Source organism: Mytilus galloprovincialis, chromosome 9, assembly GCF_965363235.1.
Source record: "Mytilus galloprovincialis chromosome 9, xbMytGall1.hap1.1, whole genome shotgun sequence".
NCBI lineage: Eukaryota > Metazoa > Mollusca > Bivalvia > Mytilida > Mytilidae > Mytilus > Mytilus galloprovincialis.
In genome coordinates this window covers 86,491,848-86,595,843 of record NC_134846.1, presented here as the reverse complement: position 1 = coordinate 86,595,843, position 103,996 = coordinate 86,491,848, and the positions used below count along the sequence as shown (strand labels likewise).

Sequence of the window (103,996 nt, the reverse complement as noted above, 5' to 3'; positions counted from 1 at the left end):
CTTTTAAAGGGGAATAAAAGTGGTGGGTTGAACCTGGTTTTGTGGCATGCCAAACCTCGCACTTTAATGGCAAAGTTAAATATAACATTGAAATGACAACATAATATTACAGGACTACAATACAAATAAATAGGAGAACATATTAGACAAAGAAAAACATGATTAATAGATAACAAAAAGCATCAGGTTTAAAATTCAATACGCCAAAAACGCGCCTTGTCCACACAGGACTTACAAGTGACGCCCAGATATAAAAGATCGAAAGTGAAAAAAGTACAAAGTTGTACAGCACTGGAGATAAAAAGTTGAAAAGGTTTCGCCAAATACGGCATTGTTTTTATGCCCGGGATAAGAACATTCTTATTATATAGAACAATATAACATTTATTAAAGACAGTAATCTGTATATTAAATGAAAAGCACTATTATGTGTTCCATACTTTTAGTTTCATGATTACGAAGCCATTTTTGCAAATTTAGTTTTGATGTGGTGTGATTGCCAATAAGACAACTCTTCCCAAGAAACAAAGTGACACAGAATTTGATAGTTATAGCTCCCTGTGCGGCCTTCAATAATGAGTCATAAAAGGCCTCGAAATGACAAATGAAAAACAATGCAAATGAGAGAATTAACGGGGTGTTGTAGTCGTGTTTTTGCTATAGTATTAAAATGTAGTTTTTGTTTTAGATAATGAATTTTCATGGTTTTTCTAGAAGTATAACACACCGAAGGGTGTCAGGATTGGTCAAAGGAAAGTCCGACCGTCGGGCGGTCTGTCTTTTGGCAATCATGACACCCCGAGGCGAGTTAGACGACAAGAAAAACCTTAAAATATGCATTATCTAACTTATATGACGTCAATAAATATAATTTTTTTTCAAAGATTTGCATTATTTACACCCCATTTCCCGTCCACACGAAAGTAGTATATTCTTTTCTGTTGTGTTCGAGTTTAAATATGCCCTCCTGCTAATTTATAACGTGTCATAAAACTCACTTTAAACTTTATATAAAAACGTTTGAAAACATTGTCCAGTTTAAATAGAAACATAACTGTAACTTCATGAAGCAAGAACATTGTTACGGTTGAAAGTGTTTTGAAAATGTTTGCACTATTAAATTCATCACACATAAGGTCCCTTTATTTTATCGATAAACTAAAGCAACTTCTCATTATTTGTTTCGGAAGTTAAAATGTACATTTGCCTTTAACCTGCGAAACATATCACATTACATTATAAAGTAAACCCTGAATTGGCAACTACACACATAGGCTATCAACCGAATTTGATGTCAGAGTAGAGTGCATTTCTTTCTAACCAAAATTTTGTAACCGTTGTGTTGCGTTTATTGTTGTTTTCTAAACGCAACAAAAGTAGAGAAACAAATACATCGTTTAATCAGTGTTTACTGACCCTGTTTTAACTTTCAATAATGCATGCACATGTTGTTGGTAAACAGACTTTTTACCAACGTAGAAACAAATACATCGTTCAATCAAGGTGAAGTTAGAAACAAATGAAGCGTTTGTTCTACCAAACGATCAACGACAAACTGAAGACGCATTTTTAGCGAGTGCATAGTTTGTCAAAGTTTATGTAAACTTTGCAAACGTATGATAGAAACAAATGATCAAAACATGCGCGCGCTTAGTCGTTTGCATCGTTTGGGTTAGAAAGACATGCACCCTAAAGTTTGCATTTTAACCAGGAAAATAATGACTTTAAACATGACATTATGAAATGCCTTGAGGCGAATTTAAACTTTGTATCGTCCGGGTTGATTCTTCAAAATAATGACCTATCGTTCTGAAAGAAGATAAGTCATTACAGGTATTCAATGGATGTTAACTGGGGTTATTTACTCACAAAATAAATAAAGTTCAAAAGTTGTAAAGTTTGTGTGTAAGAGACACAGTTTACACGTCAATAACCTCTAACAAAAATGTGTTTAAATCTCTTCAAAGCTGTGCTATTCATTGTATATCTCTTAAGGTCATGTAGCTCATCACGAGTTAATGTATGTATGTATCATTCACCTACAAAGGTGTAGATCATGTAGCTCATCACGAGTTAATGTATGTATGTATCATTCACTTACAAAGGTTTAGGTCATGTAGCTCATCACGAGTTAATATATGTATGTATCATTCACTTACAAAGTATTAGATCATGTAGCTCACCACGAGTTAATGTATGTATCATTCACTTACAAAGGTTTAGGTCATGTAGCTTACACGAGTTAATATATGTATGTATCATTCACTTACAAAGGTTTAGGTCATGTAGCTCATCACGAGTTAATGTATGTATCATTCACTTACAAAGGTTAAGATCATGGAGCTCATCACGAGTTAATGTATGTATGTATCATTCCCTTACAAAGTTTTAGGTAATGTAGCTCATCACGAGTTAATGTATGTATGTATCATTCACTTACAAAGGTTTAGATCATGTAGCTCATCACGAGTTAATATATGTATGTATCATTCACTTACAAAGGTTAAGATCATGTAGCTCATCACGAGTTAATATATGTATGTATCATTCACTTACAAAGGTTTAGATCATGTAGCTCATCACGATTTAATGTATGTATGTATCATTCACTTACAAAGGTTTAGGTTATGTAGCTCATCACGAGTTAATGTATGTATCATTCACTAACAAAGGTTTGAGCATTCTTCATAAATGTCAATCAAGACTTTTTTCTGTTTGACAATCCGTATTTTCATAGCTAAACCAGCCATCGGTCCAGAAATTAATGTTCTGTTTACAAACACTCTTCTTCTAAAGTTTTTGACGCAATTTTACAAAAAAATGAGACGAAAGACATATGATTTTCATTGGATTTGCTGAATAATGTATGTACACAGTTTCAGAAAAGGTATTAATTCATGCGATTGAAATTCTAATTTTAGCCAAATTTTGGGGAAATATATGACATCTTTCCCCCCTTTTTGCAATATTTTATAACAAATAAATGCAGATTGTTGCCATGGATACACCAAAAAGAAATTATATTTTACCATTTTATATACTAGATATAAAATCTATAAGAGATTCTGATTACATACATATGCCCATATATGACACAAACAGTAAGCTTGACATTGCAAGAAAGCAATGAAAAGGGGTGGTAAAATTCATAAGGGCAAATTTTAGTATTTTTTCCTAACTGTTTATTGCTACCTTAGAAGAAAAAAAAACACAAACAAATGCAAACATAGAAAATTATCAGTTGATATTATTGGTGTAAATATATGTTGATCTCTAACTGTGTTTCTTATATTCATGTTGTTGTATTGCTGTCTCACGTCTTTCTTTTTTTTAAACGTAATGAGGTAAAACTGTAAATTACCCATAACTTTTTATGTTGCAATGTAAATCGTGCCGGCCGTCGAATGTCCTCTTTACCTAGATAGCTATGAGTAGGCGAAATTGTTCTCGGTTGCCTCGTTATTAATTTTGATAGAACTAGTTTCACTTTTTCAAATCAACGCTATAGATTAGACAATTTCAAAAAAAACATTGAAGAGTCCTTTGTTAGAATGACTAAGGTGACTAATTTACCGTGACAATCTGTTCCATATATAAAACCCTATATAGTAAATGTTTTTGTACTTTTGGATAATCTGTTTTTTCTTGAAGCCATTACGACATGGCAGCTGTAATTTGATGGTGTAATTGCTTCAGTTATCATATTATATTTTTAAGGTAAGTACGGCTGTTCTAGTTCTTAAGCTAAAGTGCATACAATTAGTTTTACCATCAGACAGTGCATATAGTCAATCTATTAATACCTGTTATGTATATATTCAATTTTAATTTCAGACTATTTTATTCATGTTGCAGAGCTTATAAAAATATTTGATTTATCTGTTTTTCGACAGTTTGTTTTTTTAATTTAAAAAAATCTTTATTATTTTTATTTAGCAATGAATGAATACGACCATCTTTCAATTTGTACTTGAAGTCTTTAAATTAAAACATTTAGAAACGAATTTAACAAGTAGAATAGCCTACCCATGTTCATCAAGTAAACCATCAACATATTGCCCCACATGGGACACTAAAACGTGTGTTTGTTAAATGTTTTAGCTAGCAATGACGTTATCAACTATTATTTCACAAGAAAACATTCTGCCTATAAGTAGGTACGAAAGGGACAGTTGACTTGCGTTCGTTTGATAAGTTTGAGGTTTTTAATTTCCTTAAAGTCGGTATTTTTGTTATTTTACTTTTTCCTTCATACATTAATCCTTATATAATTTGCATATTAGAGAATATCTTGATGTAATTTGTCGGTAGTTGATCTTAAATGTTTTTTTTTTTGATATACGACGTTGACCGAACTTCTTTTCGTAACCAATGTAAACCAGATGGCGGCGATGATAACACTGATGTTAACAAAATTTATTGTCACTGCACATTAATCGTTAAATAAAATTATACACAAACACATTTGTTTGAATGCTAATAAGTGTGTTTGCAGTTTATTTTTATCAGATAGCAAATTTCATGGAGTACATATTTTTGCGTTAACCAACACATATATTCATGCACCAGGCCTATTCAATGACATAGATATACAATTTACGTGGGATAGAGGTAACGAGTGTAAAAAAAATATATTCCCTATCTTCAATTTTAAAGAATTATAAGGATTAAACGCCTTTTTAAAGGCATTTATTGGTGTATTAACTGAACCAAGTCACTCACAAACATATCATAAAAGTCCTTCGGATAGTTAATGCTGAAATGTGAAATAACTGTTAATCAGATGACGACCTACGAAACACCAAAGGGTACAATTATAAACATAACTACATGCCATCGTACAGCATAAAAAGATATGCTAAAGATTCAACAAGCACATTCAAACTTATAAATCGAAAATAAACTGCCAACACCATAGCTAAAAGGAAACAAAGACCAACAAAAAATCAGCTAAAAATATCGAATAACTCTTCCAAACACAGTGAATTGATATTAAACCACACCCAAAAAAGAAAAATTAGTAAACATCTGCCTGACTCCATGGTCGACATAAAGACAAATATTTACGCAGACATTACCGATGTAAGAGTAGTCTCAGTTACAGTAGTGTAATAGAAAGACCATAACATCAAAATAACAAAAAATATCTTCCTATTATTAAATTTTAATCTAAACAAGTAAAAAGGAATTTAGTGTAAAGACGTTACACACATTCATTTGATCTCTGTAAGAGTTGTCTCATTACCAATCATACCATATATTCTTATCTTTATCGTGAGACATTTGACCTTGTAACATGTCTAATTACAAGTAAAACAGTTTGTAGAACAATAAGTGTACATTATATAAAAAGACATTTTAGTCATGTTTTATAATAAAGGATAGTGCTGATAAAGACTAAAACCGTAGAACAAGGTTAAATAAGTACTTTTTTTTTATTTACTTTGATATAATGATTAAACAGGACAATACCAATGTAACAACAACTTGTTTTTACTGTTTACTTGCTTGTTACGACAGTTTGTTGATGTATGATATATGGCTGAGGGCTTAGAAAAGTTGAAAAGCAAGAAATATGCATCTACCAAACAGTAAAATGTTTGTATATATAGTTGTTATTGCATATTATGACGGTATTCGCGCACATATCATAATTGTTTTTTTTTTTTATAAAAATGTAGATTTTGAAAGTATTTGATTTTTTTTATTAGATGGAATATAATCCCTTTGTTAAAGATCTGATCCTGTCAACAACTTATTATGCCATGAAAATTTTTTCTCTGTACACATTTATAGGCCTTTTTTGCAATAACAATTTTCATTTTCCTTCCAAAAACATCTTTATTAAATCAATATTGATTGTTTGGTTTGCATTTAATATGCTGTAAGTTAGTTTATATATTAATTATATATCAAAATATTTTCAATTTTGTTAAAGATATTTGATTTAAATGGCAGACGATTCATTAAAAAAGAAAGGAAGTTAGTACATCCGTCACATAGAACACTGAATAAAATGGAGCACAATTCAAATAGAGGCAGCTTTATGTTGGGTCAGAGGGAAACTCGGATGTGTACTATCCAGTTGGTTGTAGTTGAAAATGAAGTACTGCAATATAAAAAATACAGGGCTTGTGTGTGTAAAAGACGTATTTGTGAAATAATTTATATAGGGAACACTAAACACAAAAAAGAATAGAAAGCAAAACTATTTAAAATGTCTGAGAGTAAAAAAAAAAAACATCGACAAAAGGTCATTATCAGTCAAGTACATATTAACATATAAAACCCAAGCACTTGCTCCTGTACGTATGGTACGCCTCAGGATTGGTAGGCAGTGGCAGAAATATCATCATGGTAGAACCGCATCTAAAAATATTTGAAAAAAAACTATTAAGCAAATTCAAAAAGGGGAAGTTTCTAAAAATCGGACAAAATCAAACGCTATCAACAAGTGACACACAGCTGTCCTTTTCATGACCTGGTAAATTTCTTTTTTCTTCTGTCGGAATTATAAAACATGTTTTTGGTTAACTATAAACCCTTAGATTTAAAATTTGTAAACAAACCAGTTTGTTTGACTTGTCAGTGTAAAGGTTGAATTCAGAATCATCAAATTATTTTATGTTGTCAACACAAAACTGGTATATATCATTCCCAAACCTTTCGATAAAAGAAGATGCAAACTGTTGCTGTGGTTTAAAAAGCGATATATTTATGTGTTTGATAAAGTAAGACAACAAAGGACGTTATCGTTGATGAGTGTGTTCAATAAAACGTTTACCTTCCCTGCAGGATCAGTACTATTTAGCCGTCATCAATAGAAAATCCTTTTCTGTTAATTCGAAAATACGTTATGCTACATAGTCACGGAATGGACATATCTTAAAATCTTATCACATATTTTATAATAGAACAGACACATTAAAAAGCTCTATTAAATTAATGTGTTCTTATTTAACCTTTTCATTGCATATAACTTTCATGGAAGTCTATAAATAATTTTGTTAACATAATGGTATCTATCAGATTATATTCTCCAACAATCCGTTACTGTCCAACTTAATCATGTTGTTAAACGAGATAGAACAGTCTTATTGCTCATCACGCGATCTTGGAACAATAGATTTGTCCTGAGAAAAATAATTTGATAACGTGCTTCTATTATGAAGCAATTTCTATCTAGATTGTATCGTGTTGTTTTATGTTATTTCTTAATTTTTAAATATTCTGTATAAAGTTATATTTGGCATATCTCATTATTTTGTAAATTGTAAGAATTAGATCCGACAATTTCCATAATATGTTTTTTTTGTTTTCAAGCTAGAAAATTGATTGATAAATTGGTGTCTGCTCAATGTCCAGCTGCTAGAAAATAAGAAGGATAGTTAGGACGAGAATATTTTGATGAGAAATGAAAATACTCTGCTTTGAACTAGACTTATAAAACTCGGATTTGTTACGTACTGTAACAACGCATGAGCAGATATATTTTCTTGTACTACGACGACAAAGTCGATCAATTATGCTATATTCGCTTGTTTGGTAGAAACCACTAATTTGACCCAAACTGCAGGAGAAGCCAACCCTACACTCAATTAGTCGACACATAGCATGTAAATCAATTGAAGCTGCTACTTTTAAGTAAACAGCAGGTTTTCAACATGGTCAACAAGTGCTCATTTTAACATATTCTCGTATGAACCATATATATTATCTTACCTCCTGTACATTTCAAAGAATATGGTTGTCCAAAAACAACCGCATAGGGACCGTGTTTATTATTCTATTGTAGGTTAGTAGGCGGGGCTTATTTTAATAAACGGTTAGTAGTTGTGGTATGTCCCTTTATACAAACAACACGGTGTTGAGGCACGAATGTTCTAGAGACCTTTTTATGACTTATAATTGATAACTTATCGATTTATGACTTTCGAACACCGGTATACTACTGTTGCCTTTATCTTATACGATATATATGGGATCATTAAATTCCATTTAGGGAAACGAGCTTCGCTTTCACCCCATATGGAATTTACTGACCCCATATATATCGTCCTAGGTCACTATCCCACTATGTAAATAATTATATTTCAGTGAAGTTTTCAACCAAAAAAACATGTAAAATTAAAACGCATAGGATATTTTATGAATAACTTATATCCTAATATTTGAATCACATTGTTGAGGATAACGTTCTGTAAAATATAAAGCAATTGTCATCTGTCTATTGTGGAAAATATTAGTTGACCTGTTGACATCGTTTGGTATTAGTGTAGGCATTCGTGTATCTGTGATGTCTTATGAAGGAATGATAATAACACAGGTTTAATGGAATAAATGTTTCTCCTTAAAATGAATGCATAATCTTACTTTTGTTAAAATAATGGATTCTGTTTTGTGAAATTACCTCTCATACACTATTTTATTTCAATGCGATCCCGTTTTAAAGAATATTCGTTAATAAAGTGATGATATGCACCTCACCCAGTTAGTACCATTCTCGTAGGATGTTTCAGTTTGTGTCCACAAAATATATCGGAAGGTAACCATATGACATTTATTGGCTTATTATTGTAAAATACTATTGCCAATATATTTAATAGTGGAATGATGAACTGTTTAATTATTCAAATTTATGGAATTTTTCGTATAAACAACAAATTTATTTATTTTGTAAAATATATTTCTGTACTGCATTACTGTATACCTTACAACAAAAATATTTTTAGTTACCTGTGTACGTCAGTTTGTTCGGCAGCATTTTGTCGTCAAGTGTATTTTTCCAGTTTTTGTTAATATGTCTTTAGATTGAGTTGAGCCATTTCATCTGATATTTTATAGTGTGTCTTTTTAAGTTGCGATGTTACACTATTGTTTCAGGTAGGGATAAAGCTTTGTACCTATTAAAATGTCTAAACCCGCTGCATTAGTTTGCACCTGGCCTTAGTCAGTAAACCGATGTTTATTGGTTGTCGTTGTTTGGTATTGTTCATAAGTGTTTCTACATTCTCGTTTTTATATAGATAAGACCGTTGTTTTTCCTGTTTAAATGTTTTTATACTAGTCATATTTTAGGCCGTTTTTAGCTTTCTCTTTTTTGTGAACCAATGATCGGTGTTGAAGAAGGTACTTTGACCAATAATGGTTTGCTTTTACAAATTGAGACATGGATGGACAGTTGTCTCAATTGCACTCATACCACGTCTTATTGTATGTCTTTAACTCACACGGAACTATTTATTCATTCATATTTGAAATTTGAAGTTTTTTCAAAATAATATTTATCATTGACCTCAGGAATTTGTTAATGATTTATTGGAAAAAATGCATGAAAATTTAATACACTATAAACATAATTTTAAATTTAGACAATATTGGTCTTAAACATACACGAACTTCCTCTTTTTTCAGTATATGAGAGAGAACAAGGCATTCATCAGTTAATTCTTCCTCATGATCGGCAATCGATCAAAGATTTATTAGATTATAGAGAATTTTCCTATTTTATTTGCTTTAGAGCGGAAAATAGTATGTAGCATTATGGTAATTATTGTTATTCTACCACGGACTACAGAGTTTGATATTACCATCATTACTGTCATCATACTACATAGTGTTTCAATATAGGTTTTTAATAAACTTTTATAATGTTCAGTAAATACTTAAAACTCGTTTGCGCAACAAACCAGATCAAATTTTAAATATTGAACTTATTGATACGAAAGTTTTGATGGCGTTCAACCTTGATATTGTTTACAGGGAAATATACAAGATTGACTTCTTTTTCTACAAAAAAAAAACAATTAATTAATACAGTATTTGTTAGGTATTGTTGTTCTTGTACCTGTGTCTGTTATAACAATTTCTAGATGTTACATTTGAAGTTATTTTTCCTGAAGCGAGTTGAATGTTCTTTTTTGTCTATTAACAATCTTATATTATTCCAGTGGTGATAAAATTTTAGCTCTTCAGTGCATTGCAATCTGCGAATTGGTAGTTTACTTTAAATAGAGCAGTCAAATCGTATTTTCAAGTATCGATTTGCAGGAAAGAAAAATCTGTATTTGTTATTAAGATGTACTCTTTGTGGTGGTCTTTAAAAGCTATTTATGTATAGGTTACACGGGTTATCAATGTTCAACTCTCATAAATTAGCCACATGTAGAGCAGGATCTGTTTACCCTTACGAAGCATCTGATATCATCCCCCTTTTTAGTGGAGATCTTGATGCTTAGTCTTTAGTTGTCTATGTTGTGTCTTTTCTACAATTCTTTGTCTGTTTGTCTTTTTATTTTTAAGGTTTGGTGTTGTCAGTTTATTTTCAATCTATGAGTTTGACTGTCCCTATGTTATCTTTCGCCCCTCTTGAATAAAAAGATAGAAATCAAGGTAAACTAAAACAGAATTTAACCCAAGTTGGAACATTACCGTGTACGTCGACAGTGCAGTCTTCTGCAATACTGACACATTATATGCATCACTTAATTCTTGAAAGTGAAAATTGTTTTTGTCTTTCTCCCTCATATCTCTGTTTGAGCAGTTTTGATTAAGCAGTAATTATAACCTGATTAAGTACTCTATCGATACGGAAAGTTGATCCAGTGTACTCGTAATTTGTTTTCCACGATTAATTTTTGACAATTAAACTCCATATTTATGCCTTGCCGAAACTTCACAAAAGTCACTTAATTTTTTTTTTAACTTAAGTGAAATAAGGAAACATAATACTATTCTCTTTCCGATTTTTACAATTCAGTTATTTATATGCCATTAGTGTTGTTGGAATTTACCAGGATCACTTAAGATAATAAATTTGAACAAATTTATAGTAAATACCTCTAAATTAGAATATTGCATAGTGCTTTTGACCAATGGAATTGTAGAATTTATTGTTTTAGATTAAGTACGCGCATATGTAATAAAATGCTGATCCTAAACCCACAATGTGATACCTTATAAGCGCGCCGATGTAGTTCGCTCTCGAGGGTATCATCGGCTTCGTAGTCAGTGCGCCATTTCTAACATACAAAAGTGTCCGTTGATAATTTTCTAAATTATTTTCAAACTAAGGTTTAGACTTACTGCGGCAAAGTTGATGTGAGATAAATTTGGATATTTGTTATGTCTCTTTTTGGTCATTGAGCTCCTAAAATGATTAGGTCTTCACATGTTTGGGTTTTATATATTTGGGTTTGAGCCTTTCTGATAAGCAAACATAATAGAGTTTTTTTTTTAAAGCAACTTAGATTGAACTTTTCATTTTTATTTAGCAACATTTCAGGAGCGCCTGCATACAAAGCATATATTTACCGATATTACCATGCTTGTAGTTTCACTAATGATTTCCTTGATAGAGGTTTGATGCCCACAAGGAAGCTACTAAACCAAGAGTTCTAATTGGTGAAGCTGAAATCAGCCCTTCGTAATGTCACTAACTCAATCACGATTTGGTTGACTGTTATGGAATATTCGTTTCACAGATGATTAATCGCGTAACTACAACCCCGTCCCTTTTTATCGAATGGGTCCAACTGAATTAGACTTATAACTTGGGTTGTACTAACATGAGCATCACCATGGGTGTCACATGTGAAGTATTATCTGCTTACACTTCCGGAGCACCTTAGATCACCCTAAGTTTTTAGTGGTTTTCGTGTTGCATAGACTTTGGGTTTCTTGTATTTTTTGTACTATTGTTTGTATGTTGTTCCTTTTTTTTTAGCCTTGGCCTTGTCAGATTTTTTTCAAACTTTTAAGTTGCTTTCACTTTCTATGTAATTTAGTTGTCTATTATTATTTGTTTATTTCTTTAAAAAATAGCTTAATTGATAAAAGCCTTATGGAATGAAAAAATATGCGTTCAATATATTTAACAGTCGAATATTCTCCGGTGAATATCGTAGTAATTTTCTTTTCAGATTCCATGTAGGCAGCTTAGGCAAAATATATTCAGAAGGTAATAAACACAATTTAAAACGTAATTCAACCTCACTAGAGTCATAAATAGATCTTAAAGATAGTTAAACGAGATAATGGGACAATCTACCAGCTTTTGGATTTCACAGTTGAAAGCTTGCATTTCACATTATTGGAATCAAGTAGCATACCATAAATTACCTCAGATGAAAGGATGATGTTTGGCCCGATTTTAATACTTAAATTTATGTATTGAACGACATAGTTTTTAATGTTTTGTGACAGACATATTTTGAATGATAAGACCAATTAAATTGCACGTCATTTACAGCTGATAGATCTCATGTGAACGTCAGATGTTTATGAAATGATGATGCCAGCATATAAACAATTATTGAATCGGATTGTCAGGTTATGATTGATTAATATTAGAGATTAGTTATATAAATACACAAAAAAAAAAAAAACGTTTACACTAATAAAATCATCTGTTGTCTCGATCTTGCTTTTTGTAAGATTGTTTTCCTTTTCATGCCGTGGAGTAAATAGTTTTCTAATATTTTTTGTCTCAATGGAAACAATGTTTCATGTGTTTATATCAAAAATAGTTGTTTATATAGTAAGAACGTTAAGTTATATTAAATGAAAATTATACACAGTAGACATAGAGAAGCAGTTCAACGACTTTATTGAATTGAATTAAGAGATTAATATTGGCCATGATGTAATATGCTCCACTTTTTTTGGTTTTTGATTGTCCTTTTTTTGCCAAAAATGTCAAGAATAATTATTATAAAAGATTGATTACAAGACTTATAATCTTAAAGTATGTGGATAACAACTGTCAATACCATGTGGGTTTATTTGTTCGTTTCCAGATTTTATTTTAATTGAAATTGGTCGAATTTTTTAAATAAATTTAAAATAAAAGGATTGACATGAAAATGTTTTAACAGAACAAAATTGATATTAACCATACAGTTACTAATAATAGCTTTGTACTTGTTTGGCTTTGAACTATTTTGAACTAAGCGTCACTGATGACTCTTACGAAGACGAAACGCTCGTCTGGCATATTGAATTATATTCCTAGTACCTTCTTTTTCTTCTGAAGTTCACCCTATTTGCAGTATCACCGCATTAGAAATATCCTAGTTTTAGATAATTTTAATGAAATGTATTTATTTATAAAATATTAAAAATTTGTTAGGTTTACATATGTAACTTTGTTTAGGTAAAACAAAAATAATACAAATAAAAGGGAAAACTTGTATACTTGTGAAACTTTCATAACTAAGACTTTAGAATCGTAGTACCTCATACTTAAACTAACTCTTCTCAGAATTATTCGACATAGTGGACAATCTGAACATGACTCAGTGTAGACGTCACGCAAAATGTTATAGAAAATATAAAATATGTTTGTCTTGCTTTCTTGTCAATAGTCTATGCTGTTAAAATGATATGAAGGGACATCAAAAAGTCTCAACATACGATTCATAAAATTTGTGTTGAAGATATAACGAATAAATAAATATCTACAAAAACATATTCCTTTTGTCGTATTATCTTAAATAAGCTAGTAATTTGCATCATTGATATTCATGAAAAAAGTATGGTAACACGGAAACAGTTGCGCTAGTCACCAAATCGATCATAAAACGTCATCAGTGCTGGATTGTTACTTTGATTAACTAAAAATGACTTTATCGAAAAAAATACTGTATTTGACATATCATTAACAAACTATCAAATGTCCACACTTTAACAACTGATGTTTGTTTACCTTTTATGTGATCGTAAAATAAAAAAAGAACTCATATAAACAAAGAAGAAATTAAGGAATAAAAACAATCTTATTTTCTTCAATAAATAAATTAATATGAATGAAATCAAACGTTTTTTTGTGTGTTAGTTTACAAGAACAATCTATTAACAAATGCAGATAAATCATTTGAATACTCAATTATAATTTATATTGTTTTAAACTTATACTGTGAGTTCAGCATCGACAAGAAAGGGTCCCATTTTTCAATTTCTATTCAAAGCGATCGATTGGTTTTATTTCAAAATCGTATCTTCGTATTGTTTACAAAGAGATACAGATTTTGGAATCCAAACTATTTTTTGTTCTTTTTGTTTGGAGAATGCAAAGTATGGTCTATTACACATATTGTCATCGCAGTATTTTGGTCGACGTCTCTTAAAAATTAGTAACATACCCTCTACCCTATCATTTGAATTTTACTTATCTTAATTGACATGTTACACTTGGAATTTCACTGCATGTCACTTTTGATGCGGACTTCGGTGCATGAGAAATTACGATTGAAGTAAGCACCACGCAGAAGTAGAATTACAAAAAATACAGAACTCGGAAAAAAATCCGAAACGGAAAGTCCTAATTGAATGACAAGGGAAATCATGTCTGAACGCAAAATTGGTTTTAGCGGGTTTTATGTTTTTTACTCTTTAGTTTTCGAAGTATTGTTTTATTTTACAAAAATACCTGTATATACCTGTACACACATTAAGTTACACCAGAGTCGAGATGTTGTAATATTTGTACTATAACCAAACAAATTTGGAAAATATAAACCTTGTGAAAAGTCCAAGTGTGTTTTGATAAACAATATCTTTTAAAAAAAAAAAATAACGCAATTTTTTGTCAATTTGGTAACACATATCAGCTATGCCTTCTGCAGAGTAGAACACCAAAAGAAATATGCGATATTTCATGTGTAGGAACCGTTTACTTGTTCTCCTATGACGATTACCTTTTGTTCCTGTACATTTTCTGTTTTTTTCTACTTTGAAGACAATGACAATTGCATTTTGTTTTCGACTCATGTGTTTAAATATCCCTTTGGTATCTTTCGTCACTCTTTTTTTCTGATACATATTAATAACCAATCATATGATTAACAAGTCAAATTCAGTACAGTTAATCTAAAAGCCAAACACATGTCGAAAGCAGATTATAGCAACAGATAAACGATAAAGATAATTGAGAATGCATGATAATCCGAAAGTTTCTAACAACTTTGGAAACTGTATCGGTATATGCTCTTCAAGGAATACTTCAAAATAAATCAAAATGATATTATTTCCACTTAAAAGAAGCCAGATACATGACGAGAACAGGTTATAATTTCACGGTAACGATAGAAAACATTATGGATCAATAAAGATCAAAATAAAAACTTGGAAACTAACATTGTGTTTATTTACTTTAAAGTAGAACGAATTAGACATGAAAATATTTATTTGTTAAAAAAAGTGCCAACCTTTTATATCTGAATGAGATGGAAAAATCATTAATTTTCGTTATAAGGTGACACAGAATCATATAATGCATTCACAATGCTTGAAACATCAGTAAAACAACTGAGACAAAAATACTGAAAAATCAAAACGGACAGTTTAATTAAATGGTAAAATGAAATGATAAAACACACCAAACGAAGTGACGCTTTGCCTAATTTATACCCAAGGCTTAAGTTGTTAAAACATTTCTTTGATTATCAAAACTCGAATTCAGATACGGGAGAAAACTATTTACATTTAATGTTTCCAGATAATGGTAAAAAAAAAAAATAGTATACTGATTTCAACTTTGTTAACATTTGATAATTATCAACCTTCACTGGCATATTCTAAGATGAAAACTGTGAAATAAAATCTTTAAGTGTTTAAAATAGTGTATAGTTATTTAGTGCTATTGGCGTATCAAACAATAAACATACTGATCTTTTATGTGTTTCCATGCAAACTCTAACAAAGAAAAATAAACTAAACACATAACATTGTTTTTTCAATCCCATAAAATATGGATGCAATTATTTTCTTAATAAGAAATATTTCGGTTAAGAAAACCATGTTCAACTTATCAAAACAAAACATTTGAGAACAAATAACTCTCCCCATGAACAAACAAAGGTCGATGACTTAATCATCCTAAGGATATATACAATGGTCTACGTAAGTTGTTTTGGAAGGAAATTACCGGAGATTGAAAGCATGTATCATACATATTAAGGGAACACCACGACACAGTTATAATGAGTAGAATTAAAAAAAAGATTTATGGTAACAAAACATTGTAGAATTAAAAACCAATTGTTCAGAGAACCATTGATGGTCTTTCCACCAGTAAAGATATTTTTTTTATATGAAAATATTCAAATTTGGTTTTAAATGTCAATTTTAGCCGTCAAATGACAGCTTAATGAACGCTGATTCCAAAAATATATGGTTTCTATACAAATAGATGTAAATAAGGGCGATCATTCTTTACTTCCGGTTTAAAAGATGTTACTTCCGGTTTAAAAGATGTTCCTTCCGGTATTTTTCGATAGTTTACTTGACACTGATTCCATAAATATATGGTTCTATATACTTTTACATTAATTTAGTACAAAATATAGCTACTTCCGGTTTACAAATTGTCACTTCCGGTTGGCTTTTTCTAGATCACATTGCTTGCAACCTAATGCAAAAAAAACCATGGCTTTATCATGTATACATATGAGGTAAAAGCAAAGGTCAAAATCTAGAACGTTAAATTTACATATGACCTTGAGCTCAATTTCAAGGTCATCAGCCAAGGACCTCAAATCAAAAGACTGTAGGCCTCTACCTTAAACTGTTAATGAGTTATATTACCATATTACTAATATTAGATATAAAAGGGGGGAAAACTCGCCTCAAACGTCTACATACTCTTTCAACTAATATTTACGTGTTACGACATGTCGCAACTAACAATTCTGTGAAAACATTTTGTCGATATCTTATAAGATTTCTGAAAATAAGAGATAACAAGCCAAAATCAAAATTTTGAACATGACCTTGACCTTTGACCTTGACCTCATTTTCATTATTTTGGACCAAAGACCTCAAAACAAAAGACCCTAGGCCTCTAACACTTATGGTTTTCCAGTTAAAAATGCATATCACTTATATCAAATATAAAAGGGGAAATAACTCTCATATGGAGTCTCCGGATAGCTGCGGTGAAAATAAATCAAATCATCCTGAGGATATAACGAGCAATTTGGTAAAAGAAATTTGTCGGTTTCTTATACGGTTGCAAATATTAAGCGATCACAAGAAAAACAGTGTTCGGGGAGATAACTCTTACACTGAAAAGATTTTGGTTACGCGGTGTCAGTTTCAAAAGCGTATTAATTGTTCGATATCATATACCATATATCTAAGCGACATCTTGCGAAACAAAAAAATTGCGAAGGAACAAAAAGTTGGCGGAAGAAAAAAAATAATAATTAAAAACCAATTGTTCAGAGAACCATTGATGGTCTTTCCACCAGTTAAGACCTTTTTTATATAAAAATATTACAATTTGGTTTAAAATGTCAATTTTAGCGCCAAATGACAGCTTATTGAACGCTTATTCAAAAAAATATATGGTTTCTATAAAAAAAATATATCGAAAAGGGAGATAATCTTTTACTTCCGGTTTAAAAAGTTTACTTCCGGTATTGTTTGATAGTTTACTTGACACTGATTCCAAAAATATATGGTTCTATATACTTTTACATTGATTTAGTACAAAAAAAGCTACTTTCGGTTTACAAAAGGTCACTTCCGGTTGTGTTTTTTAAGGTCACATTGCTTACAACTTAATGCAAAAAGTCCCATGGCTTTATCATGTGTACATTCATGTGTACATATGAGGTAAAAGCAAAGGTCAAAATCTAGAACGTTTAATTAGCATATGACCTTGAGCTCAATTTCAAGGTTAACCAAGGACCTCAAATCAAAAGACTCTAGTCCTCTACTTTATATTGTTAATGAGTTATATTACCATACGTATGATATTAGATATAAAAAGGGGGAAAACTTGCGTCAAATGTCTACGTACCCTTTCGACTAAAATTTATGTGTTACGACATGTCGTAACCAACAATTGTGTGAAATTATTTTGTCGATATCTTGTATGACTTCTGAAAATAAGAGATAACAAGCCAAAATCAAAATTTTAATCATGACCTTGACCTTTGACCTTGACCTCATTTTGATTTTTTTGGACCAAGGACCTCAAATCAAAAGACCCTAGGCCTCTACCACTTATGGTTTTCCAGTTAAAAATGCATATCACTTATATCAAATATAAAAGGGGAAATAACTCTCATATGGAGTCTCCGGATAGCTTCGGTCAAAATGAATCAAATCATCCTGAGGATATAACGAGCAATTTGGTAAAATAAATTTGTCGGTTTCTTATACGGTTGCGAAGATTAAGCGATAACAAGAAAAACAGTGTTCGGGGAGATAACTCTTACATTAAAAAGATTTTGGTTACGCGGTGTCAGTTACAAAAGCGTAATAACTGTTCGATATCATGTGCCATATCTCTAAGCGACATCTTGCGAAACAAAAAAACTGCGAAGGAAAAAAAAGTTGGCGGAAGAAAAAAAATAATAATAATAATAATAATAATCAGAAGAAATCCAATAGGTCTTTCCACGGAAAAGTGGAAAGACCTAATAATCAGAAGAAAACCAATAGGTCTTTCCACGGAAAAGTGGAAAGACCTAATAATAAGAATAAGTTTACGTTACAATCATATTTTATATTATCGCAGACAAAATATGAATTCTTCATAGTGTTAAGTACATAGAGCAAGTGGTACTACAATGTATGAAACGTTATGTACACAATGCAATAAATGTTCTTTGATGCATTAAGGAAACATTTTACACCAAAGATGATGGTATTCAAATTGTTCTCACAAACTGTTGATGTTCACCTCCTTGAAATGAGTTCAAAGAGAGAATATGCACATATTATAAGTTTTATAGCTCCAGCTAGAGAACGGAATGTGTGGCTACATTTATCTACTTTCCATTCCTAATAACATTACTAGACTGCGTTATAGACTGATTTGGGAATTTTGTAATACATAATAGAAATTTAACCTCTTAATATTGTATTATATAACAAATAAAGACACCCAAAGGTAATAAACAGTATCTGCCTTACATGATAATCTAATTGGTTATTTCTCAAAGCGTAGGTGGTCGTAATACGTTATTTGTCAAGTTCTGTGTAATAACAATAACGTCTCTACCATACTTTCCGTTTTGAATTTTCCTCGGATTTCGGTAGTTTTGTTATATTACTTTATTATGTAAGAGTTATCACATGTGTAGTTTGAAAATGTTTTGTTGATGAGTATAGTAGTAATTATACATTTTATTCTGTGTATGCTTGTATACCTGATAGCATTTGAACGTCTCATTTTCGTAAAGACTATCAAATAAATACTAAGAATTTTCGACCCCAGTAATACATTATCTTAGCTTCTAAAACCCTTTTAGAATTTTGGTCTTACATATAAATACTCTTCATCGTTGTGCTTTATTCGGCCTTATAACCATGTAATTCGAGTGTAACTGCTAAATATTTAGTAGACAATACGGGCGTCTGACGTACAATTTTGGAGCCTGATATGTACGATGAGTTTGTTAAAGTGAAACAAAAGGAATAACAGAAACACAAACAATTCAAGTAATTCAAGCACTTTGTAAATTTCAGTTATTATATAAATAAAGGCAACAGTAGTATACCGCTGTTCAAAACTCATAAATCTATGGACAAAAAACAAAATCGGGGTAACAAACTAAAACTGAGGGAACCGCATTAAATATTAGAGGAGAACAACGACACAACATTAAAATGTTACACACACAGCAACGGACTAAGCATTAGACAGCATCCGATGAGAATAACCTATATAACATCAAAACCAAATACATGAATTTGGGATAGAAAAGTACCGTGACACGTCTTATTGTAATGTGAATTCACACTCAAAAATAGGAGAAAACAAACGACACAACGGAAACACAACGTAAAAATGTTACACACACAGAAACGAACTATGATATAACAATGACCATTTTCCTGACTTGGTACAGGACATTTTTAAAGAAAAAAATGGTGGGTTGAACCTGGTTTTGTGGCATGCCAAACCTCGCACTTTGATGGCATTGTTAAATATAACATTAAAATGACAACATAATAATACAGGACTACAATACAAATAAATAGCAGAACGTATTAGGCATAGAAACACATGAATAATAGATAACAAAAGGCATCAGATTTAAAATTCATTACGTCAAAAACGCGCCTTGTCCAAACAAGACTAACCAGTGACGCCCAGGTATAAAAGTTCGAAAGTCAAAAAAAGGGGGACAAAGTTGTACAGCTCTGAGGATCAAAAGTTGAAAAAAGTTGTGCCAAATACGGCTAGGGTTTTTTGCTTGTGATAAGAACATCCTTATTATATAGAACAATTTATGCTGTTGCAAACAGTAAATTTTATCAAATGAATATAAAAGATTTACATGATCAAACTGACGTTAACTAATTACAGAAAACAAAACCATAATACATAATGCATTGAAGACCAACACAGAAAATAGACACATCCGACTCAGTGACAAACCAGGCCTGAACGCACAAAGTCATAATCATGACGTCACATACGAAGTGTTGAAAAGGTACAATATTACGTCATGCAGACATTTGAATTTCTGAAACAGCACACATATGACGTCATATTTGAAAAATTATTTCTAAAAAATAAGATAGAAATAGGATTGAATTAAGATTATAATAGAACTAAATACTGATATTACATTTAAACACAATGCACATTGCAATATTAATCAATAGCAATTAACTATGTTATATATATGTCCGGTTTGTTTTGAATCTAACTTCAAACATAAAAATCGTACAGATTACGTTGAACAAAATCAAAACTAATAAATGAAGGCGGTGATTAATTTTCTTTACCATAACACATGAATTTAATAGAAAAGACGTCAACCAATTTGACAAAATCCGATGAAAATTACAAATATAACATCAAACTAAATACATGAATTTGGGATAGATAAGTACCGTAACACGTCTTATAGTAATGCGAATTCACACTCATCAAAACAGTCACAATCGGGAATAAGTCACGTTCGGTAAATAAAAGATTAGACGACGTAATGACAAACCACAATCTACCATGTGGTAAAAATGTTCTTAGCTAGTTTGGTCAAAGACACATCATATGGATCAACTAATTCGTGATGGTGTCCATAAAATTTACGGAGTGTCAATTTTAATCTGTCCTCCTCATAACTTTGTTGAAGCAGTTTCTGTGTAAGGAGCACACTTCTGTATATGAAATTTGTATAGTGTGAACATGCACGAGAATAACGTATCAATTGTGATATGTAAACACCATACGAAGGGGCAGAGGGTATGTTACTACTGAGAAATGGGAAATTGATAATTGGGAAGTTGAAATCGTCCCGTTTATCATAGATTTTCGTGTGGAGTCGTCCATCTGCGTCAATATTGAGGAAAAGATCAAGGTATGAAGCTGTCCTTCTAGTGTCAGTAGTATCCTTAATTTCAAGTTCGCTGGGATATATGAGATGTAAGTTTTGGCTGAAATATGGGTCATTCAATGATAGAACATCATCAATATATCGAAAAGTAAAATTAAAGAATTTCGCAAGGTGTTTTTCTTTTTGTCTTTTAGAAGGTTCTGAATGAATTCTGCTTCATACGAGTTCAAAAACAAATCGGCCAGTAGAGGTGCACAATTATTACCCATTGGAATACCGACTGTCTGTTGAAATATAAATCCTCCAAACTCAACAAATATATTGTCGATCAAAACGTCCAGCATTTTGATAATATCATCTTCAGTATATTTTCTTGAAGATTCAGTGTGATTCTTGACAAAATATGAATTAGTGTAACCCAAAACCAGAAATTTGTATCTACGATTCCCATTTTTATAGAAAAAGCTCTGTTTTATGAGATGGTGAAGTCGATCTTTCAACTGAGCATGGGGAATAGTAGTGTATAGCGTAGAAAAATCAAAAGTCTTTATGTTACTGCAAAATTGCAAAGATTGTGATCGAAGATTAAGCAGTAGATCTTTCGAATTTTTGAGAATCCACATCTGGTTAACACCAGTGGTAGAATATATCTCATCACAATACTTTTGAAGCCCATCTTTAACTATAGAAAGAATAGTAGTCAATACTTTAGAAAGATGTTTAGTCGAACATTTTGAAGAACCAGCTATGTATCGTTCTTTATATGGAGTTTTGTGTAATTTAGGTATCCATTATAAGGAAGGTAAATTTTCTTCGTTTTCTTTGATGTTGATACCAAAAGAAAGAAGGACAGATTTATGATTTTGTAAAATTTCGTCCTTGGTAAATGATGTTAAAGAATATGTAGGGTTACCAGTAGTTTTATTTATTCCAAGCTCTGTTGTGAGACATTGTTCGAAAGTGATGGATCGATTGAGAGAAAACAAATCCGGTTACAAACGAAAACCGAGGGAAACACATCAGCTAAAAGAGGAAAACAACGACACAACAGAGACACTAATGTGAAAAAAAACAGACGATAATGTAACACACACAGAAACGAACTATAAGGTAACAACTGTTATTTTCCTGACTTGGTACAGGACATTTAAAGAAAAATGGTTGGTTGAACCTGGTTTTGTGGCAAGCCAAACCTCGCGGTTTTATGGCAATGTTAAATATAACATTAAAAGGACAAAATTACACGACAGGAATATAGAACAAATAAATTCCTGAACATATATAATATCTTTTCAAAAATCCATACCAGCAAATAAAACATTATTTTGCAGTGTGGGATACAAATGTCTACTTCATTAGACACTATCTATATAACTGTAACTCTGAATTTACTTTCATTAGCAGATTGTATATTATTCTAATACAACGCTTTTCTTTTACTTTGAACACAAAGCCATGTTATAATTCTAATAAATCATGGGTTGTTTAAAAGTACGTTTTAAAGTGAAGACCAATGTTCAATGTATTCATTAGGTCATTGCTGACACGTACCTATCGAACTTGGAGAAATACATAACCCGTAAAAAAGAGGAAAAAATATCACCACCACAATGTTAAGGATTAATGTATTGAATCAGAAGAACAAAATTATTTTCAATCGGTGTTCTATAACACATTGGTACACTTGATCTCCTAAATTACCTTTTACCATTCGAAAGTTAAAAAGCTTTTCTATCCCAAATTCATGTATTTGGTTTTAATGTTATATTGGTTATTCTCATCGGATGTTGTCTAATGCTTAGTCCGTTGCTGTGTGTGTTACATTTTAATATTGTGTCGTTGTTCTCCTCTAATATTTAATGCGTTTCCTTCAGTTTTAGTTTGTTACCCCGATTTTGTTTTTTGTCCATAGATTTATGAGTTTTGAACAGCGATATACTACTGTTGCCTTTATTTTATAATAGATATCAATCAGTTGTGTATTTCTTTTTTGTAAAAGGGAGTTGTGATGACTATAAGGTACATTGTTTGAAATCATTTCTAATAGGAAAACTGAAATCAGATGACAATTATTAATATACATAATTCATCCATTTGACTGTAAATCGAAACTGCAATGAAAACATCGAACCTATGACGTCAAAATGATCATTAAATCAATTCATAACACTCATAATGTCAGCCTTCTTACGAAAAGATTCTGCTAATGATGACTTGAATATATTTCTTAGAAAGCTGTTTTCCTATATTCACAGTATGACAGCATTAGTGCAAAGTTGAATTTCAAGTGACACTTAAGTTCAAAGTTTAAATTCAAGTGACATTAGTACGTATTTTTGAACACGCAATCAAAATGTAAATGTCTTAACCCTTTCCCTTTCATGCATTGTAGACCTTTACTTATCGAAAATACATTATCAAAGTTTAAATGAATACAGCATTCGCATCAATGGTCATACACATGTCATGTTGGGCTCAAATGAAAGACAATTGGTAAAATATTTCAAAAAATTAAGTTTGAAGATAATTCGTCATTTTTTGGTCACGTGGTATATTTCTAAAAGTCACGTGACCGTTGGAGAAAAAGTGAAAAAATACGAAATCACTGGGCAAAAAGTCGTGCAGAGACATATTGGTGGGCTAATAGAGTCAGGTTTTGGTGGAAACACAATGCCTCGAGTCTGTTGTAGTCATAAAGTTATCATAGTGGTATAAATAGACGCATAACGTGCTAGAGACCTTGAAATATCGATGTCCGTAACATTCAAAATAAACGATTTTAGACGCTCTTTTTCTACGATTTCAAATTTGGACCCTAGTTATTTGTCTAATTCGTTTTCAATCAATCAGCAACCTAAACTTTGTTTTTACAAGGGAAAATTTATTGAATTACCAATGCTAGCTTGATCTGGGACACCCTTGACCGAGCCCGATGGAGCAAAGGGGGTAAAAAAGGGGGCCAATTTTGCACACACATTCTTTTAAAAAAATTTCGAAGGTTTCCGTTTTGAAATTGAAAGTAAAGTTAAGTTAAGTTACATTTAATATAGGAAATTAATTTTCTAACTCCGGCAGTGGGATTCGAACTCTCAATCTTAGCGCCTTGGGATAGATCAGTGTACCCCTGCGCCACTGGCATTGTAGTAAATTTATTGAACTTTAAGTACTTCAGTCTACTAATACGGAAGAAATTAAAAAAAAAAATAATAATATAAAGATTCTCACCCAGTTTGTTTTCTTTTTGGAATTATGTGTTCAGATGACAATTTTTGTTGCCAAATGCATGATTTTTACGCAAATCTAGGAGGAATCCACTCTTTAAAATGTCATTTTGTCATTGAAATATACATGTTCCTTTATTCAAACAAAAGTGTTTTCAACTTTAGTATACCGCAACACTTACGAAACCATGTTTTGTTACATCTATTTCAACTTTGCAAAAAAAAAATCAGAATATTTTAGCGGTTTTTGTCTCTTTTCTTATAATATCTTTAAGAGATGACTTCAGATTTTTAGCGTATTTCAAGTTTGTGATTGCGCTGCTACACTAAAAATTACATTTGCAACTAGTGTACAAGTTAGAACTATTAGTTTAATACTATTCTTCAAAAACTCACTGCACAGTTATTGAAAAAAGTCATAAATCCTCTTAAAAGAGCAGTTTAATTCTTTTTGAGAATATTCCTCAAAATTCGAAGAAAAATAAATGTTTTTTACAGAAAAAGTACACATCAGTAAGGGGCGACTTGTTTATTAACTAATAAAGATAGAGGTTTGATGCACATTAAGTCTAAATGTCCCAAAAAAATCTTGAAATTGGTTTCACCGGTAAGCTGTACTGGTGTGAAAGGGAGAGGGTTAATAGACCTCTAAACTGATATTATGGAATTTTTAAAACCAATGATCACAAAATTAAGTGAAACGACAGTCTAATCCAAAGCGATAATTTATTGGAAGTTCGATGTGTGTTTTGAAATTCAATCAAATCATTAACGTTAAGCATATTCATCAATGCAGAAATTTACTAAAACAATTGAAATTTGAAATAATCATCACGTTTTAGACCAGCAATGCTTTGCACTAAATAGGATGCTGTTATTTGGCTAATGTATAAACTCCATAGTCTTTTGCAAGTAAACCATCAGTCCCCCGATGGTATCATCAGCACAGCAATCTTGAAATCGGTACTGGCATAATATATAACAAAACTCTCTAAAATGATTTGATTTCAAAATTTTGAAATTATAAGGTAACTAAGGTTTCAACTCACTTAGACATCGTTGTCCTTAGATGTGTTTGTATTTATATCCTTTTTGGTCATAAAACTCTTCTACTGTTGTGGTTCTTATATATCATCGGCTCTTAAATATTCGATTGTGAGCGATACTGATGAAGGCAGATACAGAAAAATGCTTCGGACGCATGAAATTTATAATGTGTTTTTTTATGTTGATAACAATCAGGTTTATACATATAACGAATTTTGACTCGGCAAATGATACAATTTTAGTAAACAATTACCTTTCCGTTTTTTTAATAACTTCCTAACGGTTTTAAGAGAAAGATAAATTAAAAAAAAACACAATGTTTTATCAATTCTTTTTTCCTTATCCTTCTCATTGAATGCAGGTGAAATCTATATTGGTATATTCACACGATAGATTGACATACGAGGAGAATGTTTCATTGAATAAGTGAGATGCCTGATAGAATAAAACAATCTCATTAAGATACAAATCGTGAAAAAAACTGTAAGAAATAAGTCACTATAAAGACTTACAAACAAAACAGATAAGTACGTATGGACTAAAGTTATGAATAGTTTAGTATACTAATTTACGATACAAAATAGTGATGCATGCCAACCAGCAGACTACCTAAAATGCTTTATACAATATGTAGCTGGGATGTTTAGAATGACTCCTAGCATTATTTGGATAAAATATCTGAAGTTTGGGGTAAAATTTAACAAGAAGAAATAGTGGATAGAGCATTAAGGTATTATGCTCAATCATTATACACACTGACCATGATAATTAACATATTGTTGTAATCTATGATATGAAATGAAACAAACCTAGAAAAATGCAATCGCACGAGTTCGCTATCTACGGATATCTATGTTTATGTTTACAACGGGAAATATAAACGAAGTCTTCGAAATGTCACCTTGATGGTTAATTAGATGTCATTTAGACTAAGTACATAGGAAATGCATATTAATAATTTCCAGTTTATATATCGTACTGTCTTTATTTTATATTTTTTTATATTTCAATATATGTTATAATGGATTGTAAGTCGAATATGAGAATTTGAGTCAAATCGGGGAACATGTATTTGACAGCTAGTGCCCCTTTTAATTTGACACCAAACTCGATAGATAATTTGTTAGATTCATGGAATGACATGTTTTTCGTGTGTTTTATTCCTAATATATTCGTGATAAATATGCATGTATAGGTCCAACAATTCTTCAGGAATAAAAATAAAAACCAATTAATAAACTCGTTTCATATGAGTTAAAAGCACAAACTATATGATTATAAATCAATGAATTAACGGTTTTCAAAGATTGACAAGAAACTTATAGAATGACCAATAGGTAAATATATTAAAATATACAAATCGGTTTTATTGGAAGGAGACATCAAAAGAAAACAATTAACTGCCAAAGTGATATCATATAAATACGGAAGATTGACAGCTAACACATATGTTATGGTTGTTTTCTCTTCATGACTTCAAAGCCAAGATGTGTTATAAAGTCATAAATCACTCTTCACTTTACTGATTTATTATAAATTATAACCACATTTTTAACGTATTTTTTTATTTATGAATGTAACCACTCTCGTATGTTTAAACTGGAAAAATGAATTCTTAGAATAAACGTTTTATTGCTACAATTCAAACAAGTCTATGTAATACAGTTCTGAGATTGAATTCATCGCAACTGTAATTAAATCAGAGTTTGCGTTTTAAGACAGTTAGACACATAGACAAAACAAATAAAGTTAAATAAGATATCTATTTACTCAAAGCACGTTATTAAGGTTGCACTTTAAGATTATAATCGAATACAATTGTTAACAAATTGTAGGGTAATTTAAAAATATTAAATTTTCAATATAAATTATATTCAAGACACTTATGAAAGCTGAAATGTTCATCCTACCGTGAGACATTACAGACATAGTAAATATCTTTTTGGAATTATGCAGGTCTAAATTATTAGTTTTTTTTATATAAATTCTACAAATAAGTTTCAAACATAAAATAGCGGACAATCAAAATTAAAAGTAAGTACTAAACAAAGACGATAACTGTTCTTCGTTCTTTAATTATGGTTTACATAAAATCATATCTATTATTCTATTATATCTTAATGGCATTTGTAGTTAGTTTTAAGTTCTGTTCTGTGGTTGAATTGTTTAAAAGATATCAATCAAAGCAATAACTTTCAGAGTCAAAGTCAATGTATGATTTCACTAGCGAAAACTAATGTACATTTGAAAATGATATCCGCTGAAAACAGCTTCACAAATTTGCCGTTATCTGAACAAATATTAATTAAACACTGTTACGAGATAAACAGAATTAGCAGTGTTTATCTCCGTATGTTTTTATGGTTTACCAATCATACATATTATTGATCAGATTGAAGTCTATTCACCGTGTCATCGTTTCACTAGGCATCTGCATGTCAAATGGTGTTAACTCTTGTTCATCTTCAGAAGTCAACAACATTTGACAGGAGAAAGTTGATATTGATTCAGCTGAACCATTGTCGATAACTACCATCCGAAGGAGCAAAGCGAAAACCGCAATCACAGCGAAATCGGATTTCAAGTACAAATCTTTAAAGTAAAATCAAAATAAAAAATGGATGATTACGGATATAACTTTATGAATGATACGAAATGTGGGTATAATGACAGTCAAAATGAACTTTATGTACTGGATTGTAAACAATTCTTGTTGGACGAAAAAGATTACAGTGACATGCCGTATGTTGGAGAACTTAAAGTCGTTCCAACATGGGAAATTATTATTAAAATTATATTGTTTATTGTGATCATTTTGTTCTCAGTTTTGGGCAATATTTTGATAATTATCGTAGTTATTAAAAACCATACTATGTGGACAACAACTAATTACTACCTTGTGAACCTGGCTGTAGCAGATTTAATGGTGACGATTTCTTGTACCTGGGTGACGCTTGTTGATGATGTGACGGAAGGATGGGTATTAGGAAAATTCTTCTGTAAAATAAATACCTTCACACAAAGTAAGTTACGTTGTATTCCACAGTAAGCAATTAATTTTTGTTATAAACTAATGCCCCACAATTGTCCAACATGATTTTTGTATCTTTTACGCATTTGACGAAAACGTGATTGCTGAATGAATGAAAATATTAGTTTCAAAGTAAAAATGTATGTGATAAATTAAACAGTTTTTTAATTTGATAAATCGCTTATAAATTCTAACTTTCACGTACATGTTAATGCCTAGATTTTTGCAACCTATATCTAAAAGAAAAGAAAATATATATCAACAATCATAGAAAAAGAAAAAAAGAACAATGATTCAATCAATTGAAACACAATGGTCATTTCTTTTAAATCTATGTTTCGTATAATTGTTAGTAAATTTATTTTGTCATTGATTTAGAGCTATTTGATAAGTATATGTTTATCCTGAAATAAGAAGAAAGAAATATGTCTGACGCGCGGAACATATGTGCGTACATTAAACTGTGTAGTCAGCCATGTTCTAATAGAACTATGTTTTAAAAAGTAAAATCACAAAAATACTGAACATAGAGGAAAATCAATTCGGAAAGTCCATAATGACATGTCAAAATCAAGTAACGAAACGCATCAAAAAACGAATGGACAAGAACTGTCAAATTCCTGACTTGGTACAGGAATTTTTAAATGCAGAAAATGGTAAATTGACCCTGGTTTTATAGCGCTAACCCTCTCACTTTGATGACAGTCTCATCAAATTCCGTTATATTTACATTGATGAGTTAAAATGAACTTGTGTGTGATTTGCAAGGTATTATCTGCGGTCATACACACCATACAGTTATATAATGCAACAGAATAACCAGAAAACTGATCATTCCTGAAGGTTAAAACATAATTAATTTTATTAGTACTATATATAAAAAATGTATGAATTTATTATAATGAGCTATATCGGCACTTAAATGCTATAAGTACAATGTATATATTGACCGATCATTTTTGAATGACATTAATGTATTGACAAACATAAAAGTCAGATAAAATATGCCAGGATAAAAATAATTTTGACAGGAATGGAGAAAATTCTAGCTCGTCATTACTTTCTCAGTTAAGTTTAATAAAAAGTATTACAAAGTTTTTATGGATACAACTGGCAAGACTGCACAAAATCAAATGTTTGCAACCCGTGTAAACCATTTTTGCCTACAAAAACAATCAACACGAGATAGTAATGCTTATGAATATCTAAAACCAGTTTCACTAAGTGGTTCAAACATTTATATGAAATATTAATACTGCGAACGATTGTGCATCGTTAAGGTTATTTCGTTGCCTATGTTTATTTCATACTAATTGAGTCGGAGGGTTCGCGGTGTAATTGAAATTCAATGCGAATACTATTTAATAAATTTTATCAGAATGATAATTGAACCTTACTATATAGTGGCAACATGAGAGAAGATATACCAAAGGGGAATTTGTATACAGGCTGGTCATACTTTCATAGCATAGATTATTCTGATATATTCAGCATTTAATTCAAAGTAATTTTTTTTTGATTTTGATGGACAAGAATATTTATTTACCAACATTTATCCCGTGTACGAACTTTTAGGTAGAGATATTGCTTTGCGCTTACAAAATATCCCATGCCAATGCTTTCGTATAGATGGTCCTCTTTGTAAATTATCTGTATGCCTTGGAAGATCATATAGAAATTGGATACGTTTTTACATTCATTATTCGTTGACAGACAATGAAAAATAACCTTAGATTTAGTTGATGTACATACATACCCTCACCATACCCGACTACCTCGTAATTGAAATAAATGAGTTTGGCAAATTACCTTCATATTACTATTTGCAAACCAAGGCTGATGTAACTCATTAAATGTGTTTATCTTTTATTTAACATTTGATGAATTGCGATGCATTGAAGGATAGAAAAAACAAAACAAAGCTTCAGATATATAAAAAGAAGATGTGGTATGATTGGCAATTAGACAACTCTCCACAAAAGACCGAATGACACAGAAATTAACAACTATAGGTCACCTTACAGCCTTTAATAATGAAAAACACCCATACCACATAGTAAGCTATATAGAATCGAGAAGACAGAACACGAAAGGAAGAAAGCGGATGCTAGGTGCATAAGGAAACAAAACAGAACCCGTCAATTTGATAAGTAAATAAATATTTCAGTCATAACATAATACGTGTAGATTTGTCAAGCACTACGAAGGAAAATAATATGATTTTTTTTCTGACAGACAATCCATACAACTAACAAACAATCAAAGCTGATAAGGGGTCAAAATCCTTTAAATTCAAAATCGGGTTAAAACGATCAAAACATACTTATAGAAACATATCTGGAATCAATAAAGACGACATGATCAGGTAACAATCTACAATCTCACGATGAGGACCTTTTAGTGTTGTCGTTGAGGATAGTAGTTGTGACATAATTCAACAATGATGTAGAAATTCAAAGTGCCTGTAATTGTGTCCATCCAAAGAAGTATTTGTTTTGTGTCCACCCAAACAAGTTTCAATTGTGTTTTCAAAAATAAGTTTAAGTTGTTGAATTTTGAAAACAAACTCATAATACATACCAGGATTAATATATTGAACGTCAGACATGCGTTTCATTTTCAAAAGACACATCAGTGACACTCTAATAAAACGAGAAGGCGCCTAGCTTTCATATATTTAAATTTTGTTAAAGGCAAGTGATGCCAGCCATGCATCTGCTATTTATAAAGAAAATTAGCAACTACAATTTTCACATCTACCGCGGTCTTGATTGTTTTTTTTTCTAACATCTATTGTTTTTATATATAGACAGAGATTAAATGAGAACATCATATTTTTGAAATACAAACTGATTCGTTCCACAAAAAAAATCATTCTTATACAGGTAAAAACGAGGAGTATAACATATATTTTTATCTTATAATATGAAACCAAACAGACCTAGGAAACTCAAAATGCACGAGTCGGATATCTATTTATATCTATATTTATGTTTATATCGCTTATATGGCAATCGGAGATCTTCGGAGGACAACTCGGCAGTTAATTATTTGGCGTTTAAACTAAAATACACACGAAACGAAACTACATATTATCGATCCCATGCCCGGTATATTGTTTATTTTAGACTTTTTATAATTTAGATTAATGTTTACATTGTTATAAATCACCCTCACCAATGAACAGTTGAAAATACAAAACAAAACCTCACAGTCCAAAAGCCAGTACACAAACAAGAGAAAACGGAGTCAACGAGTCGTGCATAGACTAACAAAACAGACGTTAATTTGATAAGTAAATAAACATTAAAGTCTCAACATAATACTTGTTATTACAGAGATTGAAGGCACTACGGAGGAAAATAATATAAATGTTGCTGACATTAAACCCGTTAAACTAACAAGCACTTGAATGTTGTGAGAGGTTAAAATCATTTAAAGTTAAATCGGACTAAAACGCGTATCGGTTACAGAAACATATCTGAATCAATTAAGGCGAATTGCTCAGGTAACAATCTACTTTATAAAGATTACGACGGTACAGCGCTTTCAGTGAGGATGGTAGTTACTTAGTGCAACAATGGGGCCGTCAGTTTTCTCGTTTGAATAGTGTTACATTTGTGAATTCGGGGCATATAGCTGACTATGCTGTATTGGCTTTGATCATTGTTCAAGGGCGTACGGTGACCTATATCTGTTTATTTGTATGTGATTTGGTCTTTTGTGGAGAGTTGTCTTATTGGGAATAATTCCTCAACTTCTTATGTGATGAAGAAATTGAAAGTGCCTGTAATTGTGTTTCCAAAAGAAGTTTTAACGTTGTTCTTCCGAAGAAGGTTAAGTAGTGTCATCTTGAGAAAAACCTCAGAATACTTACCAGGATTACATTTTTGAAACCCTGATGCAGATTGAATATATTTATATCATGTTAATGGCAAGTGGTGCTAGTTATGCGCTTTTTATAAAGAAAATTCCATTATTTAGCAAATACAAACATCATTTGTTTTATATAATCATTAGTTCAATACGAATATCATGTTTGTAAAAAGTAAAATCACAAAAATACTGAGCTGCGACTAAAAATTCAAAAACGGAAAGTCTTTAATCAAATGAAAAAATCAAAAGCTCAAACATATCAAATGAATGGATAACAACTGTCATATTCCTGACTTGGTATAGGCGCTAATTTCTTGTTCATTTATACCAATAAAGTTTAACGCTATTTGTTTGGTACACCATATGAGCGTTTCGTTTACATGAACCTCAGCAATGCCTCATGAATAAAGACAGTTTGAATGTCCTACATTTGTACGGACAAATAAAAAATTAAACTGAAGAGCATTTTAAATAGAAAATTTTAAAAAATTGTGACAAATTTGGCTAAGTCAATATGTTCCGGGTTTTGTTTTTTAAACTTGACAGAAAATAGCCTGATATATTAATGTCTCTCTTGCATGTTGATGCAACCGTTGGCCTGAAACCGTCTGTGTTATTTGAATATATGGTAAATGATTTGGTCAAATGTGTTCAAATATATTTCATTTATTTTTTTGAAAAATATGAATTCTTTAAAGATTGATGCTTTCAAGGAAGCATATACATCAAGACCGTACTGCATATTACGTAATAATCTTTACAAAATATGATACAAAAAGCGCTAAGCTGGAGAATTATATAGACTGTTATATTATGTCCTAGCTGTCAGTCCATACTTGCAAGTTATGTATTTATAATATTCATGGTTTAAATTTGTATCTTTTTGTGTAACACCCTATAATTAATCATCATTTCTCTGTTCAATGGTCTAATTTAATTATTAAGATTTGAAAATGCCAAGCGGGCTTTCTTTTTGCTCATTCAGTGAGAGGCAAATAATGAATTTACAATAGATTTGTCACTAGGGAGACCTTAGTAGACAGACACCGAAAGTTCATCGGTATCATTTCTGTCTTCTGTAATGAAACACGTCGATTGTAAGTGTCTTGAGATTTAAAGAAAAATTAATCAAGATTTGCTTTGTCCCAGTGATGTTCAAATGACATCAGAGATAGATATAAAGCAATTAAATAGATTTAATATAAATATTATATACTGTATTTAAGGGTGTACTTAGGTGATCTAATTTATAATTAAATAAATCAAGAATTCAAAATTGATACTTTCAAATGGAAGAGTATTATAATCCTGGTACCTGGTAACTATTAGTTAAGGATCAAAGTAATCTAAAAATATTGATAGGTCATGGAGCTCCTTTTCGAGATATTTGATTTTTTGAAATATGGCGGGGAAAGGCTGACTCGGACTTTTACCTTATATTTGCATTGGTATTATTTAGGTCTCAAATCAAAAGAAAGAAAATCGAGAACCTGCTTAAAATTTGTAAAATGACCTTTTATGAGCTAGTTAGTCTTATGTTAAAAGATAAGTAGGTGTTATGGGGCAAAATATGTTACCTTGTATCATATGGAAAATCACTGAGAAGTCCGAACATGTGACACTTATTCCAAAACCTCATCTAAGTACATCATCAAGCATACATGATAATTTTTTATATTATATTGTTTGTTTTTGTTTTGCTATCATTGGGTTTTATAAAAGACTTATTGCATAAATATTGTCACGAGTTGTTCTTCAGTTAGAGGGAAAGTAAAGGATAATCTGAAATCTACTTAGACCTTATTAAACTCCAAATAATTTGACATGAATATGCGTGTCCATGAACAAACTATATACTTATCTTATTTTATTTGGCCTGATCAGCGAATGTTGTTACTAAGTTTATATTTACTATGCAAAGAGATAAAATCGACATGCTGAATAATTCATTAAACATAAAACACGAGCCAATTAAATAATGTAACTATGCCATAGAAATGAATTAAATACATAATGAGGGTATTTGTTTTTTGGTGCTGCTGTTGTGGTAATGTTAACAAATTGAATAACATTAAATCTAAATAAACTCAATATTAATTTACGTCTAACCGTATGCATACAATGATACAATAGTACCATAATAACCAATATGTACAGCTCTATGAGGGACATAAAACAAACATTTAATTAAACCTATAAGATATGCAATTCATACCAGGTACAGGGGTCAGTTACAGAAAAATAGAACGATGAATATTTCCCTTGTACACATAATGCAATATATGCAAAAACATGGGCATTGTAAAGATAATGTAAACAAAGGAATAAGCAAACTGGTTTTGCCATTACTTTTGATGACGATTTTGACAAGATTCACATAGTATGAAGTATATTTCCTTACTTTGTGGTACTTTGAGTGTCAGTAGGTTGATACCAGAGACATATGAAAGTTCTACAAGTGATGTGATTTGCATGGCTGTAAGGCCTAGGTTGTACACAATTATCTACATAAGACAATGCTTTACTAAGTCAGGATTATGACAGTTGTTATCCATTCGTTTGATGTGGTTAAGTTTTTGATTTGAAATTTGTTTAAGAACTTTCCGTTTAGAGTTTCCTCGAAGTTCGGTATTTTTGTAATTTTTCCTTTAAATACAATTCTATGATGAAACAGTGTGCAAATTACGCACCTGCCCACTTTACCATACAAATTAATTAAGATATGGCGAGTGATGAACAAAAAACACTCGCCTACGCTGATGTGATGAGTAATGTATTTAGGAGGAGTCTCTCGATCATGTTGCAGTCATATCAGTGTGTTATTTTAAAGAAAATTATAAGCTCACTGGGCAACGTCTTAGTGTTAGCTCGTTTTTGCCCAATTCAAAAACGAAATTGGTCCATGGGTTTAAGTTCACATTTTGTCATGTCGGAGCCTTTTAAAATTTACTATAACATGTTGTCTTTGAATGCCATTCGGTTGAATGTCAATAGACCAATCGGATATAAAACGTGAACGTAATTGATTGTTGCTTTATAAACGTCCATTGCAAGTAATATGTCATACAAATAAACTCATCATAGACACAAGGATTGATATTTAGTATTTGCGCCAGACGCGCGTTTCGTCTACAAAAGACTCATCATTGACGCTCGAATAAAAAAGGTAAAAAGGCCAAACAATTGACAGTTTTGCCCATACTTTCGTATTGATTAAATTTTTTAGTGGACAAATTTTAGTACAAAAGAGCACCTTTTGGCCAAAACAATAACAGACTTATTAGGATTGAATTTTGTATTAATATTTAAACAAATTGACCAATTGAAGTCCGAACATTTTGAAATCCTGTATGATCAAATAGTATTTGATAACAAAACCCCAAGGTTTTATCGGGTACTTTTCAAAGCTTTCAGGCCTAGATATGAAGATCATATTTCATACGAGAACATCATGTGAGTTTTTTTCTTCATTGTTGATACTTTGATTGTTAACTTGTTTGAATCATATCAAATGTTGCAGTTAAATGTTAATCGTTAGTAACTAATGGACAAGAACGGAAATATTGCGTGAAACATAATCTCTTAATGCAATTATGATAAAGAAATTCAAAGAATAGGAACTGCGCTTCTACTGCTGCTATGCATATACAATCACCATCACTCAGTTTACAGTGAATGTAGTTTCCTTAACTTTTCTGTCATGAGTTTGTTTATTCAAAATGAATTATTAAGTTTTGAAAATCGATAAACAAACATTTCCTCTGAATCATCAAAAAGTCACCGTGAAACCTTCGACACAGAGAACGATTTAGCGACATTATTTGTTAAATGTCAATAGCACTACTTACAGTAACATATGTTAATTAAAGAATACAACTCCGTAGTAATCAACAGTGTATGGTGGATTACAGGCAAAGAAATAAACAAACACTGTCATATTTTCACCCAATTAGCAATTGTTATTATACAATGACAATAAAACAAATTAGACAACCATGCATCATGTAATCTGTTAGATTACTTGGCAGTATAAACTATTCGTATGCATATGGAAATTAATATAAACGTACTTTATAAGATATTTCGGCAAAGCTGCAGACAAAACATTTTAAAATATATAATGTAATCGAGAATGTGGCAAAAATGCAAAACAGTGTGATATACTCCTTAATTATTAATGTTTTTCTGTGTTAACAAATTTTTGGTTATTTCAGAAGAAATGTAGATTCGATATTAAAGATTTGGCTTTCAGTAAACTATTCTTAAGAATCATGCAAAAGGAGTATTACGTGTTGACAACAAAATCAGTTGTATTCATCAAAGTGTGTTCAGAATGCAACGCTATAGTAAAAAATTTTCCTTTCGAAGGTCAGTGGTTGTCTCCGGATTCCTCCACCAATAAAAACTGGCCGCCACGAATTAGCCTAAATGCGGTGCTGAAAAGTGACGTTAAAACAGAAACAAAAATGAAATATATTGAAAACTACATTTGCATGGAAGGCACTACTCACAAATATCGGGTAATATTCTGGAAATTGGATTCTTCACATTACCGAAACCAACATGCAGCGTTTGAATTTGGAATTTAGAAAATCATTATGTCCCTTTTTGCAAATCTTGAGTTCATCTGCAGTCAATATCATAACAGCTCTAGCATTTGTTTTTGATACATTAGACATCAACTAATGATTCTAAAACAGTATAATCTAACAAAAATTATATACAAACATGAAGAATAAATATCTAATATTGTTTTTAGAATTTGGTTCATTTTCAAGTGTCGTGGTTTAGTGTGTCGATCATTTCGCTGAATGAATATACCTTATATCTGCCTCCTTTGTGAAATTTTCTCACTGCATTAAAGAAAAAATGTGATGTTTTTGCTCATTATCCTTGATACATACCCGGTTTCTTTACAAAAGTATATGACAAAAGAAACAAATTGTATTTTGAAATTTTCCTAACCTTAGTAACAATAGATCAATATCACATGCATATAAGATATTCATTTCCCCAACTCATTCGGTATTCAAGACCTTGCAACTGCTACTCAGACTTTATAAAATGTCACATATGTTGATGAACCACGGTAATGTCAAAAAACGTCTCGTCCTTTTTGTAAAGAGGATTCACCGGAAGATATCAAGACCGTATTGATAAATATTCCGTATCAACTCGACAGATAATCTTGGACTATAGATGCTCTGTACTGACGTTGTTTATCATCTTAATTACGGATTATAATGTTCTTCATTTGTCTCTGTAAATTGTTTCTTTTATGGTTTAGTCTATATTTGGTAATATCTTTTGACGTGGCTCAGAACTTCTAATTCCTGTAATTGTTTTTTTGTGCTATTGTATATTTTTTATCTTTCGTGTTTTGCTAATTTGCTTGTCTTTTTGTTTTTCTTTGTTGATATATTTGTTTGTTTTATACTGATTATAACAACATGTTGACTTCTTTGTCCCCATTTTTGAAATTGTTACCTCGTATGTTTATTTGTTTTTGTTAACACATTGTCAATATTATGAATTATATACGACTGTTATACAAGTAAGAGACTTAGCTATCTTTACAACCAGATTAAATGCACCATTATCTTTATCATACCGCATAGTCCTTATATATAAATAAAGAATTCATAACCTTCTACGATTCAAATATTCGCCTTTGAACTGGTACGCTTTATCAGACAAAAAGAAAAGCAGATACAGTATAAAATAAAACAGATTGAAAAATGAGACGTATTCGGAAAACGCTAAAAAAATCAATCAACACAATCATATAAATAATGGAACATTACCAGAAGATATGATTGTAAATTCAAAGAGTTATCTTTCTTGATTCAAAAACATTCCGGGTGCACTTCTTGAAAACAAATCTTCATTCTGTCTCAAAACATTGGTTATTAAAGAAGCGTTTAAAACAAATGCTGACTTAGTCCAATATAGAGTACCATGCTCAATCGTCTGTCTGATTCTTACACGGATAAGAATTTAACGATTAAACAAATACTTCTACCTCCATTATTGCAAGAAGACTGTCTATTCTGCATTTAAATTGCTTTTTTGAAATGATTTTTATTAAGATTGCTTTGAGAATTTAATCAAAATAGGTAGGATTAATTAGAGATTTTTTCTACATCAAAAACCCTTGACTGATGGCTATTTATTGACTAGCAGATAAAGTGTGAATATTTGATACAAAACAACAATGGTTTCTGTATGAAAAGTAGTAAGATTCGTACAGTTTTTCTTATTTTCAGTAGGAATCAGCACAAATGGAAGAAATTATGATCATTAACACGAGAAAAGCATTTTTAAAAATTTTTGTTTTGTTTTATAAAAATCCATTCTTTAAACGAATAAAATTTTTACCATGAACATTTTTTCCCCAATATCAAAATCAAAATTGAAAAAGTGAGAGTTTTTTTTATATTATCTAGCAATAAAACCAGGTTTAATTTACAATTTTCCATATCAGAATATGCTGCACCAAGTCAGTAATATACCAGTTGTTATCCATTGGTTTAATGTGTTTGAGCTTTTGATATTGACATTTGCTTAGAGAAATTCCGTTTAGAATTTTCCTTGGAGTTCAGTATTTTTTAAAAAGTTTTTTTGTTAAATTCTGGCCAAAACAGAATACACATTGTGTTTCTAGACACTGTATTACCAGTTTTATCATTGTGTAAAGGGAAACGGACTTATATAAGTTCTACATGTTTCCAACTACCTGTATTTCTGTTGTATAATAAAATTTGTGCACTATAGAAATGTTGTTGAAACTAGAATTTAAGAATTTTATAATTATATGTACGTTATTGTGATTTTTCTTGTTGACTCGCTGTCTTGTTGATGTTTAACCGAAACTCGTGTTTGCGTGCAGTCTTTTGGAGTTAATACCACTACTCGTTTAATTCATTAATGTTATCTAAATGTTTTTATGTATTAAATAGTGAGTAAAGTACGTAAGCTATCTAGATATCACAAATCTTCAATTTTGAATTAAATTTATCATTGGAATATTCGAATTCACAGAAAAAGGCGAAATTTTATATATGCACTAGACATTTTTGTCACTAATATGGAGAAATTACATTGAAATAAACCTATTTCTGTATTTCACAAAAGAAAATCTTGAATTTGCCATGAAGGCATGAGAAATGAGATATGCCATTGTCCATAACATATGCTGATCCCTGATTATCTGTACATAGTGTTTGTGACAGGCCGGAAATGTTGGAAGTAATTATGTTGTATAGATGTAAATTTGCCTCACAGAAAGCCATGTGATAGTCAATTAAGCTTTAAAACGAAAGCACAGCATGTCAGCCCTTAGCATGTCAGTGTATAGCATGCAACTCGTTTACAAAGCAGGTTTTGGTCGATAACGAATTGAAACTAAAACAAAATAAAGTTGTCTCAAGAGACACTACTTTGAATTTTTTTTACAATAAACATGAAAAAACTCATTTAACGTGATCAACTAATTATCTGACATTTTCACTTTTGAGCATGTTAAATAAGTAATATTGATAGTTACAATTGATAAATTACAAACAGTAAGATGTTGTATGGTGTCTAATAAGATTGAAAGAAAATAATAACGTATAAAAGAGGGACGAAAGATACCAAAGGGACGGTCAAACTCATAAATCTAAAACAAACTGACAACGCCATGGATAAAAATGAAAAAGACAAACAAACAACAGCACACATGACACAACATAGAAAACTAAAGAATAAACAACACGAACCCCACCAAAAAAACTAGGGGTGATCTCAGGTGCTCCGGAAGGGTAAGCAGATCTTACTCCACATGTGGCACCCGTCGTGTTGCTTATGTGATAACAAATCCGGTAGATAGTCACATTCATGAAAGGGAAGGAGATTGTATTAACGACGTAAGGAACATATCCTATATCATTTGTGAAACGGTTATTCCATAACGGTCAACTCGTGATGGCGTCCGTAAAATTTACGAAGGGATGATTTCAACTTCACCATTTGGAACTCTTTGTTTAATAGCTTCCTCCTGAGCAGCAACCCTCTGTCGAAAAAATCATGATAGGAAATGCAAGCACGGGAATATCGTATCAATTGGGAGATATATACCCCGTATGCAGGTGCTGCAGGAGCGTTGCTACTTAGTAATGGAAAGTTCACAATTGGAAAGCTGAAATCATCTCTTTTGTCGTAAAGTTTTGTTTTCAACCGACCCTCATTGTCAATTTCTAGATGTAAGTCAAGATATGAGGCCGACTTAACTGTATCTGTAGTATCCTTTATCTCTAGCTCGATGGGATAGATGCGTTCGACATAGTCACCAAATTTTGAATTATTTAGTGAAAGAACATCATCTATATAGCGGAAAGTAGAGTTAAAGGATATTGCTAACTTCTTATCTTTCTTCCTTGAAGTCAGCCTCATAATAATAAAGAAACAAGTGGGCAAGTAGAGGGGCACAGTTTGTTCCCATTGGAATGCCGACAGTCTGTTGAAAAACACGTCCTCCGAACGTAACAAATATGTTGATAATCAAGAAATCAAGCATCTTAAGCTTGATAATATCAGTTTTAGAGAATTTTTTGTTTGAATCAGAGCGATCCTTTACAAAGTAGGATTGAATTTCATCGCTCAAATTCTTTAACTTAAAGTTTTTTATTGTTTGGTTGATATTCTTATTATTGTGTACCCATCTTTTAATCATTTATCAATTAACAAGAAAGTAGGGAATTTGTGATATGATGGCAGTTACACATAGAAATATCAAAAGCACTAGCACAATGTTAAAATTTTATATAAGAAAAATGTTGGATTCACTTTCTATACATTATATGAGACGGCATTTCCTTACAATATGTGCTATGGATTATATGTTGTTACAGTGCTTCAGAACTAAAATGAATTAAAACATACTTTCGAAATTAAGGTCTCCGTAGTCAGTTTGGGAAATTTATATTTAAAAAACTAAGAGCAAGATGTTTAAGTAGTCTTACATTCTTGGCATTCATTTTTATGGGATGAGCTTTCCAAGTGCAAGTAAACCAAGAAAATAGATTAGGACGCATTATTTAATTTATGTTTCAGATTAATTGTAAGTTGTTGTAAATTTGACCTTATTTTCATCATTGGTTTTAGCAACGACAGATCATCATTCCTTCTCAAGCTTTAGACAGTTTGGGTTCCGGTTCTGGCTTCACAATCTATTTACTTACAATTCAATTAGCTTTGTATACCTTGGACTATTCATATTAAACATTACGCCAAGATATTTCAAAGTAGATTTTCGAGATCGTTTAAACTTCTTTGTTTACATTCTAATATTCTAAACCAAGATCATAAACTATGCATATAATATAGGGCTTATCACTCAAATTCAAACCCCAATACTATTTTTTTCCTAGAAAATAATACTATCTCAATAGCAACATATCCACATACGCATATCGTTTGTCGATTATATAATAATGGTAATGCTTGATATATATATATGGGGTGTATTTGATGAGCTTTCGAACCGAAAAATCGTTCTTTGACTGTTTTGGTATATCCAGAAAATTTATGACGTATGAAATTTATAAAGAATAAATTTGTTTTGTTTTGTTTGATATATGAAATGCTATGAATAACATAAGGATCGACAAAAATTTCAAACATGTATTCAACAAGAGATTAAGAAACCTTTTTTCGCTCTTTCCAAAAAATGAAAGATGCACCAAAAAGATAGCTTTTATAATAACTTCACTACATATGGGATATCCATGTCTAAATTCAAACGGTATTCAATAGCTTATAGCTGCTTTTTCACACTTTATAAAACGCCACTTGTGTATGAGCAGAAAGTTGTTGAACCAGGGTTGTGTCAAAGAAATTCTCCTCCTTTTTCTTTTAGAAAAAAAATTCATCGGAAGATACCAAGACCTTGCTGATTAATATTCCTTATTTACTTAACAACTTATCAACTTCACACATAATATATGATGGTCTTGAAGGATAGATTCTACAGTTTCAACCATTACTGTTTAGCTCATTTGTGGTAATATTTTGGGTTTTTACATCCCCCGTAATTTTGATATACTCTAACTTTTTACGTTTTTAACTATTCTGTTTAGTTTGCTCATACAGAGTTGTTAATACAAGAAAGATTTTTGCGACTGTCAAACAAGTGAGAGGTTAAGCAAGCTATAAAACCAGTTTAATTTCACCATTCTGTTTGCATAATGCAATGCTGAAACCAAGTCAGCTGTTTTCTATCGTTTAGTGTGATTTTGGTCTTATCCTTGGAATTTTGTATTGTTTAGTTTATTCTTATTACTTTATTGCGTGTTTTACTAAAATATTTATTTCAAACATGGTTCCCTTTAATTATTCTATTTAACGATGGCACCCATTTATTGTGTTTTCAAATAACAGTACATCCCAACTGTGTTTTGAAATAATGGTAGGCCTCAGTTATAACTTTTACTAAGAATCATGGTGGTATCCCTTTAAATAGTTCTTAAACTGAGAGTACTTCTTAATTATTTGTTAAATGGTGGCGCTCGTCAATAATTTTTGTCAATGATGGTACCCCTCTCAACTAATTTATATCTATGTTAGCGCACTCTCAATTGTTCCTGTGAGCAATAGTTAACCTCGGTTATTTAAAACTTTTTCTTAAACTTTTAATAATGATACATGTACATATTTTACACTTTTGACTTACCTTAAAATGATTGAAATGCTAATTTTTTAAAATCTAAATGAAGGTAAAGAAACAGGACATTTGAGGACAATTATTGATCCATCAGTCCTTTCAACCCAAATTTGTCGGACATACACGTGCATAAAATAGTTGCTACTGGACGTTAATAACCTCAATCAAATTTAATTTCCGTGTGAACATTCCATGTTTTTGCATTGACACACATATGACAATTTGATTTTGAAAAATACACTGCATTATGTTCTTTAGATTAACCTTATTGAAAATGACAATTGTATTAAAAAAATACTGCACTATGTTATTAAATTTGACCTTATTGTAAATATGTTGGCATGGAAAAGATATATGATACTGATGCATGAAATTAAACAGCCTAGCATACTGATTAAATCTAAAGCCGTTTAAAATCACATGTGTATGAGAAAGTTAGGGATTGTTTAAATATCTATCATCCTAAATGCCAACTAACAATTAGCGAGTCATTAGTTACAGTACAGAAATTTTTAAACACTCTTAATTTGAAACTTTTAGTAATAGATCTTAAAGATTTATTATTTTTTCATTACAAAGATTCTTGCTAATGGCAGTAAAACTTGAGAAAAAACCACCCAATTTTAGTCTTTTAGAAAATGTTCTTTAAACTAATGTCTATTGATGACGTGTTTATGTAAAATATAAACTCGACCTGATTCTGTAAATGAATAAGTCTCTCGAGGCAAATTGTATCTCCTTAAATGCCAGTAATATCTGCAGTAAATGGGTTTTCTGAATTTAAGATTTAATGACATTTCTTAAGTGAAGTGCTATTTAATGTTGTCGTCAGTAATTAAGTTGGATAATTGTAATTTCTGTAAACATCCTCTCTGATTATATTCAAACTCATTAATATTGGAGCCTCATATATATGGGTTTTTCAAACAAATGGAAATGTCAACGTGTTTTGAAAGAAAGCCGAAAAGCTAGTTCTTACAATAATAGAAATCAAGTCTGTTAACAAACATCACGTCATCTATTGATTGAAATGTTGTCATAAAACTGTTCATTATTCATAGAAAACAAACAAAAAATAAACAAAAACTAAAACAAAATAAACAATCACACATTTGTGAATTAATCAATGAATAAACGAATTTTGTACAAAAATCAAAATACAAACAGGATATGGACATTACTAAGATACAAATTATATTACTCAAGTATGTACCTTCATTTATAGCGAAAAATGATTATAAAGAAAAATGAATAATTTTACTCAACGGAATGCATACCCCGTTCAAATTATCTTAAATCTTAGTTCTCCTTTAACATCATGAGTAAATCGGAAATTCTTAATGAACAATTTCAGAAATATTAACAAAAGAAACTTTCAAAATAAACGAGAAAAATAAAAATATGAAGACGTTGTGTAATTCCGACAACTCTCCACCCGAAACCAAAGGGACAAATAAGTTAGAAAAATAAAGGCCAAAAGTCAATATTTCACAATGGAGTATAAAAATTTTCATACAAAATGTTGTGGATAAAAATACTTTATGCTCTCATTTGTACAGTTCTTGTCAGATTTTTATGAAACGTATGTGGTGGTTTAGGTTGTTTTACATATTCTCTAATCCCAGGCAAATAACCAAAGCCGTATTTGGCACAACTTTTTGGAACTTTTGGTCCTCAATGCTCTGTTTTGGCTTTCAAACTTTTTTATCTGAGCGTCACAGGCGAGTCTTATGTAGACGGAACACACATCTGGCGTATTAGATTATAAGCCTGGTACCTTTTGATAGCTGGTTGAAAACAAAACTTTACGACAAAAAAGATGATTTCAGCTTTTCAACTGTGAACTTTCCATTTCTAAGTAGCAACATTCAAGCAGCACCTGCATACGGTGTATATATCTCCCAATTGATACGATATTCCCGTGCTTGCATTTCCTATCATGATTTTCTTGATAGAGGGTTGCTGCTCACAAGGAAGGTCTTAAACAAAGAGTTCCAAATGTAGAAGTTGAAATCATCCCTTCGTAAATTTTACGGACGCCATCACGAGTTGGTTGCCGTTATGGAATAACCGTTTCACAAATGATATCGGATATGTTCCTTACGTCGTAACTACAATCCCCTTCCCTTACATGAATGTGACCTACCGAATTAGACTATTTACCGGATTTGTTATCATATAAGCAACACGACGGTGCAGGAGCTGGAGCAGGATCTGCTTACCCTTCCAGAGCACCTGAGATCACCCCTAGTTTTTTTGGTTGGGTTCGTGTTGTTTATTCTTTAGTTTTCTATGTTGTGTCATGTGTGCTGTTGTTTGTTTGTCTTTTTCATTTTTAGTCATGGCGTTGTCAGTTTGTTTTAGATTTATGAGTTTGACTGTCCCTTTGGTATCTTTCGTCCCTATCGCTTCTATTATTTCTCTGTCCTGTACGTTCTCCTATTTACTATAAATTCAGAAAGTTTAAAATGACAAAATCGCAATAATAAATGCACGCTATAATTTCAGAATTTACAGTAATTTGCAGTAATTTGTCGTGTAATGTTGCCATTTTAATGTCATAATTACCACTGTCACAAAAGCGGGATGTTTGGCTAGCCACAAAACCAGGTTCAACCCACCATTTTTCTTAAAATGTCCTGTACCAAGTCAGGAAAATGGCCATTGTTATATCATATGTGGTGTTTCTGTTGTGTCGTTGTTGTACTCTTATATTTGATGTGTTTATCTCAGTTTTAGTTTGTAACCCGGATGAGTTTTTTTCTCAATCGATTTATAAATTTCGACCAGCGGTATACTACTGTTGGCTTTATATATCATAGCTTCATATCAGCAATGTCTTTGGCAGTGCTGATCAAATTCTTATTCAAATTTCGAGTTCAACAATATCCAAATGCCTTTATAATACGCCAAGTTCTGTATAGCCACCAGTCTAGAAAAGAGACCAACAAAATGATCTGTCATCATTATCAAGTTTGGTGACCTGTCATCAATTTCAAGTTTGATTATCAAATTTTAAGACAAAAGAAAGTAATGTTTTCCTTTTGTTTTGAATACATAAAAAATAATAAGCAAACACGATAAAGGAATCTTAAATGTGGACTATCTGTCATCGAGACAGCATTAAAACGAAACTAGAAACTACCACATAATGAGGTAAAATACACCAAATCCTGAATCTGACTCTTTTACCGTTTTTTCCCCTTTGTTTTGGAACTTTGCCATTGCATCAATTTAGAATTCTGATTTCTAAAAGATATAAGTATAAAATAACAAAGTTCTTCTGCGTTGCACACTGTCATAAAAGAAACGAAGGCTTGAGAGAAAATGCAATGCAGTTTTCCATAAACGAGTAATTGATATTTCAATTGGGCGTAACTATTTGAAAATAATTGATCACGAATGTTTATTTAAACGATTGGAAAGAAACAAGGTAAAGAATATAGAGCCGCATGAACTCCAATAGGGACATGACCGGATGCGTCAACATGGTAAGGGTCTCCTGCTATGCTTGTATCACGAACCACGAAAATAACACACAGTGAAAAATTACAAAATCTTGAAACTAAACCGTATGTTCTAAGAAAAACCTTCAACTGTCCTGATTAATATAAAAATGTTCAGTTTTGTCTCAGTTAAGATTAATTGTATACGACATTTAATAACTTTTGATGTGTGCATGCTTACGTTGACCTATAATTGTTTAAATTTTATAAATTGTGACCTGGATGGAGAGTTGTCTCATTGAAACTCATACCACATCTTCGTACCTCTTTACATTCTACGCAACACAACATAGTTCGTATTTTCATAAAAATAAATCTTAACTAAAACAATAATTTTGTTTTTTGATTCGTACGGAATATTTCATTCGTTTGGTTTTTAGTTGAAAATGTCCTTTGATTATACCTAAAATGATATGAATCGTTGCTGATGATAAAATGTCTTGAAATGTGATATTAAGATTAGAAGTAAATCAAACTAATTTTCTTTATCGTGTTCGTTCTTTTAAATTCACTTTGGTTTTTATAAAAAGCTTGCGCAATCAGTATGTGGTATTACTGCTGAGTTTGAATGACTTCCATCAGATATCGATAAACAAATTAACGTAGGATTCAAATGATCAATTAAACAAGCACATTTCCACAAATTTACGGCTCTAGCTATAGCTGATTAACGCTACGCTATTCTAGCTTTAACAGGAATCAAGAAATTGTATGGTAATCAATACTACCTAAATTATTAAAATCATACTTATCTTCATTTGATCCTAACATTAGTGGATTGTTAATAGAATGATCAACGTTGAGATTTTGTCGAGTAATAAAACTCGAGAGCTTTTCCTAATCACAATCTTTTGCCTATTTATTTGATTATTTGGAATTGTCCAGCCTGACAGTATATTATGAAGGAGGTAATTGTATAGAAATGTCATTTCTAATCGGAAATACCGTTTAATGCAGTCTGTGTTATTTCTGATGTTATTGTTTACTGCATTGTCAGGAAAAAGTAACGGAAGTCAATAAATGATCTATTGTTATGCAGTCTCATACTTTCAAAGATTTATTCATATGAATAGATATTTGCCGCTTTCAGCTCGTCTGACAAAAAGGCAGTTGATATATAACAATGACTTCCGGCTGGTGTTATAGGTTTTTTATTTCAACATAAATATTTCAAAAATGATTTTTGCAGTTGCAATCATTCTTAATTTTTTAAAAAAATTGAACCTCTGTGTAGATTATTGTTCATTAGAAATTATAATACATCTCCTTATTGTTCACAAAATATATCATTAAAACACAAACATTCCGATGGTGAATTTTCTGTTTTCCTCCTGCACCATTATGCAATAGCACCTGCCGATATACAATATCATAGTTGATATTATCAATCGTGGTTTTATTAAAAGCGGGTTGTTGCCTTCAAGGTCAACATACAGCCAAAAGATCTAAATTATGCTAATAGAATTACAGACGCCGTCTATATTTTAATGACTGTCATGAAGAAGCTGTGTAATATATGGCGGAATCCAAGAGCTCTTTTCATTATTATCACACAACCGAATGCAACTTTTTTTCAACCTTATATTTCACTGGTCATTGGTAACACCACGGCTGCTGAAAGTGGAATAGAAACTCAAACACTTCTGGTTAAGGGTGTTGTTTTTAGTTATAGTTGGGTTTACCGGGGTAAGGGTTTGTGGAGAGTAACTTATATTTTCGGTTGTTTACTTTCTATTGCGATGTCTTTCTTTACTTGATTGTGATTTTTGTAACCTCTCTATTACCTTGATATATATTCATTTTGTTTTATTCCAAAGACTGTTTGATCTTTCTTATTTTGAACTAATTTGAAAAACAAATAAATATTCAATAAATAAATGTTTTCTAAACACATACATTAAAAACAGAAGTGAACATATGATTCATAGGTTTAATTACAAATATATGCTTATTATAGAAACAATAAGAAAGATTTAAATACTGTTTACCCGTACGATACGTCTGAGTTCAACCCGCTTTTTGCTGAATTACTCGTTGCTCATTCGTTAGTTTTTTGTGTAGTGTTTTGTTACCGTTGCTTTACTTTTCTTCTTTTTTTCTTTTGCTAATGGTGTTGTCTGTCTTGCTTTTGGGTTGAGAATTTTGTGTGTCCTCATTAATAACCGTTCTCTCTTTATTATTGCCATTGTCTGGTTTGTTTTGGGTTGAAAATTTTGTGTGTCCTCATTGGTAACCGTTCTCTCTTTATTATTGCCAGTGTCTGTTTTGTTTTTTGGGTTGAGAATTTTGAGTGTCCTCATTGGTAACCGTTCTCTCTTTATTATTGCTAGACACAGAAAAGCTTTGAGTTTCCTCATTGGTAACCGTTCTCTCTTTATTATTACCAGACACAGAAAAGCTTTGAGTGTCCTAATTGGTAACCGTTCTTTCTTTATTATTGCTAGACACAGAAAAGCTTTGAGTGTCCTCATTGGTAACCGTTCTCTCTTTATTATTACCAGACACAGAAAAGCTTTGAGTGTCCTCATTGGCAACCGTTCTCTCTTTATTATTACCAGACACAGAAAAGCTTTGAGTGTCCTCATTGGTAACCGTTCTCTCTTTATTATTGCCAGACACAGAAAAGCTTTGAGTGTCGTCATTGGTAACCGTTCTCTCTTTATTATTACCAGACACAGAAAAGCTTTGAGTGTCCTCATTGGTAACCGTTCTCTCTTTATTATTGATAGACACAGAAAAGCTTTCAGTGTCCTCATTGGTAACCGTTCTCTCTTTATTATTGATAGACACAGAAAAGCTTTCAGTGTCCTCATTGGTAACCGTTCTCTCTTTATTATTGCCAGACACAGAAAAGCTTTGAGTGTCCTCATTGGTAACCGTTCTCTCTTTATTATTGCTAGACACAGAAAAGCTTTGAGTGTCCTCATTGGTAACCGTTCTCTCTTTATTATTACCAGACACAGAAAAGCTTTGATTGTCCTCATTGGTAACCGTTCTTTCTTTATTATTGCTAGACACAGAAAAGCTTTGAGTGTCCTCATTGGTAACCGTTCTCTCTTCATTATTACCAGACACAGAAAAGCTTTGAGTGTCCTCATTGGTAACCGTTCTTTCTTTATTATTACCAGACACAGAAAAGCTTTGAGTGTCCTCATTGGTAACCGTTCTCTCTTTATTATTACCAGACACAGAAAAGCTTTGAGTGTCCTCATTGGTAACCGTTCTCTCTTTATTATTGCTAGACACAGAAAAGCTTTGAGTTTCCTCATTGGTAACCGTTCTCTCTTTATTATTACCAGACACAGAAAAGCTTTGAGTGTCCTAATTGGTAACCGTTCTTTCTTTATTATTGCTAGACACAGAAAAGCTTTGAGTGTCCTCATTGGTAACCGTTCTCTCTTTATTATTACCAGACACAGAAAAGCTTTGAGTGTCCTCATTGGCAACCGTTCTCTCTTTATTATTACCAGACACAGAAAAGCTTTGAGTGTCCTCATTGGTAACCGTTCTCTCTTTATTATTGCCAGACACAGAAAAGCTTTGAGTGTCGTCATTGGTAACCGTTCTCTCTTTATTATTACCAGACACAGAAAAGCTTTGAGTGTCCTCATTGGTAACCGTTCTCTCTTTATTATTGATAGACACAGAAAAGCTTTCAGTGTCCTCATTGGTAACCGTTCTCTCTTTATTATTGATAGACACAGAAAAGCTTTCAGTGTCCTCATTGGTAACCGTTCTCTCTTTATTATTGCCAGACACAGAAAAGCTTTGAGTGTCCTCATTGGTAACCGTTCTCTCTTTATCATTGCCAGACACAGAAAAGCTTTGAGTGTCCTCATTGGTAACCGTTCTCTCTTTATTATTGCCAGACACAGAAAAGCTTTGAGTGTCCTAATTGGTAACCGTTCTCTCTTTATTATTGCCAGACACAGTAAATAACTGTTCTCCCTTTATTATTGCCAGACACAGTAAAGCTTTTATTTCTATCTGAAATAGAAATCTCTGTTATTGAGCAAATTCAACAGTTTAATTAGCATAGAAATGTATAATGGACTTTAACAAACAGAAAATTATGTTAGTTTAATCACTATTTCATGGTATAATTGCAAGAAATTATGTTAAACCCTTAATATCTTTAGTTGCGATCATTAATAAAGTATAAACATAAACGTCATTATAAATTTTTTATCGATTTATCAATTGTAACAAGTTAGAAGGCTTTAATCTTTCATGACAATTAATTTTGACCTTGACAAATTGAAATAGATAAAGTTGTCATAATTTACAATGAAATTAGTTTTTCTTCACTTATCATCAATTCAAAATATTTAATCTGAAATCAATAGGACATGTAAAAAAGACAATAATATAGTCGTATTAGATTCTGGAGTAGGACGTTCGTTTTCGTCGTTCTAAGAAAACAACTAGAAAGTTTAAAATATTTAAACTGAAATCAATAGGACATGTAAAAATGACAATAATATAGTCTTATTTGATTCTGGAGTAGGACGTTCATTATCATCGTTCTAAGAAAACAACTAGAAAGTTTAAAATATTTAAACTGAAATCAATAGGACATGTAAAAAAGACAATAATATAGTCTTATTTGATTCTGGAGTAGGACGTTCATTATCATCGTTCTAAGAAAACAACTAGAAAGTTTAAAATATTTAATCTGAAATCAATAGGGCATGTAAAAAAGACAATAATATAGTCTTATTTGATTCTAGAGTAAGACGTTTGTTATCATCGTTCTAAGAAAACAACTAGAAAGTTCATAGCAAAATTAATTTGATTGCAATATTCCTTGTGAGTTTTAAATTAAAATTCTTTAACACCAAATCAAAAATGTCACTTTCGGATTTGATGCATCAAAGTACTATGTTTTCCTTCTTCAATAATGTGGAAAATACAAAATCAATGTCGTGATGCAAAGGTCATTCTACGGAAATTGATTTATCCTCTCTCAGCATTGGTCTTAGAGAGAATTATCCCGCAGCACAAATGATCCAACATCTAAATTAAAGCAAGTAATGTAGTGTTTTCTGTATTTTTTTATTACCGTGAGCAATTTGCATCGTTGTTACAATCTAAACAAATGTTAAGTTGCGATGTTCAAGTGTAAGCAGAAAAGGATTTAGTTAACGTTTTCTGTCGGAAGCAAGAGGGAAGCTATCTGACGTCTTATTCAAATTACAATTTTACAGTATTATGAGGATTTAAAACCCGGTTTATCTGTATATATATGACGAGTTATGCTGTTGATACTGTTTACTTATATTTTGGCATTGCACAAGGTCATTCGTTTCTCAGACTGTTTAGGACGTTTGTGAAAAAAAAACTGATTTATTTATTAGTTGTAATTGATTCTAAACTGAAATCTCAAGTATTCTTATTTCGGTGCTTTGTGTTTGTTGTTTTTATGTTATATATATATATTGTGTCTCGCGCATATCTTTTGAATTAATCCAATTGCAACGTTTTTGTACAGTATGCTCTTAAATAATGCTGTTTCAACACTGACCTTGTTTAGGGGAGAGTTGAGCATTCACAAACGTGTTTAACTCCGTCACACTATTTATGCGCCTGTCTATATCATTGAGCCTGTAGTTCATTGGTTGTCGTTGGTTCCATTCTGTCATTTTTGGTTTTCGAAATTTTGTTTGTTATGGATCAGGCCGTTAGTTTCTCAATTGTATCGAATACATGAACACGCGATAAGAATTAATTATTACAACCTTCACATACTATGCTTATATAACATATTGATATATATCTTAATTGAAAAATGTAAATTGTAAATGTTCGAATGTTTGTTTATATATTTCTTTGTTTTTATATTGATTAATATAATAAAAAAATGTTGACTGCTGTATCCCTATTGTTAACATTTAAACCTATTATGTCTATTCATTTTGTTCACACATTTTATGCGACTGTCATACAAGTGAGAGGTTAGCTAGCTATTAAACCAGGTTTAATCCACCTTTAATCCACCTTTTTCAACGTAAGAAAATGACTGTACTTAGTTAGGAATATGACAGTTGTTATCCATTTGTTTGATGTGTTTGAGCTTTTAATTTTGTCATTTGACTAAGGACTTTATTAGTTCAGTATTTTTATCAATATTTCTTTCGATACAGAACAATTTAATAGAATAATTTAGTAATTCATTCCTTGTTTGACTTATAGCTTCTAAAAATGACCAAAATATTGCCAAGGTTTCGTTATTTTCATGACTCATTTTGTTTTGTTGTATCCGGATAAAATATTTATAGTTTGCACTGTTAATTCAAACAAAAAATGAATCGTTATCTGGATGAAATCGTGCCAGAATGAAAAAAAAATGTAAGGACGAAAAAACAAAAAATTCAAAAAGACTTCGAATCACTGCAGACTATAACGACAAAATGTGGAAGAATATAATTAGAATATGCTTGTTCATTAAACGTTTCTCTTATTTCAATATCATACCTCTTATATTCTGTTTGATTTGTTACATTATATAGTGATGTTCTATATATAATAATTCTCTTTTATTTCCATAATTTTCCATATGATACAGAAGGCTTTGTTACCTAAAATGTTATTCATTGAGGAGTGTTAGCGAACATCCGGTGTAATGATGGTTTATGAAATCATTTCAAAATCAAAAATACAATTAAAAGAGGAAAAAGGTGATTTACGTGATTAAATTTCGCCATTTCTTTCCGTTTAAGCGACAAAATAATGACAATAAAATCCAATGAGAGCATTAAGCGGACTTATATTAATAAAACATAATAGATGAATTTTTATGTTTTCCTGAATCTCGGAGAAGTACATAGAAAAGCCATTGTAATATGATCCTAATACATTCAGTCATATTAACTTCTTACAACCCTTTACATTTCAAGGACATTATTAAAATATTTGACATTAAGCTGACATAAATTGGATATTATCGATGATCCAACTGTCTGAATCACTTTATTCGGCTCTTCATAAAATTGCATATCACGGCTTTTTGACGTCAAATACGTTAACCCGGCGTTAATAACTTTAACCCGATCATATCACCGACATCAAAACGGATAACCGACAGTGATAATTTTGACCTGAACTTTTGATTTACTGATGAACAAGAATGATTGTAGTCTTGTATTATCCCCATTGCAAATATTGTTTATGGATGTGTTTTGAGTCTGGTAAAGTTCTCTATCTTCATTTCAATGTTGTCAATTTACACACGTTTACTTCAAAATCATAAGATTAATATCTGTTCACAAATAGAAAATTTCATTTTTTAAAAGTATTTTATTAAAACTAATAAATAAATCATCTTGTACAGCACACGATAGAAAACTAAACTTTTTTGTTATCTATATGTGATGATACAAATTTTAGATAATAAATTAGTCGAACAGCATTCAATATTGACTGTAGCGACGGTTAACAACATTACATGTCATTTGTTCCATGCATTATGTATGACTGGTTCGTATTGACTCCTAGAAAGTACAAAAACTGAAGAGTTATTTGTTCTATAGATTTCTTTAAACTTCCTATCAGATGTGATTGCGTCTTATAATGCAGTGTTACCTTGTTTAGATCATTGGATTTTATGTTTTTAAACAGAACGATAACATTCTTGTAACAAACGTGGTATTGTTGGCAGATCTTTGATTGTCACTTTCCTTGATTCGGGGCTATTCAGATAATCTGATACGGTCATGGTACTTATCTATCCCAAATTTATGTATTTAGTTTGATGTTATATTTGTAATTCTCATCGGATTTTGTCAAATTTGGACACATCTTTTTTTTATTATATTCATGTGTTATGGTAAAGAAAATTAATCACAGTCTTCATTTATTAGATTTGATTTTGTTCAACGTAACCTGAACGGTGTTTTACGTTTGAAAGTAGATTCAAAACAAACCGGACATATATATAATATAGTTAATTGCTATTAATAAGTATTGCAATGTGCATTATATTTAAATGTAATATCAGTATTTAGTTCTATTATAATCTTAAATCAATCCTAATTCTATCTTATTTTTGATATATTGTTTTTCAAATGTGACGTAATTTTTGCCTTTTCACCACTTCGTATGTGACGTCATCTTTATGACTTTTTGCGTTAGGCCTGGACTATGTCGGTTGTGTCTATTTTCTGTATTTAGTGGTCTTTGTATTATGTATTCGGGTTTTGTTTTCTGTAATTAGTTAAGATTTCAGTTTTATCATGTATATCTTTTATATTCATTTGATTAAATTTACTGTTTGCAATAGCATAAATTGTTCTAAATAATAAGGATGTTCTTATCACAAGCAGAAAACCCTAGCCGTATTTGGCACAACCTTTTTCAATTTTTGATCCTCAGTGCTGTACAATTTTGTATTTTTTTTTTACTTTCGAACTTTTATATCTGGGCGTCACTGGTAAGTCTTGTGTGGAAGAGGCGCGTTTTTGGCGTATTGAATTTTAAACCTGATGCCTTTTGTTATGTATTATTCATGTGTTTCTTTACTTAATACGTTCTCCTATTTATTTGTATTGTAGTCCTGTAATATTATGTTGTCATTTTAATGTTATACTTAACATTGACATTAAAGTGCGAGGTTTGGCATGCCACAAAACCAGGTTAAACCCACCATTTTTTTCTTTAAAAATGTCCTGTACCAAGTCAGGAAAATGGCCATTGTTATATCATAGTTCGTTTATGTGTGTGTAACATTTTTACGTTGTGTTTCCGTTGTGTCGTTTGTTTTCTCTTATATTTTAGTGTGAATTCACATTATTATAAGACGTGTCACGGTACTTTTCTATCCCAAATTCATGTATTTGGTTTTGATGTTATATTTGTTATTCTCATCGGATTTTGTCTAATGCTTAGTCCATTTCTGTGTGTGTTACTTTTAAATGTTGTGTCGTTGTTCTCCTCTTATATTTAAAAGCGTTTCCCTCAGTTTTGGTTTGTTACTCCGATTTTGTTTTTGTCCATAGATTTATGAGTTTTGAACAGCGGTATACTACTGTTGCCTTTATATATAATAAAGACATCTTACCATTGTTTTAATCCTTATGTAAACTTCAATTTAAATGGTTATGTGTCATTGAGTGTTGTAACATTGACATTTATCTCACATATACCTTTATTTATATTTGAAAACAATTTTATGAATAAAACCATGACAAAAAATAAAATAAAAAAAATACTGCAGTTTAGTTTGAATTCAAAACGGAAAGTCCCTAATCAAATTAGAAAATCATAAGCTCAAACAAAGCAAACTAATCGATAACAACTATCATATTCCTGACTTTGTACATGCATTTTCTTACGTAGGAAATGGTGGATTGAACCTGGTTTTATAGCTAGCTAAACCTCTCCCTTGTATGTCAGTCGCATCAAATTACAACGATGCGTGAACAAAACAAACAGACATAAATGGTAAAATTGTAAAATACTATACAGCAGTCAACATGTCTATAATCTTAACCACGACAAAAACAAACAAATGTGTAACAAAGAAACTCAAAATGACATAAATTTGCCACAATACAATAACACAATGGCGAGATGTATAAGTACAGAGCCACGTAATATATGTAACGAAGAAACATAAAAAGGCATATAGACAAAGCACAAAGCAAAAAACGAAAGACAAGCAACAAACAAGTTTTACCATGGCACAATAACTGCATGTATAAAGTTCCCGAACTAGAAAAACACAGTAAAATGTTACTTTTCATGGATAACATGGTACTGTTTTACCTTTTACTGGTTTTTCAGTGTGGGCTTTTGGACCATCAAGACACCAATTGATGCCGTCGGAGCTTTAAATACAATATTGTTATTTTCATTATGATGAAACTGAAAGAAAAAAAAAACCGCTAAAACATAATTTGAAATCAGTCGTACGTCGTCTATGCATGCGCATACATTTTCATAGCATCAATTGTGAATTGATGCCATGAACATTAGTGAGTTATCCAATCAAAATAAACCTTACAAACGATGTGGCATTAGAATACAATAAGATTATACAATAAAATTGCAAATATGCAAATTCCTATGTCGAATCAACAATATATCCGCATATAAGTGAATTGTAAATTTGTTTTGCCTTCTGATCGTGTACATTTGACTACTCTGTATAATTTTCGGGCTTTTAAGTAGACAAATCGAAAGCGTAATTGTAGCAAACTGTTGTTTAAAATGACGAAAAGTCGTAAAAAGCATATTCAAAATAGAAATAAGAATGAAAGAAAAATTAGTTGATGATTTTTGTTATATTTGTCGGATTTTGTCTAATGCTTAGTCCGTTTCTATGTGTGTTACATTTTAATAATGTGTCGTTGTTCTCCTCTTATATTTAATGCGTTTCAGTTTTAATTTGTTACCCCGATTTTGTTTTTTGTCAATAGAGTTTTGAACAGCGGTATACTACTGTTGCCTTTATTCCGCATATAGGGAACAACGTTAACCTTGGATGCTAAACTCTCAGCTTAAATGAATTTTTATATTACCTGCTTTCTAATGTTTATGCCAAATCATTTTGAAAACTTGATGATTTCATTCATCTTTCCCATTTCAGAAAAAATGTTTTTCTTTAGCATTACACAACATATGTTGTGATTATCATCAAAAGGAAGCATTTAAAGACACTATCACGTTATTTCTACATCCAAAACTGAATTGTCCACAAATTTGAAATAATTTATATTTTCAATTTGCAGCTCAGATAAATAATTAAAACAAAAGGTCCAAAGTCACGTGGACCGTCATATGAGTTAACTATCTCGGGCAAGTCTTATGAAAAGGGAAGAAAATACCAAAGGGACAATAAAAATTAATGAAAACGACAAAACCATAAAAATAACCACGAAAAGACGAAATACACCCTATAGAATGAGCAACACGAATCCCACCAAAATAGGGGATGATGTCACGTGCTGGGGAAGAGAAGCAGATCTTGCAACACGTGCGACTCTTATCATGTTGGATGTTTTTTTAATAATGATTAATAAAAAGATAGTTCAATTTACCTTAAATTGTTCTGATTTCTTGCTGTGCATTTACATATAATTATTTCTTATACTAAATTTAAGGTGGTATGGGTGTCTTCCTTCATCTTGGATTGTAAAAAACAGAGAATCAAAGGTCCAGATTTTCCATCAAGTTAGCAAAATTTGATGCAGGAATGCAGATGTTTAATGTACATTTTCATTTAAAAGTACCAATTTATAAGAATATAACTTCTAAATATTGATATTTTTGCAAATGTTAATTATTTTTGGTTGTTTTTATTTTTTTTTAAATTGGCATTTTATGGGGAGGTAACTCTAAAAAAGTGCATTTTCTGAAGGGTTCTGTATGGAATTTTGCTATTTTGTATTTTAGCCGGAAAAAACTTAAGGTGACCCTATCTTTTCTTTTGATATTTTCAAAGCAGTGTCTGAAAGCTATCTTTTCCTGAAGTATTTAACAATTCTATCATTTTGTTTAGTTTCTAATCACAAAATGGTGTTTTTTCCTGTATAATCCATACAAAATGTGTCATTTTGTCCCGTCCTGTAGCTTGAGAAAATGCGCGGTGACCTATCATTTTTATTATATTTTTCAACATGTATCAACGTTTTGGCAAAGTATGAACAAATTCTATCATTAGCTCACCTGTCCCGAAGGGACAAGTGAGCTTATGCCATCACTTGGCGTCCGTCGTCGTCCGTCGTCTGTCGTCCGTCGTCTGTCGTCGTAAACTATTTCAAGAATCTTCTCCTCTGAAACTACTGGGCCAAATACTTTCAAACTTTAACTGAATGTTTCTTAGGGTATCTTATTTATAAATTGTATCCGAAGTTATGATCTATCAACAAACATGGTCGCCATTGATAAAAATAGAACATAGGGGTCAAATGCAGTTTTTGGCTTATAACTTAAAAACCAAAGCATTTAGAGCAATCTGACATGGGATAATATTGTTTATCAGGTCAAGATCTATCTGCCCTGAAATTTTCAGATGAATCAGACAACCTGTTGTTGGGTTACTGCCCCTGAATTGGTAATTTTAAAGAAATTTTGCTGTTTTTGGTTATTATCTTGAATATTATTATAGATAGAGATAAACTGTAAACAGCAATAATGTTCAGCAAAGTAAGATTTACAAATAAGTCAACATGACGGAAATGGTCAGTTGACCCCTTTAGGAGTTATAGCCCTTTATAGTCAATTTTTAACCATTTTTCGTAAATCTTAGTAATCTTTTACAAAAATCTTCTCCTCTGAAACTACTGGGCCAAATACTTCCAAACTTTAACTGAATGTTCCCTAGGGTATTTAGTTTGTAAATTGTATCCGAAGTTATGATCTATCAACAAACATGGTCGCCATTGCTAAAAATAGAACATAGGGGTCAAATGCAGTTTTTGGCTTATAACTCAAAAACCAAAGCATTTAGAGCAAAGTAAGATCTTCAATTAAGTCAATTTGACCAAAATTATCAATTGACCCCTTAAGGAGTTATTGCCCTTTAAAGACTTTTTTCACAATTTGTTCATCATGTTGACTTACTTTAAAAAATCTTCTCCTTTGAAACTGCTGTATCAATTTCAGCCAAACTTAGGCTAAATGAGTTTCAGAGTATCTAGTATAAATTTTATATGTTATTTCCTTGTATGTCAAGAAACATAGCTCCTATGGCTAAAATAGAACATAGGAGAAAATAATTATTTTTTTGACTTTTGAAGAAAATAGGACGATCCAAAAAACATTTAAATAAATTGAAAAGCCAAAATAATCATTGATGAGAGATTTAACCAAAAGAATTAAGGTGAGCGATTCAGGCTCTTGAGAGCCTCTTGTTTTTATTTTAGACTCCCATACCACCTTAAATAATTTGTTACAATGTTTTCTCGTATTCAAATACTAGAAATAAGCGACAATGATCAAATAATAGTCAATCACACATCAAATCATTAGTACTGCTTTGAATATTTAGATATATAGTTCTTGTTGTCAGCAAACCTGTTACATTTGTAATCAAACAAAACATATCACTTTACACTTCATTTGTAATGTCCATCTTTCTCAAGTGTAATTACATACAACGGCGTCGAGTTACATTGATAATAGTGATCAACATTTTGTGTCCGCAGATTTGCCGAACATTTTCTCATGTGGACACTTATTTTTGTCAATAACTATAACAGAGTAACATGACGTTTGTGCCACAGATAAATGACATAGGTAGTATCGATAATAAAATCCTAAAAAGTAACAATTGATTATTGACGGAATAGTTACGTATTTTTGAATGCGGACTTTTACTTAGTAGATTAAAAGGCTCCTTATCAGTTGTCAGCATTATGATTGAGTGGTTTCCTCTGATATCTTATATTAAGATGAAAGGAATTTTTATGCAAATCAGAGCAGCACGTTATATATCATTAAAAGTAAGTCAGGCCCTGGGTAGTTACTGACAGAAAAATAACAGTAAATCGTTCACGTATTGATACACAGCAATCGATCGATTTCAACACGAAAAGTAGGGTACGGATATTGGGAGTTTGGAAAAGAAAGTTTAGCAAATGGTAGAGTAACAAACATACCGTTGTCTATAAAAGAATAGAATAATAAACACTAAGTAATATAAGGGAATAAAACAATTAGTTTCGGAAGGGAAACTTGACCATAAACGAATTTTGCCATTATTTTTGGTTCCTTTTTGCTCATATAGCTCTTCAACTGTTTCTTTTTTTTACGATATTTCTAGGTTTGTAAACAGACTGAATTTATTAACTTAATTGTTTGTTTTACAAATATGCCGGATACATCAAAATAAAATATGGTATGCCTTTTAATGAGTCAACTGACAACTACCATAAATCACCAAATGACGTAAGAGCGGTCATTGGCAGAGAATTCTTTACATTGTATGTGTAGAGTGATAGGAATTGATTTATAGACTGAATATGTTTATTGAAAGTATATAAGAAAAACATGAAATCAGATTCACATAATAATTTATTTTTTACCTTTCTTGTTTGCTTCAGAAATGAATAAATGTGTTAAATACCTGTTTCTCGAAAATATATTTTTTGTTGTACAAGTTCAAATCACTATTGTAAAATTCTCAAACTTATCAATATTTGCTCTCGTGAAATTCAGGTAGATAATGATTAATTGAAGTATGTTTTGTATTTACAGTTTTGTCGTTGGTTGCTAGTGTTCTCTCCCTTACATTGATTGCTTATGACCGATTTTTTGGCATCGTGTTTGCATTGAGAGCCCATATGACGACAAGGCGAGCGAAAACATCATTGATATTCATTTGGATATGTTCGGCTGGGATTGCATCTCCAACACTTATAACAAGACAGCTTAAAGTTCGAGTTTGGTCCAACCACACAGAACAATGGTGCGACGATGTTTGGCCAACCATGACAGAAAATATAGGAAATATGACAATGTCATCAATGCCATCTAGGACAGCCTATTATGTGTCAGTATCTGTTATACTCTACTTCTTCCCAATGTTGATAATGACATTGGCGTACTCAGTAATTATAATCAAACTCTGGTCTAGTACTATACCCGGTGAAAAGGTCGATAGGAGAATGGAAGCTCAATCTCGAACGAGAAAAAAGGTTAGTACAAAACTAATGAAGCCTAAAGAATAACGAAAATAACATCTTGTTAAAAATATTTTAATGGCTAATGGATTTATTGGTTTTCTCATATCGGCAGATATGGGTAAATTCGAAAATTGTGTATTTGTTAAACAATAATGCATAACAGCTAACCATCATCATTACTTTTGGTAATGAATTCCATTATATATCTGAAAACCAGACTAGATGTTTGTTAAATTTTCGACATGATCTTGAAGACGACTAAATGAAAACATTTAACAATATAAGAAAAAAACTTATCAGTAGAATTATCTTAATATATTTCATCATATATGTTTAAGTAACAACAAGTAAAAAAAGTCGAAAGTAAACAAAGCAAGACCAAAAGAATAAAGACGAAAAATAAAATAAAAACAGTTCGCAGACAGCAACAGATTGGAGCGCACAAACCCTAGTTAAAAGTTTCTAATTTGTTAGGAGTTTCTGCTCCACTTGTGAGGTTCGTCGTGTTGATACTTTATCTTTTTATTCTAATATTTAAATACATTAACTGTGTTCGATTAAACTTTTCTTACTTTTTTTTTTGGTCATTTGGACTTTTCGACCGCACTGATGATGTTTTATTCTGTTGCTAGACGACATGCGCGTCCGGCATACACTATTATAAGCCTGGTTTACATTATGAGTTTATTGTTATTTTTAAGAAGTGAATAAAGTTAAAAAAAGAAAAGAAAGGTTCCTAGCTTATTATTTGGTACGGCATTTGTTACCAACGTTATAATTGAAGTAATCGTAATTTCAATGGTAAAAAGCAAAGTTCTAAAGATACATATCTTTTGAGATTAAGTTATATTTTTTTTTTATTTCAATTTTTTTAAAGTAAAATATAATTCTAAGAAAATTGTATGACAGTACTATCATTTGTATCGGTTGATATTCGCTTATTTGATTGCATGATTGTTCATGTTTTATTGTATGGATATCTTCTATGGTATTTGCAAAAAATAGCAATTGTCGGCCACACATATTTGAATTTATGTTAGATAGTAGTTAAAGCAAAAACTACTACAATGATCTTAGGTGAAAGATTGGAGATTTCCCTTGTTACCCTTCGGAAGACAGTATCGTTACAGAATAATTTGCCAAACATAATATCTTGTTAGTGATAACAATTTTTGGTATTCGTGTGATTACATCCAATTGGATTACGTCTGTTCAGTACATATATAATGAAGTTTGAATTGGATTGATTCTCCATACCATTTAGAGAATTTAGATTGGAAGACCATTGTTAACTCTAATACTGTGATAGATTTGTAAAGAAGCAAATATTTTCTGATAAGTTTGTACACAGATTAAAATCTGACATTCATCCAAGGACGACTTTAAGTTGTTATCAGAAAGAATGTTCATAAGTTATCATGACTTTGCGTATTTAAAAGGACATCAATAATTTAACTGCGAAAATATAAAAACCAAACCAAGGAAGTGTTGTGTATACATTTATTGTACGAAATCTAGACAGCAGACCTATGACACAGACCCCAAAAGACATCTAGAGACCATATTTTCAACAAAGAGGTGTCTTTATACGAAATATCAAAGTAGGAATCGGTCCAAGAATGAATCAATTTAACTAAGAATATTAGAGATATACTATCGTCACTTGATTATGACAACAGTAAAATATTGAAAACATTGAGATGTGACGAAAAACAACAACTAAAGAGGTTGGACAGGCACATCAGTAAGGGGTTTTATAAGTTTTTTTTATATCTTTTTAGGTTAAGTTAAACCCCAGACAAACGTGTCGATTAAAGTTTTTTTTTATTATCAACATCCCGACTTATAATAGTACCATAAATTCTACCTGATAAGATGACAAATACTTATCTGAACAGATCCTTTTAGACGCAAGGAGATCTACACATACATGGATATAAGGAAAAACGATTTAAATCTACACTATATAACAGGGATAACTAGTATTAAAATTGAAAATGGAAATGGGGAATATTTCTAAGAGACAACAAACCGACCAAAGAGAAGATAACAGCAAAAGGTCACCAACGGCTTTTCAATGCAGCTCTACAATTCTGTCTTTTTTTATTTTAATATCATTAGTACACAAAAACAGCTATCTTATATATTTAGCTTAAGTTCTTATTATATGGATTATGTCCTAGATAAAGTTTAGAGACTTTATTATTGGCATCGATTACAGGATTCTTTACATGAATAAACGCAAAAGAAGTTTATCGAAGTTCAAATCTCATACATTAACTACGAAGAGAAAAGGCAACAAACAAATGGCAGGGAATTGAACTCTAAAATGAACGAGATCGGATGCGTTATTTTCACTTGCTTTGCATGCTTAATGCAGTATGAGAGTCCCCAATAAGTCATTTTGTAAAACATATGAATTGGATACAATCCGTAAAATTATCTAATATCAGATGACCACAATGAAATATAGATATATAAGATCGCAAAAACAGGCCCCTAGAGGGTAGACATTTCGTATTGTATTGTACATAGTGACCTCGAAACATTTGTAGTGTCGATTTCATTCATGCACACGGGAGATCAAATAAACAGGTCGCATCACGACTTATGTTTGATAATAAAAAGAATCTTCGATTCAGAACTAAGGTTTATGATGGTTTCATTTGTTCAATGTTTAATGGTAGGGTATTGTTGCATAAATAAGGATGCTTTGAAACAAGATTTGATTAATGATACAGAAAGCTATGGAATTTGTTTATCATATGTAAAGGTGTCCATGAATATATGAGGCGCGATGTATTCACATTTGTTATCGTCCCCTGATAAATGTTGTTTTCAAATCTTATTTTATATATAAGTACTAGAAGAGTTCTACCTACTGACCATTCCACAATTTGTGACTACACGGAACGAAATACAATTTTTATCATCTTAAAAAAGTTATGAAGGATATTAGATAATACTATCGATACTGTGAATGATTGTAGTAGAATTTGAATGATATGTAGGATTAGGGAGTATTTTAATTACTGATGAAGACATTTCTGACAGGTAATTGATCAGTTTACAAAATGTCCACAAAAAGTACACTGGAGGGTGAAAGCCGGAAAAGTGTTGATATAATTCAGTCTTTGATGAATTCCATTAGTATTTCTATAAATGGAGAACGAGTTTAATCATTCTATATTGAGTCCATGCACGGAGAGTGATGTTATCTTGAAAAAAAAATCAACCATTTTCCTTGTAAGAATTCTGTCTAAATCAGAATTAAAATAAAAGATTTTATAAATGTCTAACAGTGAAATCAAATATCAAAGACTGTTCATTACTATGATGGTTGGAAATCAGGTCTTTGAACTGCTGTCTAGAAATGAATGATTAGGGAAATATATTTTATCAATGATATCCATTCGGTCATTGAAAGACAAACTAATAAACATTAAGATGAAATATCTATGTTTATATGTATAAATAGGGCGATGTGGTATGATTGCCAACCAGACCATCTCCAACAGAGTCCAAAACGAAGCAGCGTTAAGCAACAATATATTATAGATACGGTCGTTTGTGGAATTTTTGTATCAATAATATTATGAGACAAACCATTTTCAAATAAACAGATACATATTGGTCGTATAAACTGTTTCCAGCGATAGCTGAAAATTGTATATGCAAATTACCTACTGCCGGTCAGAGAATGATCGACTATAGTAATACGACTTTTTTTATGAGTGGTTTTAGTATAACGAACGCATTTATAAACTACAAAAATAAAAATATAGAAAAAAAAATAAAAAAATAGATAAACATTTAAACAGATTCCGCACCATTCATCCAATTTTAAAATTTTTCTCACTTTCCTTAAAATCAGAACAAACTGGCTGACCCTTTACAAAAATAAAGTAAATTAATGACAAAATGTCATATTTGTCAGGTGGACCAAATGCACTGCTTAATTATATATAATTCAAGACACAAACGGAAAGAGAAAAAAACCAATAAAAAGAAAAATTACATATTACCAATTTACAACAAATTAGTATCAAATGTCATTTCCCTTGTATAAGTGCCCATAGCATTTTCTGCAAACAATAAAAATCTAACAGCGTTTGACGACCTTTGAAAATCTTGCATAAATGCAAATATTAAGTATCAATTGCTTTTGGCAAAACTGAAATACATCCATGGGCTTCACATAACATATCACCAAAAGACAATAGCTATTATTATGCGCTGTCGTTTTATGTCATTAAACAACACCAAAACTCAAAATTGGATAATTCCATGAAGGCCTCAAAATACAATTATTCTTACCCTTGGCTACAATGCATTAATCTAACTGCTTAATGACCATTATTGTTCTAAGAAAATACGCTTGTCCCAGGACAACCCATTAGTGCTTTTTCTTTTGAGAGCCCTATTAACATGCCAATGGTAGGATTTGAATCCAGAATAAATGACGAAAGCTAATTTCTACCCTACTTTTATTTTGGCTAAATCACTACTTTCACTTTTAACAACTTCTTTTTTGCACATGTTTAACTTTTTTAAACGACTGATAGGACCAATTAAATCGTAAATATCTGAAAGTAAACAGTAGACGGATTACTTAGGACGAAATACCCCATATAATAATTGGGAACTATATTTCTAGATCGTGAACAAAGGGAGTTAATTGTGGTCCGAGGCCTGCATGTAGATATTTTCTAGCAACCCACAGTGACAAATACATTCAAGTAGAATAAAAGGCAGAATTACGAGTTTATCAACATCATGTGTAAGCTAGATAAGAATAAACAAGTTTGATCACTGACCACGCTTTAAAATTTCGAATAGCTCCAGTCGATCAATGCTAATACCATCCAAACTTGAAATTAATGCGAACAATGCTAGGCAAAGAATAGTATCAGAGTTGAGTTTAGCAACTTATTGTCATTATTTTATACCGCTCTTTCCAAATTGAAATATTAAGCGCTCATAAACTTATTTTGTTTATTTTCTTTTGTTACCTTTTTTGACATCGGTCTCGGACTTCTCTTAAACCGAGTTGTACTGTGCGTACTAGTGTGCGTTTGTTTTTCTACATTTGCTAGAGGTATAGGGGAGGGTTGAGATCCCCACAAAACATGTTTAAACCCGCCAGCATTGTTGAGCCTGTCTCAAGTCTGGAGCCTCCGGCTTTTGTTAGTCTTGTATGATTTCTAATTTTAGTTTCTTGTGTATAATTCGGAGTTTAGTAAGATGTCCATTATCACTGAACTAGTATACATATTTGTTTAGGGGCCAGCTGAAGGACGCTTTCGGGTGTGGGAGTTTCTCGCTGTATTGAAGACCCATAGTGGCCTTCGGCTGTTGTCTGCTCTCTTGTCGGGTTGTTCTCTCTTTGACACATTCCCCATTTCCTTTCTCAATTTTAACCCTGTATCTTTTGGAGGGTGTACTTCAGTGGTTGTTTTTCGCTTATGTCTGTCATATTTGTTTTTGGTTAGCTGTTCTGCTGGGCATTTTTATATTAACGTTTAAATTGATTCACATTTTGTTTTGTAGTTGCCTTTTATATAGATATATTATTTGTTTTGCTCATTATTGAAGGTCATACGGTGACCTATAGTTGATGACAACCACATCATTGGACATTGTATATGGTCGCCTTAATTTCAGCTCATAGAAAATAAGTTTGTTTATACTGAAAACACGGAGCAAAGTAAACGAAATTTGTGTGAACTAGAACTTTAAAAGTATCGGTTATATATATACAGATACCAGTGTGGACAAAATTCTGAAATGCAAGATAATATGGCACAATATGTTCATTATTCAATGTGTGATGTAAATGGTGGAAGTCAATATATAGGACATGCTAATGATCAGCTGTTGTATGAACATACTGTAAGTACTGAACATTTGAGACCCCAATCAATGAGAAAAAGACAATTATCTGATGAAAACAATCACAGTTCAAGGGGAACACAATCACAAAACAACGAACATAAGAAATCTAAACAATGCGATAGTAACAACATGTCGAGTGCACCTCACGATAACGCCCCTACAAACAGAATAGAAACACTGTTACTTCAGTTATCATCGAATTTAAATAATGTTAGTCAAAAACTTGAAAGAAGAATTGATGAACTAGAGACAAATTTTGAGGAGAGGGTTTCTCAAAAGTTATCAGAGAAAATATCTGAAATCATTGACAATAAATTAAAAGACAAGATAGATGAGGTGAAGTTAGAGGTAAAATCAGACATTGAAATAATGCAAGCTAGAATCGGGGATTTAGAGAAATCATTGGCAGAGGCAAACAGCTCAAAGGGTGAAAAGTCAAATATTAACCGAAAAAATAGATTTGTTATAAAAAACTTACAATCAGAAGAAAATGAAAACAAAGAAGTGACAACAAACAAAGTGCAAGCCCTTTTGAAAGATGGTCTCGCCCTATCACATATCTATCTTAAGTCAGTAGAAAGAAAAGAAGCTTATGGTAAATCGACAGGACTGGTCATAGTGGAGGTTGAAGACTTTGAACACAAACAACAAATTATGAAACATAAGAAAAACCTAAAAAACAATGAAAAGTATAAGAAGGTGTATGTAGAACATGATCTACCAATGGAAACACGTAACTTCCAAGCCACAGTTAGAACTGTTCTTAAAGAAATCGGAAGTCAAAATAATTATATGTTTGCCGGTAGTCGCCTAGTGAAAAAGCAATAGGACATTTTGCGGCTTGGTGTCTGGAATTGTAGGGGGTGGTCTCTCAAGGATAATGACAATGCAAAATTTAGAAAGTGTGTGCTTGAATATTCTGAGTGTGATGTTTTGGCATTAACTGAAACTTTTTTACGTGGTGATGAAAGATTGAATATTCCTGGCTATACCTTCTTTGGTCAAAATCGAAAACATTTACATAGAAATGCTACCCGGGGATCTGCGGGGGTTGGAGTTCTTGTGAAAAAAGACGTCCTACATTCATTTAATGTACTACTTTTAGATACGGAAATTGAGGGAATTATGTGGATAAAATTTAAATCAAAATTCTGTGATATATCGATTATTGTGGCTGTATGTTATTTGCCGCCAGCAGAGTCAAGTAGGGCGCTAGATTCGGATATGTATTTTCAAAATCTGTTACAACAAGTTCATGAATACCAAAATTTAGGTCGAATAATAATCTGTGGAGATTTGAATTCAAGAGTTGGTCAAAACAGTGATTATGTTGAAGGCGTCGATATAATACGACCACGAAATGTAGTAGATTTTTGTGAAAATCATCAAGGTGATAAATTTATAAATTTTTTATGTGACATAAATTTTGCAATGTTGAATGGCCGCTTCAATGACCACGAATTCACATATATTGCGCCCGCGGGACGCTCTGTCGTTGATTATATGTGTGTACCATACGAGGATATAGAATATGTACATAGTTTTAGTGTTTTAACGATGTCCAAATGTATAAATGAAATTAATTACATGCCTGAAAAAATCCCAGATCATTCACTGTTACTTTGTGATTTAATTATCGGATGTAAATATGACTCTAATACGACAAATTACGATATTAACTCGGATGATCAAAACAAGAAATTTAAAGTGACAAATCTACCAAACGATTTTATGAATAGAGATGAAATAGTTACAAAAGTCAATGAAGTTATCATGAATATTGAAAATTCAATTCGAATTTCTGAAAATGTTCAAACTGCGTATGATGAATTTCAAATGTTGATACACGGGGAAATGGAAAACAAATTACCGAAGAAATCATTTAATAACGGAATAAGTAAACGTAAAAAAACTTTATATAAACCATATTGGAATGCTGATTTAACGAATCATTGGAACAAGGCTTGTGAAGCTGAAAAAAGATGGTTAAAATGGCAAGGTTCAAATAGTGTTAAAAAGAAGTACAAAACAGAATTTTGTGATGCTCGAAAAACTTTTGATAAAATAAATCGGAAATATAAACGGAAATATGCGAAAGACGAACAATACAAACTTGAACAGAAACTGGAATCGTTTAATAAAGATGAATTTTGGAGGTCCATCGGCAAAACCGGAATAGTAAATGAACGGAAAACATGCGTGCCATGGGCAGTCGTTGATGAAAATGGAAACGTGAAAACGGACAAAGAAGGCGTTCTGAACAAATGGAAAAACGATTTTCATACATTATTTACAAGTGAATCTACAGAAAACCAACGAGCAAATGACACTTTTGATTCAAATTTAGATGTAACTAAGTTAAATGAGGCAATTACACGAGAGGAAGTTTTACTAGCCGTTGCGCATGCGAAAAACAAGAAAGCTGCGGGGATTGATAATATACCAGCCGAAGTTTTAAAGAATGATGCCGCTATTGAATTGCTGTACAAAATTATTCAGGGTTGTTTTGAACTCGGACAGGTACCAAATGAGTGGACAAGTGGGATTATAAATCCAATTTTAAAACCTGGAGCAAACGACGACAGATGTCCTCTGAATTACCGTGGCATAACTTTAATATCCGTACCGTGCAAAATATACTGTACAGTACTTAATAATCGTCTACGCAAATGGCTTGAAGAAAATGACTGTCTCTGTGATGAGCAGAATGGATTTCGGCGTGGACGCAGTTGTGAAGAACACATTTTCGCATTATATTCAATTCTAAATGACAGAAAAATCAGCCGTAAATCAACATACGTATGTTTCGTGGATATGAAAAAAGCGTTCGATACTGTAAGGCGGGATTTGCTTTGGTACAAGCTTCAAGTTATGGGAATTCGTGGCCAATTTTTAAATGCAATAAAATCATTATATGAAGATGTTCAGTGCACGGTTCGAGTGAATAATATGCTAACACCGTGGTTTGATGTGTCATCTGGAGTTAAACAGGGATGTATTCTCTCGCCTACATTATTCTCTGTATATATAAATGACTTAGCCGACCGTATCAACAGTCTTGACTGTGGAGTGTCTTTAAGTGAAAGAACATTAAGCATTTTGCTTTATGCTGATGACATTGCCTTAATCGCACCGGACGAACAAAGTTTACAGCGCATGCTTAATGTCCTGACAGACTGGTGCTCATCTTGGAAGTTGTCTATAAACCCAGAAAAGACTAAAGTTGTACACTTTAGACCGCAATCGTTTGATATTTCAGACTTTAATTTTACATGTAGTAATTATGATTTAACAATAAGTGATTCTTATAAATACCTTGGGATCTGGCTTGACGAACACCTTACATTTACAAAAAATACCAAGGAACTAGCAAAATCAGCAAGCCGAGCTTTAGGGGCTGTTTTTGGACGTTTTATTTCATCCGGTGGTATGTCATATAAAGTTTATACAAAATTGTACAACTCAATGGTGGAGCCTATTTTAATGTACGGAAGTGGAATTTGGGGAACAAAATCGTTTAGTGTAATAAACTCTGTGCAAAATAAAGCCTGTAAGTACTTTTTATCAGTTGGTAGAAATACGTCTAATATTTCTACTATGGGCGACTTAGGATGGACATCATGTTTGAATAAACAGCGTGTTTCATGCGTTCGGCTTCTGTGTAAACTAACACGAATGGATCAAAGTAGAACTGTATATGATATTTGGAGTTGGATATCACGTCGACGTAAAGGCTGGAATACGGAGGTGAACAAGATGGTGAACTTATTGGAAATTAGAAACATTGTTAGTGATGTATCATTAAGTACAAAAGTAGTCATGAAAAAAGTCACTGAACAAGTTAACATCTTAAATAATACAGAATGGCAGAGAGAACTCTTTAACGATCGCGGAAAAGACAATGGAAATAAACTTAGGACATATAGGCAATACAAAAGCAACTGTTCCGTGGAACCGTATGTGTCAAAAATTATTCCACGGTCGTACCGACGTGTAATGGCCCTGTTTCGTGCAGGCTCGCTCCCGTTAGCCATCGAGACTGGAAGATACACCAAGCCGCCAATACCTGTTGAAGACCGTTTATGTGTTTATTGCTCTGACAAAAGTGTTGAAACTGAGAAACATTTTTTATTGAACTGTTGTCTATATAATGACTTAAGATTTGACCTTTACTCAGAATGTTCACAACATATTAATAGTTTTGAAAATTTGAACGACGATTTAAAATTTATACAAATCATGAATTGCTCCGAGATACAGCCATTTTTATGTAAAAGTATTCATAAGTTTTTTATGCGACGTAAATTATTTACATAATTTTTAACTATTTTCATGCGACATAAATTTTTTACTTAAATTTTTTAACAGTGGACAATTATTTTAATTCAATTAGTTTATTTAAATTATGCATATCAGTTGTTTTTTCCCCGCAATATCTTAATGTAAATATTTTCACATATATGTGTGAAGGTTTAGATGTATGTAAAGTAAATATTTTTTACGAAACATTTTTAAATATATTTACTTAAGTTTTATTCATCATGTTGAAAATACTCTAAAATCATAGTTATTAGTTTTAAAAATACAGTATTTCAAAGTATCGTTGGATTTTTAAGAACATGTATATATATTTTGTGCAATGTGTCTCATAAGCCAAATGATATGGCTGGGTATTGATTGTTCTATGTATGTTTTAATATTGTTGTATGATATGTATGTCAATCAATATGTGACACAATAATAAAATAGATTATTATTTTATTATTATTATTTATTAAGAATCTTTAAGGTGGTTATTTGTCTTATGGACAACTAAAGCATATCCCGTATTTTTATTCAGCACGATCGATCAAACAAGCAATATTCAGTGAATTAGGGTGAACGTTTTTCAAATAGAATTTGCAATACAAAGGAACCGTTCCTTACACGTACAGATCTCTCCTTGAATATTTGTCATTTATTTACAAGTCGTATTGATGACCAACATAAAACCCCGTACAAAGTAGTAAATTAGATTGCACTAAAAAACCTAAGGACACCAACAACCTTTATTAAGTTAAGTTTAGTTTTAAAACAATACCCTATGACTTAGCAACTAATTGACATAGTTAGACGTAAATGAAATTGCACATTTTTGAAATCATTCCTCCGAAGTTTAATCAACTGCATTTACGCTGAATAATTGACACCATCAGATTTAAAGTCGCAATCAAACTCTCATGACGGACGACATGAAGTCAATATCAGATTTTATTTTATTGCAAGGAAAGTTATATTTGCTGTTTTGTTTATCATAAGTCAATTTACAGTCATTGTGATTAATGGAAGTAGTGTTTGCTCTAACATATGGTTACATCCATGGCGATTGAAACATTTATGTACCGTATAGCGGGTTATTTTCGCAGGTGTAAAATTTCGCGATTTTCATTGAATAAGGTATATGAAAAAAAATAGCGGTTATTATTTTGGCGGATTCAAAACTTTTATCAATACCTTTGCATGTACCATTTTAAATTGGCGGAATTTATTTTGTTGATTTTGTTCTATCCGTTAAAATAAGCGAAAATTTACACCCTGCGAAAATAACCCGCTATACGGTATCACTAAGTATTACTTTATGATAGACTACATGTATCATTATGGCAGATACATCAGAAGATGAAAGTGCTCTGTTACTGTGGATGGCTGAATTTTTTCTGTGTTTGTTTTCGATTGTCATTTTTTCAGAAAATATATTGAACCGATTGTCAGTAATAGTGTGATAATATTAACTTTTCATGAACTACCATAGATTTGGGACAAATATTGATTTCGATTAATAAACTTTTTATAATTTTACAATATTCTCACCAATGTTTATTTTGAAACAAATGCTTGCTGCTAGAAAAACTACCTAATTATCGATCTTCTTTTCAACACAAATCGAATGAGAACTGAACTTATAAGAACTATTTTGAAAAAAATATTTGTAAAACCCGCCTGATCCCACTTTATAAATGGAATAAAGCCTGATATAAGTACCCTTTTGCAAGGTTTTTTCATGTAAAAAAAAAATCTTTGTTTAGTAAACGAGAATCCAAATGACACATTAAGTTATTGGTATAAATTACAATACGAACAGCCTTGTAGTGGACATTGACACTTGATGAGATTGTTTACGGTTCATCACAACTAATATAATAGTCTGTAAGTTTTATTCAATGCCACCCAGTGAAAACATCTTTAATATGAAAGCTATAAATGACATTTGTTCGTGGATAGAGATTGCTTTGCGCATCTTAATTACCGTTAACAATATAGCTCAAACCAATCGGATATAATGTCCATCAAATGATCAGAGACACAATGTCTCCAGCTCAATAAAAAGAGTTAATACAGAAAGACTTTCCATGGGATGGTAAAATACATGAGATGAAAACATTCTACTGTGACATGGCTTTTGTTCATTGCTTCAATTGATTTGAATATGAGTACAACTATAAAGACGAAACTGTTTTTATTTCCAGCAGGATGATTGGACGGGCCACATCCTTGTTAGACTAGGTCAGAGAAAGCATTGCTTTATTTTATATGAGCTTGGCTGCACACAGGATTCATTTGTATTTTGTTTCAAGAGTATATAGAGATATTTCATTTGGATTTTTGCCGACGCATGCGATTCGGGGCATTTATTCGGAAAACCTAATCTCGATTGATATCCATTCTTTTGAAATTTACATGTGACTTCAATTTTTGTGGCGTTGATACATTCGTGTGACAGACATACAGTTCATCCTTCTATAATTCTGTTTTTTTTTGTGTATTGTCCTAAATTAGTTTTAGTAATTTATTGTTATTCAGTTGTAAACATGTCGAAATGTACTAAATACATTCAAACGGAGAAAAGCAAAGTCCACATAAAATCTATATATTCTCTCTTCAAAAAAGAATATAAGTTTTTGTTTATTATATCGTGTGCATGATTTATGTTTTGGTGATGTCTTAGTTTAGGACAGGAGATCTGTTTATATATGCTTCAAAAAAATTAGCAAATACACTTATTCTAACAAGCATGATTCGACAAATAGTTATCAAAAGTACCAGGATTATAATTTTATACGCCAGACGCGCGTTTCGTCTACATAAGACTCATCAGTGACGCTCAGATCAAAATAGTTAAAAAGCCAAACAAATACAAAGTTGAAGAGCATTGAGGACCCAAAATTCCCAAAAGTTGTGCCAAATACGACTAAGGTAATCTACTCCTGGGGTAAGAAAATCATTAGTTCTTTGAAAAATTCAAAAGTTTTGTAAACAGAAAATTTATAAAAATGACCATATAATTGATATTCATGTCAACACCGAAGTGCTGACTACTGGGCTGGTGATACCCTCGGGGACGAAGAGAGGCGAACTCAAACACATAGATCGAAAATAAACTGACAACGCCATGGCGAAAAATTAAAAGACAAACAGACAAATAATAGTACACAAGACACAACATAGAAAACTCAAGACTTAGCAACAAGAACCCACCAAACACTTTGACTGATATTAGGTGCTCCGGAAGGGTAAGCAGATCCTGCTCCACATGTGGTACTAGTCATGTTGCTCATACAAACCAGGTAAATAGTCTTATTCGGTAGGTCACATTCGTGGTGAAAAGGGAAGTGGATTGTAGTTACGACATAAGGAACATTTCCGATTTAATCTGTGAAATATTTTTTCCATAACGGTCAACCGACTTTTGATGGCGTCCGTAAAATTTACAAATGTCGCTGTAAGAGAATGAGCCTCTGTTAATAATTTAAGATCACCCCGGTTTTTATAGGTGCTCGTCTTGTTTAGTCAAACGTGGTACATGTTATGTTTTCCATGTTTATTTTGAAAATGGTGTGGTCTGTTTATCACTGACTTTCCCATTTTATCTTCTACCTCTGTTTGAATAGTCGCAGCATGTGTTGGCTTTGAACCAATAATAGGTGCGCAAAACACTCCAGTAAGACTGGGTAACTCTTGATGTATTGCAATGTTAGTTGTGTATCAAAATTGTTTACGGTCTACTATTTTAATATATGTATGTTATATTTTATACTATAATAGAAAATATTTGTGCTTTCAGGTTATTGTAATGTTAGTAGCCATATTAATTGTATTTGTTGTGTGCTGGCTGCCATACCAAGTTATATTACTGTACAGTGAACTTAGGCCAAATAGATTAAAGGTTTGTTCCTATTCACATAGATATCTAAAGTAGCGTTTCAGATTGGCAAACAGTTATCTTGTTAATAAAAAAATACCGTCTCGTTTATTGAATCATTTCTAGTAACTATGATTTACTTCTTTCCTACCTTATGAGGTTCACTGTATTATATATTTTTTTTCATCTTAGTGGACGACCATTATATTACGATCTATTTAAATGTGTCAGACCCCTTTAGAATTTAACGATTACTTCGTTATTGAGAACGTTTAATTTTTGCATGCAAATTCATAAGATTTACAAACTTAAAAGATAATCGTCGTCCAACAGACAAATAACCAAAAACAGAGGATGATAAGAAAGAGAGAAAAAAGGGCAGATTTTCCTGATAATGTTTGCTTGGAACGATATTTTCACAAGAGGGATATATTGATCCGACCGATGCATCAAATAGTCCCAAAACTATTATTGATTTTTAATTTTGGTATCAGTATGAATGCATTTAAAGCTAATAATATAATAGAAGATTTGAAGGTAAAGCTTCACTTATAATATTTCATTCCATCTACAAATAAGTAAAGTTTTTCCTTACTGTACTTCCTGCTTATTTCCTTTATTTGTTATTCATTTTCTTATATATAGAATCATTGTTGGACCAAATATTGATAACAATTATAAAATTTATATTTGTGAATTATAGTTTTTATTTTTTATTACATTACAGCTTGGAGATTGGTATTATGGATTAAATTTTGCAGCTTGTTGTATGTCCTACTCCAATAGTGCATTAAATCCGCTAATATATACAGGATTTAATGAAAACTTTAAGAAAGGTATATTATAAACTCATCATAGATACCAGGAATAAAATTTGATATTGACGCCAGACACGCGTTTCGTCTACAAAAGACTCATCAGTGTCGCTCGAATCAAAAATGTTATAAAAGGCCAAATAAAGTACGAAGTTGAAGAGCATTGAGGACCAAAAAGTATATTATTTTTTACTTAAAGCACAAGAATTCTTATATGATTTGCATATTAGGGAATACGTCGATATGATTGGCCGATAGGACTTCCGGTAGTTGATCTAGAGGTTGGTTATTTTTCGATAGACGTTGACCAAACTTCTTTTCGTAACCAATGTAAACAAGATGGCGGCGATAGTAACACCGACGTTAAAAAAAATTATTTACACTTCACGTTAATTTTTAAATAAAATAATAAACACATAAACATTCCTTTGAATGATAATAAGAGTTTATGCAATTATATTTTATCAGATCGCTAATTTCATTGAGTACATATTTTTGTGTTAACCAACAAATATATTCATGCGCCAGGCCTTTTCGATGACATGAATATACAATTTAGTTACGTGTGATACAGGTGAGTGAGGAAAAATATATTCCCTATCTCCAATTTTAAAGAATTATAAGGATTAAACGTCTTTTGAAAGGAATTGTTGGTGTATAAACTTGACCAAGTCACTCACAAACATATCATAAAAGTCATTTGGACTTTTATTTGTTTAGGAGTGACTTTGTCTAGTTTATACACCAATAAATTCCTTTAAAAAGGCGTTTAATCCTATAATAAATTCATGTAATGATGTATAATGTCTCAAGTACAATGGATACTTTAAAAAAAGATACCGAGTTAAAATCAAACGTTAGACTATTTCAATCAACGGAGAGAATGGAAAACAACTGTCATATTACTGACTTGGTGCAGGTATTTTCAATGTTTCAATCATATTCATTTTTATGAAATAACGAAACTCATTTTGTTTCCAATAGTTTATAAATTTTTTAAGCAATGAAAACACATCGATGACGATGAAATGAAAGTCCAGACGTCAATCTCCTCTAAAAATCAGCTTAATAAAGAGCGAAAGTCATCTTTTCTATTCCCCCCTCATATGTCTCTTTATATTAATACCTATATGTTTTGAACTCAGTTCAAAGAATTCATCCTAAATAAATAAGTTATGTTAAGGTCCAATTTATGAACTTAATATACAGGTTTGCTGTAAAGATCTTGTCTATTGTTACATTATGTGTCAACTAAAAAAATGTATACATGTAATTCTGTTTAAGGTATAACAAATGTTTTACGACCTTTGCACTGCAAAAGGAAAAAGTGGATAGACTGCCAAAGTACTTCAGAATATGGAACTTCCAGGACAGTAGTAGTGTTAAATCAGTTTTAACCACGTGCTATGAAAGCTTGCAAGAGGAGTAGTTAGCGTATTATCCATTAGGTGTAGGTGATATGTATAGTTTGTGATAAAATATCGGCAGGATTATATGTTTACCAGTATTAAGTGTACGTGACATGTATTCTTTTTAATCGGATGCTGATTTTCAACTATAACCTCTGCATCCAGCGTCATCAAAATTAAGATTCCCATTTCTAATGTTAGTGTGAAAACGGATGGAACAGAGAAAAACATTTAAAAATATACCAAAAAGGATTTAGAATGTATTAAACCATTCATATGGGGATTATGGCCATCCTGTTAGGAATTTTTTATAATTCTTTCTTATACTATACAGCATGATATTTATTATAACTCCATATCACATTCATGTATTCAAACGACTAATCAAATTTTGAATATATCTTCATGTACTTTAGTTCCTTCTATATTTCTTATGTACAGTTTATAAATGTATTCCACTCCGTTTCTTATTAGAAGTTACATTCATATGGAATTGGAAGATGTGGTATGATTGTCTAAGAGACCATCATCCAACTTGTAGGTATTTTTCTATGAGCCAATTTGACCCCTTCAACAGCAGGCGTTTGCATGTATTTTTATCAGTCACAATTTATGACCAAACTTAGAGATTTGTCCATATTTTATTGACGTGATATTTTCAACATCACCTTCTGTTACTTCATTAATTTTTTATCGTTATTTAATTATATATCCTTAAACAATAAATCCGAAGTTTACCAAAAAGGATCTTAACTTACACAAATTTCATATGAACAACAATAACGGCCCTTTCCAAGAATGATGTATATCAGTTTCACCAGCTTTACCAAAAATTATGACAAAGCGACAACTTTTCTCACACTATTGATTTTTGTCACTTTTTGAGAGTGATATTTCTATTGCTTCTTTTTACGCTTAAACTTGACAATGGTGTAACAGCGCAAAAGAACTAACTATAAAAGTCAGTTAATGGCTTTTCTTATCAGATTATTACTACGGAAAAACAACAAACATAAATGACAAAAGACGCAATGTACCGATCTAAGAGTACTCTCAGGTAATGCAAACTAGTTTAAAGCCAACAACAAGTAACAAATAAAGGCAACAGTAGTATACCGCTGTTCGAAAGTCATAACTCGATTGTGAGAAAACAAATTCGGGTTATAATCTTAACCAGAGGTAAACACATCAACTATAAGAGGAAAAGAACGAAACAACATAAACAGTGAAGAGCAACAAAAAACAAACCAAAACGATAATGCAACACAGACACAGACTGAAATCTAAGAGGGGCGAAATATACAAGAGGACAGTCAAACTCATAGATCGATAATAAACTGACAACGCCATGGCTAAAAAATAAAAAAACAAACAGACATATAATAGTACACTAGACACCACATATACAACTAAAGACTTAGCAACTCGAACCCCACCAAAAAATATTTAAACATGTTTCTCAAATTTTTTGATTGATTTATCAGCTTTACATACATTTCGTTCATTAAAATCTAAAACCAATCCTCAGACATACTGTACCATACGAGATGATATTTAATGAAAATATAATCAAAAGGTTATCAAAAAATAAAAACAATGGTTTTAAATATGTTGATAACAATTCTATAATATGAAAATGTAGATAACTTAAAAACGAATGAAATGTTTTAATTTCGCAGGTAAAACTTTAGACACTCCTACACAAATAACACAACGGGTGTTACTAATAGAGCAATTAAAAAATATAAAACGGTTAGAAATAAAACAAAAGTATACAGAACACACTATAAAAAACTAAATACTAAGAAACACGACCCCAACCAAAAGTCGGATGTGATCTGAGGTGGTTCACCGTAAAATAGATACTGTTACTTGTGTTACATAGACTATGCAATTAAAACATTGGGATAAAGCCCATAATTCTAAATGTCATAGTATATATGTCTTTCCGTCGACTAACAATTTCTAACAAAATAACTTTTGAATTACAAATTCCCTGTACACTCACTGAATTTGGCCAAAAGAGATGTCGCTAACGAGACTCTTACAAACAATCAAAAAGTCATCTTTAATAGTCATTGGCATAATTGAACCAAATTATTAGTTTCTATGTAAATTTTCAGTTGATAAAAATAGCATTTTTGTACTGTGCTACTGTTTCCGACATAATTGACCTTATTTGTTACGGATCTTATTGGTTTTATGTTTTACATTTTATACCTTTTTATTCAGTGTTATATTGTTTAATTTGCATTTTACATTTGTTAGAGATACATATAGTACTGGTTTTATATCTTTGGACACTTTTAAAGTTCTAAAAAGAATGATGCCGATGAAGGATATTCCGGAAACAGTGGTTTAACGTCCGGAAATCGTATCATATTTGTTGTTGTTTTTTAAACTGAAACTAAAATACGGCAACATATAGCATTTCTAAATGTGATTAACATTTGTTAGTTGGAAACTAACCTTTTGCAAATATATTTGATAAAAAAATATAACTTGTATACCTGGATGCTGATGAAGTTTCCGGTTGATAAATCCAATCCATATTCATCATCATTGGGCCACATATAAATTCCATGGATTCTCAAATTAAGTGAAAATCTTTCAATCTAATTGACAATTTTGGAATATCGACATCAATTATCATTCGAAATTACGCGTTAACTTAATGATGGTTTATGTTTTCTATACGTTCGTTGTTCCGAGTTAATGTTTGAATAGTTGTCTACAATATTACGTTATTTATATGCTAATTGTATCTCTGAAAACTAAAATATGATTAATCTTCTTTGTAAAAATTGTGAAAAATATATAAAGACTGTGAATGAAAATGAGATGAATTTGGCTTTGAAGTAATTCGAGTAGAAATGTAGATTAAACTGTTTGTACAGTAATGTATTACCATTGAACATTGGTAAACTATTGTCGCCTGAATTCACTATCAATCGCTTATTCATAGATGGAATCTGCTACGCTACACATAATATTATTGCACTTCATTTTATTTTAATGTGTTTGGTAGATTTTGACTAAATAGATGAGGAATAATACAATGTGTTAATTTCTAACCATTGTTACGGCCAGAAATCGCCTTTAAATTGTAGCCAACAAAAGACACAAATCAATAGTAAAATTTAACAATATTTATTATACAAAAGTTTACAAGAAGTATTACACAAATATTACTGTCAACTTAACTGTCAAAATATGAGTCCAATCTTTTATCTTTATCTGTATCCGGAAAGCTTTTAGGAATCCAATCTGAATATTACGTTCACTACTAAGGTCAAAATCCAGTATGATGTTGTTTCTATAATTAAAGTTTCAATCCAAATTGCTGTGAATACTAAAGTCTATCGATGTCTAAGTCTAAGTCTGTGTTTAACTTTAATGTCTGTATATATATAGTTGTCACGGAAAATTCTAGAACACTCTATAATGGAACATCCTAGAAAGTTACAACGGAAGTTTCTAGTAAAATGTAGAAGTTTATATAACGTATCTTTTATTAGGATCATTTTGGAATCATTATGTAAGTCAAATGAAAAGTTCCAATCATTCTGTGGTTGTTCCAGTGATTTCTAAACTGCACAGATCTAAGATTATTCTGTAAACAACTATCAGGCCACACAACACAAATCAGGCCAACATAAATAAATACAATAATTACAATATCATAACACCATATCAATATAATGTCAATTTTGCGGGAGAGGGTTGTAACATCAGTATCGTTGAAATTCAAAACATAAATGCAGTAATGTTCTGGAACAAAATTTAAAAAAGACAAAGATGTATTAATGGGGTACAGTTTGATTTGAAGCTGTTTATAGATATGTGTTTAAATCAATGTTTATTTCCATGAAGACAGTAACCCTCTAAATAAAAATATTCATGCATTTGAACTGTTCGATGCACTTGTATATAAACATTTAAATCTTTATTAAAAAGAATAAACGATAAAATATGACTTCATCTCATCTGACGAGAGACTAGTTTGTGCCATTGTTTTAGGTCTGATTTACCAAAATAATTGTTGCAATATGTCTGTCTCTAAACAAAAACAAAATAAGATATCGCTGTCTTTTGTACTTATGATATAATACATCTATGTAACAACCGATGAGACACAAGTTATTGTTGTCATAGATTCTTAAGATAAAGAGAAAATCTTAACGCTGTGTCTGTGTCTGAACTATTGATTTGAAAAACCGCACTATATTCGTTTTTTGTTAAGTAACCAAAATGTCAAATAGAAAAACAAAAACTCAATAAAGATCCCATTTAAAAGATAAAGAGATGTGACATGACATTGTTTGCCGTAAAGATAAGATATTTGTTTTATTTCCTATTGAAGATCCATTACGACATACTCAGTACAGTTGTTGATTATCAAACAGCCTTCAACAATGATTTAAAAATCCCGAAACAAGTGATAGTGGGTCACGACATAAACATGGAAAACAACTCAAACGATAAACAGAAGGGCCTCATTTTATGTACAAAACAGTAAAGGAAAACAAGTATGGTATAAACCAAAAACCGACACTAAATACAGGCTAGGCAACTATTTTGTAGACGTGCATACTGTCTTCATAACACTCGTCAGTGGCGCTCGAATCCAAATATTTGACAGCGCAATTCAAATACAAAGTTGATAAAGCATTTAAATTATACCTAACAATAAATGGAGTTGTCTTTACTGTTTTGTTTACTAACACAACACCAATTCGATAGAAAATATCTAAATGTTTCAAATAGCTCACCATTCAGAACTTAGTTAACTTTAAATTTTCTTGAAACAGTTTACCTTTGATTTTAACGAGAGAAATGTATGTATTACTGAAAAATTATTACACCAGGGTTTTCGATATCACAAACTAGTCAAAACATTTACTAAATTTTATCATCGGTATAAAGACATCATTCGTAAATATAGCTCAACATGCAGACTTCTAATACGTTCAGGTATTTCACATCCAATTTTTTATGGTAATATTCTTTATAAAGCACAAAGGTGTCAGTATTCACCTCAGAAACTTACAAATCCTTTGAATAGACTTATTAAGACGGGATATAATTACGATACTGTTGTCAAGTCATTAAAGATTGCATATTTTGGCGTTAATATTGAGTCACTGATAAGGTCTTTGCATCGGAACTAAACACATTTATTCTAAAAACAGTTGTTGGCATGACACGGGTTATGTTCTTCTCATATATGTTATGATGGTACGGGACGGATTGTGCCTGATGTTCATATGATGAAATCATAATCTTTCAGTCAGTTTAATTGAAGTCTGGAGCTGGCATGTCAGTTAACTGCTAGTAGTCTGTTGTTATTTATGTATTATTGTCATTTTGTTTATTTTCTTTGGTTACATCTTCTGACATCAGACTCGGATTTCTCTTGAACTGAATTTTAATGTGCGTATTGTTATGCGTTTTCTTTACTACATTGGTTAGAGGTATAGGGGGAGGGTTGAGATCTCACAAACATGTTTAACCCCGCCGCATTTTTGCGCCTGTCCCAAGTCAGGAGCCTCTGGCCTTTGTTAGTCTTTTATTATTTTAATTTTAGTTTCTTGTGTACAATTTGGAATTTAGTATGGCGTTCATTATCACTGGACTAGTATATATTTGTTTAGGGGCCAGCTGAAGGACGCCTCCGGGTGCGGGAATTTCTCGCTACATTGAAGACCTGTTGGTGACCCTCTGCTGTTGTTTTTTATTTGGTCGGGTTGTTGTCTCTTTGACACATTCCCCATTTCCATTCTCAATTTTACCTTGATGATTTTAGAAGAACATTCGCAGGATCTGCTTACCCTTCCAGAGCAGCTGAGAACACCCCTAGATTTTGGTGGGATTCGTGTTGCTTATTCTTCAGTTTTCTAGGTTTTGTCATGCGTACTATTGTTTGTCTGTTTGTCGTTTTCATTTTTAGCCATGTCTTTGTTAGTTTTTTTTCGATTTATGAGTTTGACTGTACATCTGGTATCTTTCGTCCCTCTTTTACTTTGAAAAATAATTTGTTTGAATTCTGTTAACTGTATTTTTCAGAATTTTGTGTTAAAACGTCTTTATTTGATAACAAAGAAGTTCATCGGAAATGTGTTAAGTGCACACTATATTTGTTCAGAATTATGATAAGAACACAAAGTAGTTATCAAGAAAATAAAATAACTTAACACTTGATAAATTGTATGGGTCCGAAGCGCTTATCTTGAACTTCATCAGATTCGACAAAAATCACAAATTTATAAGACAAGGATAACTTAGTATACAAATACATAAAGTTCCATGTGACATAAAGACAAAAGAAAAACTAAACCCCAAAATGAATACATGAAAATAACCTGTTTTAACTTTTCTGATAACAAATTGAAACAATTTTATGAACTAATGATTCTAATATCCAAGATTTCTGAGTGAATAAAAATATTTGTAATCTTGATAGAGAACAATTAAAAGAGGGACGAAAGATACCAAAGGGACAGTCAAACTCATAAATCTAAAACAAACTGACAACGCCATGGCTAAAAATGAAAAAGACAAACAAACAACAGCACACACGACACAACATAGAAAACTAAAGAATAAACAACACGAACCCCACCAAAAAACTAGGGGTGATCTCAGGTACTCCGGAAGGGTTAGCAGATCCTGCTCCACATGTGGCACCCGTCGTGTTGCTTAAGAGATATCAAATCCGGTAAATAGTCTAATTCGGTAGGTCACATTCATGAAAGGGAATTGTAGTTACGACGTAAGAAACATATCCGATATCATTTGTGAAACGGTTATTCCATAACGGTCAACCAACTCGTGATGGCGTCCGTTTAATAGCTTCCTTGTGAGCAGCAACACTCTATCAAGAAAATCATGATAGGAAATGCAAGTACGGGAATATCGTATCAATTGGGAGATATATACCCCGTATGCAGGTGCTGCTGGAATGTTGCTACTTAGAAATGAAAAGTTCACAATTGGAAAGCTGAAATCATTTCTTTTGTCGTAAAGTTTTGTTTTCAACCGACCCTCATTGTCAATTTCTAGATGTAAGTCAAGATATGAGGCCGACTTAACTGTATTTGTAGTATCCTTTATCTCTAGCTCGATTGGATAGATGCGTTCCACATAGTTACCAAATTTTGAATTATCTAGTGAAAAGTAGAGTTAAAGGATATTGCTAACTTCTTATCTTTCTTCCTAAGAAGTTCCTGCATGAAGTCAGCCTCATAATAATAAAGTAACAAGTCGGCAAGTAGAGGGGCACAGTTTATTCCCATTGGAATGCCGACAATCTGTTGAAAAACACGTCCTCCGAACGTAACAAATATGTTGTCAATTAAGAAATCAAGCATCTTGATAATATCAGTTTCAGAGAATTTTTGGTCGAATCAGAGTGATCCTTTACAAAGTAGGATTTATCCCTCCCTAAGACAAGATACTTGTATCTACGTTGGCCATTTTATTTTACGAAGCAAAACAATACCAACTCTTTCAATTTGTCTTTTAGTTTGGAATGTGGAATACTGGTGTAAAGAGTAGAAAAGTCAAATGTTTTAATACAGTTGCAAGATGAAAGAGAGTTAGATTGTATGTACTCTAAAAGATATTTGGAATTTTTAAGTATCCACATCTGATTCACGCCGACTCTAGAATAGGCAGTTTAACAATAACTTTGAAGCCCGTCTTTGATTGCTGATAAAATAGATATTAATAATTTAGAAAGAGGTTTCGTGGAGCACTTGGAAGACCCAGCAATATACCGTTGTTTGTAAGGACACTTATATAGTTTAGATATCCAATACAGTGATGGCAGATCCAGTTCTTCATCTTTGGTTGAAATTACAAAGAAACACAGAACAGACCTATGATTATCCAGGATTTTCTCTTTGGTAAGTGTCGTGAGGGTATATGTTGAGTTTCCAAGTGAATTGTCAATACTTAATTCGTTTATCAAGCAGTTAATGTAATGAGTTTTACACACAAAAACAATGTTGTTTGGGGCTTTATCTGCGGGGACAACAACATATTTGTCATGGAGGTAGGATAGGTGTTTTGCAACATTTGGGTCTTTAAAGATTGACTTAGCATGGGCATTGATAGACCCATTCAGTTTCTTTATTCTGATTTGTATCAACGACCTCACTGCCTTAATCTATTCGGAAAGAGTGTCTACGTCTTCCTTCTCGCGCTTAGCCCATTGCCTGGCATAATCCTCAACTGAATCCATCAAAATTTTAAAGTTGTATTTCCAATTGATGGATTTAGGCTCACGATATTTCGGACCTTTTGATAGTTCATTTCGTAGAGAAGTGTTATTAACAATGTTGAGGTCACCGGTAATAACGTGGCCAGCAGGATTATATGTGAATTGGGAACTAGCACAAGTGCAATCAGGAGGTTTAGACTTGAAGTCGTCAATATCGAGATCCTGCAAAACGTGTTTATAATTGAAAATTTTAGTTGCAATAGGTTTTACAGAGGTATTTTTATAACTTGAGCCTAAAGTAATTGATGATATGCTCACACGAAAAGATAATCTGACATAGTGTCTTATTTATAGGATTTTGACAAGAAAAAACAGCTTAAAAATAATATTTAGCAGACAATCTTATCCTAGGATGGAGATTTTATATGCACGTTTTGTAACGGTCAATGCATATTTATTTTGAGTCTTGATACATAGGAAAATTATATAGGAACCACAATTTAAACAAAACAAAGTATCTTTTTATGTTATATATGTCTCCTTAAAAGACATGGTTTGTGAATCAGATGTATTCAAATACTGCAACCTATAAGAATACTTCAATTTGTATACGGACGTTATTCCTTTAATTTGTTCATGAGCCACATTCAATCAATTGTACATGAACGTTATCCCATCAATTTTATACATAATTAACATGTGACATATATTGTGCAGTTGTAAACACGCCTTTTTACTTAATATGATTTCTAAAGAAGTGAGGAAAACGTTCCAATTGTAATGAGGTTTAACACTCAATTCGTTATTATTATTGCATCCTAAATTTAAACATGTGAAGGCAATGTTGTTTCAAAGACAAAATGAAACCTACAAATAAAGCTGAAAAAATAAGTAATAAAAATAATTTAACCGACATATCACATGTACTTTGTGACAGGCAAAACATAAAGGTTCATGGAAAAGACAATTTTATTTACATTTGAATCTACAAGTAAGTGCACAAACTCTTTTAGTACTTCAGGTTTCGGGAAAATCAATAGACTCAGCATAGTTACCAGGACAAAAATTAAGTTAGCTAGACGCACAAGTACACAGCTACTTTTGCATAGATACTATTTTTATACTAAAAATATGTAGTACTGGAAATTTACTTTTAATATTTAGTACTATTTCTTTACTTTAAAATTATTGTAATATTTAGGTACTTGTATTTTACAGTACTTGATTTGTACTTAATATTTTGGTACAGAAATAATACAATATTCCATGTTTGAAAATCATAATTTTAAGAGATTTGAAATAGAAAAACTTTCAAAATCCTGAAAATGTAACGTTATTTACCAAAAATCTGTAGTACCTAAATTTCAAGTACAAATTAAGTACTGTAAAAAACAAGTACCTAAATATTACAATAATTTTAAAGGAACAAAATAGTACTGAATATTAAAAGTAAATTTCCAGTACTACAGGTTTTCAGTACAGAAATAGTACCTATGCAAAAGTAGCTGTGTAAGGAATATGACAGTTGTTGTCCATTCGTTTGATGTGTTTAATCTTTTGATTTGCTATTTGATAAGGGACATTCCGTTTTGAATTTTGGAGTTCAGTATTTTTGTGATTTAACCTTTTTCCTATAAATAGTTACCAAAGGTACCAAAATTATGATTTAGTACGCAAGACGCGCGTTTCGTCTTCATACGACTCATCAATGACTCTCAGATCAAAATAGTTATCAAGCCAAGCAAGTACAAAGTTGAAGAGCATTGAGGACCCAAATTCCAAAAGAGTTGTGCCAAATACGGCTAAGATAATCTATTCCTAGATAAGAAAATTCTTAGTTTTTCGAAAATCTCGAAGTTTTGTAAATAGCAAATTTAAAAAAATGATCAAACATTGATATTCATGTCAACACCGAAGTGCTGACTACTGGGCTGGTGATACCCTCGGGACGAAACGTCCACCACTAGTGGCATCGGCCCAGTGGTGCTAATAGTTATCAAAGGTACCAGGATTATAATTTAGTACGCCAGACGCGCGTTTCGTCTACATAAGAATCATCAGTGACGCTCAGATCAAAATAGTTATAAAGCCAAACAAGTACAAAGTTTAAGAGCATTGAGGACCCAAATTCCTAAGAGCTGTACCAAATACACCTTAGGTAATCTATTCCTGGGATAAGAAAATTCTTAGTTTTCGACAAAAAATTAAAGTTTTGTAACAGGAAATTTATTAAAATGACCAAAACATTGATATTCATGTGCTGACTGCTGAAAAAAAGACTCATGTATGAGGCTCGAAAAAAACTCAAAAACAAAAAAAAAAAAAAACAAAACAAATAGAGAACAAATTTCAAGAGCACGAGGACCCAATCATGTCTATTATTTGACAACACCACGACCAATAAAAACGTCGAATAGCTTAACAAAGGTTTATATTAACTACATAGACAACAAGCGATTGACCAAGATGAGCCTTCCCAAAACTGGAGAGAAAATTCTTTTTCCAAAACTAACACTTTGAAATAGGGACGCCATCACGAATAGGATTGCTGTTATGCAATATTTGTTTCACAGGTTTAGACGGTTATGTGCAATTTGTCGTAACTACCAACCAATCCTCTTTTCTTCAAATGTGACATACCGAATTAGACTTATCTTTACCTACATAATAACACTATGGGTGCCACATATGAAGAATGTATTGCTCAATGTTTGGTTCACTATGTTTTGTTTAACACACAGTTGTTCGCATTTGGATCTTTTTTGACCAGGGATTGTCGTTTTTATCGACTAATGAGTTTCGCTTCTCCAGAAAAGTTTAACAAAAATACCTAATATATTGTAACTTTTAATTGGACAGATTTTCCTTTATATTTGCAGTTTTTATATCCATTTTGGTGAAAGCTCCCCCTTTTTACTAAAATGTCAAAGATCAAGTCAGGAATATGGCAGTTGTTATCAGATAAACTGTTGCTATGCATGTTGGCGTTTGTTATTTTTGTAGTTCAGTGTTTCTGTTGTTCCGTCGTTTTCCTCCTCTTGTTGATGTATTTCTATCGGTTTTGTTTGTGACCCGGATTTTTTTTCGATTTATAACTATTGAACCGAGACGTACTACTGTTGCCGTGCATACATATTCAAGTACATACATATTTGCATTTAAATTGTTGAATTTGGGCGTTCGCACGAATACAAATTAACAATAGCGTTTCGGACGCACTCAATTTATTAGATTATTTTATCATTAACAATGAGGGATTTTTTTTCCAGGAAAGATTTCTAAAATCTTAACGGCTGCTTACAGAAAATATTTCTTAGAAAAATATCTACCTTAAGACTGTTTCCCCTTCATCACTATATAAATCAGATCGATCCTGTGTCTTTCATTATTGTTACTAAGCTCCTCTTGTTTCATTATACAAATCACTTGAAGCACTTATTTATATCTGAGATCAATCCAGATTATTTTATAAGTCCTTTCTTCCTTATTTCAGCTTTTCATCTTGTGTATACTTCATGAGTTGTAACACCTTTGTCTTTTAAATCTCATATTTTATTTATTGAATGAGAAGATTTAATCGTAATACGAGACTTGTCCTTGTTACTGTTATGATGCTTTTGATGCTGAATGTACAACATTAATTATGAAGGTTATTGAACTATTTCGTTCTTATGTTCCTTATTCCAGGAATAAATTACCTTAGCCGTATTTGGCTCAACTTTTTTGAAATTTTGGTCCTGAATGCTTTTCAACTTTGTACTTGTTTGGCTTTACAACTATTTTGATCTGAGCGTCACTGATGAGTCTTATGTACGCGTCTGGTGTATTAAATTATAATCCTGGTACCTTTGATAACTATTTAATATAGAATGTCGAAACCTAGATTGTGCAGGAGTTATCCATGTACATATATAGTCACTGAAAGACTTATCATGAGGGATACTGATTCTGTACCACCCAAATGTTATACATACTATAGCTCTAGTTAACATTAAATAAGGCCCAGTTGCAAAAATAGTAACACCAATGTAGCATAATTATTTATGGTATAAGTTAGTGTATTCATTGTGCAATATGACTTTGCCGATGCTCAAACTCATAAATCGACGAAGAAGAAACAAAAACAAAAACTGAGGGAATTGTATGAACTGTAAAAGTAGCGACAATAGTACTCACCAAAGGACAGGGTTTCGAGTAGAAAACTCACAAAACAAAAAAACATGTCAAATAAAAGGGAGATGACACGGAATCAAAACATACATTATCTTCCTATATCTATATAATATCTATGGAATGTAGTGGCAGCACACCCAGTGTAATTAAAGCAATGCATGTTTGTGGTTTGCAAGGCAAATGTTTTTTAAATCCATTATCCTATTGCTCATCATAAAAGTTAAGTTGTGAAAAGAAAAATACTGTTATCTTTCTAATTTATGACTTTTGCATTAATGTCCTGACGTAATCCAGATATTAAACATTATCGGCTTCAAGTGTTTTAAGTTTGAGCATTCTCTGTGTTTGGAACTTCTGGAAAGATTTCCGGAAGCACCGCGTTTTTAAAGTGTTCTTTTTAATTTTGAATTATCTCCCTTTTCCTGGAAGAAAATTAAAGCATGGATTGAAAATGATTTTGGAGATCTATGTATGTTTGTTTGTATGTATATACATGCATATTTCCAAGTTAAAATGTATTTAAATATAATTATACAGCCTGATATATCCATAAAGTTTGTTCAAAGTCATCAAACATATACCGATAGCTATATATAGCCAATGTAAAATAAACAAACACACATGAATGCGCATAGTTAACAGTATTTGAACCTTACACTACATAATTCAGACTGATACATAAAGCAAACACACCAGATCATTATAGAATTAGCGCGTCTGTAGCTAACCTTATTACATATAACTCATTAATAAGAAGAATAAAAGTCAAATACATATCTGCACTAGCCGAAGCAATGTTAAAATATCTACAAAGACAAAATATTAGCAGTAAGTTAACAAACAAATAGAAAATATGTATATTCATTTTCCGTATTATATTTTTTTCTAAATGCACTGAAAACTGAGCTTCGACTGCTAATGATATCTAGATTGATAAAGAAATTTATTCTAGCTTTTGCAATTTGTCAAAAATAAGTTGCAACATTTTATTTTCATGCGACTTTACTGTAACATAATCTGTTTTTTGTAAAAGTTAGCTTCAAATTTATGATATGTTTTACCACAATATAAGAAAAAGGATGTTCCAAATGTGTTTGCAGAATTCTAATTACCTTCTTATCATCGCAATACGTTTCGTTTTAAATGAAAGCTTCAGAATGTATTTATATCTACAAAGGCATTGCTGCTGCTTGTGTTGAAGTGGCCATGTACATTGAGTTTATAATCTGGTACATTTGATAACTAATTAAGCAATTGATACATTGTTATTAGTCAACGGTAAGTCAAATAAGCGTACAACACACATGCATATGTCGTGTCCGACCAATCATTAATATATATTTGATAGATATAAAAAGATGTGATTTTAGTGCCAATGAGACAACTCTCCATCCAAATTACAATTTGTAAAGGTAAACCATTATAGATAAAAGAACGGTCTTCGACAAGGAGCCTTGGCTCTCAACGAACTGCAAGCTATAGCTATAAAGGGCCTAAAAATAACTAGTGTCACACCATTCAAACGAGAAAACTTGCGGTCTAATTTGAAGAAAAAAAACGAGAAACATTTGTGAATAACATCAACAAACGACAACTTCTGAACATGAGATCCTTGACCTAGGACAGGGAATGTTTAATCAATGATGTGCTGATGAGGTATATTACCGATCACAATTGAAATTTGAAATTTTTAAACCTGAAAATCGTTTAAACATTGGTTATAAAGATTTGGATTTGATAAAGTTTTAAAACTTATAACATTGCAAGGGTTTTGGTATATTTCCAAGCACAGAAAGTGTTAACTTGTGTCTTAATAGTATGATATCGATCTATATATTTCAAAACTCACTTGTAAGGATAATCGTTTAGCAACGCATATAAACAAGATAACCTTGGGTCTATTTCAGAGATTGTCAGCGGATTTTTAATCTTGATAATGTTTTCAAAAACCTCATTCAAGAGTTCTTTAATTAATGATGAAACATTTTCATCAAATCGTCGTTTTATAAGCAAATTGTTTTTGTAATCCAATTAGTTTAAGAAACTGGATTTGACAAAGAGGTTTAAACTTTCTTTCATTATCAATTCTAAATGGTTGTTTAATCGAAAACAGGTTTATCTGTTCATCTTTATTTTAGATATGTCTTTTCACAAAATATGTCTCATACATGTTATACTTGCGCTTTTCATGTGTCTCTATGATAAAAGTTTATTTGAATTTCGGTTAACCTCAGTCAAAATGAATAACGGACAGGACAATACTCGCTAAAAGAGGGACGAAAGATACCAAGGGACAGTCAAACTCATAAATCTAAAATAAATTGACAACGCCATGGCTAAATATGAAAAAGACAAATCGACAAACAGTAGTATACATGACACAACATAAAAAACTAAAGAATAAACAACACGAACCTCACCAAAAACTAGGGGTGATCTCAGGTGCTCCGGAAGGGTAAGCAGATCCTGCTCCACATGTGGCACCCATCGTGTTGCTTATGTGATAACAAATCCTGTAAATAGTCTAATTCGGTAGGTCACATTCATGAAAGGGAAGGGGATTGTAGTTACGACGTAAGGAACATATCCGATATCATTTGTGAAACGGTTATTTCATAACGGTCAACCAACTTGTGATGGCGTCCGTAAAATTTACGAAGGGATGATTTTAACTTCACCATTCGGAACTCTTGGTTTAATAGCTTCCTTGTGAGCAGCAACCATCTATCAAGAAAATCATGATAGGAAATGCAAACACGGGAATATCGTATCAATTGGGAGATATATACCCCGTATGCAGGTGCTGCTGGAATGTTGCTACTTAGAAATGGAAAGTTCACAATTGGAAAACTGAAATCTTCTCTTTTGACGTAAAGTTTTGTTTTCAACAGACCCCTCATTGTCAATTTCTAGATGTAAGTCAAGATATGAGGCAGACTTAACTGTATCTGTAGTATCCTTTATCTCTAGTTCAATGGGATAGATGCGATCCACATAGTCACCAAATTTTGAATTATTTAGTGAAAGAACATCATCTATATAGCGGAAAGTAGAGTTAAAGGATATTGCTAACTTATATGCATGTGTGTTGTACGCTACGTGTGGCGGTACATTTGCAAAAAGTAAAATCCCCAAAATACTGAAATTCAAAACGGACAGTCCATAATCAAATAGCAAAATTTAATTCTCAAACACATCAAACGAATGGACAACAAATGTCATATTCCTGACTTGGTACAGGCAGGTAGATAAACCTGTCACTTGTATGAGTGTCAGTCTAATGAAATTGCATTATATTGACAACGTTGTGTGAACAAAACAAACAGACCTAACAGGTAATAATATCAAAAATAGGGGTACAGCAGTCAACGTTGTGTTTAAACACTATAAAAAAAACCCCAGATATATTAACAAACGTTTACCATGTCATAATACCATAAGGACTGGAAAGACAGAGCCACGTCATTTGAAAGAAAAAAAAACAAAGTCACACTGACAAAACTATTAGCAAAAACGAAAGACAATGATACATTAATTATCATAGAACAATAACACATTGGCTATATGTATAAGTACAGAGGCACATCATATCTGATAAAAAAAACACAAAAAGGCATTCAGAGTAGCACATTATAAAAAAATAAACACAAGCATGAAAAACTTATTAAAAAACAATAATACAATGACGGAAGTACAGAACCACACCAAAAGAGCAGACTAAAAACTAAAAGCAATATTCATAAAGACAAAAAAGGGAATACTATAACACGTTACCAAGATGATTAACAAAGTCAATTCTAATTGGTTGATGTCTTTGCTGGGGAGCTTTTATTCTCCGAGGATATCACAAGCTCAGCAGTTAGTTTTTCTATGTTCACCTGAGTTATCATCAATATGGTCAAAATTATCAATTAACTGTTTACAAAACCTTGAATTTGTTGAAATACTAAAGCTAAACCGACTAATTAAAAATAACAGTACACAAGACACAACATAGAAAAAAAAGACTAAGCAAAACGACCCCTCCCCCCAAAAAACCAAAACAATCCTGGCAGTGATCTCAGGAGTTTCGTAAGGGTAAGCAGATTTTGTCCTACACATGGCAGCCGTTGTGTTGCTCATGTTACTATAAAACCGGTTTATAGTCTTACTCGGTAGGTCACATTGCACTGATTTCCCCTTTAAAAAGCGACGGAAAACTTATAAGTTTCATCAGTATTTATTATGCAGGTATGTCATCATACCTATATACACCACCTCTCTTGCTGTTGCTAATCTGATATGGTCAAAATTCGTGACTTAGTGTATCATACAGTAGCTGTGATGTCACATATCAAACAACTATCGTCATTCGCTATACTTGACGGCATGCGATTATTACGTTGAATTGAAAACCTTTTTAAGCAAACGTTATATGTCTATCATAGCAACAACCTTACAAGTGAGGTAATTAACCTGGGTTCGCCCCACATAAACATCACCTAAAATGAGGGATAATTTTAATCCAGGTTCGCCCCAGTTGAAGGCGTTCGCATTCTACATAGATTTTATCCGGATTAACTATTTCGGGTCGGACCGGGTTTAAAAGGGCAAAGTGTGAACAGGGTATTACAGTTCATCAGCAGCGGTATCAATCCAGTGCTAATGAATACAAACAACACTGTATTACGTGTTATATCCGAAGTGCTGTTCTGGATTTACCTTCATGCTAAGGAACGCTAAAACAAAACTGTATAACCAATCACTATATGACGCAAAGAGTCGCAATCAGCATAACCAAAACCATCTAATGTCAACATTGCAAGACCGAATTGGAACCTGAGGGTCTTACTTTTCCTTAATTGATCAACGGGAATAGTAATTTGAGATATCAATCAATGTTTTTGTACTTTTGTCATGGATTGACAAGGATGTGGATTGATATTCAACCTCTAACACTCGAGGCATAAACTGACAATGGAAAAGTTCAAAGTCAAAATGTTTTAATTGAATGTTATTTCATAATATTAGATTTAAACGTATCAAACAACAATTAAAAAACAATTAATTAAAAATGTTTTAATCAAGTAAAAGCAAACTGTGTGCCTTCGAAAATATAATAATTAGCGATGAATGTATTAATTCAATTTTAAAACCGATTTAATTGTCAATTAAATGAAGAATACAATTATTAAGCTGAAATGATGATTTTTTATTGCTACATGTAGGCGTTTCATATACGGCATTTCATCAAATACCATTTACAATGTGTATCATAGCCGCCGGATATAGGTACCCTTGAAATAGTTCTCTGTTCATTGTCTAAGAAAAACATTACTGTGCAAATACAGCGTATAACTAGCTACCTGGGTACCTATATGTTAGTATATCAACTGTCATGTAGTTTTTCTTTAGACATTGGGATGATTATACAAAGTGGTTTAATGTGGAAGGGAAACATCATGATCCAAGTTGATCTCATTTAAGAGCACTTTTTGTTTCCAAAAATTGACTGTTATAATTTTAAATTTTTAAAATCTGGTCAAAATCATATATAAAGAAAGAGAGCTGAAACAAATTACAATCTATCATCTAAAACTTAAAAGAAAGGTACACAGCTTCACATAATTTCAACAGTTGTCATTGTTCTGTTGTGAGATTTGTTACTAGATTATTAATGGTTGTTGTTTACACAGTGAAATAAGTTTGTAAATACGATCTTGTTTATTGAGATTATGGTGATTGTCATTTCCTTGTGTAAATTAAGGTTTATTGTAAGTGTCAACAGAATTCTGTCCAATCTTAGTCGTCACTGATTTAACTTGAAAATTAACATAACTTCGTAAAACATCTTAGAAAAACATGTAGGTTTACTTTTACAAATGTGTTGTAATCAATGGCTGACTTTAAATCAAAATTTAGGAGGAAATTTGGATGCACATGGCACCGGTTGTTTAGAAAAACTTTTTTTTACAAATTTTTGTAATATTGGGGAAGAAATTCAATTGAATTTTTTCATGATTAATAAAAAATAATACTTTATTGATTCAAAGGTCATCATTAATTTATAATCTAGTTTAGTGTCATATTTGTTATCCAACATTCATGTATTTAGTTATGATGTTGTATTTGTAATTTTGATCGGAAATTGTTAAATGTCTTATCGTTCGCAGTTGTTATTCTACTTTCTTGATTTTCTATTCGCATGTAAAAGTTGAAAATAAAATCACCCAGTTCATTTTTAAGATTTAAGTTTAAAGCTACTATATGTACACTATTTATATGCTTTACAGTTTGATTTAGATAAAAATAACGACAAAGCTTGATAATTCAAGTAGTTATTTAATTAGTAACACTAATGTATATTTATATTATTGCTATTGTTATAAAATACATCGGATAACATAGTCAGAAACCTTTCAGTCCTGGATGTTTTTCCCTTTTCATTAATGTGACCTACAGAATTAGACTATTTACCGGATTTGTAATAATATAAGCAACACGACGGGTACCACATTTTTGATGGGGTTCGTGTTGCGTAGTCTTTAGTTTTCTATGTTGTGTCTTCTGTACTATTATTTTTCTATTTGTCTTTTTTATTTTTAGGCTTGGCGTTGTCAGTTTTTTTTCTACCTTTGAGTTTGACTCTCCCTCTGGTATCTTTACTCCCTCTTTTTTGCATATTTTGTACTGTTTTTTCTGTCATGTAAAAAGTGCGAGGTTTGGATAGTCACAAAACCAAGTTCAACCAACCATTTGTTATGTTAAAATGTCCTGTACCAAGTTAGGAAAATGACAGCTGTTATCTTATAGTTCGTTTCTGTGTGTGTTCCATTGCCGTTTGTTTTTTTATTCACTTCAGTGTTTTTGTTGTTTCGTTGTTTTCCGCTTATAGTTAATGTGTTTCTCTCGGTTTTAGTTTGTAGCCCGGAGGACTTGGTTTTGTCTTAATCGATTTATGACTTTATAGCATCGGTATACTACTGTTGCCTTTGTTTAGAATGAGATTTTTGTACGGAGTGCAATGTGTATACCCACTTGATAGACAACTGCAATAAATTAAAGCTATTATTTCCCATATGAAACCATCCTTAATAATGTTATTAGTTCTATATCATTATTATTAGAGAATGTCTACAGCACATTATATCTATAGAAGGTGATATTTATCAGACTTTCAGTAGGGCTTAAAGCAGTTTGTACTTTTGACTTGGCGGTAAAGTATTTACAACACATTGTAATTCTTGCATTAAATCATTTTCGAACCGCCCTCTGATTTGAGAATAAGAATGATATGCACTATTGTAGTATTTTATGTCAGACGGATCCTAAACTTAAACGCATACAAACGACTTGCACTTTTGCAGTACAAATTATAGATCCGTACCTTCTTTAAAAATAACACTTTTGTAGTATGAAATATAGATTGAAGCACGCTTAACAAATTATACGTTTGTAGTATAAAAGATGGGCTTCAGTACTTTGAAAACAAATTGGACCTGTGAATTGAATTCTTTGTAAAGTTTTTATATTAAAGCTTGTTAACAAATCGTCCATGTTATTCATTTCTGCCAGAGGTCAACAAGATATGTTTGTTTACCAAATATATTCCGATATATGTAATAGTAAATCTGCAACTAATTCACTATGTAGTTTGACGTCATACTAATGACCAATAAAAGGATGAGAGTATTATTGTTTTTGTATGACACAGAGAAGGATGATGAGAAATAAACGACACTTTAAGCAAACTGTTATCAGGACGTAACTTTTATAATCTTACAAAGACAATAATAAGAGTTTAAATGTATATACAACGGAAAAAATGACACAAACAACCGATTATGACGGATGTCATATGATGTTATTACAGTAGGCAAACTTTATTGCGATTTTGATATGATGTGCCATGATATGCTGTCAACCGTTTCTTTATTTCTAGTCGGTATATGTTTGTAACAAAATATTAGGTATATAAAGATACTTCATATGGCAATTTTATATGGGTATAATGCTTGTTAGTCTGCCTTGTATCGCTTGGCAGTTGGTGCTTTTAAACCGCTCTATAACTACTTTTATTTTGACGCATGAGAAGTTCTTATACTTTTAAAATCGCTAAAGAATATGAAAGCTTATATAACTTTATGGATATCACTTATATAGGGAGTTCTACTAATCCTTTTTTTTGTTGAATAGTTTTTGTTGATGGCTCTTTTTGTATTAGATGTAATATAACACTTTCAGTCAATCCAAGCCCAACTGTAAAGGAAGGAAATATCTTACGTTTTAAATATAAGAACAGAACATAGGGACCGACGTAATTAAAAGTAAATAAGTAAATAGTTCGTTCTTATGTTGTACTGTTATACCACTGTCCCAGGTTAGGGGGAGGGTTGGGATTCCGCTAACATGTTTAACCCCCGCCACATTATTTATGTATGTGTCTGTCCCAAATCAGGAGCCTGTAATTCAGTGGTTGTCGTTTGTTTATGTGTTACATATTTGTTTTTCGTCAATTTTTTTTTATATTAATAAGGGTGTTAGTTTTCTCGATTGAATTGTTTTACATTGTCTTATCATGGTATGATTTCCAATAAGACAACTGTCCACAAGAGACCAAAATGACATTAACAACTATAGGCCACCGTACGGCCTTCAACAATGAGCAAAGTCCATACCGCATTATCATATCTGTTATATCTCACACCAGGACATAACATAGACAAGCAAGACGATGTTATCATTCAAATTACTTTACAACGGGTCAGGAGTACAGATACTCAGGTCAAAAAAGTAAACTAGTAATCATAATTTTAACATCTGGTTTTGTATTTTACACGAGAAAAGCATGTCCTCACTGTGACATGCTACGAGATTCAACAGAAAACACATATATATTCTAGTTCGTTACGAAAGAGCAATGACCGTGAAAATCGAATAGCTTACCCTTCCGGAGCACCTGAGATCACCCCTAGTTTTTTGGTGGGGTTCGTGTTGTTTATTCTTGTTTTCTATGTTGTGTCGTATGTGCTGTTGTTTGTTTGTCTTTTTCATTTTTAGCCATGGCGCTGTCAGTTTGTTTTAGATTTATGAGTTTGACTGTTCCTTTGGTATCTTTCGTCCTTCTTTCACAGATAGACATACATGAATATTTATGTAAAAATAACAGTTACAATTTTCCTTTTCGTAGCTTTTTAATCTCACATTCTCACAAAACTTTTTCATTGCGTACTAACGACCGCATTCACAGTAGTTAAATATCTCTGATCGAATCAAAAGAACAAACGGGAAAATATATACGTCATTTAAAAGTGGGCTGTATACATAGAGTAATATAAATCTCTACTCAATTGCATATGAACCAATTTGAAATAAAAACACGAAACTAATGAACAATAAACAAATTTAAAACCTTGCTAAAACTACACACAACAAAGAATCAATGATAACATATTACAAACATCACTATAGAGATTTCAGATTTTTTAAATATTTCTATGGATGACGCCATTTTTTACTTTTTGTGTCTTATTTTGTTTTCAGTAATTTTCATCTTATCTAAAAAAAATCTTCATTTAATCACACATTAACGAGTTATAAGTCTTTCACGGCGAAATCACAATACCAAGTTTGTAACCATATAGGTTTGGAGCTTAATCAATGTTTACAATTGTATGTTAAAATCCAGAAAATTCATAATCATGTGATGATGGTTCATCTAGCTTCATATCTCCTTTATCTTGGTTAATAAAATTAAAAGCTTAGAACAATCAAGATTCTTTTTTCTCCAATATCTAAAAATTGGTTCATGGTTTCTATACTAATTACAATGTACTAGTAATTTACACATTTCCTTAATGAATTATTCAACCTAACTGTACAGAATAATGACTTGAATTCCCAATAAAGTATTCACGGAATAGAAAAGCCAACTACTTCAAAGACAAACCTTAATTACCATCATTTCCATTCACATAGCTATCTTTCTTCTGGAATTCATTCAGTTTTGCATACTAATTCCTTAATCGTCTAGACTTAAATACCCTTATTTCATTATATATAAATGCTCAATTATAAGACGCTCTTGGTGCATGACGTCAGACTTAGCTATCAAAGACCAAAAAAAGAGAACTTTCTATAGTTTAATTATGAGTATATATCTGAGTAACACGTCTGTATTAAATATATCTGATTCAATGTCTTGTTGCTTCACCTACTCAAATTGTAGTGTATACTGATCATTATATCCCTTCGTTCATTAACCCATATATCAGTCTTGTTACATCACCTACTCAAGTTACAGTGTATACTGATCATTATATCCCTTCGTTCATTAACCCATATATCAGTCTTGTTACTTCACCTAATCAAGTTACAGTGTATCTACTGATCATTATATCCCTTTGTTCATTAACCCATATATCAGTCTTGTTACTTCACCTACTCAAGTTGTAGTGTATACTGATCATTATATCCCTTCGTTCATTAACCCATATATCAGTCTTGTTACTTCACCTACTCAAGTTGTAGTGTATACTGATCATTATATCCCTTCGTTCATTAACCCACATATCAGTCTTGTTACTTCACCTACTCAAGGTGCAGTGTATACTGATCATTATATCCCTTCGTTCATTAACCCATATATTAGTCTTGTTACTTCACCTACTCAAGTTACAGTGTATACTGATCATAGTATCCCGTCGTTCATTAACCCATATATCAGTTAGTCTGGTTACTATACACAAGCAACCGACTTAAAATAATATTTGTGATACTTATAAACATTTTTAAATTAAAATATATGATTACCATTAGAATTTTTATACAAATAAATGACCTAAAGATTGTGCGAAAAGAATTTCTAATAGATTCCTTGGGGCTATGCATTTGTGGGCTCGTGATAAGTTTTTGTCGTTTATCGTAGTTTTGTTAGGAATCTTTGTTTGAGTTCTATGTGTTTGACAGTGTTTGTTAAAAAATATATTCTTTCAACAGATGTCTTCATTTCTGCAATAAATTAAAATATGAATCATTCTTCTGGTTATACAAAATGAAAGGGGGTTAACTCTAAAATTCTAAAATAATCAGAACGTTTTAACCACATACTATTAGTAAAGATAAATCAATGTTCTCAATCTGAAGAAACAATCCATTTTAGTCGAATTTTTGGGTACAATCTTTTAAAAGAAGCAAAATAATAAACATTATACATTTTTGAATCTAATAAAGATAAAAAGATAGTTGTAATCTTTGAAAATGCTAGATTGGATCGGAAGAAGTGTTTCAATAAAAAACGAATTAGCTCCGTATATGATATCATTAAATTATATAACATAAGTCTAATAATTATCAGATGTTTGTATCCAACCTCTCTAGACATTTATCAACATCCTAATACAACAATCCGTTTAATGAGAATATATCTTAGCAACGTTATTTTAATTGAGTTTTATATTCTGTAAATTATATATTTTTCATATGACAACCTTCATAAATGTCAAACCTGGACATGACATTAGGTGCGGCATTTTCAAAGCTAAACAGTTAAGTTAAGTTAAATAAATAAAAAATGGAAGGAATTTTTTGTACAGCAGTATTTGTGATAGACATTTCTGTTCGTGTAAATAAAAGTAAACACTCTTTAGGTCATCTTAAACTGAGCAACATAAGGAAAATATTATATCATATACATATTTATGTACAAAACATCCCAAATATTCCAAACTTTCTGGTTCTGAAATTAAATACTTGTATTTCTACAAGGCAGGCAAATGTGTAAAAAAAATTAAAAGTATACATGAAAACTTAAAAAATCACAGCCAAAATAGGCATCATTTTATTGTGTGTTGCATAAAAATGATAAAAATAAAAAATAAAAAGGCTTACAATATGCCCAGGTCAAGAAATCAATATCTATTTGCCCAACAACCCTGGTTTGATCGGAGTAAAATGCTTATATGGAATATTAATTGTAAAGAGTTTCTACTGTACGTGATCTCCTGATTATACAAAAGTCACGATGTCAGATCAGAGGCTATGAGTGCGTGTCACGTGTACCGTAAACTACTCAATCATTCTATAACAACATGAAAACAACATTTAACTGTCATTCATAGACAAAATCCAAAAATGGAAAACATTTTGTTCTTGGCATTTGTTATATGTGTTTGTTTAAAGCGATTTAGGATATCAGTACAAGTTTTTCCTACTTTTGTTGAGAAAACGCGACATATTGTCAGATTTCGTTTATTTCTTCCAGCTTTTATTAGAATGAAAATTGATTTTACATTCACTTGTAATTTTTCTTTCATGGTATATTAAGTAAGATATTAACTGGCAATTTATAGGACATTGGGTGACATTGTAATGGGCGTAACAAAGAAATTACAACATTAAGGAAATATATTGAATTAAAACAAACACAGAAGATAGATGTACATGCTATATTTACTTAACGATTTTCCAATCAAAGCGTCAGACAATTTTTCTTCTTATAAATTATTGATGTGTTCTTTAAGTTTACCTTTTTGAACGGATTATATATTGCTTTGAATCTTTTTTCAGTAAAGGACCAGAAGTAATTGTGCATTTTTTGTAGTAATTTCATACTACTATACTTACATTATAAAATCTAGAAATTTGAAATGAGTACAATACTCTAAAAGAAAAAGAAAAACAATTAGAAAAATATCTAAAATCTATAGATTTGGATGCATTACATTCAAGCATGCTACTATCATATTTTATCACTTGCATTTGTTGAAACAACTGGGGATGGTTGCTAGTTCAGGAGGGTATCAATTGCTCAGTGATTGGTACTTCGGCACTGACAATGACTTATCATATGCCTTTCTTGAATTCTCCGTTGGTATATTTCCAAGGACTAAGGTCCATACTCTCCTGAATTGGTTGGTTTGTTGTTGATATATTTACAAGGACTAAGGTCAAAACTCCCCTGAATTGGTTGGTTTGTTGTTGGTATATTTACAAGGACTAAGGTCCATACTCCCCTGAATTGGTTGGTTTGTTGTTGATATATTTACAAGGACTAAGGTCAAAACTCCCCTGAATTGGTTGGTTTGTTGTTGATATATTTACAAGGACTAAGGTCAAAACTCCCCTGAATTGGTTGGTTTGTTGTTGATATATTTACAAGGACTAAGGTCAAAACTCCCCTGAATTGGTTGGTTTGTTGTTGATATATTTACAAGGACTAAGGTCAAAACTCCCCTGAATTGGTTGGTTTGTTGTTGATATATTTACAAGTACTAAGGTCCATACTCCCCTGAATTGGTTGGTTTGTTGTTGATATATTTACAAGGACTAAGGTCCATACTCCACTGAATTGTTTGGTTTGTTGTTGATATATTTACAAGGACTAAGGTCCATACTCCCCTGAATTGGTTGGTTTGTTGTTGGTATATTGAAAAGGACTAAGGTCAAAACTCCCCTGAATTGGTTGGTTTGTTGTTGATATATTTACAAGGACTAAGGTCCATACTCCCCTGAACCCCTGAATTAGTTGTTTTTTTCACGTACTTTACATTTCTGGATTATAATCTGTAGCGTTTCAACTATCCCGATGAAGATACACTATGAAAATTGTTTTGGATGCTCCAAATATACAAATCTTCCATCTTTTACGAACGCACGTCTGTTGCAAATATAAAATTTTAATCCTGGTATCTATGATGAGGTTATTTACCACAGGGTCGATACCCCTGACAAAAGACTACATGACCTCGAGGGTTATCAAATTATCATTAGCTCATTAGTCAGTGCTTTGATACGGACGTGATTAAAAAGTATTTTATAACATACCTTTCTTAATCGCTCCGTTGATAAATTAAAAAAATGATTAAGAAACTGAGCTTCAACATCCCTCATGCAATGTGACCTGAATGTAGGTGGATATGGCTTTTTTGTAAGTTCTGTTCGATGCAATAGCTTTTACAGTTATTATACAATATACATGTTTGGCTTTCAATTTTGTTCAGTTTGAGTGTTCCTGTT

General features: G+C 31.7%; 1 protein-coding gene across 1 annotated transcript; it reads left to right on the top strand.

Moving 5' to 3' along the window:
* Window positions 1–27,953: 27,953 nt before the first annotated feature.
* On the top strand, window positions 27,954–78,014 carry LOC143046237 (substance-P receptor-like). Its single transcript, XM_076219286.1, has 5 exons — window positions 27,954–28,590; window positions 60,879–61,318; window positions 75,303–75,404; window positions 76,108–76,216; window positions 77,480–78,014. The coding sequence occupies exons 1-5, from the start codon at window positions 28,185–28,187 to the stop codon at window positions 77,590–77,592; spliced, it is 1,170 nt and encodes a 389-aa protein (XP_076075401.1). The 5' UTR covers window positions 27,954–28,184; the 3' UTR covers window positions 77,593–78,014.
* The last annotated feature ends 25,982 nt before the right edge of the window (window positions 78,015–103,996 follow it).

What these genes read in the sequence shown, in the direction of transcription:
- LOC143046237 (XM_076219286.1), top strand. Translation starts at nt 28,185, where the DNA reads ATGGATGATTACGGATATAACTTTATGAATGATACGAAATGTGGGTAT. An exon ending in AATAAATACCTTCACACAAA is followed by an intron (nt 28,591 to 60,878) that starts GTAAGTTACGTT and finishes TTGTATTTACAG; the next exon opens with TTTTGTCGTTGGTTGCTAGT. An exon ending in AATCTCGAACGAGAAAAAAG is followed by an intron (nt 61,319 to 75,302) that starts GTTAGTACAAAA and finishes TTGTGCTTTCAG; the next exon opens with GTTATTGTAATGTTAGTAGC.